This window comes from Pongo pygmaeus, chromosome 7, assembly GCF_028885625.2.
Source record: "Pongo pygmaeus isolate AG05252 chromosome 7, NHGRI_mPonPyg2-v2.0_pri, whole genome shotgun sequence".
NCBI classification, from domain to species: domain Eukaryota; kingdom Metazoa; phylum Chordata; class Mammalia; order Primates; family Hominidae; genus Pongo; species Pongo pygmaeus.
In genome coordinates this window covers 135,852,527-135,975,579 of record NC_072380.2, presented here as the reverse complement: position 1 = coordinate 135,975,579, position 123,053 = coordinate 135,852,527, and the positions used below count along the sequence as shown (strand labels likewise).

Sequence of the window (123,053 nt, the reverse complement as noted above, 5' to 3'; positions counted from 1 at the left end):
GAGAGTGCCAATGTTTCTTTCTGAGTTTTCTACATCATTCATATTGTACTCTCCGTGCAATTTTATATATCTTGCCTTCTTTTTTGCTTAGCATTACTCAGAAGTGTATTTTCCATGTCATTAAAAGTGTGCACGCTTCCCTGCTCCACAACTCCCCTCTCTTTTCTTCTGGAACAATTCAGTCCTAAAGTCACTGGGTGGGTCAGAGCAAGGTGGGTGTCAGTGGTGGGAATGGGCTTGGTGGCTCAGAGCATGTGTCAGAACCCAGGCCAGGTGAGGAGGTGCAGGGGGCTGAGGGGGTGAGGGAATGCCTGCATAGGGTGTGAGGGTGTGTCCTCACAGGGGCCAGTCAGAGCCCAAACAGGGCAAAGAGGGTGTCCATGTGGGCAGGGGAGCTGCCTGTAAGGGGTATCAGAGCTCTAGCTGGAGAAGGTGGGGGAAGATGGGAGATTGGTTACATACAGGAGCATTGATCAAATAAACAAATAGATTAAAGGTAAAGGAAATCAGGTTTCTTATTATCAGAGCAGGGAGCACACATAGAGAAAAGGAGGAAACTGAAATGGACTTATTATATATGAATTGGAGGCACTGATTTGAACTTGCAGCTTTCTTTTTTTTTTTTTTTTTGAGACGGGAGTCTCGCTTTGTCGCCCAGGCTGGAGTGCAGTGGTGCAATTTTGGCTCACTGCAACCTCCGCCTCCCGGGTTCACGCCATTCTCCTGCCTCAGCCTCCTGAGTAGCTGGGACTACAGGCGCCCGCCACCATGCTCGGCTAATTTTTGGTATTTTTAGTAGAGTCAGGGTTTCGCTGTGTTAGCCAGGATGGTCTCGATCTCCTGACCTCGTGATCCACTGGTCTTGGCCTCCCAAAGTGCTGGGATTACAGGCGTGAGCCACTGCGCCCGGTCGAACTCGCAGCTTTCAATACAGATAGATAAACTTAGATAAAAAATAAATCTGAATATATAATATATATTATAAATGAATATAATATAAATACAGCAGACAAATTCTAGAAATATTATATATATACACATATATATGTGTATATATATATACATATATGTGTGTGTGTGTATACATATATATATATATTCTCCTGTTCTGTCTGCTGACAGTGATGCTCAGACAGCAATGTGTGTGCCTAGGGCCCAGGGCTTCTTAGAGAAATGGCCAATTTCAAGTCCAGAGCAGACAAAGTACAAAGTGATCATGGAGCATCTCATGCCAGAAAGCAGGAAAGAGCTCAAAGAGTGATGAGGACACGTCAAAAAGACACGGAAGCCAACTTGAAGGGGTTCCCACTGGCTTACCTGGGACAATCTGAGCATGAAAATCATGGCCATAGGCCGGGCGCGGTGGCTCATGCCTGTAATCCCAGCACTTTGGGAGGCCGAGGCGGGCGGATCACGAGGTCAGGAGATCGAAACCATCCTGGCTAACACAGTGAAACCTTGTCTCTACTGAAAATATAAAAAAATTAGCCGGGCGCGGTAGCGGGCACCTGTAGTCCCAGCTACTCGGGAGGCTGAGGCAGGAGAATGGCGTGAACCCGGGAGGCGGAGCTTGCAGTGAGTCAAGATCGCGCCACTGCACTCCAGCCTGGCGGACAGAGCCAGACTCCGTCTCAAAAAAAAAAAAAAAAAAAAAAGAAAATCATGGCCATAAAGGATTATAATGCATGAAATAAAGTAGGAAACCACAAGACCAGACTAATACAAATGAATACATATTTTGAAAGTTTGAGAAAGAATGGGATAAAGTTTCAAATAAACTCCCAACAGGGCGTGGTGGCTCACACCTGTAATCCCAGAATTTTGGGAGGCCAAGGTGGGTGGATTGCTTGAGCTCAGGAGTTCAAGACCAGCCTGAGCAACAGGGCAAGACCTTGACTCTACCAAAAAAAAATTAGTGTGATGGTGTGTACCTGTAGTCCCAGCTACTCAGGCATCTGGGGCAGGAGGATCGCTTGAGCCCAGGAGGTCCAGGTTGCAGTAAGCCGTGTTCGTGCAAGGCACTCCAGCCTGGGCAACAGAATGAGACCCTGTCTCAAAAAAATAAAATAAAATAAAAATAAACTCTCCATAAAATACTTGATAATTACAAAGGGGAACAAGAAACTTTACAACACAGACGCTTATCAGACACCACCCTAATCAAGTGATCAAAGTGACCCTCATAAAAAGGGACAAACTGAAATCTTGAGCCACCTGACAGGATGCAACAAGATGACAGAATCGCTTCTGTGATGTTCCTGGCAAAGATACATGATCAGAAGAGAATTAGGAGGAAACATCAGACAACGCCAAATGCGAGGACATCCTACAAAGTAACTGCCCTCTCATCTCAGAACTATCAAAGCCATTATCTTAGGGAGGTCTGGGGAACTGCTCCATATTGAAGGAGACTAAAGAGCTCTGATAACTGAATGTAACGTGTGATTCTGCACTGGATTCTTTTGCTACGAAAGACATATTGGGACAGTTGGCAGAACTTGCCGGGGACCTGAGGATTAAATGGCAGCAATTTATCACTGTTGATTTCCCAATATTGATGGTTGATTTGTAGTTTGTAAGAGAGAATCCTAGCTTGTAGGAAACACACAAAAAATAATAGGGATGATGGCACATTCTGTCGGCAGCTTTCTCTCAATGGTTCAAAAGAAAGGAAATGGCTGGGCGCAGTGGCTCATATGTGTAATCCCAACACTTTGGGAGGCTTGGGCCAGGAGTTCTAGACCAGCCTGGTAATATAGTGAAACCCCCATATCTACAATTTTTTTTTTTTAAATTAACCAGATGTGGTGGTGCATGCACATGTAGTCCCAGCAACTTGGGAGGCTTAAGTGGGAGGACTGCTTGAATCGTGGAGGGTGAGGCTGCAGAAAGCCATGATCACACCACCACCCTCCAGCCTGGGTGGCCGAGTGAGACCCTGTCTCAAAAAAAAGAAGCAAGACCCTGTCTCAAAAAGAAGAAGAAGAAGAAGTAAGAGGAGGAGGAGGAGGAGAAGGAGAAAGGAAATACTTTGTATTGGTTTTGCACTGCTTCAATAAACTTTTGATTTAAAAAAAAATGTTTTTTAGGCCGGGCGAGGTGGCTCATGCCTGTAATCCCAGCACCTTGGGAGGCCGAGACGGGCAGATCACAAGGTCAGAAGATCGAGACCATCCTGGCTAACACGGTGAAACCCCGTCTCTACTAAACATACAAAAAATTAGCAGGATGTGGTGGCGGGCGTCTGTAGTCCCAGCTACACGGGAGGCTGAGGCGGGAGAATGGCATGAACCCGAGAGACAGAGCTTGAAGTGAGCCGAGATCGTGCCACTGCACTTCAGCCTGGGGAACAGAGCGAGACTCTGTCTCAAAAAAAAAAAAAAAATGTTTTTTAGGTAATTCCATGAGAAGGAAACAATCAGAAAAATCCAGAACATGGGACAATCTACAAGACAACGGGCAGGGCGGGTAGAGAGGGCAGCAGCAGGGACGGATAGTCCTGTTGCATATACTCCGCATCCTGGCGCAGCCCGGTAATGTTTTTCTAGATGAGGAAACTGAGGCACAGAGAGGTTAAGTAAATTCCTTAAGGGCCCCATGACAGATCTTGGATTGGGTTTGTCTGTAACTGCTGGTTTAAGCGAGAATCTCCTCCTTTAGGCTGTGAGCAATTTGGGGTGGGGGTGGGGTCAGGCATGACTTAGTTTCTTGGAACTCCAAGTTCCTATCCCAGTTTGGGGCTGGCACTTCGAAGGCACCGAATGAGCACTTAGGTGAATGGACAGCAAAGAGCTCCTGAATCACAGGCCAGCTCACACGGATAGAATGCACACAAATAGGACTCCAGAGCTTGTCCACGGGGCAGGAGTCAGGCCAGGGACACAGCAACCTGGAAAAACAGGATGCCTGTTTGACCTCCAGGTGCAGTTGCCACCCTTTCCTGCCACTTCCTCATCAAGGCCTGCAGCAGCATGAAAATCATAGTCTCCTTACCCAATGACCGGAGAAGTGCAATTAAGTTGAAAATTAGTTGGCATAATTAATTAGACGGGTAAATAGCTCCCTGTCAACATCAATCAATCCAGTCTGCCTAAAATCAGCTCAGCAAAGGCAGGCCAAGGAGCCCCTGCAGCGCTGGCCTCTGCTGGCGGGCAATGTCAGAGAGTGGCAGCCGGAACAGGCCAGGGTGTCCTGCTGGGCACCCGAGACCCCACTCCCCCATCCACAGGTCCTTTACAGTTGCTTTTTTTTTTTTTCTTTTTTGAGACAGAGTCTCACTCTGTTGCCCAGGCTGGAGTGCAGTGGCACAATCTAGGCTCACTGAAGACTCCGCCTACCAGGTTCAAGTGATTCTCCTGCCTCAGCCTCCTGAGTAGCTGGGATTACAGACACGTGCCACCATGCCCGGCTAATTTTTGTATTTTTAGTTGAGATGGGGTTTCACCATGTTGGCCGGGCTGGGCTCGAACTCCTGACCTCAAGTGATCTGCCCACATCGGCCTCCCAATTACAGGCTTGAGCCACCACACCTGGCCTTACAGTTGCTTTTCATGGGAGCGATGTCTCTGCAGGGTAGTCCTCAGTGATTCCATCTTCAGCATCTGGCAAAAACACTGCTCCATTCCCAGAGAGCCACAGCTGCAAATGCCTTTGCCCTCTGGAGTTTCCTACTTCAGAGTCCCCATTCCATTGCTCAGGATTTCCGACATGCATAAAAACCATGGGACCTCTGATGGTTGGTTAGGGCATTGTAGAAACTCAAAAAATCAAAGTATAACTTATTGGCAATAAAACGTACCCTCGTTAGTGTACAGCTCTCTGAGTTCTGAGAAACACATACAGTCTTGTAACCACCATCATGATCGAGATACAGAATATGGCAGGGCATGGTGGCTCATGCCTGTAATCCCAGCACTTTGGGAGGCTCAGGCAGGCAGATCACCTGAGGTCAGGAGTTCAAGACCAGCCTGGCCTACATGGTGAAACCCCATCTCTACTAAAAAAACACAAATTAGCTAGGCATGGTGGCACGTGCCTGTAATCCCAGCTACTCGGAAGGCTGAGGCCGGAGAATCTCTTGAACCCGGGAGGTAGAGATTGCAGTGAGATGAGATCACGCCACTGCACTCCAGCCTGGGCAACAGAGCAAGACTCCATCTCATTAAAAAAAAAAAGATACAGATTATTTCCATCACTGTAAAAGATTCCCCCTGCCCTTTGTAGTCACTGCCTCCCCTACCCCATCGCCTGGCAAGAACTGATGCGTTATCTGTCCCTAAATTTCTGCCTGTCCCAGAATGTCATATAAATGGAACCATATAGTATAAGCCTTTTGAGTTCTGCTTCTTTCTCTTGGCATAACACACTTGGGATTCATCCACACTGTGGCGTGTGTTGGTAGCTAGCTGCTTTTTATTGCTGAGTAGCATTTTATTGCATGGATGTACCACAGTTTGTTTATCTGCTTCCCAGCTGAAGGAGTTGGGCTGTTTCTAATTTGCGGAGTTTATGACTAAAGCCACTATAAATATTTATATACCGGTTTTTGTACGAACATGCTTTCATTTCACTTAGGTCAACACCTGGACGTGAGATTGCTGGGTCTTATGATAGGTGTCTGTATAACTCGATAAAAAACTGCCAAAGCGCTTGCTGAGGTGCCTGTAACATTTTGTGTCCCCAGCAGCAATTTCAGTTGCTCCACATCTTTGCCAATGCATAACTTTAAGAAATGATAACGTGCATTGCTGGTCGTAGCAGGGCTGGCTGCATAATTTTCTTTTTTCTTTTTTCTTTTCTTTTTTTTTTTTTTTTTTGAGACGGAGTCTTGCTGTGTCGCCCAGGCTGGAGTGCAGTGGCATGATCTCGGCTCACTGCAAGCTCCGCCTCCAGGGTTCATGCCATTCTCCTGCCTCAGCCTCCCAAGTAGCTGGGACTACAGGCGCCTGCCACCACGCCCGGCTAATTTTTTGTATTTTTAGTAGAGACGGGGTTTCACCATGTTAGCCAGGATGGTCTCGATCTCCTGACCTCGTGATCTGCCTGCCTCAGCCTCTCAAAGTGCTGGGATTACAGGCGTGAGCCACCGCTCCCGGCCTTGCTGCATAATTTTCAAGGCCCAATGCAAAGTGAAAATGTGGGTCCTTTTGCTCAAAACAAAAGGGGAAAAAAATGCCATGAAATGTACTAAAACAGAAAGGGTTTCTCTTTCTTCTGCAATCTTTCTCTTGACTTCTTGTAGTGTTTTTCTTATTTGCTCTTGACGTTTTAAGTAAAGAAGACTTAAAATTTAGGATTATTAGCAGTCTGGGTGCGGTGGCTTATGCTTGTAATCCCGACATTTTGGGAGGCTGAGGCAGGCGGATCACTTGAGGTCAGGAGTTCGGGACCAGCCTGAACAACATGGTGAAGCCCCATCTCTACTAAAAATACAAAAAATTAGCTGGGTGTGGTGGTGCACATCTGTAATCCCAGCTACTCGGGAGGCTGAGGCAGGAGAATCGCTTGAACCTGGGAGGTAGAGGTGGCAGTGAGCAGAGATTGTGCCGCTGCACTCCAGCCTGGGCGATAGAGCAAGACTTCGTCTTAGAAAAAAAAAAAAAAAAAAGATTGTTAGCATTCATGTTTACATTGTGCAATGACATTTTAAATGCAAATATGAGAATGTTTAGCTAGTACATGGAATTACTGAAATTACACAACCCATATTTTGTTTGTACATGCATACGTATTTCATTCTTACCAGAAAGTGGAAATGCTGCACAAAACGAACTCAACTATTTTTATTTCACTTCTTGATATGCATACATTCTACCAACACTCTCTACCTTTGGCTTACTGATGAATAAGAAGGGCAGAGCAGAAAAGAAACTTTGGGTTGCCTTATCTTTTTTATTTTTTTTGAGACAGAGTCTTGCTCTGTCACCCAGGATGGAGTGCAGTGGCATGACCTCGGCTCACTGCAACCTCCACCTCCTGGGTTCAAGCTATTCTCCTGCCTCAGCCTCCCGAGTAGCTGGGATTACAAGCACGAGCCACCACGCCCGGCTAATTTTTGTATTTTCAGTAGAGATGGGATTTCACCATGTTGGCCAGGCTGGTCTTGAACTCCTGACCTCAGGTGATCTGCTTGCCTCGGCCTCCCAAAGTGCTGGGATTACAGGCGTGAGCCACCAGGCCCGGCCACCTTATCTTTCTTGGTCTTTCTGTGTCATCATTTTGAGCACCTGGTTGGTCAGTGTGAGGAAACAACACAAGTAAGAAAGCATATGGTAGAATTCCTTGGTCATTTACGTTTCTTAGAACACCATTGCCTTTTGTCTGCATTTAAGCAAGTTGTGGTTTGAACAGAAAGCATGGCTTCTCAGCTCTGTCACACCCACTGAGTCACAGAGGTAGGACACTTACCTTGTGCTCACTTTGAGTCTCGCTGACCTCCCATGCATCGTGGGTCTCCTGGAATTAAGTGCTCACAGGACAATGTGAATGCTATATGGGGATGGGTCAGCAAGGGACTCTAGACACCCAAGTTCACTTATCCTTCTGTTCACACCAGCATCAGACCTCACTTATGAAATCCTAGTTCAATGATCAAATCATCGAGAATTTCAAGACATTTGCAACAGAGCATTAAACCAAGTGTGGGGTCCTTCTGAATGTGGGGCCTGTGGGACTGCACACATGAAGCCAGCCCTGGATGACAGCGTAAGGAAATTAGTTTTCTCACATTGCATTATTTGTGAAACCAAATTAAAATATTTTTTGTAATATAAAAATATTCAATCCCCGAAGTCCCATCTACTTGCATCGTTTGGAGAGTTTTTTGTGTTTATCTAACTTGTGACTTGTCTCTCTGGTGAAATTGTCTCTTTTTCTAGAACGAAGATCATAACTTCTGCTCTTTCATATCCAGCACAGCACCCGGCCAAGGCCAGAGGACCCAGTTCAGAAGCTCAGGAAATCAGAAGGGACTAATTGCTTTTTGGGGAAGTCCACTAAAGGAAGACCGTTTCTCCACCCACAGCACACTTCTGACACCAAAAGTGTGGGTTTTTCCACACCAAGCAATTATCCAGTTCTCTGCAGACACCAGCTGGGTGTCCTACAATTTATTTTTATTTTTGAGATAGAGTCTTACTCTGTCACCCAGGTTGGAGTGCAATGGTATAATCTTGGCTCACTGCAGCCTCTGCCTCCTGGCTTCAGGTGATTCTCCTGCCTCAGCCTCCAGAGTAGCTGGGACTACAGGCGCCCACCACCAAGCCTGGCTAAGTTTTTACATTTTTAGCAGAGACAGGGTTTCAATATGTTGGCCAGGCTGGTCTTGAACTCCTGACCTGAGGTGGGTACAAGCATGAGCCACGGCACCCAGACGTGTCCTGCAATTTAATTCAACTCTGACACTAAGTACCTGGACTTAGCACAGACCCCACAGGTTAAGGGCTCAGTCCAACAAGACCACTCCCACTTCAGATGCCAGCTGCAAGCAGTGAGGCCTCAGGTTTTCCCACACTTCTGTCTGGCTTGGCTACAAATCAGGAGTTCCTACAACCCTCTCTTCTCATTTGGTCGTTTGCTATAATGGTTCACAGAACTCAAGGAAACACTTTACTTATGTTTACTAGATTATCATAAGGGATACAAATGAACTGTCCAATGAAAAGGTACAAAGGGTGAGGTGCAGAAGGGTCCCACCCACAGGAGTTTCTGCCCCTGTGGAGCTGGGGTGCACCCTACTCCTCGAATATGGATGTGTTTACCAACTGGGTTTAGGGTTTTTGTGGAGCCTCTGTCCTCCCCAGAGGGTAGGGGTAGGAACTGAAAGTTCCAGCTATCTAATCACGTCTTGATCTTTCTCATAACCAGCTCCCATTCTGAAGCTATCTAGGGGCCCCCAGCCACCAGTCATCTTGCTATCATCAAAAAGGTACCCTTGTCACTCTGGAGATTCCTAGGGTCTTAGAAGCTCTTGTATCAGGAACGGAGGACTAAGACCAAATATTACAACAAAAGGTACTCCTATCACCCCTGTCACTCAGGAAATTCCAGAGTTTCAGGAGCTCTGTGCTGGGAAGTGGAAACAAAGACCAAATATGTCTTTCTTATTTTATCACAACGTCTCACACACACTGTACTGGAATAAGCTCCCAGAGCCACCCTAGCTTTGTCTGGGTGCTGGGTGGGGAGCAATAGCACTGAAGCCCCCTGCACCGCACACACGCATACAGCTGTGAGTGGGTGGGAGGAAAGGTTGAAGATGTCAGACAGCACAGGAAGGAATGTATATGGAGCTCATCCCAACACCGTCTCGTTAACAACTTAGAGATGATTCTCATGAATAGTAAATAGTGCAGGCCATCAAACAGTCAGAACCTGCCCAAAGTGGCCCTCAGGCTGGCAGGGGTAATCAGAAGGCCCGTCCCTCCAAGCTGGGCTGGGAAACCCTTCTTCCATAGGACTCCATTGTGTCTCCTTTCCTCGAAAATAACACGACTGGCGTTTGCACTTTGTTTTGTAAATATTACATGTTCATTGTAAAAAATTTGGGAAAAACAGGCAAACAAAAACAAATAAAATAAAAATTTAAAAAAGCAACAGAACATCTTTCATAGCCGCACCGCTGGACATCAAAATAGGCTGGGTGTGGTGGCTCACGCCTGTAATCCCAGCACTTTGGGAGGCTGAAGCGGGCCGATCACCTGAGGTCGGGAATTTGAGACCAGCCTGACCAACATGGAGAAACCCTGTCTGTACTAAGAAATACAAAATTAGCCAGGCGTGATGGTGCGTGCCTGTAATCCCAGCTACTTGGGAGGCTGAGGCAGGAGAATTGCTTGAACCCGGGTGGCAGAGGTTGTGGTGAGCTGAGATCGTGCCATTGCACTCCAGCCTGGGCAACAAGAGCAAAATTTCGTCTCAAAACAAAACAAAACAAAACAAACAAACAAAACAGGCCGGGCGCGATGGCTCATGCCTGTAATCCCAGCACTTTGGGAGGCCAAGGCAGGTGGATCACGAGGTCAGGAGATCGAGACCATCCTGGCAAACATGGTGAAACCCCGTCTCTAATAAAAATACAAAAAATTAGCCGAGCGCGGTGGCGGGCACCTGTAGTCCCAGCTACTCAGGAGGCTGAGGCAGGAGAATGGCGTAAACCCGGGAGGCAGAGCTTTCAGTGAGCAGTGAGATGGTGCAGTGAGATGGTGCCACTGCACTCCAGCCTGTGGGACAGAGCGAGACTCCGTCTCAAAACAAAACAAAACAAAACAAAACAAAAACAACAACAACAAAAAACCTGTTACCATTTTGTTGTGTGTTGCAGCAACAGTGTAGATTAGATACCTTGGGGTTCCCTGCAACCTCCCTCGAGTGTTCTCTTCCAAGGCATCTGAGAAGCTCAAAATGTCTTTTCCCTGGCGGGGCGCCGTGGCTGATGCCTATATTCCCAGCACTTTGGGAGGCTGAGACAGGTGGATCACCTGAGGTCACGAGTTCAAGACTAGCCTGGCTAACATGGCAAAACCCCGTCTCTACTAAATATACAAAAATTAGCTGGGCGTGGTGGTGCATGCCTGTAATCTCATCTACTTGGGAGGCTGAGTCAGGAGAATCACTTGAACCTGGGAGGCGGAGGTTGCAGTGAGCCAGGATCGCGCCGTTGCATTCCAGCCTAGGCCACAGAGCAAGACTCCACAAAAAAAAAAAAAAAAAAAAGCCTTTTCACAGCCCTCCCCAAAGCCAGAGCTCTTCTAGGGACCTGGGTCTGACAAGCAGGAGCATCCCCGCATGACTTGGAAGGCATGCACGAGCCATCTGAGCAGGCCACACGCAGGGATTGGTTCTTCTTCAGCAGCTTAGACAGGAGCAAGTGCTGGTGCCAGGCCGTGTGTCAGAGGGGGAGGTGAGGGTTGCAACAGGGAGGTCCCATGGTGTGGCTGGGCCTCCTCCTGGCTGGGTTGTCCTTGTTTTGTGGCGTCCAAGCATTGTTCCCTGATCCTCCTGGAAATTCTGTAATGAATTAACACTCTGTAACAAATCCCTTTCTGCTTAGCTAGCTAGAGTGGATTCTGTTGTCTGCAACAGAGAACTTATTCATTAGGCTTCAGCTTAACTCTCATCGCCTGCTTCACAGCGCTTACCATAACGTGGAATTAGCTCATTTATGTATTTGTTTACCTACTTAATGTCTCTTAATGAGGGAAGAACCATGTCTGTCTTGTTCACCAGTTTAATCCCAGTGGCTGTCTCATAGCTGCACTTCATCAATGTCTGTTGAGTGAAACATCTGGTCACCTTCCAGCAGCCTCTGTCCCAAGGGAGAACAGAATACCAGCTTCAGCCCTTTCTGTGGACCAAGTGGGTTGTATTCCTTTTATGTGTACTGTACAACCTCTTGCCACCCCCGTTGCCAACTCTTGCTGACTGCCTCTTTTTGCAGAGAAAGGCAATGTTCTATAACAGGGGTGTCCAATTTTTTGGCTGCCCTGGGCCACATTGGAAGAAGGGGAATTGTCTTGGGACACACATAAAATACACTGACACTACCAATAGCTGATGAGCTAAAAAAAAAAAAAAAAAAAAAAAAGGGTCCATGCATAAATCTCATAATGTTTTAATAAAGTTTATGAATTTGTGTTGGGCAGCATTCAAAGCTGTCCTGGGCTGCATGCAGTCCTCAGGCCATGGGTTGGACAAGCTTGCTCTAGAAGATTCTGGTTTACACCGCTCTTTGGCTCTAGTCACTTACAAATTGTAAGGATGAATCAACTCACTGTGCCCAATTCCCTGCTTCCCTTCAATAAGCAAAGACCTGCTCTCTCTCTCTCTCTCTGTGTATGTGTGTGAAGTGGGGGTAGATGTTTGAATATTAAAAGGTCGATGGACTTATATCATGCATTCACTTATAAATTTATATTATGCATTCATTCCACACTCAGTGAGTGCCTACTGTGTATGCATGTGGGGGTTGCTGGAGTCCTGGTTCTGGGACCCCCAGATCAATCCCTTTTGGGGACCTGGACCTCCCAGTAAATGTCACTTTGTAATCAGACTTTCTCCCTTGGGCCATCGAGCTCTCATCTAAAGTAGTGAAACCTCTAAGCCTTAAACTATGAGCCAGATGATGCAACTGCCACAATCCAATTGTGCAATTTCAGGCACAAATGCTATGTTTGAGATATAGGCTCAGCGGTAGATTTTCATGATATGATTTCAAAGGCTTGGTGCTCAGACAGCCCAGTCCCTGTGTGCCTGGCTCCTGGAGATAAGAACCATGAGACCCAGTAGTCCTGTGAAGGAGGGGGCCTCATGGCTCTGTGTCCTCACGGCTCTGGCCTGGGGTGATGGGGACACATACTATTACCCCGTTGCTGTTATACCTGTTGGAACTGTGGGCAGAACCACTGTGTTGTTCCAGGCCTGAACTTGGAAGGAGCAGGCCCACAGTTCCTTGGGGCCCCAGGGCTGCTGGGAACACACCCAGTCTGACTTATCTCATCTGTCAGTAGGAGCAGAGTGGAAGGGCCCTGTGAGGTGAGTCCTGTAACTCTTTCCTCTCCTCTGGCTAGGGGACCTTGCTGTCTCCCCACCAAGTATACTGAGAAAGGGCAATGGTCTTAGAGCCCACTCTGGGCCAGTCCATGGAAAGGTTTACTCAGTTACAGAAATCAGAGCCTGCATGCCTTTGGAACTAGAAAATGTCTTTGATCAGACTAAAACCTGGGAATGCAGAAATGAATCAACAACAGTCCCTGCCCTCAAGAAAAGCTGAGCCATTACAGTGCAGGGTGGGAAACGTTGCATGCAGTCATCAAACACACAAATGCTCGAGGGCCCACCATGGGCTCTGCACAGTGGGTACTGCACGGCCTCTGCTGCATGCCTGGTGCCTGTGATCCAGTGGGAACGACAGCAACTGAGAAATCATGGCACCACACGGTGATGAGGCTAAGGTCTGGGGAGTACAGGGCTGGGAGGGTGAGCAGCAGGGAGCCAGCTCAGGAGGCCTCTCTGTGGCCACAGAGGAGAGCAGTGGGACAGTCATCAGCTGGGTGGGTGGGGTGGAGGGAATGGGGTGTCCGTGGGGTATGGGGTGGGGGAGGAGTGGGAAAAGATGGGCTGGGAGGTGAGCCCACAAGGGCACGTGGGCACCCTGGCTTCGATGTCATGGTCAGTGGGAGCTTCCGAGGCTGTTCAGCAGGACATTAGCTTTTATGACGGCTCCCTCTGGCCACAGTGTGGGGACAATGGAGCCTCTCTGGGAGCATCTGGGCCTGCAGGGGTGAGGACTTCCTTCTTCTTCTGGGTGCTCTGTCAGCACCACGCAGAGCGATGGCTCTCAGACCCGTCCAGCAACAACAGGCTGACTCACACCTCGCCGGCCACTTGTTGAGTAGGAAATTGAGCTGAGAGGACCATGGCCTTCCGCTCCCCTGCACAGATGACAAAAGAACTGCTGGCTGCTTCCTGCAGGGCACATCTGGAGAAAACCCTGCTCCCTGCTCCCTGCTCCCTACATTCAGGCTCCCTGGGCCTCCCTCAGTTTGCCCAGTTGGCTTGTCATAGCCAGAATGAGGAGCTGAGACACTTGGGCTTACCACCAAGTCCTGCCATGTCACCAAGGCCTGCGGGGAAAATGCCCAACCGGGGAAACCTTCACTGCTTCCCAAAGCGCCACGGGAGAACTGAAACCCACTATAGGCCCTTCCTCCCCAGCCTCCTCCCAGCCCTGATAACCCTTCCCCTCACCCAGCCCCCGACTCCCTCTTTATCTTTATTATTTTTATTATTTTATTTTATTTTAATTTATTATTTTTATTTTTGGAGATGGGGTCTTGCTCTGTCGCCCAGGCTGGAGTGCAGTGTCGCGATCTCGGCTCACTGCAACCTCTGCCTCCCGAGTTCAGGCAATTCTCCTGCCTCAGCCTCCTGAGTAGCTGGGACCACATGCTCACGCTGCCACATCCAGCTAATTTTTTGTATTTTTAGTAGAGATGGGGTTTCACCATGTTGGCCAGGCTGGTCTCAAACTTCTGACCTCAGGTGATCTGCCCGCCTTGGCCTCCCAAAGTGCTGGGATTACAGGTGTGAGCCACCACGCCCGGCTGTTATTTTTATTTTAAGCAGAGATAACTGGAAAGGAGAGGGGAGTCACGGTGTGCATAGATTCTGGAGCCAACTCACCCTGACGTCCCTCCAGCTGGAGCAGCCCCTGCAGAGAACTGTCTCAAGAAAGCCAGGCTGTGGCTGTGGCCAGGCCAGATGCAGCCCACAGTCCAGCTGTGACCCCTGCCAAGCAGATGGAGACAGTGACCTGTCGGGGGGTCGGATGGAAGTGCAGGAAGAGGCCAGGAGTGAAAAGAAAAGCCCCAGCTCCTGATGCCTGAGAATGCCCTGGCTGGGCTCAGGCCATTCTTGGGGCTTCTGGTCCTCACCCTCAGGGAGATGGAAAATTCTTCTGGGTTCCCTGCAGTGAAACAGCAAACCTGCCGAATCTAGGACAGCATAGATTTTTTGGCTGTCCACAAGCTCCTCAGACATTTGTTATCAAATATATGCATAAGATATTCACTTAGTATTTGTTACTAATTAGGAAGAATGAGATGTTCTAGAATTAGAAGACCTACAGCAGCTAGGGCTAAAATAACAAAAATACTACAGCCTGGGTGGCTTAAACAACAGAAATTTATTCCCGCACAATGCTGGAGGCTAGGATGAAGGTGTTGACAGGATTGGTTTCTTCTGCGTTCTCTCTCCTCGGCTTGTAGATGGCCGTCTTCCTCCTGGGTCTCCTTATCGTCTTCTCTCTGTGTGTATCTGTGTCCAGATCTCCTCTCCTCAGAGACACTACTGCAGTTACTAAGAACAGGGAAGATATCTATGTATCGGCAAGGAAAGAGGTCCAGCTTACTGTTAAGTGGAAAAAGTCACAAAACAATAAGTACCATACAATCTTATGTAGATACCTAAAACCCAAGTGTTTATTTTTATGTTTGTGTGTAGGAAGACCACTCACAGGGCTTCCCTCTGGAGGGGGAACAGGATTAGGAGTGACTTGAGGGGACTTGACTTGTGTACATCTATATGTGTGGCACGTTGGATTATTCTTTTTTTTTTTTGAGACGGAGTCTCGCTCTGTTGGCCAGGCTGCAGTACACTGGCGCTATCTCAGCTCACTGCAACCTCCACCTCCTGGGTTCAAGCGATTCTCCTGTCTCAGCCTTTTGAGTAGCTAGGATTACAGGCGCATGCCACCATGTCTGGCTAATTTTTGTATTTTTAGTAGAGGTGGGGTTTCACCACATTGGCCAGGCTAATCTCAAACTCCTGACCTCAAACTATCTGCCCTCCTCAGCCTCCTGAAGTGCTGGGATTACAGACGTGAGCCACTGCGCCTGGCCTGAATTATTCTTCATTGTTTTTCCTTTCCTTTGGCCTGAGACTCTGCACCCTCTGCCACAGTAAGCTGAGTATTTTTCTCTGCCCCACTAATGTTGAACTTGGCCATGTGACTTGCTTGGGCCAAGGGAGTTTTGATGTATGTACCCAGAGCAGGGGCCTTAAATGTACCTCCTTGGCATGGCTTTGTCCCTTGGGCTGTTGTGACTCTTTCAGAAGAATATACCTTAGTGAATGGCTGGTTCAAGGAGAATGCAAAGACTTGAAGAGCAGACTGAACCCAGCCTCAGCCTGGAGCTGAACCCGGCTGATACACAGATCCATGAGCAAGAAAAAGACATGCTTACCTGAAGCTGAGTGAAATAAGTCAGACACAAAAAGACAAATATGGCAAGCTTCTACTTATATAAAATATCTAGAATACGTACATAGAGATGGAAAATAGATTAGAGGTTACCGGGGACTAAGGGAGGAGGAATGAGGAATTATTGCTTAATGAGCACAGAGTTTCTGTCTGGGGTGATGAAAAAGTTTTGGAGCTAGAAAGTAGCAATGGTTTTACAATGCTGTGAATGTACTTAGTGTCACTGAATTATAAACTTTAAAAATGGTTAAAATGGTGAAGGATAAAAGACTACACTTTGGGTACACTCCTTCGGGTGATGGATGCACCAAAATCTCAGAAATCACCACTAAAGAACTTACCCATGTAACCAAAAAACACCTGTACCCCCCAAAGGTATTGAAATAAAAAATTTTTAAAAATGGTTAAAATGGGCTGGGTGCGGTAGCTCACACCTGTAGTCCCAGCACTTTGGGAGGCTGAGGTGGGCAAATAGCTTGAGCTTAGGAGTTCAAGATCAGCCTAAGCAACATGGCAAAAAATCTGTCTCTGCAAAAAATACAAAAATTAACCAGGTGTGGTGGCACGCCCATGTGGTCCCAGCTACTTGGGAGGCTGAGGTGGGAGGATCGCTAAAGCTGGGGAGGTGGAGGTTGCAGTGAGCTGTGATCACACCACTGCACTCCAGCCTGGGTGACAGAGCAAGACTCTATCTCAAAAAAAAAAAAAAAAAAAAAAAAAAAAAGATTAAAGTGATAAAGTTTGTGTTATATATATTTACCACAATTTAAAAAATATATAGGATAGCCAAACTCATTTAATTGTACACTTAAAATGAGTGAATTATATGGTATGTGAATTATATGTCAGTAAAGCTGTTTAAAAAATAAAAGGCCAGGTGCCTCATGTCTGTAATCCCAGCACTTTGGGAGGCCGAGTATATATAAAACTGAGTATATGACATTTAAAAATATACCCAATGGGCCGGGCGCAGTGGCTCACACCTGTAATCCCAACACTTTGGGAGGCTGAGGCGGGCAGATCACGAGGTCAGCAGTTCAAGACCAGCCTGACTAACATGGTGAAACCCCATCTCTACTAAAACTACAAAAATTAGCTGAGTATGGTGGCGTGCGTCTGTAATCCCAGCTACTCAGGAGGCTGAGGCAGGAGAATCGCTTGAACCTGGGAGGCAGAGGTTGCAGTGAGCTGAGATTGCACCACTGCACTCCAACCTGGGTGACAGAGTGAGACTCTGTCTGAAAAAAAAAAGAAAAGAAAAGAAAAGAAAAAGGAAAACACATGCTTGCCGTTTAAGCCATTACATTTTGAGTGGTTTGTTAAGCAGCACTAGCACAGTGATAGCTGACTAATACAGCATGGCTGTATGCATATATTTTATAATTAGTACATATTATTCGTGCAATTGAAAATAAGCAAAACCAGAATTTATTGCATTCCTCCAAACAGGGCCCTCTTTCCTGCTTTCCTCCCTGGCGGTGGCACTGGAATGTTTCTGGACATTGCTCATCCCAATTTGGAGTGACTTGGCTTCTCTTGACAGCCAGACCCAAGTCCTATGTCTGTGGAATGTGCCTCCACGTGGCTCCCTCCTTTAGCTCTCTGTAACCACCTGCCAGGATGTATTTTCATCATCTGGGCCTGGATGGTTGCCTAGGTGTCCCGGGGGTCTCCCTGCCTGGGTCCATTTGGCACAAGGGAAGAAGATCCACTCTCAACAGGTTTCCATTAAGTTACCCTGTTCAGTCAGCCCAGAGCCCGCCTCCCAGAACACACACACATACACACACATACACACACACACACAGATACACTTTCCACTCTGTAAAATGGGCTTCCAATAAACTCTATTTTTTGTTGCTCAGAGGCATGCTAAGGTGATCAATGAACGCATTCAAATATAAAATATGTACTGTAGGGGGATAGCATTCTGTGGGAGGAAGTAGAATGGAAATGAGTTCAAGGAGGCAGTTAAATGTAAACTTTCCAAATGTTGGGAGACATATTTGTATATATTCAAAATAGATTTTGGTTTGTATGGAATCCATAGGGTATATAGATGTCATTGGGTACTTTTTTTTTTTTTTTTTTTGAGTCGGACTCTCACACTGTCATCCAGGCTGGAGTGCAGTGGCACGATCTCGGCTCACTGCAACCTCCGCCTGCCGGGTTCAAGCTATTCTCCTGCCTCAGCCTCCCGAGTAGCTGGGATTACAGGCGCCCACCACCACGCGCGGCTAATTTTTTGTATTTTTAGTAGAGACGGGGTTTCACCATGTTGGCCAGGCTGGTCTCAAACTTCTGACCTCAGGTGATCCGCCCGCCTCGGCCTCCCAAAGCGTTGGGATTACAGGTGTGAGCCAATGCACCCGGCCCATTGGGTATATTTTTAAATGTCATATACTCAATTTTATATTTTAAAAAAATCACCATTTACATACACTGGTAATTACGTCTTTTGCAATTGTTTATAATGAAACTGTTTTGATATCAACTTAACATTATGAGAGGAGATGCCCAGAAGTTTTTCAACATTATTTTAGGGAATGTAAGTGAGGAAAAGGATTTGGAAACTGCTGAGAAGGGGGGCGGTGATGTTTGAACTTGGTCAGGTCGCCTCACCTTGAGTTTGAGTTTCGCTTCCGTAAGTGAGGGGCAATTGAAGCACTGAGCCCTTCGGGTTGCTCTAGGAGTGGAGGTAAATGAGCCACCTCCGGAAAGGCGCTTAGCTGGGAGGAAGGAGCGCGTTCAGCCTGGGGAGGAGGGTGAGAGAAGGAGGCAGATGAAGGCAATGGGGATCAGGTTTTCGGGGGGGGGGGGGGGTAGGTGACCTCCGACCCGGCTGACGTAGGGCAAGGAGAGATCCCAGTCTCTACAGAGGGGCCTGAGAGCAGGACACATCAGGCCTAGAGCTGCGGGTGCAAAGGCCTGGGGGCCGGAAGGTCTTGGTCGGAGAGCCCCGGCGCAGGCGCAGGCTGAGGCCCTCGGGTCCCCAGCGGGTCCTCGGCATCAGTCACTCTCTACGGGCCAGACCTGGGGGTCACCGCCTGCAGAAGCCTCCGTGCGCGGCCCCACTCCCTCACCTGCGACCCCGTGGGGAGGCGAGCCTGACCGCCCTTGTTCCGGACTCCAGCAGGGCGCCCGCAGTCAGCGGTCCCCTCCCAAGTCTCCGCTCCTGCCGGGATTCTGCAGGAGCGGGACCTCACCGCCGCGGCTGGGAAGCCTTTCGAGTTTCATTCCACTCCAAGGCTCAGAAGGTCTTGGAAAATTGGGGACATACATCTTTAAAAGCTGGAGACACTTTATGGGGCGAAATATCTGCACCGCCCCCACCCCCAAATCCTGTTCTACCTCCCTTCCCTGGCAGGTCTGGGTGATGGGGCCACCTTGGCGCGGGGATTGGGCCTGGTACCCTGCACCAGGTAGTGGCGCGGTGTGTCCCGAGGCTATTTTGGAAAAAGCCGAAACTTGCTGGACGGCGGCTACGACTCCTGGGCACAGCGTCTCCTGGCGGCCTCCGGGCTCAGCCGGGTCTGGGAGCCGGGAGGTCGCCGGGAGAGTGGGCCCAAGGCAGGATCAGTCCAGCCCCTCCAGGTAGCCTGCTCCTCCTCCTCTCCTGTCCCCTTCCTCTCTCTCTTTCTCCTTCGCCTCCCCAACTTCCCTTCTTCCTCTCCCTCCTCCCTCTTCCTCCCCTCCTCTCCTCCCTTTTCTTCTAATTCCTACAGTTCGTCTTTTAAATTAAGGCACGTCAATATTTTAATAGTTTATAGATTAACATACTTCAAGTATGTTTTTAAAAAAACTGTTCAAAAATATACAGTGAAAAGTCTTCATCCCAGAAAAACTGTCAGCCAAATGTTAAAATCGAGGGACATTCTACAAAATACCCGACTAGTACTCCTCAGAACTGTCAAAGTCATCAAAACCCAGGAAGAATCTGAGAAATTGTCACAGCCAAGAAGAGCCTAAGGAGACAGGACCATTAAATGTAATGTTGTGTCATGGATGAGGTCCTAGAGCAGAAAAACGGACAACTGGTGAAAACTAAGGAAATCCGAGTCAAGAAGGACTTTAGTTAAAGCATCAACACCGGTTCATTATTTGTAACAAACAACCCATACCAACGACCAATGCTAATAATATGGGAACCTGGGTGCAGGCTTTATGGAGACTCTTATTATCTTTGCAATTTTTCTGTGACGCTAAAACTGTTTAGAAAATAAAGTTTATTTTTTTAAAAAGAGTCTTCATCTCACCCCTACCTCCAACCATACAGTTTCCACCCCTCAGCGTATTAATCATCGATCTTAGCTTTTTTTTTTTTTTTTTTTTGAGACGGAGTTTCGCTCTTGTTGCCCAGGCTGGAGTGCAGTGGCGCGATCTCGGCTCACCGCAACCTCCGCCTCCCGGGTTCAAGCGATTCTCCTACTTCAGCCTCCCGAATAGCTGGCATTACAGGCATGCGCCACTACACCCGGCTAATTTTGTATTTTTAGTAGAGATGGGGTTTCTTCCATGTTGGTCAGGCTGGTCTCGAACTCTCGACCTCAGGTGGTCCTCCCGCCTAGGCCTCCCAAAATGCTGGGATTACAGACGTGAGCCACCGCATCTGGCGATCTTAGCTTTTTGTGTGCAAACACTAGCAAATATAAACATCTACCCCTTTCTACAGAAATAGTCTCAATAGTCTCATACTCTTGTTAGTTCTGCAGTTGTGTTCTTCGCTCATTTCATATCACAACATACAGCATCCCTTTTTCCTGTTTGCAGCCTGGACAGACCATTATGCCCGTGACCAATCAGTTCCCTGTTGTACACCTGGGTTGTTTCCTTTTCCTTTTTTCTTTTTTTTTTTTTCCTGTTCAAATACGACTTCAGGGAATAACTGTGGAAGTGGTGAGTTAGCATGTTGGGTAGCTTGCCAGTCCTGGGACTGCTACACCCGAAAGTGGGGCTGTTTGTAATTGTGGTAGACAGGACCGTTGGGATTTAATCTGCATGTTAATCAGCACCTCCTCGGGCCTGCAGATCTGGAAGAAACAGCTGGATCTAGGTGACACTCCCAGTCCGCAGTCCGCAGTCCGCAGGGGATGCCCCAGCAACCTTACCAGGCAGCAAGCCCCCTGGGTCGGATTCCCGCCGGTGCGTGTGGATGCGCGCTTCCCCGAGGCTGGCAGAGGTCCTGGGCTTCCCACCCTAGACTGTGGGATCCAGGAGCTTCCCGAGGACTGGGTGTCAGTCTCCGGGTTTGGGGTCCCGGCAGCCTGCCCCTCCTCCAACTCCTCCTTCCTCGCCCCTCGGCCACCGGCCCGGCAGCTCCCAGTCCTTCTCCCACTGCGAGGTCGAGCAGGCCCCACCCCCATCCACTCCGAGATTCCCCTTCCCCTACCCTCAGCAATTGTGGTGCCTGCTGTCAAGATGATATTTCTCCACCAGCTTGTACTCATACTGCCCTTTGCCCCCTTAACACCCGGTCGTATCTCTCAAATTCTAGGTGATTAACAAAATTCCACCCCCAGTATTTTCTAAGGAAAAACTTCAGACAAATGGAAAAGTCGACAGAGTTGTGCCGTGAATAACCGCACACCCACCTAGGTCCACACGAACCTCTCCCCACTCCCTGTCCTTCCGTCGGCCTGTCCATCACTCGTCCTGTACCTGGGAGGCACCCAGACCCGCGGGCGTCTGCACACTCCCCCCAGGGGTCCCCACGCCCGGCCTTGCCCAGAGTTCTGTCTCAATTTCCTTTTTATAAGGTGAAATTTACATACGGCGAAACGTACAAATCCTCAGTGTGCCACTGTCTGGCTGATTTTAGACAGTACGTGGAAGAGTCTTTTTTTTTTTAAATTATAATAGTTATGTATTTATTTGAACATGTGTTAGGGAAAAACCCTTACCTGTTTTCCATTTATGATAGGGGCACGAAGTTTCCTTTAGCAATAATGTAGGTAAATGAGCTTATATAAAGGGCTGGGAGGAAGGGGAGGGGAGTGAAAGGGAAAGGAGAGCGGGCTTCCCAGTTAGCATATTAACTCACCGCTTCCACGGTTATTCCCTGAAGTCCTGTTTGAACAGCAAAAAGAAAAAAAGGAAGAAAAAATCAGAACCAGCTCAAGTGTGTAACAGGGCACTGGCCACAGAATGGTGGTCTGTCATGGCTATAAACAAGAAAAAGACTGCAGGACTGCGTCCCGGAGCCCGACAGCCCCTACGAAGCGCAGCCTCTGCCGAGGAGCTGCAGGCAGCCGTGGAAACTTGGAGCTCCGGGAGGAGGCCGGGGACTGGCGGGATCTGGGGTCTGCGGTGGGGGCCGTAACAGCGGGGGTGTGTGTGTGTGTGTGTGTGTGTGTGTGTGTGAGTGAGTGCGCGCGCGCCCGTGTGTTTTCCAATCATTATGCATCTTCGCCCAGCTCCTTGAGCTTGGGTTTGTTCCTGTGAACGCAGCAGCCAGCACAGGGCCGCGAACACAGTGGGTGCCTAATAAGTGTTTCATGCGTTCACGAGTGTGCAAACGGTTTGTACGCACTACACAAAAATCGTTATTTGGGAAGGTGGAAAAATCCCCCTTCTCCGTGTCGCCGCTACCCAGTGAGGCATTGACAAGCCAGCCACAGTGTTTGTTAATTGATAAACTGGACAGGGGCAGGACACAGCGGAACTAGCATTCCGAATATTCTGGACGGGATTTACAGCGGCAGTAGAAGTAAAACTGAGCATGCGCAGCAGACCAGCCGTATAGCCTCATAATGATCCGTCCCGAAATGCTTACTAGGTGCCTCGTTAGCGCAGTAGGTAGCGCGTCAGTCTCATAATCTGAAGGTCGTGAGTTCGATCCTCACACGGGGCACAATACTTTTGTTTGCTGTCCATACAACCCCGCCGGAAAGAAACGTTTTGTTTGCTTGTCAAAGTCCAGGTGTGAAAATAAGGGGAAAAGACATATCTGCGACGAGTGTCCTGGGACCGGGTGAACCTGTTAAGAAGAACCCTCGCCAAGACCACCCTCGCACTGCGGCCCGAGTGTCCAGGAAAGAGCACGTGTAAGGGCCTGGAGCAGTCCCCGACTCCTCGACCTGCCCTCGCCCTCGCCCTCGCCCTCGCCCTCGCCCTTGCCCTTGGGCACTGGCCGTCGCGAGGGGGAGTCGCGCACAGCTCTGGGTTAGAGTAGGAGTCCGGGTGGTCATAGTCCAGGACGGCGCTGCCAGCGCGGCCGAGTTCAAGGCCGTCTAATGGAGGCAACAGAGGAGTGGCTGGGAACACGGTGTGGGCCGGCGAGGGGGCTGCGGGATGGGTAGGCAGCATTGATGAGAGGCCAGCGGTGGGCACTGAACCTATCTGGAAATGCAGGTCATGATAGGGTCTGGGAGAGGGGTGTCAGGGAGCTCATGCAGTCAGCTGGGATATACCATATGCCGGAAGCTGTGTCAAGACTGCATTTGAAACAGACGCTGCAACTGCAGTCCTCACCTGCTACGTTCTTGATAACTCAGCCATTCTCAAAGATCCATCTCCCTTCTGCCCAGGTCAAACAGCGAATTAAATCATGATGGAATAGCTATAACCAGCCCTTCATCTTTCAACCCTTTGCTGGTGGCATGAGTCTCTTCAATTTCCCTGGGGATAATTCTTCTTTTTTTTCTTTTTTCTTTTTTTCTTTTTTTTTTTTGAGACAGGGTCTCACTCTTGTTGCCCAGGCTGGACTGTAGTGGCATGGTCTTGGCTCACTGCAACCTCCGCCTCCCACGTTCAACCAATTGTCCCGCCTCAACCTCCCGAGTAGCTGGGATTACAAGCACGTGCCACTACACTCGGCTAATTTTTGTATTTTTAGTAGAGACAGAGTTTCACCACGTTGGCCAGGCTGGTCTCGAACTCCTGACCTCAGGTGATCCGCCCACTTCGGCCTCCCAAAGTGCTGGGATTACAGGTGTGAGCCACCGCGCCCGGCCCCTGGGGATAATTGCGATAACTTTTTACTAACCGGTTTACTATCCTGGTAAGGAGGAAATTCCAGGGGCTTTCACTTGAATCTTTCTAGGATAATAGCTCTTACTCAATGGGTCTTAGTGCCAACGGGAAGAGTCTGCCATTTTTCATGTGTGTTTATTTCAATGATATATTCAGGTACTCAGAAAATAACCACAGGTTGGTTTCATGCCCCTGTTCACCCTCTGTAATTCAAACTTTGCTCAAGACTCCTTTGATCAACTGACCACCATTAGCTGTGACTCTCACTGGTAGGCCATAGTAATTAGTGTCAATTCAGAACCCATGTTTAGTAATCCCTGTGAGATATGGGTGTTTTCTTTTCCCTAGTATGCAATCCTTCAAGTAAATGGCAAGAGGTTTATTTGGGGAAGGGTTAAAGAATACTCGTAAGCATGTATATGTCGTAAGCATGTATATGTGGCACTGCTTCAGGGTCCTTCCTCAGGGGGACCTGGCCTCCCCTTCAATCAAGAGGCTTTGGATCTGAGAATCATTTTCGTACTGGAAACTGGGTGACAGGTATGACTCTCCATGGTGATGACTCGAGTCAGTTTTTCGGCTACCAGGTCTGGAGATTTTCCTGTTACATACCTCAAGCAACATTTTAGTAGGCTGCCTATCTATTTCATTCTTAGGGACAGTGTAGTCAGTTACCAGTAGCCAAAAATCCTTTACTACTACTATTGCCCTGCTGCCCTTTACTGTAAATGGTCGTCTGGTAATTAAATGCTTCTGCCTGGCCTCTGCTGCCCCAGAATTCCATTATTCCCACTGAAACCGGGGAGCACATCTGTGGTGGTGGCAACTCTCACCATCACGTCTTGTTGCATGAGCCACCACAGAGCTTTTCAGGTTTGCGGGTGCTCCCTTGCTCAGTGCCTTCATAAACGAAGTGGCTTTTGGGCCCAGAGCATGGCACTGGGAGGTGAGTGAGGAGGCCAGATGCGATCAATCCACCCCTACATTCCTACCTCCCTGAGCCTTTGGATACCTGCATCCACATCGTGCCAGGGAAATTCTGGCGTCTGTCTCATTAGATAGAGGCCAACATTGAGTCCACATTCCTGTCAACCAACCAAGTAAACTGTGGAGCCACTTTCAATGGTATGAGCGTGGCGGTTATCAATCATCTCAGGTCTGCAGTGATGGGCTGGGGTCTTGAGGCATTTCTCCTTACAATCCGCATGATGCTGAGCTGTCAATAGAGGGTGCTGGAAGGACACTGCAGGAGAAACAGGGCTTCTCTTCCTTGCTCCAATGTGCTGTTTGGCTTACTCTTGCTCTTGCTTTATGGCCCACCAGCGGTGCGTGTGCATGGCGGACATCTAGTCGTGCTCTGCCCCAACCATGTGCCTAGTGTGCACAATTGCTTTATGACTTCACAGTCCTAGCCCAGTGACCATGTCACTATAGTCTTCCAAGCATGGACACTGGCAAGTTCCAGGTCTCATGCCAGCAGTACCACCCTGATGCACTCTGAGCACCTGCCTGCTGGCCTGTTTGCCGGTGCCTGAGGGTGGTTTCTTGTGGCTTTCTGGATATGGCCAGCCTGCACACCACCCTGACAAGCGGGGTCCTTATGCCCTGCCTCCCTATGCATTTTTACCAGCCTCGGATTGTCTGTGCCCAGATTTGTTTCCTGCTGCCTGGGTACATGGACTACCCCTGGCCTGGCCAACTCTGAGACCCTCCCCAATATCCAGTGGTCTGCAACCACACCTTCTTTGATCAGGTCTGACCTAAGCCTGGGGGACGGAGGAGCCTCCCTTCCAAGTCTGTCCTTCCTTGAGTACTCTTCTCAGTCCCACGTACCCTGTAGAGTTCTCTTTACGTCTTCATAGTTGCTCCTATCATAGTTTAGTCTTTACATTAAACTTTCCTTATCCAAACAACTGTGTAGTTTGCTTCTTCACTGGACCCAGACTGATACAATGAGATTAAACATTAAATCCAGACTCTCAGATAAGCACACCCATATTAATAAATTAAGCCTTATACAGTCCTTGTAGTCAACTGCTGTTAACGACCCACATGCAATGACTGTGGAAAGACCTTTAGCAAATGCTGAAATCTTGCTCAACCTGGGAGAATTCATACTAGTGAAAAACTCTATGAATGTAAATAAATTTGAAAAGGCCCCTAACCAACTTAATAACTTATTTAGCACCACTGAATTCATATTGGAAAACAACTTTCCAAATGTAGCCCAATGTGGAGAGGGATTTAGCTGAAGCCCAACATTTAGCCAACATTGCAGAATTCACACCAGAGAGAAACTTTATGGATGTAATAAATATGAAAAGGCCTATAGGGACCGCTCTTCTTTAACAAACTCAAGGGAGTAATGGAGAGAAACTTTTTGAATGTAGCAAGGAATTTTAGCTAAGTTCAGCCCTTATTCAATTCCAGAGAATTCACATTATAAAGAAATTGAAGATTGAAGATATAATGTCAAGAAGCAGGAAGAAATAATCAGAAATGTATTTCACATATTTCATTAAATGTGATAACCTTTGCAATACCAACCAAGCACATGTGACTGAGGGGATTCAACCAAGTATCTGAAATCTGCTAAGGCAGTGATTGCATCAAGATTACTGGAGAAACGCAGGCTCGGAGAAAACTGGAAGCATGTGATAAAAATAACTTCATTTGGGTGAGAGCATTCATAGTGCACTTTCACTGAATGAACAGGAACTTTTTTCAAAAATTAACTACTGCAGTTCTATATATAAAAAAGAGGGTTTTGTATGTGTATGTGGTGTGTGTAGCTGCAAAACAGACCTGACGAGGTATAAATCCTAGTCAAAGAGGGCCTGAAATAGAGGTAAGAAACTGCACTAGACAGCTTTTTCTGGGTGGCAGAACCACAGAATTTTAATTTCAATGCTTTCCGGTGAACAAGCAGTTCTAGTCTACCAAAGTTCCCATCACACTCTACCTATTCTATATCCTGGGATTCCTGTTGTCAAAAAACACATACCAGCTTGGCCCATGCAGGCACATGTTTGCAGCCACCTAAAAATGTATGCAAAACTAGGCTGAGGAAAATACTCTTGGGAAACCAATGCCGTGTATAATGCCAGGATATCATTTTAGAACTTTACTTATTGGGCAAGAGAGCACTTTGCTGAAAATATTTGATAAACTGTAAGATTATGCTTCGTGGCCCCAGAAAAAATAATTAGTACTACATATTGTACACTTACTGTGTGTCAAGCACTGGGCCAGGAACTTTCTAGGCCTGATCTTTTTTGGTTTTTGTTTTGAGATGGAGTCTCACTCTGTTGCCCAGGCTGGAGTGTGGTGGCATGATCTCAGCTCACTGCAACCTCCATCTCCTGGGTTCAAGTGATTCTCCTGCCCCTGCCTTCCAAGTAGCTGGGATTATAGGCGGGCGCCACCACACTCAGCTAATTTTTGTATTTTTAGTAGAGAAAGGGTTTTGCCATGTTGGCCAGGCTGGTCTCGAACTCCTGACCTCAAGTGATCCACCCACCGCAGCCTCCCAAAGTGCTGGGATTACAGGTGTGAGCCACCACGTCTGGCCTGCGTGATCTTACTTAATCCTCGTATCAAGTATTTCTACCCTCCTTTTAGAGAGTAAGGTTCGGGAAGTCACAAGCAGCCCCACTCTGGAGCTAGGAAGTGGAGGGAGGGAGGAAGAGCAGTCGATGCTGCCAGAAGAAGTAGGCAGAGGGCAGAAGGAGCTGGGTCAGGGATGAGATGTTACGAGTCCGGTGGGGTCCCTGACAAAGAGGAGGTCCCGCTGGCAGAGGCGGGGTTGGGCAGGAAGATGGTGACATAGGCCACTCCACGCTGCTGGCGCTCTCCACCTGCTGCTGAGTTCTCTCTCAGTCCAGGCTATAGAGCTATTGAGATGGTTTCCCGTTCTTCATTTCTCCATTCATCTTTAAGATAAACCTTTATCAACTAAAGTTACTGAGGTTTATGCCGGTCCCTGCAACCTGAAAGCTTAAAACAGCTTTAACAGTTTCTAAAACATTTTTATTGTAAAAAGTTCAAGAAGCCATTTAAAAGCCAAAAAGTATCAGAATTAAATAACACATAATTTTGATAGACACATTTTTCTGTACAAAGGGCTGATCTTTATAGGAATTTTAAATAAATAATCTAAAAATCAATGTCACTGATTGCAACATAGGTCTCTCTCTCAACCGTCTCAAGGTGACGTGCGTTCTATGCAGCCAAAAGATGAGCGGTTTGACATCTGTGACGAGCCTGGGCAGCAAGTCTCTGGCGAAGATTTCTCACTTTCTTGATAAGATTCTGTCCTGTGGTGTCCCATTCTACTGCTCTTCTATTTAAAGAAACTTGAAAATGAAATTTAAAATTTAGAAAAGCTGAGTTTTCTGATGTTAGCAATGATACAGCATTTATTTTAAAGATAAATGTGTTGTAAAAATAAATAATGAAATGCAATTCTAAAACCTAAATTTTACATATTACCTGGCCCTAGGTGGTTCCATTTACAAGCCAAATAATTATTTGTTGGACTGAATGAATGCTAACAGAGAACTTCTCTGCTTTGAAATACTTGGGATACAAACAATCTTAAGTTAGAAACAAAGCTTGTTTAAGAGAGAATTTGAGTTTTTGCAATGGTAAGCTTCCTCACAATGATGCTTAATGGTGATGAGAAAAGGCATTCCACGACATAATACTTGAAATATATACCATGACTACCTTTCCAATAAGTAAAAAAAATAAGTAAATCAAATGCTTTTTAATATTGGCTAATATCAGGAAGGTCCAGAATCAAGATTAAAATACTACAACATGTCCAAGTGTAAGAGTGTTACTGATCTAGAGGGGCTAGTGAACACTGAAATTTTTTTTAAAAGCCCTTAAAAATATACTTCTCTGAAATTTAGTTACATAGGCAGTCAGCTTCAATTTCTGAAAAACTGTTTTTCCTCCTAAAGAAATACAACTTTTATGCTTTTGTATTTTGCTGCCAAATAACCTAAGGTTACCAAATAACAATTTGATATGTCAGAATAGAGAATACCTGAGAATCTCTCATCCTTCATCTGACTCTTGAATGATTTCTGGTTTAATTCACATTCTGGCACAGAATTTATAGATGCATATAAAAATATGAGTTAGCAAAAGTATTTTACACAATACTGGAATCTCATGACTTGGTATTAGGCATATTTCTTATAAAGCTCTTCTTTTTGGGACATTGTATAAAAGTTTGTTCTTCCAAAAGAACTAAAAAGATCTTGTTAAATTCTGCTTCATCTATATGGCAGTTTTATTGAAAAAAATTAGTTGAAAGAAAGTTTAACAGAGTGTCTTGTCTCCTCCTCCCTTTTAAAAATAAATAATATACTTTACTGGGAAGATTGTTAGCTTCTTTATGGATGGCCTAATGCTGTGATTACATTTCTGTAAGATGTTTCTACCCTGTCCCTTCTAAAAAACCCCAAACCCTCCAATGAACCACGTCCAGGGATCAAAAGTCAGTTCATCAGCATGAAGCCATTTGCCTTTGGCAGTTCTACTGCTGCTGGGGCCCAGAATTCCATCAGAGTGCCCAGGGCAGACACATTTTTTCAATGGTTGTTGGAGGGAGCCCAGCCCAGATGAACAGAGTCAAGAAAATTCAACTATGCAATAGCTTTGAAAAACAATGCTGATATTTTTTTTCACAAGGATGTCAAAATAGTTATGAATCTCATATTATCAACCTAGTTAGAGACTTCTGTTAGAACCTCCAACTATGTTTTTGGGCAGCAGTGCTGGTGCTCAAGAACTGGAGTGGCTTTAGTGGATTCAGCACATTTTCTTTACTTGGAATTTGGTCTGCACCCAGTTCTCCCACTGCGAAATCTGAGAGAATCTTGCTGCCTCCCTTTTAGGATTTTCATTATCAGTGCCCTGGGAAAATGGCATCCACATGCTATAAACATAATTTAAGCCACAATTTTGCTTAAATATTGTGAAATTTAAAATGGCAGAATAACATTTTCTTGCTTATCAACTTACTCTGTGTTGAGGGATCCATTTCAGAAGAGTCATTTAATTGTGAGGTTCTAGGCAAACAGCTTGAGTCCTCCTGTTCATTTTGGAACCTGGGTTCTTCTGTTATAAAAGTGAGGAGATTAAGATGATGTTTGGGAGTGAGTAGAAAGGCTTACTAATTCCAAATGGTCCCTAGTAAGTTAAAATCACCAAGGATGGCTAAAAGCTCCTTTCTTTTCTATTTTAAGAAGAATGCAGTCAACATTCAAAAGGCAAGGAAGTGTCATTAGTGAGAATTAAGAGCTGAGCTGATTTCTGTAAAACGTACTTTAAAAACACTTTCAGCTAAAACAAAAGGCCAATAAACTCAAAAATATGGATATTAAGATAGAGATTACAAAATGTGATTAGCAAGGCTTCCCTGGAAACTATTATGAGCTGATCACTACTGGTTTTAGCTAGGCAGGGCCTCATCACAACATACAGCAAATCAGAGCCAGCCATAGGCAAGTTTTACCTGAACCCTTCTTAGAGTAGTAGGCAGGGCAGTGCCCTAGCAACTAGTGGTGTCTCCCCTACTTTTATCAATTACTCTCCTCATCTCAAAACTTACACTCACCCTCAGCTGTGTTTTCACTGTTCCCTAACTCCTACAGCAGCACATCCAGTATGACACCAAGGTGTTTTTAAAAACATTTGCATCCTGACATGGCTTATAATGGTCCCTTCCTTTCTGCTCCCACCACTAGCATCTACGCCTCCACGTGTTGAGCCCAGAATGCTGGGAGTCTCATTGAATCGGTAAGATGTCTGCCTTTTACCTCTTGGAAAAGCTTTAGCTAATGGTTTTAACTCATAGTTTTAGCTCAATGAGTCATTAAGGTAATATGACTAATCACCAAATGACTAATTTGAACTGGTGACTAAGAGTCATCTTCAAACATCTGAAGGGCGGGACATGGCGGAGGTAGTAAACATAATCTGCAATCTGCACTGTTCCACAGAACGGTTTCTGCGGACAGAACTCAGCAGAAAAAGAAAAACAGAAAGAAAAAGCAGATTAAACTATTTTACTAAGAAATAACACTTTTTTTTTTTAATGGAATCTTGCTCTGTCACCCCAGGCTGGAGTGCAGTGGCGTGATCTCGGCTTACCGCAACCTCCACCTCCTGGGTTCAAGCCGGCTCAAGCGATTCTCCTGCCTCAGTCTCTGGAGTAGCTGGGATTACAGGCACATGCCACCATGCCCGGCTGTTTTTAGTAGAGAAGAGGTTTCACCATGTCCGCCAGGTCGAACTCCTGACCTCAGGTGTATAACGGGTTTTAAAAGTAGGCATGATTTGGCCTCCCAAAGTGCTGGGATTAGAGGCGTAAGCCACTGTGCCTGGCCAGAAATAACTTTGAAATAAAATACTTGTAGCAAATGGTATAAGGTCATGAGCTTCCCAGTCTACCAGCATTCTGGCACAAGCAGGCTGGCCACTGCTACATCTGCTGCACAGATAAGACGTGAATCAGGTGTGGTTCCTCAGATCTTTTTGTTTCTTTATTTTTTAGAGACAGAGTCTCACTATGTTGCCCAGGCTGGTCTTGAACTCCTGGGCTCAAGCCATCCTCCCGCCTCAGTCTCCCAAATTGCTAGGATTACAGGCGCCACCGTGCCCAGCCAGAGCTGAGATCTCACAGCTCCCTCTCATCTGTCCTCCAAAATTCAACCTGCCCACTCCTGTTCAATTCATCTTCCCAAAGGGCTGTGTTGTAAATATTATCTCTGTTCAGACAACTAATGATTCCCTTTTGTCTCCAGCAATGTTTCAAACACTGGCTGGGGAGATTCACCTGTGAAACTTTAAAACAAAAATCTAGCTTCCTAGTTTCTACCCTAGAGCTACCGACAGAATTATTACTATTATTAGATCTATTGAATTAAATCACTGTTGGTGAGGTCCTGAACACGTCTATTTTTTGAACATGTATAGGTTTTTGGTTTTTTTTTTTTTGAGATGGAGTCTTGCTCTGTCGCCCAGGCTGTAGTGCAGTGGCACCATCTGGGCTCACTGCAACCTCCGCCTCCTGGGTTCAAGTGATTCTCCTGCCTCAGCCTCCTGAGTAGCTGCGATTACAGGTGTGCACCACCACGCCTGGCTAATTTTTGTATTTTTAGTAGAGACGGGGTTTCACCATATTGGCCAGGCTGGTCTCAAGCTCCTGACCTTGTGATCTGCCCACCTTGGCCTCCCAAAGTGCTGGAATTACAGGAGTGAGCCACCGTGCCGGGCCCAAAAATGTCATTTTCTTAATGGTAGGTGATTATCTCCTGCTTTTAGGATTAAATGAATCTGATTAAATCTATATACCCTGATTAAGAAAATGACCGACACATCATTCAGTCATAAACTTAAGACTTTTGAAAACTGGATGTTTATTAATCAAATTATCTCTATTGGTGAAATTTAGCAAGGTTAAAAAATATACATGGTTGACTGGTCTGCCAAAAAAAATTTAGTTAGCACAGAGGGAAGACATCATGGAGGCAGAGGGGCAAACGTGTAGGAAAACTACTGATGAGGAAAGCTTTTTACAGTTTCTTACCTTTCTCACCTTTCTCTATTTCTACATAGATAGCTCTCTAAAGATTTTATATTTTTCTTTCTAAAACAAGGGTAAGGCTGGGTGCGGTGGCTCACGCCTGTAATCCCAGCACTTTGGGAGGGCCACGCAGGAGGATCACGAGGTCAAGAGATTGAGACCATCCTGGCCAACATGGTGAAACTCTGTCTCTACTAAAAATACAAAACTTAGCCGGGCGTGGTGGTGAGCACCTGTTGTCCCAGCTACTCGGGAGGCTGAGGCAGGAGAATCGCTTGAACCCAGGAGGTGGAGGTTGCAGTGAGCCGAGATTGTGCCACTGCACTCCAGCCTGGCAACAAAGCGAGACTCTGTCTCAAAAAAGCAAACAACCAAAAAAAAAAAAAAACAAGGGTAAGTGTGAGAGGGTGAGGGAGAAATGACAGCTCCCATGGTTAGTATCTTTTGTAAGCCAGTTTTAAATATTTAATTTGTGCAAAGTCACATTCTACTCCTCTCCACCTCCCCGAAGTATTCTTGGTGCTATTTGGGGCCACGAAATCTCAAGTATGAGCGGTAATGAGGGGTTTTAAAAGTAGGCCTGATTTGGCCGGGTGAGGTATAATCCCAGCACTTTGGGAGGCCAAAGTGGCCAGGTCTCTTGAGGCCAGGAGTTCGAGACAAGCCTGGGCAACATGGCGAAACCCCGTCTCTACTAAAGATTAGCTGGGCATGGTGGCATGTGCCTGTAGTCCCAGTGACTCAGGAGGCTGAGGCAGGAGAATTTCTTGAATGCAGGAGGCAGAGGTTGCAGTAAGCCAAGATCGTGCCACTGCACTCCAACCTGGGCAACACAGTGAAGTTCTGTCTTTAAAAAAAAAAAAATGTAGGCATAATTAAATGACCTAACCTATACTTTCACTCTTCAAATTTGTGAAATGAAAAAGTAATGCACATAGCATATTCATGAGGCCAAAAATTGGAAAGAATCCAAATGTCCATCAACTGAAGAATAGATTAAAAAAATACATAATATCCACACAATGGAATATTATTCAGCAATAAAAAGGAATGACGTACTGGTATATGCTACAACATGGCTGAATCTCAAGACATTATGCCAAGTACAAGAAACCAGACACAGAAGACCATATATTACATGACTGCATTTACATGAAACTTCCTGAATAGGTGAATGGACACAAGGTAGTTAGTAGCTGCCAGGGGCTTGGGGGAGTGAGCGGAAATAGGGAGTGACTGCTAATGGGTACTGGGTTTATTTTGGAGTGCTGAAAAATGCTCTAAACTTGCTTGTGGTGATGGCTGCATGACTATCTAAGTGTATTTTTTAGTACGTGATAATATAATGACACTGAATAATACACTTTAAATAGGTGAATTAGGCTGCGTGTGGTGCTGGGCACACCTGTAATCCCAGCACTTTGGGAGGCCGAGGCGGGTGGATCACCTGAGGTCAGGAGTTCGAGACCAGCATGGCCAACATGGCGAAACCCCATCGCTACTAAAAATACAACAATTAGCCAGGCATGGTGGCATAGGCCTGTAATCCCAGCTACTCAGGAGGCTAAGGCAGGAGAATCACTTGAACCTGGGAGGTGGAGGTTGCAGTGAGCTGGATCGTACCACTGCACTCCAGCCTGGGAGACAAGAGCGAAACTGTCTCAAAAAAAAAAAAAAAGAAGAAAAAAGGTGAATTACAGGGCATGTAAATTAGGTATCAACAAAGCTATTATTTTAAAAAGCAATGTATACACATTATAAAAGGCTGAAACAAAATAAAACATAGTAAAATAAAAGCTCCTTGTTAACTATACTCTATAATTTTATGGAAATTTTTTTTTTTTTTTTTTTTTTTAAAGAGACAGGGTCTTGTCTGTTGCCCAGGCTAGAGTTCAGTGGCATGATAATAGCTTACTGCAGCCTCAAACTCCTGGGCTCAAAGAGATCCTCCCGCCTCAGCCTCCAGAGTATTTTACAGTTTTAAATTATAATTTTGATTTTTCAGTTGATGCCTTGTACCGAAACCTAATGTTGGATCAAATCCTATGAGAAGTTTCCATGTGATACTTGAATGTATTGTTGTTCTGAGGACCAGCTTTTGGCAAAGTACATATTTTACCTTGGAGCAACAGAATCAAACAGAACTCCACAGGACAGCCTGCACAAACTTTTCCCTTGACTGGGACTCTGTTTCTGTAATAGTCCCACCTCAGCCCACCCTTTCCCACCAAAAATATGGTAACCAGTGATTACCTTTTACTCGAGCAGTAGACTGAATAGAAGTGCCAAAATACATCCCAATAATTTATTCACTGGCCAGGCACAGTGGCTCACACCTATAATCCCAGCACTTTGAGAGGCAAGGCGGGAAGATGGTTTGAACCCAGCAGTTTGAGACCAGCTTGGGCAACATAGTGAGATCTCATCTCTACAAATAATTTAACAAATTAGCTAGGTGTGTGGATGCACGCCTATGGTCCCAGCTACTTGGGAGGCTGAGATGGGAGAACTGCTTGAGCTCAGGAGGTCGAGGTTGCACTGAGCCATGATTACATCACTACACTCCAGCCTGGGTGACAGAACAAGACCCTGTCTCAAAAAAAAAAAAAACATAATAACAGACCCTACTAAAAGAATATATCTGTAAACAGCATGGAGAGAAAGGCCTCTCAGACACTCACCTTTATGACATGGATTTTCAGCATGTTCTACAGTCGCATTTATCTCTTGCTTTAAAAACCACTTTCTAGATGCATCTGAAAGAGCAGAAGCTTTCTTTGCTGATCTCAAACAGAACTCTTTTCCTTCAGCTTCTTTCCACTAAATTCAAATAAATGGAAAAAAGATTACATAAAAAGTATAGTAATACACATTTCACAGTGGAATGAGCCCCTTCTGTCTTCTGTATCCACTTTCCTTTATATTCCCATGGCAAGTAGGATCTATTTGGTTTTATGGTAATTGGGGTGCCTGTGTTGGCCCAAGGCTATTAAGAGCCTTGAAAGCAGAGGCAGGTTTTATCCAACCCCCAGTATTGCAGAGTGCCACAAAGCACACAACTATATCCCAATAGTTGCTGAAATAATAATGCATTTCAATAAGTTTCAAATCTCAAATCTTATGAGACTAAGCTAGTTTTGTATTAGTGGCAATTGCATTTTATTTAATTTGAATGCTCTATCTTAATAATAAAATCTACAAAATTCAGAGAATGAACTCTTTGCCCAGCTCTGGTCCACATGATGACCACAGGGATGTCAAGTGATTTCTATTCACCCCTATTTTCTTCTCCATAAAATGAGAAAATAATAATCTTAAAATTAGCTCACAAGGTAACTAAAATAAATTTAAAATCCAACTTCTAAAGTTTGCCAAAATTCTGGAAAAGCTACAGCTTTTACATGGAAACACATAATTTTTATGTTATAGAAATAATAATGCATTAAATAACAAAAACTTTTTAAAAAATCACAAAATAGGGCAAGGAAGGATCACAGAAATCCATCCCTTTCATGTTACTGATGAGGGGGCTGATTCTGAGCAACTTCCCAAGGCCACGCAGTAGTCAAATCAGCTTTACAACACAAGACACTAGACACAAGGAAGGATTTCTGCAGAACGTGAAAGGCCTTTACAATGATTCTCAGCCAACTCTCAAAAGTACCATTTTACCCAAAGTCCAGCAGCAGTGAATTTCACACAGTCTAGCCCTAGTGTCAGCAATATTTATGTTGAGAATGTGAGTTTCCACCCCAGTTTTCCTAAGAACAGCCTCAGGGTTCTGCATATTACCCCCACCCTCTCCAAGCCCTTCTTTCCTATCCTAGAATGGAAGGGTTATAAGATAAGGCTTCATGCCACTGGGATGGGGAAGGAGGGAAATGAATCTGGAATAGTGACTTGAAGGAAATACACTGTATGAAGCCAGCTTTCAGAATAGACACTGTGATACAGCAACAGAGAGAAGCAATTAGGCCAGGTATCTAGATCTTGATCTTTCCCCAGCTCCTCAGTGTCCTTAGGAAAGTCCATGGTACCTGCGATAATATCTCCAGAGCACAGATCCCAGAGTCTTTGCGAGGATCAACCAAAAGATACACACGTATGACATATACTATTAATTACCGCCTCAAACTCCATTCTTTGAGTCTTCTTTAGCAGTAGAATCTTTTGTTTTTATTTTTAGCTATCTTATTAACTGATAGGAACAGAATCTTAATTTTATTTGGGATGATAATGCTCCCTGTGAAGAATACTATTTTTCTCAGCATCCTTTGCTGACAAATGTGGCTTGAAATATGATATCGAACTCCTGGAAAGAAGTTAGAAGGGAGTGTGACTCAGATGGGAGGCAGAACATTCGCACTTGTGCTCTCCCTTCTCCCTGCTGCCTGGAATGTGTATGTGATGGCTGGAACTCCAGGAGTCATCTTGGATGGTAAGGTAACCTTGAAAATGAAAGCCATACACTAAGAAGAGGTGCAGAAAGGCTGAAAGAGGGCATTTCCCTGATAACCTTGGAGCCACAATACTAACCCTAGACTCCCTACCTCCAGATTATATTTCTATCCTGTTCACAGTCACTGTAATTTGGGGTTTTGTTACTAGCAGCTATGTACCATTTCTACCTATTCAGCATCTTTTACATTGTAAGTGTAAAGAATTAGCTAAATTAAAGTACTAATATTATTCAATCAGCCAGAACAAAAATCCAGAAAGTTGAGAAACTGAAGCACACTAATGTAAATGAGAAAGATGCTTAGTCATTTTTAGGTAGAATCAATATTAGATGACGTCTCTCACAAACACCTGTTAAAATCAGATTATCTTTTCCAGCAAAAACGACTTGGTTTGATGCTTTTGTCATTTGACTCTGTACTATTTCAAAATTTCAGTGCTTAGGCTGGGTAAAGGGGCTGATGTCTGTAATCCCAGCACTTTGGGAGGCTGACGCCGGCAGATCGCTTAAGGCCCCGAGTTTGAATTTTGAGGCTGTGCAACAAAGTGAGACTCTGTCTCTTTAAAAAAAAAAAAAAAAAAATCAATGCTTGATATTAAAAAGTTTATAACACTATTTTTACCTTCTTGGCTTCCTCCTCCACCATTGCATTTATTATCTCTATTTCTTTCCTTCTGTTTTCCCTAAGGAGTTTGGCTACTTCCTGGTAACATTTGTTTCGTTGTAGATCATCACATTTTTGTTTATGTAAAGACTGAATCTGCCAGTCAGTATTTAGGCATGCTTGTTCAGCCTTTGCCAAATTTTCTTTAATCACCTAGGAAAAAGTTATACATTTCAGAAACAAGGTCAAACTACTAATACATAAAATGAAGGTATAACCATTCAATGTATCCAAGTGTCTGGGGCAGTTGTTCACAACTCCGGCTGCATATTAGAATCACCTGGGAGTGTTTAAAATAAGCTGATGTCTGGGCCCTACCACAAGCCAATTAAACCAATCACTGGACAGCGGGGTACCAGCACCTTTAAAAAGCTCTTCAAGTAGAAATTAGCTGGGTGTGGCGGCGTGCGCCTGTAGTCACAGCTACTCGGGAGGCTGAGGCAGGAGAATTGCTTGAACCCGGGGAGGTTGCAGTGAGCTGAGATTGTGCCACTGCACTCCAGCCTGGGTGACAGAGTAAGACTCCGTCTCTCCAAAAAAAAAAAAAAAAAAAAAAAAGCAGCTCTTCAAGTGATTCTAATTTACAGCCAAGGTTAAGAACTTATCAGCTAGGGTATGGGTGGGATTCAACAATGTCCATGTTTTCAGCACTCTGAAGAGGAGACTCTGAAGAAGAGCCCATTTTAACAGACTGGACAAAAGCCTATTAAAAAAAAATGGAATATCTTGAGGAAATCACCCAAGAGACTGTTGTAGAACAGAAGGTATCTAGTATCTACTGTACACTATTCCTGGTTTTTGGAATAGGAGCAGACCAGTACACATAACCCATTTAACATTTTGTTAAAGAGATAATAGAGAAAGCTCATCTTTGAAAGTCTCAAGTTCTATTTCAATTCACTTAAGTCAGCATTTCTGAAAGTGTACTCCATAAGAAATTCTCTGAAGTATGTCTGGGAAATTTTCTTAAATATTCACAAATGTACAGTATCCTCAAATTTGGCATGAAAAATACCTCACTTTAAGACAGCATTTCCAATACTTATTTGACCATCCCCCATCTTATTGAATAATAGTTAATAGTCCACACAATACACTTGGAAGTGCTGGCTTACATACCAAGCCGGGACCTGATGCTTTGAACCTAATCAACTCAGGGACAATTTCAGGGGCAGAACACAGAAGGACTGTATAATTTGTAAAGTCACTATTCCTTTGCATTTTCTTCTAAGTCACTATTCCTTTGTATTTTCTTCTAAGTCACTACTCCTTCGTATTTTCTTGTAAGTCACTATTCCTTTGTATTTTCTTTGAGGAAATTCCTTTGTATTCCTCAAACTGTAGGAAAAAGACACGCATATCATGTGATTGTCAGTGAAGTAAGCATCCCATATATAAAAGGAAGCAATGTGAGATTTTAGGAACTGTGACAACTGAAGCAAAGAAACAAACTAACTCAACTTTACAGAGTTTCATTTCGATTTTGTTCTCTTAAGAGGGTGACAGATGTAAATTTCTCCTCTGCATGTACACTAAATGGATCATATTTTTACCTTCTGAGTTTTCTGACTCTGGGTTTCACCTGCTTCTATCAGCTTATGAAACATGTGTTCTTCAAGATCCACTTTTTGTCTATAGGCATCTGCATCTGCTCGCATTTCTTTTGCAACAGCTTCTTGATTTTCAGTAAGATTCTGTTAAAATCATTTGTTAAAAAAAAAAAAATCACTGATTTATATAATGCTAGAATACAAAAATGACTTTTTTCAGAATAGTAATATGCACACAAATAAAAGCTGTAATCATCTAATTTTCAAAGTAAAATTCAAAGACTGGAGACATCAGCAAAAATGGCAGAGGACCCCTGGACCTCATGGAAATCCTCTCATCCATAAAAGCACTGATTAAAAAAATGTTAAAATGAACTTTTTCAGCATTCTGGAAATTAACCAAAGGCTTGGAGCTATCTGGGGAGCATTTACTTATAAAAATGGCTGAATCTCGGTAAGAACAGCTAGCTCTCTGACATTTCATCTTGCATTTTTCCTGTTCCCACCTCACTCCCAAGCTATGCATTAGTCTTTTTATTTTTTGAGACAGAGTCTCACTCTGTCACCCAGGCTGGAGTGCAGTGGTGCAATCTCAGCTCACTGCAACCTCCACCTCCTGGGTTCAAGTGATTCTCCTGCCTCAGCCTCCCGAGTAGCTGGGATTACAGGTGCATGCCACCATGTCTGGTTAACTTTTTTGTATTTTTAGTAGAGACGGGGTTTCACCATGTTGGCTAGGCTGGTCTTGAACTCCTGACCTCAACTGATCAGCCTGCCTTGGCCTCCCAAAATGCTAGGATTACAGGTGTGAGCCACTGTGTCCAGCCTATGCATTAGTCTTGAAAACCAGCAGCCTGGAAGCCAAGGAAGGAAGCCAAGCAAAATGGGGTTGGACAGAGCTCCTTCAAACCACCATTGCCAGAGAACTGTCATTGTTTGACCTGTCTGGTGGTTCCCTGAAAGACCACTCCTAAGGCTGTCTTTTTTTATCTCACTCAGAGCTCACCTAGTGCAGAATAGCCTTATCCCTGGGGAAGTTGTTGAAAACAATTAGAGCAAACTGTTGAATATCTTGGCTGCTTGGGGCAGTAGATCTTAGGAGAGCAACCAATAGGCTAAGCAAAAAGCTTAACAGGAAAAACTGGAGAATCAGATGTCTACAGGAGGCTTAAAAAAGCTCTGATAGATTCCTGGAAGGTCATGTGCATATGTAAGGCTGTGCATATGCTAAGGGCTGTGTTCTCAGACCTGAGAAAGACCCAAGATCTCACACTTCTGGTTAACTCTGAGGTTTTGCATAACCAGGAAGTGGAATCTAAGAAGTACAAACTGCCTAGCTGAGTGATAAAGGTGTGCCCTAACATGCACACAGAGCCCCTCAACAACTACTAGAAGCTTACTGTTTCAAAGAATCTATTAAAATCTCTCTCCAATCAGTTGCTGACCCCCAAACTACCTGAGTAGAGACATCAGTGGCTATATACAACAAAGAATAGGGACTTTCAAAATTAGTTCAGAAAAGTCACTAAGCAAAGAAACAAGAAGAAACCCTGGGGAGGGGAGACAATCTTATTTCCAAAATTGCCACATTATATTCCAGACGGTCCTTGAGTTGACATAATGATTTTTTGATTTTATGATGGGTCTATCAGGGTGTTACATGAATTTTCAACTTACAATATTTCTAACTTACGATGAGCTTATCAGGACATAACCCCATAATAAGTTGAGGAGCATTGTATTTAAAATGTCTAGTTTTCAACAAAAAATCACATGACTGAAAAAAAAAAAAAAAACAAGAAATATGTGCCAGACATAGTGGCTTATATATATAATCCCAGCACTTTGGGAGGCCAAGGTGGGAGGACTGCTTGAGCCCAGGAGTTTGAAACCAGCATGAGCAACATAGTAAAACCCTCTCTATAAAAACTACAAAAATTAGCAGGGTGTGATGGTGTGCGCCTGTAGTCCCAGCTACTTGGGAGGCTGAGGCAGGAAGATTGCAGGAGCCCGGGAGGCAGAAGTTGCAGTGAGCTGAGATCACGCCACTGCACTCCAGCCTGGGTGACAGAGTGGGACTCTGTCTCAAAAACAAAACAAAACAAAACAAGAAATATGACCCATACATACTTTAAGTAAACATTAATCACAGTATCTCCAAAGAAAATATAAAATGGCCAATAAACATGAAAAAATGCTTAACATGCTAAGTGAAAGAAGCCAGTCATAAAAAATCACACATTGTATGATTCCATTTATATGAAATATCCAGAATAAGCAAATCCATGGGCACAGAAAGTAGCTTCGTGGCTGCCAGGGGCAGGGATATGGGAGAGTAAATGCTAACAGGTACAGTAGTTGGGAGAAGGATAATAAACAGCCTTCATGAAAATGTAGGTTAAAAAAGCCAAATACAAATTGTATGTACCAAATAATCTCATATCACTATTAATGACATTAGCAGTTGTTATTTCTTGAGGGATTTTTTTCTACTTTTCTAATCATCTATAGACAGCATAATTACCTTTATAATTTGCTAAAAATATCTTTCAATTATATGCAAAAAGACACATATGTGAAGATGCTTATTATCAAAAATTGTAAACCACTTAAACATCTAACAACAGAAAAAAGCTTAAATAAGTTATGGTTCACCAGCAGCCACTACCAATGACAGTTATAAAAATATGTAGCCATTTAGAAAAAGAATTTTAAAAATAATTTTATTAAGTAAAGAAGAAAAGCAGAACATAGAATTTTAGCTACTCCATAAAGAAGTAAAATCATGTATGTGTAGAGATTAAGGCCTAAGAGGAAACAATGGAACTCTAAAAATGGTGAAGAGGATCAAAGATTGGGTAGTGGTATGAAGAAGCATATTGGACGACGTGTGCATACTGGAGTTGTCAATTAGCTTTTTAAAATAATAGAGCTTTTTAGGCCAAAGGGAAAAGAGGGAAACTAGTATCTATCCAATATGTATCATACATCAGACACTGTGCAATAAAGGGTTAACTCAGTAGGCCTGAGTAATTAAAAACCTGCACATTCTAAAGAAAAGACTGGCCCTTGATCAGTTCCTGGGAGATAACCTCTAAGCCCCTGGAATACTCTGCCTGATAAGAGTCTCTGTGTACCTGGAGATATTGGCCATGCCAGCTGGTTTATGCTAAATGATGGGATCTGGTGGGAACCATGGGCCATGCTCTATCAGTTTGACCTTTGGAGGGGCTGTAGAGAAAGTAACTAAAGTCAGTCACATATACACTCCATGTCTCCATGACCCCCAGTAAAACCCTGGACACCAAGGCTTGAGTGAGCTTGCCTGGTAGACAATAGTCTTACATACCGTTGCACATCTTTGCAGGAAATTAAATGCTGTCTGTACAACTCCACTGGCAGAGGACAACTAGAAGCTTCTGCCTGGTCTCTCCTGGACTCCACTCCATGTGCCTTTTACCTTTACTGATTTTAATCTGTATTCCTCTACTATAATAAAATGTAACCATGAATATAAGAGCTTTTCTGGAGTTCTGTGAGTCCTAGTGAATCACTGAACCTGAGGGTGGTCTTGGGGACCCCTGACACAGACAAATACATATTAACTCATTTAATCTTTATAGCAATCTTTGCAAGACTAGCATTATGCCAAGGAGAAGGTACATACATGTGAAAGAGAGACAGATAGAAAACAGACTTGATAAATGAGGTCCTAGAAGATTATGAGGGGATGGGATCTGGAGTACAGGTTAGTATTTACTTGTTTCTTTTAGTTTATACTTGGTTTCATTCTTTTGTTGAAAAATAATTTGATTCAAATTAGATACATATGGAATGTTGAGCTCATGTGGAGGTAATCATAATATTGTTGGTTTTCTGGGACACAATTTCTTTAGAAATAGACACATTTAATCAACCTAATGTAAGAGATAAATTGGGCAGGTAAAGTGGCAATCACTACAGCCAATTTGGAAAAGGTAGTGGCAGCATATCCATACCTAACTGACCAGATAAAGTTCAGGATTTCATAAATTTGTTTTGGTGAATAGTTTAACTCTTCTCTAATCCTATTGGTTTGTTTAAATAAATACTTCCTTCAAAAGACAGCAAAAAGAGATTAACAAACATTTGCCTCCCATTCTGATACACAGAAAAAAACCTCAGCATAGGATGGGCACGGTCGCTCACACCTGTAATCCCAGCTTTTGGGAGGCCAAGGCGGGCGGATTACCTGAGGTCAGGAGTTCGAAACCAGCCTGGCCAATATGGTGAAACCCCATCTCTATTAAAAATACAAAAATTAGCCAGGTGTGGTGGTGGGCACCTGTAATCCCTGCTATTCAGGAGGCTGAGGCAGGAGAATTTCTTGAACCCAGGAGGCAGAGGCTGCAGTGAGCCGAGATCGCGCCATTGCACTTCAGCCTAGGTGACAGAGCGAGACTCCATCTCAAAACATAACTTCTGTTGCAGGAATGCCACAGATTAAAGTTACGCACTCCTATGGGTAACTTAAATCTTCTCATGAAGAAACAACGGCCAAATGCAAATTAAGGGACATTCTACAAATTATCTGGTTTACATGCTTCAAAAAATATCAATGTCATAAAATACAAAGACAGAGTCAGGAACATTTCTTATTTTAAAGGAGACTAAAATGACAACAACAAAACAATGGATGAGATCTCAGATTTTCTTTTGCTCTAAAGGACATTTTGGATACAATGGATCAAATCTGAATAAGGTTTATACATCAGATCATATTATGTTAATTTCTGATTTTGAGAACTGTACTGTGGTTATATAAGAGGATTCCTTGGTCTTAGGAAATATACACTGAAGTATTTAGAGGTAAAGGAGCATCAGGTCTGTAACAGTTCAGAAAAACAAGTATATGTTTGTGTGTATATATGTGTATAAGTAGACAAAAAGAGGAAGAGAAAGCAAATTTAGTAGAATGTTAGTGTTTAAAAATCTGAGAGACAAATATCTGGAAATTCTTAGTATTTTTCTTGCAAATTCCCTGTTAGTTCTAAAATTACACCCTTCGATTGCCACTATCCTCCATCCCCAAAGAAAATACAGTAAAAAGTAAAGTTTAGCTTAGTCCAAATGGATTACATCTAATTCCAAATCATGGGAGACTCAGCCAAACTGTAAATCCCTTGCTCAGTTCTAGAAGAAATTCAGTGTGGAGGCTTTAAAAGTGTTATAGGTGTAAATGGATGCTATATGGTTTAAATCTCACCTAATGTGGATATCAAACATATATGTTACGTGTTGTGAATTCATAGTTATCACTAATTTCAAACTAAAAGTATGACTTTTTTTTTGAGACAGGGTCTCACTCTGTTACCCAGGCTGGAGTGCACAATCTTGGCTCACTGCAGCCTCCGTCCCCTGGGCTCAAGTGATCCTCCCACCTCAGCGTCCCGAATAGCTGGCACCACAGGTGCGCACTACCACATTTGACTATTTCTTTGTATTTCTAGTAGAGATGGGGTCTTGCTGTGTTGCCCAGGCTAAAAAGTCTGACTTTTTTAAGTGGGCTGAAAGAAGTGAAAACTTACAGTTTCAACACTAAATGAGTAACAAAACATTTTTCCTAAATAATAAAAATTTATATTAACAAAGCTCCTTTTTTCCAGTGTCTTGAAAACTGAACAGTAAGTACTAAGCAGATATTTGCTGAGTTAACTCCAGAAGATTCCAATTTAAAGTACTTTACAGGCCAAGCGTGGTGGCTCATGCCTGTAATCCTAGCACTTTGGGACGCCGAGGTGTGCAGATTGCTTGAGCCCAGGAGTTTGGGACCAGCCTGGGCAACAAGGTGAAACCCTATCTCTACAAAAACCACAAAAATTAGATAGGCTTGGTAGCGCATGTCTGTAGTCCCAGCTACTGGGGAGGCTGACGTGGGAGAATCACTAGAGCAGGGGAGGTGAAGGTTGTAGTGAGCTGAGATGGTGCCACTGCACTGCAGCCTGGGCGACTGAGTAAGAAAGACTGTCTCAAAAATAAATAAATAAAAATACAAATAAAGAAAGAAAGTACTTTACAGCTCCTGACTGATTTACCTTTCAGGATCCTTGTGAGGTATTGAGATAATTTTGTAGTCACTATTACGTAATTACAGGAAAATTTAGTAAGTTGATAAAAAATCCTGAGGCAAAATCTGGGGCCTACATCTGGTGCTTCAGACACTAGACTAAGCTGCTAACAGAAACATGAATTAAATAATTACAACAAACTGTACATTCAGACATTTTGGCTACCTTACAATCCTGCATGGCACTATATTCTGCTTAAAAAGTGAATAAAATGAACACTAGAAAACCATGAATAAATACAGTCTAAAATGGGTTTATACAAACCCTGCTTTTCTTTTCCTTTCTTTTTTTTTGGAGATAGGGTCTCGCTCTGTTTGCTCAGGCTGGAGTACAGTGATGTGATTACGGTTCACTGCAGCCTCGAACTCCAGGGCTCAAGTGATCTTCCTGCCTCAGCCTCCTGAGTAGTTGGGACTACAGGTAAGCATACCCAGCTAAATTTTAACATTTTTAGTAGAGATGGGGTCTCACTATATTGCCCAGGTCTGGTCTGGAATTCCTTAGCTCAAGTGATCCTCCTCCCACCTCAGCCTCCCAAAGTGCTGGGATTACAGGTTTGAGCCACTGAGCCTGGCCAAAACCTGCTTTTCTTATGTTGGAAATAACTGAATTATACCTTCTCATAAAGTCTCTTTTGTGATTCAAGTTCCAGTTGTCTCATTTCTAGTTCTCTGGCTGTGGCAGCAATTTCTCGATCTCTCATGTATACCTATGGCCAAACAACAAACTGTAAATACCAAAAAGAATTTACAAAATAATATTTAATATATTTAGTAATCCTGTAATCTGAACGACCTACTAACAGTATTTAAAATAACAGCAATAGAGTTTTTGAAACCAGAGTAACAGACAAAGATTAATATTCACTGCAGAATCTAGGAATAATCTCTCAGTTAAAGTTAAGTTTAATTTAAAAATAAAAAGCACAATACCATATGCCCATCTATTCAGACTGGAAGAACAGATAGCAGTTCTTATAGTATTACAGTAACCAATATCATGAGTTAGAAAAACTTGAGCAATTTAAATCTGGGGTAGATAAAAATGTAACATTTATTTAATGCTCTTTTTGACTAAACTTCTCTACTTTTATAAGTTTAGTTTGACAATTAAAAATTCTAGGTTTAAATTTCTTGCAGATGGTTCAACCTGTATGTGTTCTGCTCCAAGTGAATTAATTTAGAGTTCACCTATTTCCAAAATTTGATTAGTTGGAAGCTTTTTATTCCTATATACTAGAGGGTTTGGATATGGGATATGGCACTCTCTAGAGACTCTTAGAAATGATCTTAGATGTAAGGTGAAATGTTAGATATTGTCATTATGGTAAAAGACATGCTATCGAATACCTAAAATAGGAGAAACAGTAAATGAGAATATAGCTGGATGTGCAAACATATATATCCAAAGACTAAAAGAGAAACAAGGACCAGGACCAGTTCAATTTAAAGAGGTTATTGGGAAAGGAGCTAGCTCAAAGGTGGGGGGAAGCTTGATTGTATGAAGCAAGAACAGCAATAATGCCAGGAAGTGGAGGAGAGGTGTGGCATAGCAAATCACGCTTTTCAGGAATTTCAATTACAGAGCTCTTTTGCTTATGAATTTTCAGAGATACAAACAGCTATGTGCCACAGCAAAAACCGATCAGCTTTGCTTGCTGCTAACAGATGTTCACAGTCACATGTACTTGTCACTTCAGATTCAAGCAGCCTTTCCTGCTAGAGTCTGAACCATGAGAAGAGCTTCTGCAGTTTGGCAGGGTCGGAGCACAACATCAGAACAGGCAGCTGGGAGGACAGGAGACCGGAAGGGTAGGCGGAGGCCAGATCATGTTGCTGAAAGTTTATAGAATTCTTGGACCAAAAAATGCCTCCTCCTGTTTCAAAGGGGTTTGGAATAAAGACATCAGAGTTCTGAGCTTACTTTGCGGGAAGAACATACACTTTTCTACAGTAATGAAGTATCAATCTCATTCACTAGACGAGAAAATTAAAAGAAATCTTGGGTTTTGAAAACCAATTTAAAATTAACAAGCTTTAAACAAAAGAAGTATCATGCTATAAAGAGATGATAGATTTCTAATACATATGAATTAAAAATACTTTGAAAGACTTAGGCCAGGTGCCTGTAATCCCAGCACTTTGGGAGGCCGAGGTGGGCCGATCACTTGAAGTCAGGAGTTCAAGATCAGCCTGACCAACATGGTGAAACCCCGTCTCTACTAAAAACACAAAAATTAGATGGGTGTTGTGGCGGGCACCTGTAATCCCATCTGCTCAGGAGGCTGAGGCATGAGAATTGCTTGAATCCGGGAGGCAGAGGTTGCAGTGAGCCGGGATCGCACCACTGTACTCCAGCCCAGGTGACAGAATGAGACCCTGTCTCAAAAAAAAAAAAAAAAAAAAGACTTAAAAAATACTTAGTATTTTATCAAAACTAGGCTTGAAACTCTAAATTAGTGCATAAAGTCAGTGCAATCCTAATAAAAATTCCAATAGGATTGGGAGAGGTGAGAATTCCAAAAGTGAAACAATTCTTAAAGTCTATTTGGAATGATAAACATTTGAGAATACTGAGGAAAACTCTGAAAAGGAAGACTAATGAGTGAGAATTAGGCCTAGTTAATAAAACACTTCAAAGCTACTGTCATTCAAACAGTGTGGTACTGGCTTAGGAATAGAAAAAGCAAGGAAGGAGATCAAATATGTAAGAGAATTTAATATGTAAAAACCATCAGTTGGCAAATGACTTGACTAATAGTCAACAAACGGTGTTGGGACAATTGACTTGCCTTTTGGAAATAAGTAAGCTAACCTGACAGAAAGTTAAGTCTAACTTGACAGAAAGATGGATAAATGATACAAACATGTAATGTGTAATTCTACAAATGGAAGATAAGTAACAGAAAAGATGCTTAAGCTCACTAACAATAAAAAAGGCAAATTGAAATAGATTATTTGTCATCTATCTGCTTGGCAAATATTAAGACTGATGCAGTACAATTGACTATACTAGGGAGTGGGTACTCTTACAGACTTAAAATAGCTGAAACTGTTTCATGTTTAGAGAACAATTTCGCATAATTTAGAAGTTACTCAACAAAAGTATTTGTGCAAGTACTCAAAGACTTTTACAATGTAGCATGGTTTTCTTATTTGCAAAACACTGCAAATAACTGAAATGTCCAATAGCAAAGGATTAAATAAGCTATTAATTCAATGGAATATTATACAACCACAAAAAGAGAAATAGATACACATATAACAAATATGAAAAGATATTCAACATATGTAATTTTAAAAAGCAGGTCACAAAAACAATGTATAATGAGAATAATCCCATTTCTGTATAAATATAGGAAAACATGACCATAATTACTCCTCTATCTATAGAACATACCTGAAAGTCTATGTAATTAACCTTTTTTTTTTTTTTTTGAGACTGAGTCTCACTCTGTCGCTCAGGCTGGAGTGCAGTGGCATGATCTCGGCTCACTGCAGCATCCACCTCCCAGAGTCAAGCAATTCTCCTGCCTCAGCCTCCTGCGTAGCTGGGATTACAAGTACCTGCCACCACACCCAGCTAATTCTTGTATTTTTAGTAGAGACAGGGTTTCACCATGTTGGCCAGGCTGGTCCCAAACCCCTGACCTCAGGTGATCTGCCCGCCTCGGCCTCCCAAAGTGCTGGGATTACGGGCATGAGCCACCGCACCCAGCCAATTAACCATTTTTTAACAGTGTTTCTCTGGGGATGATATGAGAACTAATGGAGAAGGTCAATTTTTAATTCTGTATGTTTTGTACTGGAAATTATTTTTATACTGGCCACAGATAATTTTTATATGAAAAAAGAATATGTCCCCTAATTAAAAATTAACTGCTGGGCTTGGTGGCTCACGCCTGTAACCCCAGCACTTTGGGAGGCCAAGGTGGGCAGACCACCTGAGGTCACGAGTTTGAGATCAGCCTAGCCAACATGGTGAAATCCCGTCCCTGTGAAAAATACAAAAATTAGCTGGGTGTGGTGGCGCGCACCTGTAATCTCAGCTACTTGGGAGGCCGAGGCAGGAGAATCACTTGAACCTGGGAGGCGGAGGTTGCACTGAGCTGAGGTCACGCCACTGCACTCCAGCCTGAGCAACAGAGCGAGACTCCGTCTCAAAAAAAAAAAAAAAAAAAAAAAAAAAAATTAACTTAATGGCTGATGCTGATATTTCTAGTTTTAGAGAAATAGTCACCAAGGACACTTGACTAATTTTCCTGGCATTTCTTAAATATTTAGCCATTCATGAAATACAAAAGAGAATGAGAAAGCTGAGGGGAAAAGTAAATACAATTAAAGGGGCTATTTAGTATTCATGGTGGACTCTAAGAATATTATTTAATTTGAAGGTGTTCATTACATTTAAGTGAGAGTAAATGGAGATGATGTATGAGAACTAAGGTAAGAATAATAAACCTTTCTCCCAATTTCATCATCCAGTCTTCTTAGTTCCATTTCCTGTTGATCTTGCTGAAGCTTCAGAAAACGTCTTCTTGCAGCATCTTGTAAGTGCATTTCCTTTACTTTCAGCTCTCTTTTCACAGCAGCTAGCCTTAAATACAAAATACATCAAGTGGAACAAAAACAGCAATTCCTAATATGATTTAGTTTTTTCATAACAGGTCTACCATGCCGATCATTTCAATACAATTGATATCCTTTATTTGAAAGAAGAATGCCAGAACTGCTCCACCGTTACCAAAGATGATGTATATTTATGCTTTGAGAATTTTAGTAGAAAGCTCACCGGCTCAGTGCAGTAATTCCTTTTAACCCACACTATAAATCTGTTACATAAAGTTCCATCTAAGAATAAGAATCAATAAACACAGAAGTGAGTTTCCCAACTATTGGGCTTAGTCTCAATGTTTATCCCATAATTTTACTTAATTTACACATTTTACCTTATTAACATAGTTTTATATATTGATTTTTAAGTTTTTTCCTTTTATTTTTTAAGAGACAGGGTCTCACTATGTTGCCCAGGCTGGCCTTGACCTCCCGGACTCAAGTGATCCTACCTAGCAGCTGGGACTATAGGTAAGTGGCACCACACCCAGCTAACATACTTTTGAATACACATTTAATACTCATTCCCCTGTCCTCCAAAGAGTTAAATGGGTAATGACATAATCATTCTATGTTACAACTGTCAGGTCACACAGATATGTTTAAAACACAATTAAAAAAATTATACTCCACTAAAGGTGATGTACCCAGCATTCTATTACAAAGCATTTCTGCTCACTATAGAATAATGTTTCTAAATAATGTCCTTCAAGGAACATTAATCCATGCAAAGCTATATTATATTCAGCATAACTTTAGAATTACATTTTACTACATAGCAATTTTTTTGAAAAGTGGTATATAAAGATTCTTTTTATTAACTTAATAGTTGCTTAATAGAAATGCTACAGTTGGGTAATCCTATATATAATGTTGTTTCTAAAATGAAAAAATGGAAGAACATAAAAATTATTTAACTAATTTATATGTCCAGATTTTTTTTTTTTAAAGTGATAACACATACCTCTGTCTTTGTTGTATCATTTTCTCCTCCTCTTGTAAGAGCATTTCTCTTCTTGTTTCTTCAGCTTTACGAAGCAGCTCCTGTTTCTGGTACCAAGCTTCATCTTCAACTCTTTGCTGGTCGACTTTAGCTTGCATATCTTCAACTGTCTGCCTTAAGTAGGTAATATTATTATGAAAACACAAAGAAGAAAGCTAAGAATCATCAAAACACAAAATGTATACTGATTAATGTATAATCCATTTTATTTCCATATGCAAGAATTAACTATCTTTAATATTTCTAGCCTTCAAACTCTGATTTTACACAAATACTCATAATTTAAATGCATTTTTTTTTTTTTTTTGAGATGAAGTCTCACTCTGTCATCCAGTCTGGAGTGCAATGGCATGATCTCCGCTCACTGCAACCTCCTCCTCCTGGGTTCAAGTGATTCTCCTGCCTCAGCCTCCTGAGTAGCTGGGACTACAGGTGTGTGCCACCATGCCTGGCTAATTTTTTGTATTTTTAGTAGAGACGGGGTTTCACCATGTTGGCCAGGCTGGTCTCGAACTCCTGACCTTGTGATTCACCTGCCTTGGCCTCCCAAAGTGCTGGGACTATAGGCGTTCGCCATCGTGCCCAGCCAAATGTATTTTTCATTAAAACTTTCTTATTATGTTTATAACATATTTCATTGTACCAGAAAAAGAAAAACTATTCCATAATTACCTCTCTCTTAAGTAATCCAATTCATCATTCCTTATTCTTTCTCGTTCCTGTGTTTGATAGTCCACAATAAACTTTGGATATTGATTAAATACTGGATACTGCCCTTTTGTCAGTGCAACAAAAACATTAAGCATGCTGTCTGGATGAATGTCAGTAGGCGTGGTCTCCATGAGATGATAAACTTGTCTAATCACAACATTTATATCCAGGTTATTCCGATGGTGAAAAAAAAACTGTAAGAAAACTTGGTGTTTAAATCGAGATTTACCTGACAAAGCAATTATGAGGTAGAATTAAAACAAGAACTAAAAAAAAGTGTATCTATCTTTAAGTGTATCTATACATTTTTTTTGCAAATTCATTAAAGCTTTTCTTTACTCATGTTTTAAAACGAAGACAATTTATTTAAAAAATGTAAGAGTTTCACAATCATAAGAAATTCTGACATAAAATTAAAAAACGAAGGCTTTTCTTACAATAGAATAAGAATGCTTTAACAATGGAACAAACTCTGCTTGGATTTTTTTTTCTTCAAAATCCAAAATAAATTATAAATTAGCCTTTGAAAATAAATTAGCTTGATTCTTTAAAAATATCTGAAATGTTTCCACATTATCTTGTTCTGCTGGAAGATCCAAATTAATGTATCACAGGATCATGAAGTAAAAATAAAGTTTAATTGGACAGTAACCACTAAATAAGTAACACACACACACACAAGAACCCAACTAATTCATCTCGTCCAGCAAAAGAGCATCTACTTTTTATAATGATCTTAATGCTTTCTTTCAGACACTTTCCTGCCAAGTCTCAAAACTCTCATGTTACCTTTTGCATGTGTAATAAGCATTCAGACCATCTGAGACCAGCTGGGTCATGATAAGATTATGCACAGAATAACAACCCTGTACCTGTTAAACATCCTTTATAAAAGCAAAAAGTGGCCGGGCGTGGTGGCTCATGCCTGTAATCCCAGCACTTTGGGAGGCCGAGGCGTGTGGATCACCTGAGGTCAGGGGTTCGAGACCAGCCTGGGTAACCTGGTGAAACCCCGTCTCTATTAAAAATACAAAAAACTTAGCTGGGCGTGGTGGCGGGCACCTGTAATCCCGGCGACTCAGGAGGCTGAGGCAGGAGAATCTCTTGAACCCGGGAGGCAGAGGTTGCAGTGAGCTGGGATTGCGCCATTGCACTCCAGCCTGGGCGACAGAGTGAGACTCTGTCTCAAAAAAAAAAAAAAAGCACAAACCCCAATATTATCATGATTCTTTTCTTAAGCTATGATTATAAGACTACTAGCCTGCTATAATTGCCTACTTTATTGTCTATAAACTGTACACGGGTAGGGATGTGGTCTAACTTGTTATCCTTTATATTCCTACCACCTAGCACCAGTGTCTGACATATAACAAGAACTCAATAAATAAATGGATTTTTCAATTGAAAAAACTGATATGGCCTGGTGCAGTGGCTCACGCCTGTAATCCCAGCACTTTGGGAGGCCAAGGTGGGTGGATCATAAGGTCAGGAGTTTGAGACCAGCCTGACAACATGGTGAAACCCCATCTCTAATAAAAATACAAAAATTAGCTGGGCATGATGGTGCGCACCTGTAATCCCAGCTACTCAGGAGGCTGAGGCAGGAGAATCGCTTGAACTCCAGAGGTGGAGGTTGCAGTGAGCTGAGATTGCATCATTGCACTCCAGCCTGGGCAACATAGCGAGACTCTGTCTCAAAAAATTTAAAAAAAAAAAAAAATAGAGAGAAATAACCGATATTTGAGAACCTTCTCTTAAAAACAAGGACTGTTACCTCAAAGTCATCTTTAAGATTACAGTTGAGCAGAGGCACTCTAGAACACATGTTGTAGGCTACAACAGTCATCAGAAGGAAGGAAGGATGGTTGGAAAAGATATTATCAAACAATTTCAGCCACTCCTCTCTTGTCAGCACTTCTGAGAACACAGTTTCAAGAAGAGGCCATGCATATAGCTAAAACAGATAAGGAAAAATTTATTATTTTTCTAGGGAAAAGTAAAAATGGAGTCATTGGTAATATTCCCTTACATTCGATTTAAGCTATGAAAATCATATTAAATACATAATTATGAAAATAACTACCTTAATTTGGACCCTTCTTTACAGACTTTCAGGAAGGCAGTTTAATGAAGAAAAAGAATGGAATACTGTTAAAAATACAACATGTAGTATGCTTTTTATTATACTCCTTCAAGAAAAGACTGTTTATACCAGAACCAATGTTAGCTTACAAAATAAGGCATGTTATTCTAAAAACCTTATGCTTCTTACCTGGGAGGTTATATCATGATCTATGAAGTGTTGCAGCAGTTCCGTGTCATGAAATGCCAAAACATTTTCTATCATACTAAGAATATTGATAGGAGGATTAGGAAAATATTCAAACCAGTGTTGACACCAATTGACTATGAAGGAAAAAAAAGAAAACATATCTTTAAATATCTTTCTATGTTATCAAAACTCTTTGCAATTCTTAAATGTATCCAATCTTTATGTTCTCAATATGTCCATGAATAATAAAAAAAAAACTCTTTGTATTGTATGACAATCAATTTTAATATTCTATCATGTTAACATAGTATGTTTACAGAAATTTTGCAAATTTCCTTACAGTAGTCAATGAAAAAGTGTTAATTAAAACAAACAATCACAACTTCTCAAAGTACTCCTGGTGGCATTCTGGCTCCTGACTCCTGCTTTGTTCATCATCTGATTAACAAAATGATCTTTCTAAAAAGGGCCCCTATTTAACCCTTCATTAAATGTAATCAACGTTAGCATGCCAATCTCCTCAAATCTACTAAAATTCACAAGTAATCACAATTAGAAAAACTTAAGGAAAATGTTCAAAATTACATCAGCAATATATAAAAACAAATGTGTATATACTGTATCCCTAATCCCTTAAACATTATAATGACAATAAAAATGTCCTCATTCTGAGGAAAAGACTGATTGTTCTATAACCATGGTAACAAGGAATAACCAGTAAATAGCCACCAGGACTGGTTTTATATCTAATTGATCACTGACAACTTGTTTCAGTAAACTTGACTTGAAAACCAACCAATCAGTAACAGTGGCATTCTTTGAAAGTCAGCTAGTCCAAAGTAGAATATATTCAACTAACTCTAAGGCTGACTTTGACTCACTTGTGCTCTGTAATCAGTAAAATGACCCACAGATTGTTCTCAAAACCGTATATAAGACCATCGGTTTGTTTTGTTCAATAAGACTATGTTTAACTTCTCCTTTAGTTAATTTTTAAATTTTTTAAATTTTAAATATTGAGTTGTAGATTCATCCTTTGATAATAAGATCTCCTATCTCAAAACAGCAAAAGAAGGCTTTATCAGCAGAATATTAGATTACAGTGGTTTATAACAACTTTCCAATTCTGGAGTTCCATTATTTCACTTATTATTGATCATTTAAATTTGAGTTAATAATGAAGTCATAAATAAAATCTTGCAAAGACTGAGCTTTAAAAAATATTTCAAATTCTCTGTAGCTCTTAATTTTTTTTGTTTTTTTTTTGAGACGGAGTCTCACTCTGTGGCCCAAGCTGGAGTGCAGTGGCGCGATCTCGGCTCACTGCAACCTCTGCCTCCTGGGTTCAAGTGATTCTCCTGTCTCAGCCTCCCAAGTAGCTGGGATTACAGGCACCTACCACCACGCCCAGCTCATTTTTTTTTTTTTTTTTTTTTTGGTATTTTCAGTAGAGATAGGGTTTTACTATGTTGGCCAGTTTGGTCTCGAACCCCTGACCTCAGGTGATCCCCCGGCCTTGGCCTTCCCAAGTGCTGCGATTACAGGTGTGAGCCACCATGCCCAGCCCAGCTCTTAATTTTAAGTGGAAAAATATGGTTCAGCACCTGAGTACTTGTTATGTCTCAGACACTGGTAGTTCTGAGAATTTAAAACACCACACATATACCCAAAGGCCTGATCCTTACAATCTTCATTAAGAGAGCACTGTTTTTCCTTAGCAAGAGGATATCCTACTGCATACAGTAACTGTCTGCCTGCTCTTAAGTATTTTTATTCTGCTTTGATGCCACCACAAAAGCATGGGTAGAGGACCTAGAGAGAGAACTGACAGATAGCAAAATACAGAGAAATGATAATTGTGTGGAGACTCTTTGCTAAACCAAAATACTTTATGTCTGGTCATAAAAGAGACTCTAGTGTCTAAAAAAGACTTTTACAAATACATTCCAAATTATACATAGATGTGACTTTTCCTTCAAAATGTCTTCTAAGTCCCAACTAGCCTATAAACCTGAAAGCCAAAATGATGGCGTATCCCAGCAGTGCTAGTACTTAGCTGAAGTTCAGTACATTTTTTAAAATTGTGCTTACTTAGAAGCATTCAGAATGTCAACAAAACAGTTGCCACTTTTTTTTTTTATAATTATAGAGTGGTATTCAGTTAACAAAACATTTATTTTGTATAAGCTACATCAGAGAAAACTGAAGATAAAAAAACTACTATCCCCAAACAAAATAACTAATTTATGCTGTGGATTAACAAAAACTTGCTTTTAGATTTCCATGCCAATTTATAATTCCCATAGTGTACCAAGCAAAGTTAATCCTATTGAAAATATCACCAGGACAAGGCTACCTAAAGACATTCGATAGAGTGTTAACTATACAAAAAAAGACACTGTACAGTTTAAACAAATGTTACACAGCCTTACATTTCAATTTTTTTCTTTAAAAGAAGTGAGTGTGTACAGGAGTGTTAAATCCTTTATAGACAAAAAGAAAAACCTATGCTAGAACCAACATCATCTTCTTCATCTTCCTCATCCTCCTCCTTTTTCTTGCTTTTTTCAGCCTTGATGGTTCTCATTTTTGCTGCATCAGGCTTTCCTTTAGCTTGGTATGCAGCAATAACCTTTTCGCATTTTTCCTTCGGCTTTGCAGCCTTCTTGTCAAAAGGCTGTTTGTCATCTGCAGTGGTGTCCCTCCATGTCTCTTCCAGTTTCTTTGCAGCATCACCAATGGATAGGCTGAATGTTCTCCTTTGATTTCAAGGCAATATTAAGAACAGAACAAGAAAAAGGTCAAAGGAGGCCTCTTGTGAGATGCATTGGGATCCTCAAACTTCTTTGTTTCCCCTTTAGGAGGGATGTAGGTTTTCATTTCTTTCATGATGAAACTTGTCTGCCTTTGCCGTGTCTTCAACTTTTCCCTTCCCTTTAGCAGACATGGCCTTCCATTTCTCTGAAGCCCTTCTTAGAAAACTCTGAGAAGGTGACTGCAGTATCTGGGTGCTTCTTGTGCTTCTCCTGGCAAATCTGCACAAAGGACGCATGTGATGACATTCTGCCTCTCAGCCTCTTGGAATTGCCTTGCTAGTGTTTAGTTCTTTTTCCTCAGTGAGGGTAGAGTCACCCAGTGTCCATCGGGCTCGTACCTGTGCCAGTGGAGCTCCAGGTACTGCAATGGCCATGAAAGCAGGTCAGACGCAGCCTCCTCACTCGCTCCCCTCTGAAATGTTACTCTTTAATAAATGTTTATTGAGTAAAACTAATTTGAGACCCTTGATAAAAATCCACCACTCATGCTGACCATCCAAGAGGAAATAATAATCTCCCAAATTTAGATTTCAGGCATGTTTGTTCAGAAGAGAAAAATCAATTTCCTTAGTATAAAACATTTTAGCTATGTAACAAGATTTTACCAGAAATAAAAAAAATAAAAAAGTTTTGCATGCATACCTAAATTAACTATAATCCGTTTCTTTCTGTATTAATTATAGTAAAATAGATGTTATTTGCCACTTTAACCATTTTTAAGTATACAATTCAGAGATTAATCTCATTCAGGGTTATACAATGATTATCACTATCTACTCCCCAAATCCTTTCAATACCCCAAATAGAAACTCTGTATCCATTCAGGACTAGCTCTCTGTCCCACTTTCCCTAGCCCCTGTAACCTCTAATTTATTTTCTGTGTCTATGAATTTGCCTATTCTAGATATTTCCTAAGTGAAATCATACAATAACTGTCCTTTTGTATCTAGTGTATTTCACTAAGCATGATGTTCTCAAGGTTCACCCGTGTCGTAGCTAGTATGTGGCAGGACCTCATTGCTTTTGACAGCTGGATAACATTCCATTATGTGTATTTACCACACTTTGCTTATCCATTAATCTGTTAATAGATTGTTTCCATCTTTTGGCTATTGGGAATAACGATGCTATGAACATTCACACGTGAGTATCTGTCTGAGTCTCAGTTTTCAATTCTTTTGGGTATACATCCAGGAGTGAAATTGTTGGGTTATACGGTGATTCTATGTTTGAATTTTTGAAGAAATGGCAAGTTGTTTTTCATAGTGACTGCACCATTTTATGTTTCTACCAGCAATCAATGAAGGTCCCAATTTTCCCACATCCTCAATAAAATGTGTACAACATTTTTAAATTATAGCTATCCTAGTAGGTATGAAGCGGCATCTCACTGTGGTTTTGGTTTGCATTTCCCTAATGACTAATGATGCTTGAGCATCTTTTCATACTCTTGGTGGTCATTTGTACACTGCCTATGGAGAAATGTCTACTCAAGTCCTTTACTCATTTTTTTAATTGGCTTGTTTGTCTTTTTGTCATTGTGTTCCTTTTGCTTTTAAAACACGGTAGTGCTATTGGCAGGTAAATTAATACTTGTGTTAGTTTGTTTTGCTATTGCTATAAAGAAATACCTGAGACTGGGTAATTTATAAAGAAAAGGGTTGAACTGACTCCTGGCTCTGCAGGCTGTCAAGCAGGGCTCCAGCACCTGCAGGAGCGACAGATGAGGTGAGGGCCAGGGAGACAGCAGCAACGAGAGCACAGGGCAGACGGTGCCATGCTCTTAAATGACTAATTCTCGCGTGAACTAACTGAGCTAGAACTCGCTTACAACCAAGGGAATGGTGCTAAGCCATTTATGAATGATTCCCCCTCATGATCCAATACCTCCCACTAGGCCCCACCTCCAACATCAGGGGTCACATTTCAACATGACATTTGGAGAGGACACACATCCAAACCATATGACAACCTTTTTGGGGAATCGATTATTCTTATTTTATGACCCAATAACACCAATTCTGGGAATCTACCCAAAGGAAACTATTATGTTTGTATGTGAAGATAGTTATAACGTTGTTACTTTTAATAGGTAAAATGCCAGGTGCGGGGGGCTCACGTCTGTAATCTCAGCACTTTGGGAGGCTGAGGCGGGTGGATCAGTTGGGGTCAGGAGTTCAAGACCAGCCTGGCCAATGTAGTGAAACTCTGTCTCTACTAAAAAAATACAAAAATTAGCCAGGCGTGGGGTGGCAGGTGCCTGTAATCCCAGCTACGCGGGAGGCTGAGGCAGGAGAATTACATGAACCCAGGAGGTGGAGGTTGCAGTGAGCACTATTGCACTCCAGCCTAGGTGACACAGTGAGACTCCAGTCTCAAAAAAAAAAAAAAAAAAAAAAAAGAGGTTAAAATTAGAAACAATCTAAATATCCAAAAAGATTAAACTAGTACATGCACATTATGTAATAATAGCCAATAAAAAATGTTTATGAAATTTATAAAAATAAGGGAAATATATATAACATGAAGTAAAAGTAACAACAAAAAGCTGCTTTGAAAGTGTGGAAAAATTAGAAAAATAAAATTCTTGCAGTTGGGGAATACATAAATGATATATCCATAAGATGAAATACTATATTATGCAGACAATAAATTATTATTATTATTTTCTAATTTTTTTTTTTTTTGAGATGGAGTCTCGCTCTGTCTTGCCCAGGCTGGAGTGCAGTAGAGCAATCTCAGCTCACTGCAGCCTCCACCTACTGGGTTCAAGTCATTCTTCTGCCTCAGCCTCCTGAGTAGCTGGGATTATAGGCATGCACCACCACACCCGGCTAATTTTTGTATTTTTAGTAGAGCTGGGATTTCACCATGTTGGCCAGGCTGGTGTCAAACTCCTGACCTAAGGTGATCCACCCTCCTCAGCCTCCCAGAGTGCTGGGATTACAGGTGTGAGCTACTGCGCCTGGCCTAAATTATGTTTTTCACGAATATTTAATGATTTGGGAAGAAATGCTCTTATAAGAAATCACCATTTTCAAAGATTATCTTTGGAGAAGAGAAACATTGGTAAATTTAATTTTCTTTTGTGTATTTTCCTATATTTTTCACATTTTCTCCAATGATCAGTAAAAAAATTATCAAAACAAGTACAATGTAACAAAAACGTAGAGAAAAATACAATAAAATATACAACATCTATACACTTGAAACTTTTCTTATTTCTACTTTTCATAATTTTAAGTTAAATTACTTATCTCCTTTGTATAAGAAAAACACATTAAGTAACAAAGTACATATAAAATTGATTTTTGTTAAACCATCTATAATTTAGATCCAGTTTAACAGACCTGATTTTACTAATATGAAAATAATGACTCAGCTTTCAGTGTAAATGATGACGATAGAGAGTAAATACAGTGGCTGCAAGTACAGACTACGAAGTCTGCCTGCCTGGGTTCAAACGCTTGCTCTGCCCTTAACCTAACCTTGGGTAATTTATACTTTCTGTGCCTCACGCTCTTCATCTGTAAAAAGGGGATAAATAATACCTACAGCATAGGATTATTTGAAGGATTAAATGGATTAATAAACGCAAAACACTGAGAATGGTGTCTGGTACACAGAAAATGCTCAATAAACATCAGCCATGGATGATGAGGATGAGGACAGAGGCCAACGCTTGGGTATTAAATCACAGGAGCTATGTGCAATGCTTTACAATTATAACAGTTCTATGAAGAGCAACTGTCTTTCAGTAAGTGAAGGATCTGCTTCATTCTTACTAGCAAAATCCAGTCTATAATACTTTTAAAACTTTACTATCCAAATTTTGTTTTCTTTTTTTTTTTTGGAGACGGAGTTTCGCTCTTGTCGCCCAGGCTGAAGTGCAATGGCGCGATCTCGGTGCACTGCAACCTCTGCCTCCCAGGTTCCAGTGATTCTCTTGCCTCAGCCTCCCAAGTAGCTGGGATTACAGGTGCCCGCCACCACGCCCGGCTAATTTTTGTATTTTTAGTAGAGACAGGGTTTCACCTTTCACCACATTGGCCAGGCTGGTCTCAAACTCCTGACCTCAGTTGATCCGCCCGCCTCGGCCTCCCAAAGTGCTGGGATTACAGGTGTGAGCCACCGTGCCTGGCCTCCAAATTTACTTCTAAATAAAAAGGTTTACATATAAATGCTTCAATTGTCTATTTTATGTTTGATACCTTATTGTTTCACACTTTCGTGACTTAAAAGTAGAGACATCTAGAATTGTTAAATGTTGCAAAGGTGCAAAGACATCAGGAAAATGTATAAGAATCCATTCTTGATCTTATACTTTAACAAGTATTTACTTACTTATGAGAGTAGCAATAACTTCAAAACAGATGAGTTGGTTGTTCTGGAATAATTTTACAAATGGAAATGCCAAGAGTGGAAGATACGGTGTGTCACTAAAAATGACAGACCAGTGAGCTAATGCAGATAAGGTTCTGTGAATAAAATAACTTAGCATTAAAATTTATTTGAATAAATAATATCTTCACATGATAAAAATTTGATACAAAAAGTATATTTGGTGAAAATTCTTCCTTGTATCCCTATCATCTAGTTCACCTCTCCAGAAGTAACCACTGTTAAAAGTATAAATCCTTTCTTAAAAAACCACAAATGGTAGTATATTATAAAAATTGTTCTGTACTTTGCATTTTTCAATTAATGGTATCTTGGAAACAGTTTATATCAGTATATGCAGAACTTCCTTACGACATTTTACAGATGGATATGACAGCTTTGTACCGATACACCTTCATTTCTCTTTTTTTCTTTTGTTTTCCCGAAACAGGGCCTCGCTGTGTCACCCAGACTGGAATGCAGTGGCACAATCATGGCTCACTGCAGCCTTAAACTCCTAGGCTCAAGTGGTCCTCCTGCCTCAGTCTCCTGAGTAGCTGGGCCTACAGGTGTATGTATGTCACTATGCCTGGCTAATCTTTTTTGCGGGTAGAGACAGGGTCTCACTATATTACCCAGCCTGGTCTCAAACTCCTGGGCTCGAGCAATCTTCCCGCCTCAGCTTCCCAAAGTGCTGGGATTAGAGGCGTGAGCCATTAGAGGCGTGAGCCACTGTGCCCATCCACCTTCATTTCTTTAACATGATCCCTATCGTAGGGCATTTGCTTCCAGTCTTTCATAAGCAATGCGGTGCTTAATGCCACTGTATGTACCGTACAGTGTGTATCATTCTTCACATGAGAATACAGACTTGGAAATTCCTAAAGTGGCATTGCTGAGTCAAGAATACGTGCATTTGCAATTTTGAAAGTCAGTGCCAAATTGGCCCCTACAAAAAGTGTCTATTTACGTTCCTATGACTCGCGTAAAGGGATGCCTGTTTTTCATACTCTTGCCAGCATATTATCAACGATTTTTAAAAAACCTTTAATCTAGGTGAGAAATGGTACTTCAACGTAGTTCCAATTGGCATTACTCTTTCTATGAGAAAGATTAAGCATCTTTTCATGCTTAAGAACCACTTCTAGGCTGGGCACAGTGACTCATGCATGTTATCCCAACATTTTGGGGGGTTGAGGCAGGAGGACTGCTTAAGCCCAGGATTTTGAGACCAGCCTGGGCAACAGAGCGAGACCTCATCTCTACAAAAAATTTTAAAAATTAGCCAGGTGTGGTGGCACACACGTACTACTCAGGAGACTGAGGCAAGAGGATTGCCTAGGTCCAGGAGTTTGTGGCTGCAGTGAACTGTAGTCACACCACTGCACTCCAACCTGGGTGACAGAGCAAGATCCTGTCTCTAAAACAAAAAACAAAAATAAATAGAAAGAACCATTTTACCACTGTGAACTGTATATTAAATTGTTTATCCATTTTTTTTTACTGGCTGGTCCTTTACATGTTTATTTATATAAGCGCTTCATACATTAAAGAAACCAGCGTTTCATTCGTCATGTTTTACATATGTTTTTTTCAGTTTTACATGAGTCTTTGTTTTGGAAATTATTTTTACATGTAGAGATTTTTATTCTTATCAACCTCTTCTGGATATGTCATACTTAGAAAGGCCTTCATTACCTCTGGGATTATAATTCTCCCACATGTACTTTTAATACCTGTACTGTTAATTTCCTTTTTTTAACTTTCTGTTTTGAAATAGTTTTAGATTTACAAAAAAAACTGCAAAAATAGTAGTTTTATTGTATACCTTTGGCCTAAATTCCCCTAATGTTAACATCTTGCACATAGTACAATGATCAGTACTAAGAAATTAACACTGGCACGATGCTATTCACTAAATTATGGACTTTACTCAGATTTTACCATTTTTCCACTGATATCATTTTTCCGTTATTTCTTTCATTTCACCAACCCCAGATTCAACATTACATGTGTTTTGTCTCTCTAGTTTCTTCCAATGTGAGAGTTCCTTAGTTTTTCCTTATTTTTCATGACGATGCGATTTTTGAGGAATATCAGTTATTTTCTAGATTGTTCCTCAATTTGGGTTTGTCTGATACTTATGATTAGAATGAGGTTACATATTTTTGGCAAGAATATCACAAAAGTGATGTGCATCATATTGACGTCTTATTACCAGTAATTTTATTTATTTAATTTTTGAGATAGGTTCTCACACTGTTGCCCAGGCTGGAGTGTAGTGGTGCTATCATGGCTCACTGCAGCCTTGAATCTCCACGCTCAAGGAATTCTTCCACTTCAGCCACAAGTAGCTAGGACTATAGGTGTGTGCCACCACACTCAATTAATTTTTAAAAATTTTTTGTAGAGGTGGGTTTCTGCCATGTGTCCCAGGCTGGTCTCAAACTCCTGGGCAAGTGATCAGCCCACCTTGGCCTCTCAAAATGCTGGGATTAGAGGCATGAGCCACCACTCCCGGTGTACTAGTGATTTTAAATGTGCTTACTTGGTTAAGCTGGTATCTGCTGAGTTTATCTACTATAAAATTACTATTTTTCCATTTGCCATTAATAACTATCTTGGGGGAGATATTTTAAGACTATGCAAATATCCTGTTAATCCTAGAATTTTTTTTTTTTTTTTTTTTTTTGAGACAGAGTCTCACTCTTTCACCCAGGCCGAGTACAGTGGCGTGATCTTGGCTCACTGCAGCCTCCACCTCCCGGGTTCAAGCGATTTTCCTGCCTCAGCCTCCCAAGTAGCTGGGATTACAGGTGTGCACCACCATGCCCAGCGAATTTTTGCATTTTTAATAGAGACATAGTTTCATCATGTTGGCCAGGCTGGTCTCTAACTTCTGACCTCAGGTGATCCACTCATCTTGACCTCCCAAAGTGCTGGGATTGCAGGCGTGAGCCACTGTGCCTGGGCACCCCTAGAACTTTTGTCCAGTAATTTTAGCATCAATTTGTGGATCTTGCCTCCAACAATTATCACTGTGGTGTTCCAATGGTGATTTTCTATATCTCTAATTCCTTCTATATTTATTAGAACTGTCCCTTCTCCCTCATTTATATCTTTATTTATTCAATTATTTATGTCAGGATGAACTCATGGATATTTATTTTATTCTGTAAGTTACAATTGATTGTTATTTATTTTGTTCCTCAAATTGTTCCAGCTTTGGCCACTGGAAACTTTTAGGTTGAGTCATGTGCCCTTGTGACATGCCCATCCTTTCTGAGCACTTCCTTACTTTATGGCACTAAAAGATTCTTCAGGTTCATCTTGTATTTTCCCCATACCAGTAGGTGCGCTCACTGTTACCAGGGTGTCATTGCTAGGCCTTCTCGGTAGACAGAGCTTGGAAACATATGCATGTATACTAACTCCTGCATACATACATATCTATATTTCTTTCTGTGTCTATTTATCTGCATATACGTTAAGAACTAATGCTATTGATTCCAATCAACTACTGCAAGATTCATTCTAGCCCTCTTGCTACTTATCTTCTTTCTCTGAGGGTAAGAAACCTGGCTCTCATCTCTATTTAGCTATTTGTATACAGGAAGTGGCTTCTACACATAAAGTAGTTTCAGACTTGCTAACTCCACATTTATTTCTAATACTCTGATGGTTTTGTTTTTTTAAAAAGGAATTAAATCTTTAGTTCAAGCAGAATTTATATGGTGTAAGATATGAGGTATGCTTTCAACTTTTTCTAGATGGCTAGCTAGTTATTCCATGTCATTTACTAAATAACCTATCTTTTCTTCATTACTTTGAAATGACATCTTTAAAAACAAGTCAATTTTGGAATGTAGCTGGGTCTATTGTTAGACTCTGCATATCTATTTATATGTCAGCAGCAATTTCAGTACTTTATAATAGCTTTTAATATTTTTAAGGCTAATTCCCTTTCATTACTGTTCAAATATAAATTATTTTTTTGAGTATACTTTATAGTTAACGTGGCAAGCAGAATAATGCAAACTGCCTCCCTTCCCAAAAGATGTCCATGCTCTAATCCCTGTAATCCATGAAGATATTATTTTACATGGGATTTTGCAGATATGATTAAGTTAAGCACCTTGGGATGAGGGCATTAATCCTGGACTACCTGGGTAGGTCCAATCTAATCACACAGGTCCTTAATATCAAAGAACCCCCTCCTGGTTGTGGTGAGAGGGAGATATGACTACAGAGGAATGGTTAGAGAGGCGCTTTGAAGACAGAGAAGGTGGGCCGAAGTCATGAAATATGGGAAACCTGCAGAAGCTGGATAAGGCAAAGAAAAGGATTCTCTCCAGAGCCTCTAGAAAGGAATGTGGCCCTGCTGACACTCTGATTTTAGCCCAGTGAGATCCAACCCATGGTGAACTTCTGCCTACCAAACTCTAAGGATAAATTTGTGTTGATTTTAAGCCACTACATGTGTGGTAATTTGTTATAGCGGCAATAGAGAACTAATATAGTTAATGGAGTTAATAAGCTATGTCAGACATTTTTTATTATTCGATACAATACTCAGAACAACCCCAGGAGGGAGGGATTAGCATCATTACTGAGCCTAGGAAATGGAATTCCGGAGAATGTAAGCAAATCCTCATTGTTGGAAGGGCTAGAAATCAACCTAAAAACAAGAACATGTTCTCCTAAGGATAGTACTTTCATAATTACAGAAGTTACATATTCAACGGTGAGTTCCCATCTTTTGACTGACTCTCAGACTGACAACAAATAAAGACTGATAACATCCAGTGTCGGTGAAAACACAGTAACACTGGCATTTCTCAGGGCTGGCAGAATTTTCTGAGAGAATAAATGAATGATTTGACCTAGTAGTTTCAATTCTAGAAGTCTACACAAAAATATTCACACAAGATATTTATAAGGGGTGTTTATTATAATTGTCTGAAAAGCCAATAAATGTAAAATAACCTAAATGTCAATTAACAAGATGAAGACTTAAATCCTGAAACGTCCATTCATGTGCATTTTTTAGAAGGAAGTAAACCTACATATACTGAGAGAAAGAGGTCCATGATAGACTTGAAAGTAAAAAAGAAGATAAGCGGCAAAATAGTATGTATAGTATGATTCCATTTTTGTTAAATGTATGTGAATACTTTTGCATTATATACATACAAAAATATCTACACAAAAGTAAACCAAACAATTACCTCTAGCAAGTCAAATTGGGGCTGGAAGAGGTGCTGATTTTTTCTTTATCATCTTCTGTACTGTTTGAATTATTTTACAAAGAAGGTATATTCTTTTTGTCATTTAAAATGAATAAAGTTACTTTTGAAAATACTCTATCACAGGCTGGGCGCAGCGACTCACACCTGTAATCCCAGCACTTTGGGAGGCCGAGGCGAGCAGATCACCTGAGGTCAGGAATTCCAGACCAGCCTGGCAAACTTGGTGAAACCCTGTCTCTATTAAAAACACAAAAAATTAGCCAGGTGTGGTTGGGGGTGCCTGTAGTCCCAGCTACTCTGGAGGCTGAAGCAGGAGAATCACCCGAACCTGGGAGGTGCAGGTTACAGTGAGCCAAGATGGCACCACTGCACTTCAGCCTGGGCAGCAGAGTGGAAACTCCATCTCAAAAACAACAACAACAAAAACAAACAAACAAACAGAAAACAACAACAAAAAACTGTATCACAAAAAATTCCAAACATATATAAAACTAGAAAGCATAATCATGCCCCACGAGCCGGTCACCTGGCTCCAACAATAAATCCACATTTTATTATACTTCTTTCATTGACTACATCCCCTCAATTTTTGGCTAGACTATTGTAAACCAAATCCCAGACATCATGCCACTTTATTCTTTAATAAAGAAGTCTACAACTCTTTAAAAAAGTGGGGGAGGGATGATTTTCTTATATAGTCACAACACCGCTGTAATGTAAATAAAATTAACAATTATTTTGCAGTATTGTTTCATAATCAGGCAAGACCCAAATTTCCCCAATTGTCTAAACAAGACTCACTCATTGATCCATTTTTGTAGCAGAAAAAAAAGGCTCACTCATTGAATTTGGTTATCGCCCTTAAATCTCTATCTCTTTTAATGTAGAATAATCCTTCCCTTTTGTTAAGTTACAATTTTGAATTTTAGTAGACACAGAAATGTAAAATTTTAATTTAAAAATTTAGAAAAACAAATTTAAGAAACAACAAAAAAATTGCTGTGAAGCCTTAACTAAACTAGGATTATAATTTGAAGTACACATACACAGAATTAGAGTTACAATGGTAACTTTAATTGTAAATGTACTAGTAGGCATATAAGTGTAGAAAGCATAACACCTTATTACATTTTATGAGAAACTTCAAATGATATGAGCAACCTCTTGTCACTTTAGGAAGATCTTTTGGAAAATACATCTCAAGAAGGTCCCCATGTATACACTGTATTTAGGTAGAAAACATCAAAATTATTTCTCTGATAATTTGAATTTTTAATCAAATTTATAGCTTACACTATGATATTAAAAGTGTTACCTCACTCTTTCCCAAAAAGCAGAGCAGTGTAATAATTAAATTCGTTTGCTCTTAATGTGAATGTGAACAGAACTTAATGAAAGAGTGAAAAAATCCTAAAATATTCTGTTTTTAAGTTGTACTACTGGGGATAAGGAAGAAGCATCAACAAGTACCCAAGAAAGGCATTCATAATTTAGAAAGTCTAAAATCCTAGGATACGCAAAAATTATAAGAAATTTTAGATACCTTAAACAATTACTTGAGTAACTTTTACTTATTGATAAAATCAGTTCTTCATTCCCTAAAGTGAGGGGGTCAACAGAAGGAGAAAATGTTTTCTACCTTGTCCTCTGAACTCAGGAAATTTATTATTTCAGAAGAATGCACAAAATCGTCATTTTTGAAGTAATGTACTCTCCTCTTTTAATTCCTTTGGCATCTGATGAGAGACTTCACTTTCTAACCAAGATATTTACGGCTCTCAACCTAGAATATGAACCTAAAAAGCAAAGGCAAGGCACTGACGGTCTACACTGCTATTTTGACAAACGTCTGAACTGTGATGTTATCTTATACACAGACACGAAGCATAGTAAGTGTGAAGACCAAATAGAAAAAGTAAGCAAATTCCCATCTCTAAGTCATCTCTTAACAAAGTTATCTGATGTTTTCTGTAATCGAAAACGGCAGTGTATTATGTATTTACCCTTTGACTCAGCATCTCAAATTTATGAATCCATTCCAAAGATACACTTAATAGAAAAAGACTAACGGGCCAAACTAATTAATGCAGCATGCTTGTGACAGCAGAAGATTGAAAATAATCTACATGTTCATTAATAAGGGACAGGCCAAATAAATGATGGTGCATTTGCACCACGGTGCATAATGCAGGTATAAAAAAAGATGAATATTTCTGTATATTGCTTTAAAATGATATCCAGAATATGTTGTTAAATTTAAAAAGCAGAGTACAGAAAAGTGTAATAGTATACAACCATTTACCTAAGAAGGTAAATACAAACATATTTGTAAATACAAATAAGATATTTGCTAAAAGGATGACTTATTGGGAGAAGAAGTAATAGGACAAAGGAAACAGAAGTCAGCCTGTTCTGAATGTACCTTATTTTGTAGATTTGATTTAGAAACATGTAAATGTTTTATAAAAGTATAAAACAAAATAAATTAAATACAAAAATTTTTCAAAAAACTAAAAACAAATGAAACAAATTAACCTGTGTAGTGAGCTAGTGGCATTATCATATGAAGAGGAGTTATTTCAAGTCATTTTAAAACAATAATTTGGGCTGGGTGTGGTGGCTCACACCCGTAATACCAATACATTAATACCAATACATTGGTGGTAGAGGCAGAAGGATCACTTGAGCCCAGGAGATCCAGATGATCCTGGGCCACACAGTAAGACTTCATCTCTACTTAAAAAAAAAAAATAATAAACTAGCCAGGCATGGTGGTGCACACCTGTAGCAGCTACTTGGGAGGCTAAGGTGGGAGGATCATTTGAGCCCAGGAGTTCGAGGTTACAATTAGCTATGATTATGCCATTGCACTCCAGCCTGAGTGACAGAGCGAGGCCCTGTCTCAAAAAACAAAAACAAAAATGAAAACAATAATTTGATTATATATGCCTAGTGGGATATAACCTAAGGACAAAAAGAACTATAAAAGATATTTTGAACTGCTTTCAATAATCATAATATTCACATTGTTATTATTTAGTTATATAGTTTTTATTATACAGCATACATATATGGAGCTTAAAAACCATTGTGTGAGTGTGCGTGTGTATGTGTGTTAAAGAAAATAAGGAATTATGTCAATGCTGTTAGAAATCAAGATTTTTAGCATAAGAAAAAAAGATACAAATATAAAATCAAAGCAGCTATGCAAATTTGTAATCTTAAATCTGAATTGAAAATATTAGTATGAACTCCTGGTTCTATGCACTGAAAAGGTCTATATGTTCAATCTGAGTTCATAATCAATGCACTGATCGCTCTGGGGAGCTCCAAGGTAATCAGTTTACTATTCTGAAAACTGTTTAAAAAAAAAGATACCAAGCATTTAACTTGCCTTTTCCTACATGGGTTGTATCTTCTGGTAACCAAATAGTTGATCCTAAGAACTTCTTCTTTGGAGAAATTTCCCAGTTTATAAAATGAGAAGGAACAGAATTATATTATCACTGTTTTGCTAATCTCTGGTGAAATAATGGATCTAGGCAATAATCATCAATGGACAACAACATCACCAAAAGAGAGACAGCCAAATATTGGTATTAATTATAATCCGCCTAACAGAAGTACATAAAACCACCTAGGAAGTTTTCTTGCAAGCCAAAGAAACAAATACCAAAGTGGGGAAATAAAAACTTTGACTCAGATCAAGCCCCTAGCTCTAACTGTCAGTTTATAGTAAATTCAGGAGAAAGAGAAACATGTTAAACAATACTATGAAATAAAATCAGCAAAATCCAGAACATAGAGGGCTGTATGGGTTAAATGACCTGGTTCCTTCCAACAAATAAATTGTAAGAAAAAAAGAGGTATCAGAGTCTATAGATTAATCTCAGTGGGGTATCAATCAAATGTAATGTGTACATGTTGTTTGAACCCTGATTTGAACAAGTTTACATAAGAAAATTTTTAAGACAGAGGAATGCTGATTGAATATTTGAACATACTGAAGAATTATTAATTCTTTTTTGTGTGTCAGTATGATAGTGTACTTATGTTAAAGAAAAAGAGTCCTTATCATTTAGGGATACATACGTATATATTTAGCAGGGGGAGTGTGTGTATGCTGGGATGTGTGGTGTAGAGTGAGTGGGACTATTCACCCAACATGATTGGCTATGAGTTGGCAATTGTTGAAGCTGGGTGATGGGCTTGGGGATATTTGTTACATTATTTTTTATTCATGCTTGAAATTTTTCATAATAAAAATTATTTTTTAAAAAAGTCTTTGGCTCTGGAACCTGGGCTTAATCTTAGCTCTATCACTGCTGTGACTTGATCATATTTCCTAGTCGCTCTATGCCTTAGTTTCTTTATCTATAAGTCAAATGTGCCTAACACATGAAAAGCATGTTAAAGGATGAGCTACTGTTATTATTAACATTTACTGGATGCTTCCTAGGAATGGACTCTAGCATATGCATTCTAAAAGAGATTCTCATCTAATTTTCCCAATAGTCTTACGATGTTGGTGTTATTACCCCCACTTTTAGATAAAAAAAATTAAGGCTAAGAAGTAAAATAACACGTCTTACATCACAATCATTAAGTGGTAGAATAAGAATTCAAAACTAGGTCTTTTGCCTTCAAATTCAAAGCTCTTTCCACTATGCCTCTTTGTTCTTTTTTTTTTTTTTTTTTTTTTTTTTTTGAGATGGAGTCTTGCCCTGTCGCCCAGGCTGGAGTACAATGGCATGATCTCAGCTCACTGCAACCTCTGCCTCCCGGATTCAACCGATTCTCCCTGCCTCAGCCTCCCGAGTAGCTGGGATTACAGATGCCCGCCACCACACCCAGCTAATTTTTGTATTTTTAGTAGAGATAGGTTTTGCCATGATGGCCAGGCTGGTCTCCAACTCCTGACCTCAGCTGATCTGCCCGCCTTGGCCTCCCAAAGTGCTGGGATGTTCTTTTAGATTAACTGAAAGAGTTCTATTTTCTAGAACACAACACAAACTATATTCACATGTAATATATGTGTATGTACATTTTTAAAATTAAACCAACATATCACACAAGGATAATCAAACTCACAAAACAATATTTTATAAACAGCAGATTTTGTAACATTGCAATTATTAGTTACAGGTCTCATACACATTGCTGCAATATATAGAACATACCTCTGTAATACTCTGAGTAGCTTCCTACTTTTGATAGGGTATTTCTTCTGAAGGTTGAGAAACGCCACATGAGTCCCCTTATCTATGAGGGTACTAAACGCAGTATGATTTTCAGGCAGTTGTAGCAGAGAGCGCCAAATGAACATTCTGAAATAAAAATATATTTTAATCCCCCCAATTTGTTTAAAACTGATGTAACATACAGAATTTAAATTGTACCTGTATTTTGTTGGATATTCACCATAGCCTTTTAATAAGATTTGTAAACGCTTTTTGTTTAATCCATCTGGTAATTCATTCTACAAAGAAAAAGACAATATTAATAAATGACATAATCATTAAAACTGAAAAGGTGACAAATGGTAATCTAGTCCACAGTGACTTCCCAACTTTAGAAAACAACACATAGTAAGACATATTTGTGTACCATAGGTCTTTTCCCCACTCCCCTCTCTCCCTCTCTTGAGCATGCATATACATAGCCAATAAAGTTCACGATCTAGTACCTTCCCGAAACGAGCTTGACAAACTTTTTCTGTAAAGGGCCATGATATGCTTTGGCTCTGTGTCCCCACTCAAATCTCATCTTGAATTACAATCCCCACAATCCCCATGCGTTGAAGGAGGGACCTGGTGGGAGGTGACTGGATCACGGGCGTAGTTCCCCTATGCTGTTCTCATGATAGTGAGTTCTCATGAGATCTGATGGTTTTGTTAAGTGTTTGTCAGTCTCTCCTCCACATATTCCTCTCTCTCCTTCTGCTGCCTTGTGAAGAAGGTACCCGCTTCCCCTTCACCTTCTGCCATGATTGTAAGTTTCCAGAGGCCTCCACAGCCATGTGGAACTGTGAGTCAATTAATCCTCCTTTCTTTACAAATTGCTCAGTCTCAGGTAGTATTCTTTATAGCAGTGTGAAAACGGACTAATACAGGCCAGTTAGTAAATATTTTAGGTTTTGTGGGCCAAGAAGAAAAATCAAAATGATATATTTATATATAACCACTTAAAAATGCACAAACCATTCTTAACTTGAATAGCCAAATTAGGCCCATTGGCTGTCATCTGGGACCCCTGCATCAAGAGCAATCCACTCTGACAGCTCCTCCTCCATCTCTCTCTTTCCTTAAAATTCTAGGCAATTCCTAGCATTAAAGCATCAAGGAGAAGTCTGGCAGAAAAACATGTGGGAGTTTATCATTTTATCCTAACAGACATCAGCTCCCGCTGATAGTCCCTCATATTTAAGACTTCTAAGTCAATTTTTATCTTAATAAAAAATATTTTATATAATTTAGGATTATAAAGCTGTTTTCATATATTATCTCAACTGGATCTAACAACTATATGAAACAGATGAAATGTCTTCCTTTATTTGAGAAAATGGGAAAATCAGAGGAGTTTGGTGAATTGCTTATGGTCACAAATCTGCTAAATCTTGGCTCAAGACTCGAAGCCAGACTTTCTGATTTAGTTTAGTGCTCTTTTTACCACAAGAAACAGGTAGTCCAATGTAAGAGAAAGGTGAAGGGAAAACCCAAGATGATGGTGAATGAAGATACTTGAGTGCCATGTTAAAGGTACAGAGGGCAACTAGAACAAATGAGAGCAATATGATCCAGGAAGACTGACTTCGTCATCAAGATACCTGCTGCCATTGAAGCTTCTTTTTAAACAAAGAAAAAGATGCCCTGGAGAGTTTGGCCTCAATTTGATCTGTCCTTGTCTTGACCATGAGCTGATAAAGTTCCTTCTTTCCTTTCCACGTGCTAATGCAAAGATTAGTTGAGGACTTGCACTTCACCCCATCGAAGTGTTCTACTTTGACCTACTTTTTAGAGCTAGCTATGGTTTCCTTGGAAGCAGCTCCATTCCTTGACATATTTCCGTAGGATATCCACATTTGATCCACACTACAATGCTGCCAGATACCCTGACATGATGAGCCTTTTACTTCCTGAAGTTACTCATGACCATTCCCACTAGTTTTCCCAGAAAAGGTCCTGCAAACTCTGAAGCCAGAACATCTCAGAGATACCATTCAGCTTATCTTTGCATTAAAGCATTCATTAAATAGGAGCAATATTGCCCAATCTTTACACAACTAGGCTAGGCTTGTGTCTGCTATTCAGTTTTTTCTTTAAAGAAATAATATTTTGTTTAGAGTTACATGAAGAGGTTATAAAAGTATAAAGAAAATCAAGGGCATAATTAACACAAAAGTGAGGACAATGGTTATATATATGGGGTAGGGAGTAAAATGTGATGGGGGGATAAGCACACAGGGGGCTCCAAAGCTACAGTAATGCTCTATTTCTTCATGTGGAAATGGGTATGTGCAGAAAAAAGTGAACACAAGCCGGTCTGAACCTGCTACCCTTAGAAGGCTTACTTGCAAGGTCGGCCTTTGGCTGATGTCTACAAGTTGAATTTCAGGAAAGTTCTCACCATCCCCAGAACCAATAAAGAGTGGCTCATTGTGCTTAAACTGTTTGTACAATGTGGTTTATGCTGAATGCCCGCCTTCCTTCTGGGAGTCTGAAATTTGAAACCTGTTAAAACAGGGTACCTACAGAACCAGCCTCTAGTAAAAATCCTGGGCACCAGGTCTCTAATAAATTTCTCTGGTAGACAATACTTCACACATACTGCCACACATATTCACTGATGGAGGAATCAAGGATGTCCTGTGATTCCAGTGGGAGAAGATTCCTGGAACCTTGTGCCTGGTTTCTTCTGGACTTCACCCCATGTGTCTTTTCCCTTTGCTGATTTTGCTTTGCATCCTTTCCCTTTAATATATTATAGCTATGAATATGACTACATGCTGAGTCCTAATAAATCACCAAACCTAAGGATGGTCTTGCAGCTACCTGACACAGGATACACATGTAATCTTTTTATTACTTTTCATTAAGCTGTAATCTGTTTTAGACACTCTTCTGTGTTGTTGCAAGTTTTACAATTAAAAAATGCTTAAAGAAAAAAGAAGTTACAGTAGTCGCCACTGATTTGAGGAGGAAATGTTCCAAGATCCCTAGTGGATGCCTGAAACCTCAGATAACACTGAACCCTAAATATATTATGTTTTTCCCTATATATACATACCTATAATAAAGTTTAATTTATAAATTAGGCACAACAATAGATTAACAATCATAACTAATAATAAAATAGCACAATTCTGACAATATGTCAGTATCAGTACTTTTGTGCTCTACAGAACTTTTTTAAGTAAAATAAAGGTTATTGGAACACAAGCACTGTGATACTGTGACAGTAGATCTGATAACCAAGAGGCTACTGAGTGACTATGCTAGACAAAATGATGATTCATGTGCCAGGTGGAACAGAGCAAGATGGCAGGAGATTTCATCATGCTACTCAGAATGGCGTGCAATTTAAAACTTATGAATTGTTTATTTCTGAAATCTTCCTTTGAATATATTTGGACCACAGCTGATTACATGTAAACAAAACCATGGAAAGTAAAACCATGGATAAGGAAGGACATTGTATTAAAATCAATGTGAAAAGTATCAGGTATTATTAGTGAGAATATAGAGCAACTAGAACTCTCAAATACTGCTGGTAGGACTGTAAATCAACTACTTTTCAATCAACCACTTAGGAAAACTGACAGTATTTACTAAGTTAATCTACAGTGTATCAGTCGAGTAGTTATTCTGGGGTGGGTGGGGGTAAGGGAGGGAGAGCGTGGAATGGAGCAAGAAGCTAATGGTAATGTTCCAGTTTTTGATCTGGGTGCTGGTAACATGGTGTGTGCATTTTGTGAAAGTTCACTGAGCTCTATACTTAATGTGTACTTTGCATATGTGTGTGTATATATTTGTCATTAAAAAGTCTTAAAATCCCTTGAAAATAACGTAACTTCTCTATTAATAGCTATATTTTCTTTCTTTCTCAAAGTAATACGGCTGGGTGTGGCAGCTCATGCCTGTAATCACAGCACTTTGAGAGGCCAACGTGGGAGGATCACTTGAGCCAGGATTGAGACCAGCCTGTGCATAATTTAGGTTACAACTTTATTTTCTTCATTTATTCTTTCTTTAATTCCCAAGAGAAGGAAGAGTGGTGATGGCTTAGAAATCACAAGACTTGTCTACAGCAGAGTTATGACAAATAAAGTTTAATTACCAAATATTCTTACCTTTTTACTTTCAAAATCACCAGTCAGGTCTTGTTTTAATATTCTAGTTTGTATTTTGCTTTCCCTAGATTTTGCTGGCTGCTGTACTCTTCCTGATGTTACTTTCCTCTTAAGATCACTGGAACTCAGTTTATTCTTGGGCAAATCTTCAATAACTTTCACTAAAGGTGGAGGTGGCTAAATGGAAACATAAATATATATATTCTAATGGATATCCTTGGAAGATAGGCCTGTTAATATATGATTTTCAAAATTTGCTTTAATAACATGCCTTAATATGTAGAATTATTCTTCAGGCAAAAAACCTAAGTAAAATGTCTAGGAACATCTGCTTTGACTAATAAATCAAAGCAAATTTCTGCTGAATCCTTTTGAAGAACATAATAAAGATGCAAGATTAACAATAGCAATAAATATAATTATTCCTTGAAAGCTGGCCTTAAATCATTTAATACCAAATCATGTTTACACATACATGGTAAAGTTAGTATGGTGATTATTATCTACAGCAAAAAAGGTGCAGTTAGAGGTATGGCCCTCTAGAATTCTGACAGAAGTACCTTAATATTCTTTGGCGTCAAGTGAAATTTCTAAGAGGAAACTGCCAAATGACTTTCTTCTAGAAGCATGGAATCTCTGCCCCTCTATCCCTTGGTTAAATGTTTTAATCTGCTTAATGATCACTATTAGTTCCTTATTGTGTCAACAGCTTAAGCAGTTCAGACAATGTGACTTAGAACCTACACTTTCATTTTTATGGGGCCCATCAAATAGGGAAAAAAATCTGAACAACTTCAATTTACTTAAAGTAACATTACTCACTAGAACATTTTCTCCATAAATAATATTTTCTTTGAAATCAAAAGATCTTCTTCAAAGGAAGTGAGCAAATAAGGTAACTCAGGCTTTCTAAGTTCTAAATACAATTAAAACACAATGACCATTTACAGTTTATGATTCAATTCTTCAATTCATCTATGGGATGGGATTAATAGTGGTCTGACTTATGAATATTACCCATATTTAATATCCTTAAACTATTTTTTGACTTCAATCCATTCTTCTAAATTTTTATTAAAAACACGTATTTTCTCTGCAAGGTAAGCCACAGCCTGTGTTTACAAACAATAAATAGCACTTCAATGCTACGCTTGGGGACCACTTTAACAAGTAAAATCTTAACAAAAAGCTTCAAAATGCAGAAAAAAATGGCATTAAGTAGACCACAAAAAGGATACTTGTTTACACTATGAGAGCTGAAATTTACTAAAATTTTATTAAAATTATAAAATTTTATTAAAATTAAAATTTATTAAAATTTATTAAAATGTCACAATTTCCCGTTTGAGCCTTATCCTCTACCATGAAGTATAACCTCCCAAAAAAGAACCTGAGAAACAACCTGACTTGACATACCTTTGTAGTGTTAAACCTTCAACACGTAAGAATTCATTTACTCTATTACCACAATACCAGAAATTCTCCAATGACAAGAAAATAAAACTGGTAAAAATGGGACAAAGGTGAGTTATGATTTATAGAGAACATAGAGCTGAACATTAATGTAGCCTGGAACAGCCATAAAGACACTGATGGTACTGGGAATGTGTCAAAAAATAAAAAAGATAATTCTACTTCTATGCGAGCTTTTTATTCATGTGATCTCAATTTGCTCAACAGATAACAAGCAGAAAGGAACTCAATGACTCATTGTTACCATAGTTTTTCTCAGATCTCTGCCTGTCTCTATTAAGAAGGTTTGGCAAGGCCAGACGCGGTGGCTCATGCCTGTAATCCCAGCACTTTGGGAGGCCAAGGCGGGTGGATCACCAAGGTCAGGAGTTCAAGAGCAGCCTGGCCAACATGGTGAAACACCATCTCTACTAAAAAAACAAAAATTAGCCGGGCGTGGTGGCATGCGCCTGTAATCCCAGCTACTAGGGAGGCTGAGGCAGAAGAATTGTTTGAACCCAGGAGGCGGAGGCTGCAGTGAGCCAAGATCACACCACTGCACTCCAGCCTGGGTGACAGAGTGAGACTCCATCTCAAAAAAAAAAAGAAAAGAAGGTTTAGCTAGTACTGTAAAACTGACTATTCAGAGGCTGAAAACTCTCAGTAAGAGCAGATATTAATACATTTAAAAAATTTATTAATATATAGCACACATTATAATGTAAACATATATTTATACAGTATACATAATGATATAAAGAGCAAAACAGCAGCAGAGTATAATCCCATATGTTTAGAGACAAGCATGCATACACACACGTGCGCATGCACACACACAAACATATATGTAGAGTTAATTCTCGCTATTTGCAGTGGTTCTATAAAGTCACCATGAACACTCAATTAGTGAATACTGAAACACTGCTCCTAGGGGAAACAAGGAGTCAGGTTCCTGAGAGCCTCGTTAATCAATCAATACATACATGTGTGTTTCTGTTTAAAGACATCTTATTTAATACATATTGCTGATTCCTTATCATTGAACTCACAGCTTAGCACTATAACTCATTCCTGAATGAGTTTATCTAACACACGTATTTTCTCTGTAAGGTAAGCCACAGCCTTCCTGTGTTTAGAAACAATAAATAGCGCTTCAGCGTTACGCTTGGGGACCACTTTAAACAGTAAAATCTTAACAAAAAGCTTCAAAATGCAAAAAAAAAACTGGTATTAAGTAGACCACAAAAAGGATACTTGTTTACACTATGAGAGCTGAAATAAGAAGACAGAGTGTTGCCTCGTTTGACTTCAGCTGGGAACAAGGGTATCTGGTGACTCAAATTTTCACTGCTCTGTGCATGTCCCTGAATGACCAGGAAAGCACTGCAACTATTAATTTTGAAGTTACAAATAAATTTTAGTGAGTAGGTGAATTCTCATGTATAGAATGCACAAATAATGAGGAGTGACTATATATATTTACGCACATAGAAAAGAAATTGGGAACGTATAAATCAGAATCATCTGAGAATGGTGAGACTTTCATTGATTTGTATTTGTCTGTTTGCTATTCTGTATATTCTTATTTTTTTCTGCAATAAGACACTACTTGTATAATTTTTTAAAAGATAAAACAAAAAGGAGGAGGCACAAACTTTTTTTTAGAATAAAAAAAGGTGGCAAACGCCACTCCAAATGCACCCAATCTCATGTGATCTTGGAAGAATTGGAACACCCAGAACTGCTAGTTACTCGCTGTGTGATTAATTTTGAGCATGAACTTCTTCCTGTGTAAAATGAAAGGGTCAGACCAGGTGATCATCAAAGTCTCTGTTAGAGCTACCAAGGTGCAATTCCAGACTGGAAGACACATGGACAATATGACTGGTTAGCTGGGGGAATTTTAGATAACCAAAGAGAAGTGAGGCATGCATTTTAGTGAAATGGATGGTGTGGATAATAGTTGCAGAAATAAGGATGGTCTCTATGGGGATAATGAGGGAAGCTATAAGTTCGAGGGAATAAGTTAGACAGGTAGACAAGATTAGAGAGAACACTGAGAGGCAGGCAGGCAAAGGAAGGAAGCCACTTAATTCAACAGGCGAAGGAAGGAAGCCACTAAAGTAGCATTAATTAAGAAATGATGATGAATTATTTTAGAAGATGGAAGGATGGGCAGGGCAAGCACTGAGGGCTCTGAGTTTAAGATATTTCTTTAAATTACCATTAGTCCAGAGTAGTTAATGAAGACCAATACAAGGATAGCAATTATGGAAGTGGAGAGCAGATAGCACATTTATAGATATTTCAAATTTAAGAAGTTGGGCTGGGCGTGGTGGCTCACACCTGTAATCCCAGTACTTTGGGAAGCCAAAGCGGGCGGATCATGAGGTCAGGAGTTTGAGACCAGCCTGACCAACACGGTGAAACCCCATCTTTACTAAAAATACAAAAATTAGCAGGGCATGGTGGCGCGCGCCTGTAATCCCAGCTACTCAGGAGGCTGAGGCAGGAGAATCGCTTGAACCCGGGAGGCAGAGGTTGCAATGAGCCAAGATCGCACCATTGCACTCCAGCCTGGGCAATAAGAGCAAAACTCCATCTCAAAAAAAACAAAACAAAAACAAAAACAAAAACAAACAAGTTATATGACTTAGTATTGACTGGATTTAGAAAATAAAGGCATAGGAAGTCATAGAGCTTCAAGGTTTCTAGCCTACGAGATGGGAAGAAAACATGAGAGAGAATTGAAGAAAGAAGAACTCTTTTGGGAAGGAGATAATGAGTAACACCTAAATGAGAGACATCAAACGGAGATGTCCCTCACGAAGGCAGCAATTTAAGAATGGAGCATATGTGAGAAATCAAGGCCAGAGATGTGGCTTTGGGAGTAAGAGCAACAAAATATATCCACAAAAATGGATAAGTTCCAGGTAAGTTAGAAATAGTAGCATAAAGATTTTATTCTTGATGATATAATACGTAAGTGTTTATAAAAAGCTGATGTTGATTACTTCATCATACACACCTTATTTATTTCTTGTGTTAAAGCCTGAACTGAATATATGTTTAGACTTCCATCTTCCATAATAGATGCAATGTACCGTCCATGTGGGCTAATTGCTGATGAGCTAATTCCTTCATTGAGGCTCCCAATCTCAAAGAGAAGTTTACAAGTCTGTATATTGATAAATCTCATAATACCATCTTGACTTAGTACTCCAAGAACCTAAGAGAGAAAAAATATAAATTCCTAAAAACATGTGATAGTCAATGTCTGAAAGTCATACTATATACATGTCTTTACATGTATGCAACATTTGTGTATGTACGTGTGTATATGTGTGTGTGTGTGTGTGTATATAAATATATATATTTTGAGAGGGACACCTAGAGGAAATTCTATTCTCAGTGAGATATTATATGTTTTATTATTATTATTATTTTGAGATGGAATTTTACTCTTGTTGCCCAGGCTGGAGTGCAGTGGCGTGATCTCCACTCACTGCAGCCTCCGCTCCCTAGGTTCAAGCAATTCTCCAGCCTCATCCTGCCAAGTAGCTGGGATTACAGGCATGTGTCACCACGCCCGGCTAATTTTTGTATTTTTAGTGGGGATGGGGTTTCACCATGTTGATCAGGCTGCTCTCGAACTCCTGATGTCAGGTGATCTACCTGCCTCGGCCTCCCAAAGTGCTGGGATTACAGGCATGAGCCACCGCACCTGGCCTGATATTATATATTTTAAAATCACAACTTATGGCTCATGTTGATTATGCCCTGGCTCTAATCAGAACCAGCAGGTAACCTATCATGGTAGACTATGGAAAGGTGCCCTAAGAATCTTCCCTTCCCACAGGCAGATCATGCCCACTGACGACATATACAGGGGACAGAGAGGATTAGACAATGATATAATTTGAATGTGTCTCTCCAACAGCAAATATTGGAAACTTGCTCAATGCAACAGTGTTGGCAGATAGGGCCTAATGAGAGGTGATTAGGGCATGAGGGCTCTGCCCTCATGAAAAGATTAATGCTGTTATTGTGGGAGTGCGTTTGGTATAAAAGGATGGGTTCGGCTCCCTCTTGTCTCCTCCCATTCCTCCCACCCTTTCTCACCCATATGAGGCCTTCTAATATATTATGACAGAGAACAAAGGCCTTCAAAAGATGGCAACCTCTAGATCTTGGACTTCCCAGCCTCCAGAACTGTGAGAAATAAACTTACATTGTTTATAAATTACCCAGTCTGTGGTATTCCAATACAGAAGCACAAAACAGACTAAGACAGACAGTTCCTAACTTTTGCCGCCACACTGGCTATCAGAAACAAGGAGGGTGGAGGGTTTGCCTTCCTGTACCCTTTCCATAGCTAATCAAAGCTAACATCAGCCCTGCTGCCCTCACACAAAGGCTCCCCACTGTCTGCCTGTTTTCAGCAAATATTTTAAGTAACATTTGGAGAATGGAGAGTTTGTGAGTTGCAAGGGTAGTGGAGGGGTAGGAGGGAAGCTAGTCTTTTAAGGGGAGAGAAAAGTTTAAATTTTAACTCATAATTTCAAAAATTAAAAACATGTAATAAAGGCCGGGCATGGTGGCTCACACTTGTAATCCCAGCACTTTGGGAGGCCGACACGGGCAGATCACGAGGTCAGGAGATCAAGACCATCCTGGCTAACACGGTGAAACCCCGTCACTACTAAAAAATACAAAAAATTAGCCGGGTGTGGTGGCGGGCGCCTGTAGTCCCAGCTACTCAGGAGGCTGAGGCGGGAGAATGGCGTGAACCCGGGAGGCGGAGCTTGCTTGCAGTGAGCCGAGATCGTGCCACTGCTCTCCAGCCTGGGTGACAGAGCAAGACTCCGTCTCAAAACCAAAAACCAAAAACCCAAACAAAACAAAACAAAATGTAATAAAAAAGTTTAAGCAAATAAACCCCCATGCTGCCTTGTCTAAGTGCAGGTTCTCTTCCCAGTGGCAGTGGCTGGTAGGTGATGCCACCATGTGATTGCTTGAAATGCTGATGTCACTTATCATGGTAAAAGGCAGTTTGGAGGGGACACTCTATAAAGTTCTCCTGTTGGTTGGCTTGTAGGAAACAAAGCCCCTCATCTGCAGTTGATGCAACTCCTCTGGAAGTCAATTGGGCAAGATCTACTCAAATTACAGATGCACATAACCTTTATGCCACTATTTCAACTCTGGGATTTTATCCTACAAAGAGGATGTGTGAAATGACACTTGCGAAAAGTCATTCAGTGAGCATTATTTGTAACTGAAAATGACTAAAAATAGGTTAACTGCCAATAGAAGACTGGTTTAAAAAATAAACTGCAACACTATGCAGCTGTGAAAAAGAAAGAAGTTCTGCACTGATATAGAACAATTTCCAACTTAAGAATAAAAGGTAGACTGGGTGCAGTGGCTCACACCTATAATCCCAGCACTTTGGGAGGCTGAGGCGGGTGGATCACTTGAGGTCAGGAGTTTGAGACCAGCCTGGCCAATATGGTGAAACCCTGTCTCTACTAAACATACAAAAATTAGCTGGGCGTGGTGGTTCATGCATGTACTCCCGGCTTCTTGGGAGGCTGAGGCAGGAGAATCACTTGAGCCTGGGAGGCGGAGGTTGCAATGAGCCGAGATTGCACCACTGCACTCCAGCCTGGGAGACAGAGCTAGACTCCATTTCAAAACAACAACAAAAAAACTGGAAGAATAGAAGGTGCAAGGCTGTATAAAACAACGGGAAAAACAAAACACTATATATAACAACAGTGGATATGGGGGGAGGTGAACAACTAGACAAATGGTAGAAAGGCGTAACAGACTTCCTACTGTATGCTGTTTTATGTTTTCAACCATGTGAATATATTACCTAATCAAAAATGTAAGTAAAATGGACATGATATATACATACATGCATATGTATACATATATATGTAAAACATATATCTAATCTGTTAAAATACAAGATCCATGACAGTCTATTCAAAATAAGAAAGTTAAGATTTGACAGAACTCAAGTCTTAAAGAGGAATAAGCGAAGGGGTATGGAGGAAGAAGCACTTTGTAAACTAAGGAAAGATACCAATAAAAACATGTTTCACAGGAGTGAGCAACCAGTTAGGATAAATAAAATAACAACACAATGAAAACATTTTAGTTCTAGGCCAATCTTTAATCCTTACAATTAACAGGAATGTTGATGAGTCAGTGTTTCTTGTCGTTAGTGTTATAATCTGTAAGATGGGGAGAATATCTTTCCTGCCAATGCTAAAGAATTAAGGATCAAATGAAAAATAGCATGCTAAAGCACACTGCAAACCATAAAGTGCAATATAAATTTACAGTATGTTGATTTTACAAAAACAGCAAATTGCCAATAGTATAAAGAATACAAGATTTTGAAATTTTTTTCAATCCTAGACTCTTCACAAAAATAACATATTTGTAATTTCAAACTCTTGTAACAGCCAGGGTGTAAATTAAATAAATAAGAGCTAATATAGTTCAGAGACGGATGCGTTCTTTCTCAAAAAGTACAGTGCCCTACATTTATGTTACTAACCTGATTAGAACCAGCATCAAAACTATCAGGAAGAAATTCTAGATGGCGAATGGCTCGAACTTTAGTGGGCATCTGGATAATTCTAAAGAGCTGCCTAGCTTCCAAGCACCACAAATGAAGATGATTTGACTTGCCTCCAGCAGCCAGGATTCGGCCATCTCTATATAAACAAAAAAGTGAGAAAGAAAAACACGTTCAATATTTTGTAGCAGCACTGTCCGACAGAACTTTCCATGATGACAGAAATGTGCTGTCTATGCTATCCAATATGGTCACACTAGTCCCATGTGATTACCAAGCACCTGAAATGTGGCTAATGATAATGAGGACCTTATTTTTTAATTTTATTTAATGTGTATTAATTCAAATACTTGCATGGACAGCTCAGGTTTATAGTACATATGTTTTTACCTACTGTGCTAAGGCACCAGTTTACCAAACATTTGTTTAATGACCTGATTGTGGGTTTTTTACATAACACTTATATTTTATAGCATAATCTCAAAGTCACTTATCACTATCCAACTTTCTATATTTCACATACAGCTATATAGAATTGGTGGTATATGGCTATATGAAAAAACCAAAACAGCTCAAACTTTTTTCCTGCTCAAAGAAAGCTACCTTAATAAGATACAAAAAGAGTAAGTTGTTTTGACTTGCAAGGCCATTGCTCATCATTCAACAAGAACTTGTAAAGGACTTACGAATTTTTAAAAAGTGTGATAATACTATGGTTATGTTTCAGGTGTCTGCTATAAGCCAGGTATGGTCCCAGAAGCCAGGGACACAGTCAGTTGAGGCTGCACAAGTCAAATAATCCTGCTCTTACAGGACTTTTGGTCTAGAGGAAGGCAAACAAACAAATAAATGAACTTGATCTCAGCGGGTGATAAGTTCTATATAGAACTATAAAATAAGGTGATGAAAGCTGGGAAAGGAGGAAGATCTGCTACCTGAATGACACAAATAGGCCAGTCATGGGATGATTTGGAGGAAGAATTCTATCCTGATCAGTATTCCAGACTGGCTGGTACAAAAGTGCTGAAAAAGCAATAAGGTTAGTATATAAGGAAAAGTAAGTAAGAGGTCATACTCAAGTGCATTGCCATATGAAAGTATACTGCTATACTTGGATGTGACTAGAGCAGACTAAGGAAGGAAATGAGATGAAGCGAGGGAGGCCTAGGCCAGATGACAGAAGGCCTTGGGGGAAATGAGGGGTCGGGGGTTGGATTTTACTCTAAGTGATGAAGGAGGTTAAATAGGAAAGTGACATGATCTGACTTACTGATTTATAAAAACCACTTTATCTGCTGTGCAGAGAATGACTATAGGAAATGAGATTGAAAACAGGGAGAACAAATAAGAAGGCTATTACAGTAGCCTAAAAGAGGCTAGGGTAGCTTGGATTAGGGTAATACCCACAGCAATGAATAAAAACAAATTGACCGATTTGCTATATAGTTTGGTTGAGTTGATGGGATTTACTGACGACTTAGAAGAACAGGGTGAGAAAAGAGAGGAATTAACATCTATTTTGTAACTCTTTCCCCTGACTAGAAACAATGGTCGGCCCAGTCAAAATGAGAACCCCCGGCATCCAGATTAGGGTCTTGAATTACCATTTCCCAAAAAAGAACCCAGACTCTTTAAAGAAATGGCTAATTCCAGGGTTAGGGCAGGAATTGTACAAGGTAAGCTTGGAACATCTTGTCATACCAGAAAGCATAAAAGCTATCACAGGCAACTGCAGTTGTAGTAAAAGGATGTCAAAGAGCCACAGCGAAAAGAGGATCCTATTAGTCAAAGATGAGAGAATTGGAACATCTGTAAGAACGACAGCTGCAATGTATTAAAACATGTCAACTACTCTAAGCCTATGAGTTTACAAAGATTCAAGATAAAAAACTTCATTGGCCACTTTTGAAAGATGCTAATAAACCAATTCATTACTTCGAAAACTAGTTTAAGAAAAAAGAGAGGGAAATTAAGCATTTATCCTGCCTTTCCAACTGTACATCAAAATAACCAAAGGGTTGATGAGAGGAAGTTTCTTTCTATAGAAGGTTATTCACTAATAAGTGAAGAAGAAATGAGAGAATTAGAACAGCAGCATTTTGCTAACTTCTTAGGCAGTACTAGATCTAGGGAATGATCACCAACGGCTACTGAGATCACAAAAGAAAACTGTTCTATGTTGTTCCTGACGAAAGTACACAAACCACCTATAATGTCTTCTTGTCCTTGAATCAGATCAAGCCTCCAGTTTTTAGAAAATACAGGTATAACCAGTATACAGGAAAAATACAGATAACAGAGGATCATATTAAACAATACCACATGAAGACAAGAGCAAAATCCAGAATATAGAAAGCTCTAAAGGAGAAATGACCAGTTATTTAATGAATAAACTATAAGGAAAAAAAAAGACGAATATATCAACAAAATACAATCTGTGAACCTTGTTTTGCTTCTTATTCAAACAAATAAATCATAAAAACCAGTTATTAGACAAATCAAGGATGTTTGAACAATAACTAGATATATGACAATATTAAGACATTCTTATTAATTTTTAAAAAGTGTGATAATAGGTCAGGCGCAGTGGCTCACGCCTGTAATCCCAGCACTTTGGGAGGCCAAGGCGGGCGGATCACCTGAGGTCAGGAGTTCGAGACCAGCCTGGCCAACATGGTGAAACCCCGTCTCTACTAAAAATACAAAAATTAGCCGGGCGTGGTGGCAAGCACCTGTAATCCCAGCTACTCGGGAGGCTGAGGCAGAAGAATTGCTTGAAGCTGGGAGGCGGAGGTTGCAGTGAGCTGAGATCGTGCCATTGCACTCCAGCCTGGGGGACAAGAATGACACTTTGTCTCATAAATAAATAAAGTGTGATAATACTATGGTTATATTTCCAAAAGGGCCCTTATCTTTCAGAGATAAACTGAAATATTTATGGATAAAATGATATGCTTAGGTTTTGCTTCAAACAATGCATTAGAGAAGTAGGCGAAGTTATTGATAAAAATAGAAATGGCCAGGTACGGTGGCTCATGCCTGTAATCCCAACACTCTGGGAGGCCGAGGTGGGCAGATCACAAGGTCAGGAGTTCGAGACCAGCCTGACCAACATGATGAAACCCTGTCTCTACTAAAAATACAAAAATTAGCCGGTATGGTGGCACGTGCCTATAATCCCAGCTACTCAGGAGGCTGAGGCAGGAGAATCGCGTGAACCCGGGAGACAGAGGTTGCAGTGAGCCGAGATCGTGCCACTACACTCCAGCCTGGGTGACAGAGTGATACTCCATTTAAAAAAAAAAAAAAGAAATGGCCATTCGTTGATGATTATTGTAGCTTATGGAAATATTTAGTGGTTCTGATGGAGGAAAGGCTGGTATAAATAAAACAACATACACACACACACAAAACAAAAAAAAGAAGAAGAAATTCTTAGGGGTTCATGTATTTTTCTATTTTTGTGTATATTTGACATTTTGCAAAATAAAAAGTTAGCAGATCATATCTAAATTTGAAGGTAACTTTTTCTAATATGACAAAAAGATACTGAATAAAAACTAAACGAAAATTTGTAATTTTTTACCGGAAATTAAATTTCTTAAATATTCCTAGTGTCTTAAAATGCACATTACCTGGTCACAGCAAACACTTTGTATAATATACTAGAGCTTTCAGGTGGAGCTGGCAATTGATATTTGCAAAAAAGTGTGTCACATTCCCAGGCAAAAATGGAATTATCTTTAAAACAGCTGAGGATGGTATTACTTAATGGTAGAAAGAAAACCTAAGGAGGAATAGAGAAAGTTAGTTTTCACATATGGTTCACATAGTACTCTTTAAATTTAAAATTATACAAGTCGTCTATTTTTCTTTATTAAAACATTATTTTCTTAAGCTGGAGAAAAATACATTTCTAATATATGACAAGGAGTAATACTATTTCATAAATTATTATTAACTAAAAAAAAAAACCCTTCAAACGAAAACTAGGTATACTATAAAGACTAGGCAAGTCACAAAATTCTAAATGACAGTTTAAAAAATTTCACCTAATATTATTAAAGAGTTAAATGAAAACAAGATATAATTTTGAGTATCAATTTTACTTTAAAAATAAAGCACATTGGTCAGGTGTGGTGGCTCACATCTGTAATCCCAGCATTTTGGGAGGCCGAAGCGGGCGGATCACTTGAGGACATGAGTTCGAGACCAGCCTGGCAAACATGGTGAAACCCTATCTCTACGAAAAAATACAAAAATTAGGCCGGGCGCGGTGACTCACACCTGTAATCCCAGCACTTTGGGAGGCCAAGGCGGGTGGATCACCTGAGGTCAGGAGTTTGAGACTAGCCTGACCAACAAGGTGAAACCTCGTCTCTACTAAAAATACAAAAATTACTCAGACATGGTGGCAGGCATCTGTAGTCCCCGCTACTTGGGAGGCTGAGACAGGAGAATTGTTTGAACCTGGGAGGTGGAGGTTGCAGTGAGCCAAGACCCTGCCACCGCACTTTCACCTGGGTGAGGGAGTGAGCCTTCGTCTCAAAAAAAAAAAAAAATAGCTGGGTGCGTGCCTATGGTCCCAGCTACTCAGGAGGCTGAGGCAGAAGAATCCCTTGAACCTGGGAGGTGGAGGTTGCAGTAAGTCAAGATTGCACCACTGCATTCCAGCCTGGGTGACAGAGCAAGACTCTGTCTTCAAAAAGAAAGCACATATATGCATAGACAAAATGGGGTGTGTGTCTATATATATTACTCCCACAAAATGGAGTGTATGTATTTATTACTCCCAGCGGCAGTGTATGACAGTGCCTTTTCCCTATACTTTCACCAACATTTGATATTTTTTAAACATCTATCAGTAGTTGGTATTTAATATAGTGTTTATATTAGTATATAGTTCTATATATACTATATATATAGTAAAAAAAGTCACTGTCATACACTGCCGCTGGGAGTAAAAATTAAAGATGCTATATGATATGTGTCAACAGCCTTAAAATATATATCTTCCCAAATTAGTCAGTTTGCTTTTAAAAGTTAGTCCTGGCTGGGTGCGGTGGCTCACACCTGTAATCTCAGCACTTTGGGAGGCTGAGGTGGGTGGATCACCTGAGGTCAAGAGTTTGAGACCAGCCTGGCCAACATGGTGAAACCCCATCTCTACTAAAAATACAAAAATTAGCCGGGTGTGGTGACAGACACCTGTAATCCCAGCTACTCAAGAGGCTGAGGCATGAGAATCACTTGAACCTGGAGGGTGGAGGTTGCAATGAGCTGAGATCGCGCCACTGCACTACAGCCTGGGCGACAAGAGTGAAACTCCATCTCAAGAAAAAAAAGTTAGTCCTTTGGGAATACTGGGCAAAGTGTTTCAAGATAAGTGTTAAGCCATTTTTTTATAAGAGTAAAAAGGTGCCTCCTGTTAATGAATATTTTTATAATTCCAATTTTCCACTATTATAAACAATGCTGCAATAAAAATCTTTATACTTTTCAAAAAAAAAAGAGTAAAAAGGTGCAAATGCATGTATAATCCTATGTTATTACAGATTCAGTTCATTTAATGGACAACTGAGAGTAAAACTGATAGCAAAGTTGAAAATGTCATGACTTTATTCTCCTAATTTTCATTTTTCTATCACATAAGCATAAACAATGCTTCCTTTTGTTAATGCAAAATTATTAATGGAAATTAACCAATATTTTCTCACAAGTTTCAGTGGCCTCGAATATAATTTTGTGTCTCATCTGTACAACACACACACATATATAATGCACTAGAGAACATACTGGTTAGCAAAAATAATCTACTAAGGATTAATGCCAATAAGACAATAAAAAATATGAACTCAACTACATCAGATATTGACAGATCAGGCAAGGGCCTGATCAAGCTCCTCACTTCTTCTTTGGCTCCCTTTGCTAAAGACAATCTGTGGTAGATCTTTTGCTATCAGATTCACTGTTAGGAAGACTTATAATATGAAGGCCTTACAGATTTCTATAATCTATAATGAATGCATTAAAACACTGTTTCAAAACTGATGTCAAAAAGTGACTTAAGAAAATTATTATTATAATTAGCAGGCATTTTTCTGGAAAAGTAATAAAGTTTATTCCTACTGGGAAAAGCAGAAGCTTAAAAGTTAATGAGCATCAACTGCTATTTTAGCAGAATAACTGTGATAGATTATTGCCTACATGATTATTCATTACTAGATTTGTGATTTTAATTGCCATATTTTAATGATTATAAAATTGTTCCTAATGAAGCATGTCATTATTATTTAGATAGTGTCATCTCTTGAGAAACATAAAAACCTTAGGAAAAACTTCAAAACATTAACAAAGTATACTTTTTGGGGGGTTAGGTTCAAGGACGGAGCTGTAGTTTTTCCTTGTAGAACACAAAAATCCTAAGCTTTCCAATTCAGTTTTAGGAGGTAGATGAACTCTTTTCAAGGTTTATTTTATCTTACAATTTATTTATTTATTTATTTATTTATTTATTTATTTATTTTGAGACAGAGTCTTCCCTCTGTCACCCAGGCTGGAGTGCAGTGGCACGATCTTGACTCACTACAACCTCCCAAGCGATCCTCGTGCCTCAGCCGCCCAAGCAGCTGGGACTACGGCATGTGCCAACACGCCCGGCTAATTTTTTGTATATTTTAGTAGAGATGGGGTTTCACTATGTTGGCCAGGCTGGTCTTGTTGGCCAGGCTGGTCTAGAACTCCTGACCTTAAGTGATCCGCCTGCCTTGGCCTCCCAAAGTGCTGGGATTACAGGTGTGAGCCATGGTGCCCAGCCCTTTTTCAAGGTTTAAAGCGTTTAGGATACTAATATTAGCAAGTTAAGGTCAAATGTATTATTTGGCAGAAATTTAGTGAGTGTCCTGGGTACACAGGCTGAATTAAGTTCAGCAAAACACTCTTTATTAGATGTTTTCTGATATCCATCACAAAGCCTTTTCTGATACCTACTGAACCACAGTTATCACAAATCCCGGGGATTCCAAAATCCCTAACTAATGAGCTGAATATCTTACCTCCAAGCATCAACAAAAGAATAAAAATGTACTAATTTGAAGAGGTATAACTGGTTTACCTGAGAAGCAGTAAGGCTTTAGATAAAGACAGGTTTGAATTCAAACTGCAATTCTCTCCTAAACTATGTGATACTGAACAAATTACTTAATATTTCTAGACAAAGTACTTAATATTTCTGAACTTCGGTTTCCCTTCTTGTAAAATGGGGATAATAATATCTCCCCTTTAGGATTAAAGCTTTAAAATATTTAAAATGAAGGTTCATGGAACATACTGAACAACGGGTATCTATTACTATTACTAATAATTACTACTATTACTGCTTACAAAAATCAGCGGAAAGAGGTTAGAGTGGTAGGTTCTTTAAAAACAGTCTGAAATCAAAGTTCCACAGTTCCTTTTCTGAAACCCTTGGGGCCAGCTGTTTCAAAATGCCGGTTTCCAATTTTAGATAGGTAGTATGATGTATATTCTAAAACATTATGTAGAACTTTAGGAGACCTGGGGCAATGCCCCATACTCAAATATATTAATATTTCAGCCTCATGTCAATTCAGTTCAGATTTTGCTGCCAAATGAATTGAGGTCAGATCGCATTTTGCCACTGAGTTATTTAAATACTTTTGGGTTTCTGAATTGTTAATATAATGTAACTAAAAAATAAATAACAGTTACTCCACAGTTTTGTTTTTTTGAGACAGGAGCTCACTCTGTCGCCCAGGCTGCAGCACAGTGGTGTGATCTTGGTTCACTGCAACCTCTGCCTCCTGGGTTCAAGTGATTCTTATGCCTCAGCCTCTTGAGTAACTGGGACTACAGGCACACGCCAGCACACCAGGCTATTTTTTGTAGGGACAAGGTTTAGCCATGTTGCCCAGGCTGGTCTCAAACTCCTGGGCTCAAGCAATCAGCCTGCGTCTTAAAGTGTTGGGATTACAGGCGTGAGCCCATGTGCCTGGCACCCTACAGCTTAAGCAAATTATCTAACTGCACTGAGATAATCCTATCATAGGCTTGATGGTAACAACCGCAACAGATGCAATTTTACTAAGCACTTACTATACAACCAGCACTGTGTTAACTTTGCATAGATTATCACACTCAATGCTGAAACCAACCCTGAGGGAGGTGTTACAGCTGAGTATTCCTTATGCAAAATGCTTGGAACCAGAAATGTTTTGGATTTTTTTGGACTTTGGAATATTTGCATTATACTCACCAATTGAGTATCCCTAATCCGAAGATCTGAAATCTTAAATGCTCCAATGAGCATTTCCTTTGAGCTTGATATTTGAGTATCATGTTGGCACTCAAAAAGTTTCAAATTTTGGAGCATTTGGGATTTCAGATTTTCAAATTGGGAATCCTCAACCTGTATTGTTTACTATTTTTTCCCACACATAAGATAAATAACTTGTCAAAAATGTTTAACATGAATCTCCTCAAACCTTTAGACTTAATGTCTAGTTTACAGAAAATGCAGGTGAAAGACAGACAAGTTAAACAATAATGAAGGAACAGAAAAAACAACTCCAGAATGTGGGGCATTTTCTAAGATAACTGGTCTGATCTCTCCAGAAAATTAATGTCATGAGAAAAAAAGTAGAAGACTGTGTTAGATTAAAAGAGCCATCAAAAATGAAATCCATAACAAAAGACCCAAAGCAAGTTACTGAACGGTCGCAGGTGCAATCAAAACAAATAAATAAATAAAAGTTCTATTTAAAATATAGAATCAGAATCTGTAATAAAAATATGAGTTTAGTAAGAATTTGGTAAGAATTAACGTTTTTAGGGGCACATGTTCTCAGGCTCTCCTGAGGGCTGTGTCACGGGAAAAAATTTTTTAAAAAAACTAACGTTTTACTTTAATATTAAGGTTACAGTTATTTCCTGTTGTCAACTGAAGTGGCCATCACCTGGCCCATCTCTAGTCTTTGTACAGCCCAGGAGTTAAGAATGGTCACTTTTTTTTTTGAGATGGGTCTCACTGTGTTGCCCATCTTGGTCTTGAATTCTGGGGCTCAGGGGATTCTCCCACCTCAGCTTCCAGAGTAGCTGGGTACCTGGCTTTAAATGGTTACATTCTGAATGGTTATATAATTTTGCTCTTAAACTGCAAAGTCAAAAATATTTACTGGCCCTTTAAGAAAAATTTGCTGATAACTTAAACTATAGTGTATTTTATTTTATTTGAGATAGAGTCTTGCTCTGTTGCCCACGCTGGAGTGCAATGGTGCAATCTCGGCTTACTGCAACCTCTGTTTCCCGGGTTCAAGTGATTCTCCTGCCTCAGTCTCCCCAGTAGCTGGGAATATAGGCATGTGCCACCACGCCCAGCTAATCTTTGCATTTTTAGTAGAGATGAGGTTTCACCATGTTGGCCAGGCTGTTCTTGAACTCCTGACCTCAGGTGATCCACCTGCCTCGGACTCCCAAAGTGCTGGAATTACAGGCGTGAGCCACCGTACCCGGTCCTGTTTTATTATTTTAGAGCAATTTACTATATGCACACATCATACTATACATAGATTTTCACATTTAATTTTATTCTTATAGCATTAACATTAAGATACTTAGGCACACATCACACTATACATACATTTTCCACAGTCCTAATTTTTAAACTAAAATGTCTAAATGTCCAAGCAAGGTTTGCGTTGACAACTATTCAGCGTATACTCATTTTAATTTCATAGTAAAAAGAACAGATGGTTTTTGTGTCATGTGTCATTGTTTCATAACTCTGTTTCCATGTGGGTTCAACTCCCAATGTTCTCTTCTTTGGAACTTAAAATTCAAAATGTAAGTACTAAAGCAATTAAAGAAGAAAAGACCTACTAAGACATTTGGCCTAAATCCCTAATGAATAAGCTGGCACAACTTTTATCTCTTTTTAATTATTAAAAGCACATTAAAGAACTCTGGGATTTCCATGGAGACTACAAAGTAAATTTTTGGTTGACAAGCATTGCTAGCTGTTCATGTTAATAACCTAGAAATTAAAAACAGTACTGCATGTATAATATAACCTGAAGCAAAATAATTAATCACACAAGAGACTCAGATACTCCTGAAAATAATATTTAGCTAATGAAATAGAAAGAAAAAAAATCTGAAAACCAAAAGACGGTGGGCGTTAAGGAGACGGCCTTCCTTGGACTAAAACAACCTAGCAATGCCACATTTGAAGTGGCTTTGAGGAATAGGGCCTGTGTGCTCATTTGAATAAAATCAGCCAAACAGAAAGCTTTGAAGAGGAAAGACCTATAATTCCATCTTCCTCTGACTTCTCCACTTCTAACATTTTGAACACCAAAGCCTGGCACAGAACAGGTGCCCAGGCTGGGCGTGGTGGCTCACACCTGTAATCCCAGCACTTTGGGAGACCAGGCGAGTGGATCACTTGAGGCCAGGAGTTTGAGACCAGCCTGGCTAACATGGCGAAACCCCGTCTCTAATAAAAATACAAAAATTAGCTGGCTGTCGTGGCGCACGACTGTAATCCCAGGTACTCAGGGGGCTGAGGCACGAGAATTGCTTGAATCTGGGAGGCAGAAGTTGTAGTGAGCTGAGATCGTGCCACTGCACTCCAGCCTGGGTGCCAGAGCCAGATTCCATTGCAAAGGAAAAAAAAAAAAAAAAGAACAGGGAGGAAGAAGGAAGGGGAGAGAGGGAGGGAGAATCGGTGATGTGGACAAAGTAGCATGACAAAAAGTGCCAGCTCCCTTAGGGTGGAAGTCACAGACAGACCCCTAGAGCTGAAGAGATATGACAGGCTTGGATATGGGGGCTTGGAGGAGGAAGAGTGACCGGGGCACTGAAAAAGGGTGGGACAGCCAAAAGCTCCTTGACTCCATCCCAGGATTTGGGAGGCCTGACTCTGCAGAAAGGCTTCAATCTGGCTTCACACCCTGCCGGCTCTGGCACTTGCAGCCGCCAGTGCTTCCAGTCTCCAGACCCCTGTGTCTTTGTGTTTGGGGAACAATAAACACTGCCTACTTCATTGAGGCAGTGTCAGGACTGAGTTGAGATAATGTATGGAAAGTTCTTAATACAATGCCTGAAGCATAGTAAACGCTTCAGTAGCTATTATTACAATTGAAGAAAGGGTGAGATTTGACTAGGTGGAGAGAATGGGAAGGTTATTGGGTGTGGTAAGGAGGGAGGGGGGGGTAGCAGTGTGGAAACCCTATGAAAGAGACCAGTTTGGATGTCATATAGGAAATCACGGGAGATGACAGCCAGGGGACATAAAGGACAAAATAACAATGGGAACTACTATATAAGGGCCTGGCACTCTGCCAAGCCCTTGACATGAATTATTTATTTTATCTCATTTTCTTACCAGCCCCGGTAAGGTGTTACCACAGACCCATTTTCCTGCTCAGGAAACGGAAGCCCAGAGAGGTTGGTTATGTGCCTTGTCTGTTAAAAGAAATGATAGAACCAAACTGGGGCATTTGTGGGGCTCAGAACAAGAGTACAACTGGAGGCCCATATACCATATGTTTCTACATAGTTGGAAAAAAACAAAAGAAATGGATTTTTAAAAGGTGGTATATTTATACAATGGAATTCTAAACAGCAATAAGAAAGAACAAATTACTAATAAATATAATATGGATGGATCTCAAAAATATTATGCTGAGTGGGGCTGGGCGCAGTGGCTCACGCCTGTAATCCCAGCACTTTGGGAGGCCGAGGCGGGCGGATCACCAGGTCAGGAGATCAAGACCATCCTGGCTAACAACAAAAAAAATTAGCCGGGCGTGATGGCGGGTGCCTCTAGTCCCAGCTACTTGGGAGGCTGAGTCAGGAGAATGGTGTGAACCTGGGAGGCAGAGCTTGCAGTGAGCCGAGATCACCCCACTGCACTCCAGCCTGGGCAACAGAGCAAGACTCCGTCTCAAACAAACAAACAAACAAACGAACAAACAAACAAACAAACATTATGCTGAGTGAAAAAAGCCTTACATAAACTATTATTGTATAGTTCTATTTATATGAAATTTTAGAATAGGCAACACTAATCCATGGTGGGAAAACGTAAGAGTGGTGGTCACCCAGGGAGGGAGATGATGGAATTTTCTGGGATAATGGTAATGCTACATCTGCACAGGTTACACAGGTGTGTGTATTTTTCAAATTTAACAAATGAATACTTAAGACTTACATATTTCATTATATATAAATTTTACATCAACAAATATTGACCCCTAGTCAATTAAGTACAGGCTTAAGTATTCACAGGGAAGTAGGCTGATGACCGAAACATCACACACACACAGCTGGGCACGGTGGCTCATGCCTGTAATCCCAGCACTTTGGGAGGCCGAGGCAAGAGGATTGCTTGAGCCCAGTAGTTTGAGACCAGCCTGGCCAACATGATGAAACCCTGTATCTACTAAAAATACAAAAATTAGCTGGGCATGGTGGTACATGCCTGTAGTCCCAGCTACTTGGGAGGCTAAGGCAGGAGAATCGCTTGAACCTGGAAGGCAGAGGTTACAGTAAATTGAGATCACGCCGCTGCACTCCAGCCTAGGTGACAGAGCGAGATTCTGTCTCAAAAAAAAACAACAAAAAAGAAAGATGGATAGACCCATAAGAGAGTATCACACCATGTAAAGCCGAGTAAAGGATAGCACAGTAACGTGTTAACGGTAGAACCTAGATGCTGCATATACACGTGTTCAAAAATTCTCGCAAATCTACTGCATGTTTCAAATTTTTCGTAAAAAAATGTCAGAGGGTTAAAAATGAAAACAAAACCAATCACCTAAATAACTTTTGCCTTAGGACAGTTGAAGTTACACAGCCATAATTTTAGAAAAGAGCTCACTAAGTCATAAATTTTAGCTATAGGCAACATCTTTGTGTTGGCCACTTTGCTTTGCTTGTTGCTGAGTTACAGAGCTACAAGGACAAAGTGAATCATTACTCTTATATCATCTATACATCCTGTTGACCAAGAAATTAGCCCGAGAAGCACAACAGGCCAAGATGTCCCCCTTCACTGACCTTCTGTATACCCACAGACTGGCGAATATTCAGCTTCCTTTTTCTCTGAAAGGTATCCAAGTCCCATAATTGTGCTGTATCAGAAGAAGTGGTGATGGCATATTTCCCTGATGCATGCACAGAGATCGAAAATACTGATGACTCATGTCCTCTCATCCAGCTAACTAGCTCCTTGGTGACTGTGGTAAAAAGTAAAATTGTTACCCAGGTAAAACACTGTACGTCCAGAAATAACACTACATATAAACACCATAGATGAACTGATCCAATGGGTGGTTAGGTATTATATGAGGCACCTCCATTAATATCCACAAAAATGGAAGCCTGTGGCTAGTTGATAAAGTATATGACGGGGACATGTTAGCAACATCTCATTCATGTAGGAGACAAGGCTGACAAAGACTTTGATGAAGAATAATGATGAAGAAAAATTGATGCTAGTGAGTTTGGGCTTTCTCTTGAGGGTAATTTTATGTAAAAGAGTACCATATCTAGTCTGTGTTTTAGAAAGAGCACTTTGAGGATATCTGGTGGAGGGGAAGAGATTGAACAAGAAAGACTAATTTATATGTTGCTGTAATAATCCAGGCAGGAGATATGGAGGGCCTCAACTAAGAAAGTGGCAATGGAGAAAAGAACAAATTCAAGAGCTACTAAGGAGAAAAACAAAAAATATTAGTGATCAAGTTGATGTCCTGAGATATAAGAGAAGTGAAGGCTCCAGCGGTTCCAGCTTATTTAAGCAGATGGTGATACTGTTAGTGGATGTAGGAAATACATGAGGAGGGGCCGGGTGGTGGCTCACGCCTGTAATCCCAGCACTTTGGGAGGCTGAGGCAGGTGAATCACTTCAGCCTAGGAGTTCGAGACCAACCTGGGCAACATGACAAAACCCTATCTCTAAAAAAATGAAAAACAAAAAAATAATAATAAATACATGAGGAGGAACAGGTTTATCAATGTGAGATACTGATAATACATTTGGTTTTTAAACTTGATTCTGATGTACTTGTGTGTATCTGTGTAAGCAGAGAAAACAGTTTGCTAGGGAAAACACCAAAAACTATTCATGATAATTATCACTGGGTAGTAAAAGCATAGGTGATTTTTATTTTCCTTTACACTTTTTTGTATGTTTGCAAGTTTTCTACAGTAGGCATGTTTTACTTTTATGATCAGAATTTTCCCCCCGGAAAGATGGAACTTGAGAATAGTCAGAAAGCAAGATATAAATCTGGGAAACATTATGATACAAAGTAGGTCAAAAGTGAAGACAGAGAAATGACGAATCCCTTAGGGAAACAGCAGTGGTTTCCAAACACCATTCAGAGGTCTGGCATTAGTTAATGATAAATTTTCCACTGGTCTTCAGTGAAAGAGAAAAATACAGATAACACAGTGAGTTTTTCATAAAGTCAAATTTAAAGTACTACCCTTTCCTCTGTATTATGTCACTCCCTGTTTATGTTGAAAGAAAATCCCTTGTTTTATGAAACTGTATTTTTTCCAATGTCAATTAGCAATATGAAAAGTTGACAAGCTATGTGAGTTCTTCCACTTTTTTAATGGGGTCAAAAATCCAAACGTCTAGGAACCACTGAAAGAATTCAGGAGACATGATTAAGAAGCAGTTAGAAAGACAGGAGGAGAACCGAGGTAACAGAATGAAAGCTAAAACAAAACAAACTTTCAAAGTAATCCCAGCTGTTAAATGCTATAGAGAAGTAGGATGAAAGTTATAAAGATCACTTAAACAATCAGGGGTTAGGGTTACTAAGGACCTTGGAGACAAAAGTCTCAGTAGCATGGGGTAGGGGAAGCAAGGGTCAGAATTCATCAATGGATACTGTGAAGAAGCAGAATTTGGCAGAGGGGAAAGGAAGGAGGGAGACAGTGTCTAAGGAAGCGGCTTCATGGTGGGGGTTCAGTAAAGTAGAAGAAACTGTGAGAACACAGAACAAGGAAGAAAAAGAGGAGAAGAGTGGAATCTAAGGAAAGGTGAGTTATAAAGACTTCATTTTTCTGATATTTTGTCACAGCAATGTTTGTAACACCAAAAATTGAAAACAGTTTGAAAGTCCAGCAATAGGTAATAGGTTAAAAAATTATGGTAAACATCTGTACAATGGAAAGTTAGGTATTGATTTTAGACATGCTACACGAATTTTAATGAGGTAAAATTATTCCACAAAACAATATAGATAGGATAATTATGCATTTGTTAGAATATAAAAAGAGTATATACATAGAAAACAGACCAGAAAGAGAGAGCCCCATTATAAAAACACTGTGTCTCTGGGCAGTACTACAGAATCACTGTTTTTTTTCTTCTTTGTTCGCAGGATGAGAGTGTAGTACAATGATTAACAGCAGTGACTCTGCAGCCAGACCACCTAGGCTGGAATTCTGGCTCCACTGCTTATAAACTATGGGACTCTGATTAAGTTACCCATGTGCCTCAGTTTCCTCATCTGCAAAATGGGGATGATAACAGTATTCATCTCTGTGGGTTATGATGATGATTAAAATTAATTAATGTGTATAAAGTCATAGAAAGTCCCTGGCAAAGAGTAAACACTATGTGTTAGCTATCACTATCTTTACTATTATTATTTATACATCTGCTGAATATTAGAACACTTTGATTATTTTAATAAGAAAAAAATACAGTTGAGATACCTTTTTTAAGAGTAATACGTTTAGTCTATAGAACTCTGTGTTCTCAATTTAAAAACATAAGGTGGTATAAAATACACAGGCTATATTAAAAAAAGAAACTGTACCTGTGTAAGTAAAGAATTTGACCTTTACAGAGAGGTCTGGCTTATTTAGGCTCCTGGGAGGTAACTTCTAAACCCTTGACTTAGGGGTGTCTTTGTTATTCCTGGCGGGTCCCTCACACTATACCAGATAGCTTATGCTAAGAAGACTCAGCGTGGGAGATGGCCACACAAGAAAGGTCAACCGTGTGATTAGCAGTTTGGGGCTTCTGGGACAGGTGACATCAGAACAACTTCTTAGGAGGAGAGGAGGGCTGGAAACAGAGTCCAGCCACATGGGGAATGATCCAATCAATCATGCCTATGTCATGGAGCCTCAGTAAAAACTCTCGACACCAAAGCTTGGGTCGACTCCCTGTGTCAAGAGTGCTTGGCGCAGATGGCCAGCTACACACCAATACTGGGAGGGTCGTCTGGGAGGGCAATGCGTCCCTGAGGACAATGGAGGCTTCCCTTTTGGAAGCCTCCCAAATTCCACCCCATGCTTCTCTTCCTTTGGCTAGTTATACTTTGTATCCTTTTGCTATATTAATACTGTCATCATTAAGTGTAGTGCTTTCCTGAGTTCTGTGAGTTGTTCTAGTGAATTATCAAACCTGACGGTAGTCAGGAAACCCTGACTTTGTAGTCAACCGCTCTAAAGTGAGGCTGTTTCTAGGACTCCCAGCTTGCACCTAGTGTCTGAAAGGAGGGCTGTCGTGGGGACTGCTCCCTCAAGCTGTACAGAGTGATAAACTTCTTGCATTTCTTCAGTCTATATTTTACTCTGCTTCAAAAGAAAAATAGGAGAACTTCTTACCTGTATCAAAACATTTAATAGAATAATCAGCTAATGCCACAAGGAATTCAGATTTCCTACGAAGATTAAAGGCCAGAGCTGTGCAAGCTTGTGCTGTTCGCTGAACAAGATTGAACCTATTAAGAGATCATTGCATTAGTATCACAAATTCTCCCAGTAATTATAAATTCCATGTGGAAGGAGTCCGTAGAGACGAAGAAAATGAAACCCAGAAAAATGAGCTACCATTTTAGGCCAAAAATAGATTATGAAGGGTGCTATGTGCCATATTAAGGAGTTTGGATGTTATCAGAATAGGAAACCACTGTAAGTGTTTAGCACAGCAGAATCACAATCAGGTACGTGTTTTAGGAAGATGATCCTGGCAGTAATGGCAAATGGATAGAGGGACAAGGAATAAAGGAGATCCCTAAGAAAGTTACTACAGAAAATCTCAGCCAGAGATATGCGAGCACAAATAGGAGAGGTTTCAGAAGCCAAGCAGAGGCTCGGTATGGATTAAACATAGAGTGAAGAAGGGGGAATCAGGACCCGCTTTTGTGTAAAATGAAGATAAGAACAGATAAAAGGCTGTTGTGATGACTAAATGAAATAATACATGTTGAGTGCTCAGTAGAGTACTGGGCACCTAGCTAGAGTTTAATTTACAAAAAATTAAGCTTTTGAACTTAGGCAAAAGAGGAATAAGTTTGGGGATAGGAAATAATAAACCTGCTTTTAAACATGCTGTTTAAGGTCCTTGTGAAACTGATCTAGAGTCATGCTGTCTGAAAGAAATACAACGTGGGCTACATACGTAATTTAAATTTTTCTAGGAGCCATATTAGAAAAGAAGAAACAGGTAAAATTAATCTTAATAATACATGATATGCTTTGGCTCTGTCCCCACCCAAATCTCATCTTGAATTGTGGCTCCAATAATCCCCACATGTTGTGGGAGGAACCCAGTGGGAGATAACTGAATCATGGGGGCAGTTTCCCCCACACTGTTCTCATGGTAGTGAATAAATCTCACGAGATCTGATGGTTTCATACGGGGAAACCCCTTTCCCTTGGTCTTCATTTGTCTCTTGCCACCACTACGTAAGACGTGCCTTTGCCTTCTGCCATGATTGTAAGGCCTCCCCAGCTACATGGAACTGTGAGTCCATTAAACCTCTTTTTCTTTATAAATTACCCAGTCTCGGGTATGTCTTTATTAGCATGAGAACAGACTAATATACTTTATGAACTCAATATGTATCTAAAACATTAGTATTTCAATATTTAATCGGTTAAAAATTTTTGAGATATTTTACACTTTTTATCATATTAAGTCATCAAAATCCACCGTGCATTTTAATTTTACACATGCTTCATATCTCAATTTGGACCAACCACTTTTCAGGGGCTCAAGAGTTACATGCAAGCTAGTGGCTCCTGGAGAGCCCAATCTAGAAGATTTCTAGTAGGTAGCAGTAGCGGAAGTAGGTCTAAGTCAACAGTGTTTACATGGCAGATGAAGCCTGAGGCTTGGTGGTGATGTGATTATTGAAAAGAGTACCTGAAATATGGAAGGAAGTAAGCCAAAGAAAGATGTCTGGGGAGCACAACATGGAAGGGGCAGGCACTGGAAGAAGAGTCAGTAAAACAAGGGAAATATGATCAGAGAGGTAGAAAATTCAGCAAGAGCTTTACCATGAAGCCAAAGAAAATAATTTCAGGCAGGATGGGGAGACAAGAGTATTTAGTGTTTTAGTAAAATGAGAACTGAAAAGTGACCAATGGATTGAACAATTAGGAAGATTTTGAGGGAGCCCAGTATGCTGGGCTTTATGATCAAGTCTGATTTTAAGTCCCAGCTCTGCTGCTAACTGCTCAGCCGCAAATGTTTTTAGTGAAGGGTGGCAGAATATGCCATCCCGAACATCCCACTTTGGCATAAGGATTACTTTGAGCTGAAGGTAAATGAGAAAAAGCAGATATAAGAAAAGCTCTCAGCCAGGCGCAGTGGCTCTTGCCTGTAATCCCAACACTTTGGGAGGCCGAGGTGGGCGGATCACGAGGTCAGGAGATCAAGACCATCCAGGCCAACATGGTGAAACCCTGTCTCTACTAAAATACAAAAAATTAGCCGGGCACAGTGGCACACACCTGTAGTGCCAGCTACTTGGGAGGCTGAGGCAGGAGAATTGCTTAAACCCAGGAAGCAGAGGTTGCAGTGAGCCAATCACACCACTGCACCCTGGCCTGGGCAACAGAGCAAGACTCCGTGTCAAAAAAAAAAAAAAAAAAAAAAGAAACAAAGAAAAGAAAAGAAAAGCTCTCTGCCCTTGTCTAAAAGTTTACATGAATTTGCATGCATTTACAAAGGAGTCCCTCTTCTCTTCTCTACCAGGAAGGACAACGGTTGATCACAGGAGTTGACTTTAGATCTTTATCATCCTGGAAACAGCACCAGAGAAATGTATATAACTACCATTAGTTTCCCATATATTTGCCTTCCCACAATTTGCTGCCCCTAGAGACTCAAGGTCCTCTTCTTTTGTCTTGTCACTTCTCTAAAAAATGTATTGTTCTTTGATGAAGATGCTATATAAGCCAGAGCAGAAGCCACTTCTTGAGTTAGTAATACCTGGATACTGTCACGTGTTACATGCATGACACAAGTTGATAATACTTCATACTAATACCTGGATACTCTGGGTATTCTCATGTGTTACACGCATGATAGAGATTAATAACTTGTTCATTCTTCTCTTGTTAATCTATCTTTTGTTACAAGGGCCCAGTTGAGAATTTAGAAAGTTAGAGGAAAAATTATTTTTTCTCCCCAACAACCAAAAGTGAAAAGGGGACAATCGACAAAATAGTAACACTCACGGTGCAATGTCTCAGGGGAGGCTATCGACGACAGGGATTAGCACTAGAAGAAATTAAGATCACCTGTTTTCATGAATAAGGTAATGAGGGCTGAACTTTATGAATAAGGTAATGAGAGCTGAACTTTATGAATAAGGTAATGGGGGCTGAACTTACAATATACTTGAGGCTGCAATGGGGAAGGAGAAAGGAAAGCTTGAAGGTATTTATTTTTCCATGAATCAGGAGGCCTGGCAGTCAGAATAAGGTTAGAGTCCAATGCAAGGAGACAAGGAAATTGGTAAAGGTTTGTGACACTTGGTAGAGAATAGGAAAAGTTAAGTAACGGTAGATAAGCAAATGAAGTGCAAAGAATCCTCGATGTTGAAGTTCATTATTCTGTCATGAAATCAATCAACAATTATTTTTATTTTTTTCAGAAGTATTAGCAAATAGACAGTGGTACTGATTTAAGATCGGGAATTGGTGAGGTAAGTTAAGCAAGAATAAAGGGTAGAAAAGTTGGGCCCATTACTTTTTTGGTAAAGGGCAGAAACAATGATTTACAGATTTTTACCTAATGAATCACAGAGAAGTAAATTATATGTCACATCTTTTCTTTAACTATTTAAGTTACCAAGATCAAGTTTCCTATAAATAAGAAAACTCTCCTACATAATCACAATATAACCATCAGCACCAATAAATTACATTTATACATTACCACCATCTAATCCTAAAACTCCAATCAAATTTTGCCAATTTTCCTAATAATGTTCTTTATAGCAAAAGGATCAGTCCAGATTCATGCCTTTGTCATGTCCCTTTCATCTCCCTCAGATTAGGAGTTCTTTAGTCTTTACCCAACTTGCATGATCTTGTCCCTTGTGGAGATAACAGGACAGTTTTGTTATTAGATAGCCTTAATTTAGCTTTGTGTGATGATCCCACTGATTAGATTCAGGTTATATATCTTGGGAGGAATATCATAGAAATGATGCTCTGTTCTTTTCACTGCATCCTATCAGGTGGCACACAAATTTTGATTCATTCCGCTACCAGTTATATTAACTTTAGTCATTTGATTGAGGCAGTGTTTGCTAGGCTTCTTCATTGTATAATTATTCTTTTTCTTCTATAATTAATAAGTATTTTGTGTGTGTGGGGGGTACTTTGTGACTATTCAATATCCATGCCTTACTAAACTGTTTGTTTGTTGGTTACAACATGAACTCATAGATTTCAATTTTATTCAATGGATGACCCATCTCCAATATGACCAGAGGGAGCTCCTTCAAGCTGGCAACTGTGTCTTTTTGAAACATCCCGAACATTCTTTGAACAATTCCTTCTTTCTGGCTACAAAATGTTACAGGTGCATTCTGTACTTTCCCTGTCTGCATTCTGAAATTGGCCATTTCTGCAAATATCCTTGATTCTTTTTAGTAGAAAGTGATATTTTGAAAACAAGAACTCAACACTGGGTATATTCATTGCTACTGGCATGCTGTTGCTCCCAGGCCCTCTGGGTGTACGAAGCTAGGGAATAAGTGTACATATATTTGTACATACCTCTATTTAGTTCTATATCTACCTCTACATATTCAAAACCAGGGGTTCAAACTGATATATCTAATTCCAGTGCAATACCACGGGGTTTATTCTAGTTTTCTCCCCTCCATATATGTAAGTCTCTTTTCTAAGAGTGAGAAACTCGGCCCTCATTATCCCTAATATATTTATTTGATCAAAGCCCCCTGTATTAAAGTAGCTTCCCATCACTGCGCCATTCGCTATGCAGACACCCTCTGCCTCTCTGCTAGGCTGCTGCAGTTGTCCTTCCCTCTTAGCCCCACTGCGTGAATATCTACCTCCATCAATCCCACCTAATTGCTTTCGGACTAAATTGCTTCACAAGGGAAGAGAAGAGGAAGAAGAGTGAAAACCAACTTTTTTTTTTTTGAGATGGAGTCTTGCTTTGTCACCCAGGCTGGAGTGCAGTGGCAGTGGCACGATCTCGGCTCACTGAAACCTCCACCTCCTGGGTTCAAGTGATTCTCCTGTCTCAGCCTCCCGAATAGCTGGGATTACAGGCATGCACCTCCACACCCAGCTAATTTTTGTATTTTAGTAGAGACAGTGTTTCACCACGTTGGCCAAGCTGGTCTCGAGCTCCTGACCTCAAGTGATCCGCCCGCCTTGGCCTCCCAAATTGCTGGATCACAGGCCTGAGCCACCACGCTCGGTTGAAAATCAATTCTTTAAAATTCTTAGATCTGGCACCCCACAACAACAATGTGCAAAGAAAACTGCGTTATTTCTACATTGCCTGATGATGCACCAGAAATTGATAAACTAGCAATAATGGGCTGGGTGCAGTAGCTGGAACCTGGGAGGCGGAGTTTGCAGTGAGCTGAGATCATCCCACTGCACTCTAGCGTGGGCGACAGAACAAGGCTCTGTCTGAAGAAAAAAAAAATAGCAATAATAAATTTTTAAATTTAAGAAAAAAAAATAAACTACTAGAGAGACTATTAAAACCAGCACTTTAATTCTTTAAAATGTGAACCATATTATCATTCTGTTCTTTCTCACTTTCTTCCTTTAGGACTTATGACAGTGTTTTGCAAGGTACCTGAAATATAATAGAACTTAATCAGTCTTTCTGAATGAATAATGAATAGCAGGTACGAAAACAGTCAGTGAATTAATAACTTGTTAAATAACGTAGACATCAACAGTATCTGCTTACCTGTTTCCATACAAGTCAAAAACATAAATATTTCCTTGGTGGTCCCCAGCAATTAAGCAGTCGCCTGTGCCATCAAAAGCCACATTCAAAAATCGCAAAACTTTTGGATGGTAATCGGAAGTGTTGTGAATAATGTTCACTATAATTCTGTCAAAGAAAAAAAACCCAAACATTGAATCTATGTCACGTATTACTTGATATTATGAAAAATATGGCAAGTAAAGCATTTCATCTGTTCATTCTTCCCTCTCCTACTGCTACCACTATACCCCCTCTCCTCTAGAATCAATCTTACCAGGATTTCAGAAAAACAGGTCAGAAGCTACTCATTATCAAAGTAGTTACTGTTCATTTATTCATCAAATACTTGATGTTCAGACACAGAACGAGCCAGGTGCTAAGAATAATTGATACAGTCCCTGATTTCATGGCACTTACAGTTTAGTAGTAAGGACAGACATTAAAAAAAAAACACACATATAAACAGATTTATAAACTGTGATTAAGTGATAATAACAGGGTATGAGATTTTGCTTTTGTGTATGGAATGTTTCACAGTGAATTACACGTGCACCAGTTTTACTTCCATTTCTAATGTGTCTACCATGAATCCCCTAGCAGGCGAGTTCTGTAAGGACGGGACCACTGCTTGCTCATTACTGTACCCCAGCACCTGGCCTACAACACACAAAAGACACGCAAAATATGCCTGCTAAATGAACAAATGCTTCAAGAAATCATTCTTTAAAACCCACATTAATCATACTGCTATATGAAACAGTAGGGGAGCTTAGTTTTCTATCTTATTCTGGAGACACATATGTAATGATTAAACTTAAATGAAAATGAAAATATTCTAACCTGAAGTCTTAAACTGATACACACACACACACACAATTAAAAGAAAAAATAAAGAGGAAAAATCAAAACCAAACACGTCTCTAGAAAAATTACAAAAAATTAGCCAGGCATGGTGCATGTGCCTGTGATCCCAGTTACTTAGGAGGCTGAGGTGGCATTATCACTAGAGCCTAGAGCCTGGGGAGGTCAAGGCTGCAGTGAGCTATGATCATGCCACTGCACTCCCGCCTGGGTTACACTGTAAGACCCTGTCTACAAAGGAAAAGAAAAATACCTATAGGGAAAAAAAGATGAACACAGCTAAATATTAACAGCAGCTGTCTGCAGGTAATGGCAATATGGTTAATTTTTTCCCCTTTCTACTTTTCTATCTTTTAGACACGTTACTTAATGATTACATACTATTTTCATAACAGGAAAGACAAGAATGCATGTGTTTAAAGTTACCCTTTTTGAGAGAAGGATCATATACCCTGTATCTGTTGAAAGAAAATTTATAAAATTAACTTACAGCACAAAATAACTCCTTAAAATAATATATGTGTGTATATTCTGGTCACAAAGATCAGAATAATCCCATTCTTTATTGCAACAATAGTTTTTAATCATGAAAATTTTATCTTAATTGATTTTTCATAAATTTTTGGATTTTGTTTTATTTTTTTTTTGAGACGGAGTCTCGCTCTGTCACCCAGGCTAGAGTGCAGTGGTGCAATCTCGGCTCACTGCAATCTCCACCTCCTGGGTTCAAGTGATTCTCCTGCCTCAGCCTCCTGAGTAGCTGGGATTACAGGTGCCCGCTACCATGCCCAGCTAATTTTTTGTATTTTTAGTACAGACAGGGTTTCACCATGTTGGCCAGGCTGGTCTCGAACTTCTGACCTCGTGATCCACCCACCCTGGCCTCCCAAAGTGCTGGAATTACAGGCGTGAGCCACTGCACCTTCCCTAGTTTTTGGATTTTATATTAGAAACATCTATCTTCATTATAATTTCATTAAAGCATGCTAAATTGAATTAAGTGGATTAAACATTTTCTTCATGTTTATCTAAACATAAGGCTTTTTAGACTCATTAAAGGAAATAGCAAAATTCTTAACAATGCTTATTTTTATCTAGTCCCCAAGGAATTAAAAACACAAAAATAAACTTACAGAAATGACAAGCAATATCAAAATGTTTCATGGCAACTAAACTCAGAGCAAACAACTTTTTCCTCCAGTCTTATTTTCTACAACACTTATTACATGTTCTGGCTACAAAATTACATAATCATTGTTCAAAATATGAAAAATATAGAAATACACTAAGAAACAAATACTCAATTATAATCCTACCATGTAGATGTAATCACAATAGTGACATTCTGCCACCTCCGATTTTTCATACAAATCACACGTAAAAAATTTATTTTAAAGCAACTTCCTTTCAGATTCTCACAGATTGCCTGACAGAGTTCCTCAGTTCTCAAACATAAGAAGAAGATCAAATATTTACTGAGCACCAAATGTGTAAGACAACCTGTCTGGTAAATCTGATTATCCCCACTGACAGCCTTAGTGATTAACTTGCCCAAGGTCACAGAGTTGATAAACGGACATTTACTTCAACAAAATACATCTGACTCCAAGTCAGTGCTCTCTGCCTGTCTAAACAGCATGAACAATGGGTTTTAACGAACACAAAGATAAGCTATGTTTTAGTGGAAGAAGCAAACGACATTTGGATAATCAACCCATTTCTTTCACTTTTTGAATCTTGCACATATATCTAGATATTCTGTATCATCAAGACAGAGAAGGCGAGTTGGCTATAACTTTTAGAATGTTTAGAGAATACCAGAGGTGGGAGTGGTATTTACACAAACTCAAAATTTGAAAATGAAAAACTTGAGGAATCCCCACTTTAGACAAAATTTTTTATTCAATGTAGTTGAGACAGCAGCATTGATAAAGAGGCCTGACAGTAACCAGGAACAACCTGCTGGTAAAACGTCTCGCATCGCACTTTGGATATACAGAGTAGGCACTTAAAACTCTGATTTGTCGGCCAGGCGCGGTGGCTCACGCCTGTAATCCGAGCACTTCGGTAGGCCAAGGCGGGTGGATCACAACGTCAGGAGATCAAGACCATGCTGGCTAACACGGTCCGTCTCCACCAAAAATACAAAAAATTAGCCGGGAGTGGTGCGCCTGTAATCCCAACTACTCAGGAGGCTGAGACAGGAGAATCGCTTGAACCTGGGAGGCGGAGGTTGCAGTGAGCTGAGATCGCGCCACTGCATCCGAGCCTGGGCGACAGAGCAAGACTGTCTCAAGAGAAAAAAAAATTCTGATTTGTCAAGAAGCAACCAAAGGATCAATAGAAAAATCACTAGAGGCTGGGCGCAGTGGCTCAGGCCTGTAATCCCTGCACGTTGGGAGACTGAGACAGGCGGATCACCTGAGGCCAGGAGTTCGAGACCAGCCTGGCCAACATAGTGAAATCGCGTCTCTACTAAAAATACAAAAATTAGCCGGCCGTAGTGGCGCGCGCCAGTAATCCCAGCTACTTGGGAGGCTGAGGCAAGAGAATCGCTTTAACTTGGGAGGTGGAGGTGGCAGTGAGCCGAGGTCGCGCCACTGCACCCCAGCCTGGGCGACAGAGCAAGACTCCGTCTCAAAGAAAAGAAAAATCTACGAGAACAAGAAACACACTGAAACAGGAACTCAAACGATTTCCGTGAAATCCTAGGGAATTAGAAGCAATAAGATCACTCTGAGTGCAGAAATCGAAATCCAAATGGCACCGCTTTGTAGCAAAGGCTTCCAGGGAAATCACACAAGACAGGCTGAGCCTCAAACAGGACAGGTATGAAAAGCAGAATGAAAAGCAGCGCTGGCCGTACTAGAAGCCCCCAGCAATGCATAATGAACGCCCCTGCCCCTACATAAACGCCAATATGTGAACTCCAGAGAACTCCAGAGAACCGGAAGTGTGTTTTGTTCCATCGGCGTCCCCAGCGCTTAGAGGCGTGCTTGGCACACAGTAGGCGCTCAACAAATAGTTGATGAATGCTTGTGCGTCTAAACACAACCAAGGATTTAAGGATGGATAAACTGAAGCCTTTGGAAGAGGCAGAATTGTCCTGCTCTTCCACCTCGCATCTCCCCCTGGAGTTCTGCTCCAGCTGCAACTGTTAAATACTCACTGAGCACCTACTACGTGCCAGGGATACTAGCGGGATACCGTGATCATAAAAGCAGGAGAGTCCCGGCACACAGCAAAAGCCGCAAGTTCCCAGGTCTGAGAACCACCGGCCTCCTGCTCCGCGCTGTCCCGGACCAGACCCCAGCTCCCAGAACTCAGAAGGGGATCTCTGCAGACCCTGGCGTCCAGAGCCACCTGTTCCACCGCAGGCCATCCAATCCAGGGATGCGGGGCAACGTCAGAGCCAGAACCCGGACCGCTGCCTGACGCCCGGCGTCCCCTCCTCGCCGGTCTCCATACCCTCCACAGCCCGCGCCCTCCCGCCACGGCCTTTACCCGTCCCGCGTGGCCGGGGACGGCTTGCGGTGCCATATCTTGCCGCTCTCCTTGTTGCCTAGGTCAGTGCTCTGCATGGCGAAGCTCGCCCACGACCGCCGACGGCCCGCTGGGTAACCGTCCCGGTGCCTTCCCGGCAGGCCCAGCGCTCCCGACCCGGGTAATTTGAGCTCCGGCCGCGGCGGCCTCTGTCCTGCACCAGCCGGCCGTACCAACCCGCTTTCTAATAACAACCAATCGGAAGGCTGATCCCTCCCAAAATCCGCCCAAGCGGCCACTCCCTCTCTGGACAATGGAATCGACCAAAGACCTTCTCTTAGACTCCACCTCTTTCTGAGCTCAGTCTTCCCGCCCCCGGACCCAAAGCCTTCTGGGAATCGTAGTTTTCTGCAGGTGGATCATAGACGCGAGGAATTGGCTTGGGAATTCTGCCCTTTGGGAGCCTCGTGGGATTTTAGGCTCCCATCAGAGGCAATAAAAGTCATTTTCTCCTGTGGTCCCTGCATTCCGTTCTAAATTGCTTTTAGGGATTAAGGAATTGTATAGAAATAACTAAGAGAAGCAAGGAGACAAGTGCGGAGAAGCAAGGAGACAAATACATTGAGAACTGATGGGTTCCTTTCATAGAACGTTCGGGCTCAAAAGAAACTTACAGATGAAATAGTCCATTCTTCCTGACCTTTTCACCATCCTCATGGTTTTGTTTTGTTTCTTCAGTTCCGTAATCTGACAGGACCTTCCAGCATTATGTCCAGTCCACCAATCACGGTCCAGAAAAGCAATAATATCAACAACTGGCTGCCTTGACTTTAGCGTTCCTTTGATAAAAATTCTCTTAGTGCCTCCGGAGTGCTCACTAGGTATGGGGCACTTTTCTACTTGCTTTCCGAATATATCAACTCAATTAATCCTCGTAGCAAATTTACAAGTTAGGGAGTACTAATTATCTCCATTTTGAGTGCTCTGTGAGGTTGTGCATTAATTTCCTGAGGCTGCCCTCACAAATTACCACAAACTTGGTGACATAAAAAAACAGAAATGTATTCTTGGGAAGTTCTTGAGGCCATACATCGGAAATCAAAGTGTCTGCAGCCTCCTTTCAGGCTCTAAGCAAGATTCCCTTACTTGTGTATTCCAGTTTCTGGGAGTTGCTGGCTTTCTTGGCTTGTGATCGCATCGCTCCATTCTCTGCTTCCATCTTCACACGTCTTTCTCCTCCTGGATGTATCTTTTTCTCTTCTGTCTGTTTCAAATCTCCCTCTGTTTTTCTCTTATAAGGAAACTTGTCATTGGGTCCATATGAATAATACAGGAATACAGGATGATCTCTTCATCTCAAAATCCTTAACTTAATTACATCTGCAAAGACCCTTTTTCCAAATAAGGTAACAGTCACAGATTTTGGGATTAGTATGTGGACATATATTTTGGGGGGCCACCAGTCAACCTATTCCAGGTAAGTGCTAATATTATCCACTTTTACAGACAAGGAAACCTTAAATCTTTCCATTCCTAGTCTCTATGTTATTCTACAACAGAAAAATGACGTTAAAAAAATTATGGTCTTGGTATTTGAAAAGTTCAAACTCCTGATCAGAAAAGAAAATTCTCAAAAAAAAAACTAATGCAGATTTTTAAACTTTATATTGTTATCAAGGGGTGGCTCTGAAAGATCAGACAACTTTTAATGACCTATTGCAGAGGAAGCAACTGCAGCTCTTATTTTTATTTATTGCTTTTGAGATGGTGATAAACTACATGTATGAATGTTTGCATTATTATTTAGGAAACTTAGAATCTTAAACTTAAGATACAGTGCCTAACCTGAAACAGATTATTTGACAACATTTCTATCACACACTGTTAACCAAATAACCTTTTTTTATCAGAAGCAAAGATGAATCTGCTGAATGATTTTCTTAACTTCTCTAGCTTAACCTGTCTGCAGCTAAGCTAGTTTGGGCTGTCTCAGCCCATGTGACCATCCTATTCAATCTCAGATATGTGATAAAGAGGTTTATATGTTGGATCTTCTGGACTCTCACTTTGTACTTATCTTTTGATTCAGGGGGCACAATTTGACGGTCAGGATGAAGAGACGTGTACCCACAGCTGCTAACCTTCTACTCATGAGATCTCCCAGTTTTTACAACACTAATTGGTAGTCCTTTGTGATCTAGTTCCTTTCTGAATTATCAGTCACTCAATAACAGGCACATACTATTTATATGTATCTATCTGTATATATACAGATAAATAATGTACAGATAAATGTATATACATATATATATTTGGATATCCAAATGTATATATATGGATATACACAAACACATATACACTTACAACACTAACTGGTAGTCCCTTATGTTCTAGTTCCTTTCTGAATCATTAGTCACGCAGTAACAGGTACATACTATTTATATGTATATATATACACACACATATGTTATATATATAAAATACATATATATATATAAAGGTATCTATATGTATAAAATTATATAAGTATACCTATATACCTATTATATATATGGTATACTATATACCTATACTTTATACCTTTATATATAAAGGTATACTACATACCTATTTATATATGAAGGTATACTATATACCTATTTATATATAAATATACCTTTAGTATACAGTATACCTTTGTATAGTATAAAGGTATACAGTATACCTTTGTATAGTATAAAGGTATACTATTTATATGTACTTTTGTATGTATTTATAGAGGTACACAGTACGGACCTTTATATGTTTGTTTGTTTGTTTGAGATGGAGTCTTGCTCTGTTGCCCAGGCTGGAGTGCAGTAGCATGATCTCAGCTCACTGCAACCTCTGCCTCCCGGGTTCAAGTGATTCTCCTGCCTCAGTCTCCCAAGTAGCTGGGATTACACGCTTGTGCCACCACGCCCAGCTAATTTTTGTATTTTTTTTTTTTTTTAGTAGAGATGGGCTTTCACCATGTTGGCCAGGCCGGTCTCGAAATCCTGACCTCAAGTGATCCACCCACCTCGGCCTCCCAAAGTGCTGGGATTACAAGTGTGAGCCACTGCACCTAGCCTATATATATTTATATGTGTATATATATAAATACATACACACACACAAATAATATGTACCTTTATATATATTTATGTAAATATAAATAGTATGTACTATATAAGTAGTATGTACATATATAAACAGAATGTACATATATACATATATATATTATATATACGCATATGTACCTGTTGTTGAGTGACTAATGATTCAGAAAGGAACTAGAGCAGAAGGGACTACCAATTAGTGTTCGAAGGATATACATATAAACAGTTTTATTGAGAAATAATTGACATTCAATAAACTTTACATATTTAAAGTATACAGTTTTATTAGGTTTTAGGTAGCTAACCCCCCATGAAACCATCACCATAATCAAGAAAATGAAAACATCCATCATCCCTAAAAGTTTCCTCATTTCTCTTTGTAACCTTTCTACTCCCACCCCACTTTGCCCATGAGCAACCACCAATCTGTTTTCCTTTCTTTCTTTAGTTAACATTTTCTAGAAATTTATATAAATGGATTCATAGACTATGTGTATGTATGTATTGTACTTTGGTGTCTTTCCTTTTTTTTTTTTTTTTTTTTGTTGGTCTGGTTTCTTTCATTCATCATAAAGTTGAGATTATTTTGAGATTCAATTGTGTTTTTGTATGTATAGGTAGTTCATTCTTTTTTATGGCATCAATTGATATGGTTTGGGTTTTTGTCCCCACCCAAATCTCATCGCGAATTGTAATCCCCACATGTCAAGGGTGGGACCAGGTGGGAGGTGATTGGATGGACCAGAGGGGCAGCTTCCCCCATGCTGTTCTCATGAAAGTGAGTGAGTTCTCACAAGATCTGATGGTTTTATAAGGGGCTCTATCCCCTTCATGTAACACTCTCTCTTGCCTGCTGCCATGTAAGATGTACCTCTTCCCCTTCCGCCATGATTATAAGTTTCCTGAGGCCTCTCCAGCCCTGTGGAACTGTGAGTCAAATAAACCTCTTTTCTTTATAAATTACCAACTCTTGGGTATGTCTTTAAAGCAGTGTGAAAATGGACTAATACATCAATATGCCACAATTTTTTTTTTGAGACAGGGTCTCATTCTGTTGCCCAGACAGGAGTGCAGTGGCATGACCATGACTCTCTGCAGCCTTGACCTCCCAGGCTCAAGGGATCCTCCCACCTCAGCCTCCTGAGTAGCTGGGACTACAGGCATCACGCCTGGCTAATCTTTTGTATTTTTTGTAGAGACAGGGTCTCACTGTGTTGCCCAGGCTGGTCTTAAACTCCTGAGCTCAAGTGATCCACCAACCTCAGCCTCCCAAAGCGCTGGGATTACAGGTGTGTGCCACCATGCCTGGCCCAATATACAACAATTTGTTTATCCATCCACCTGATCCACCTGGTGATGAACATTGGAGTTGTTTCCAGTTTTTGGCTATTTCGAATAACAGTGCTGTGAACATTCTTATGCAAGTCTTAGTATGAACGTGTGCTTTCATTTGTCTTGGACAAACCCTAGAAGTGGAATAGTTGGGTCATATGGTAGGAGTAAGTTTAACTTTTTAAGAAACTGTCAAACATTTACAAAGTAGTTGTGCCATTTTACATTCCCACCAATAGTATGAGAGAGTTCCAGGTGCTCCACATCTATGATGAGTCTGTAATTTTAGCCATTCCATGTTGTAGTGGTATCTCATGGTGATTTCAATTTCCATTTCTGAAATGACAAATGACGTTCAATATCTTTTCATGGGGTTATTTGCCTTCTGCATACATCCTTGGTGAAGTATTTGTTCATATCTTTTGCCTTGTTTTTAATCGTTTTGTTTTTATTAAACTTATTAAAGAAAACTTATTATTAAATTTTCATAATACTTTATATATTTTGGATACAAACTTTTTATTCTGTATATGTTTCGCAAATATTTTCTCTCAGTCTGTGGCCGTTTTTTCCATTCTCTTAACAGTATCTGTCAAAAAGCAGAAGTTATTAATGTCTATAAAGATCAATCCATCTTTTCTTTTATGGATTGTACTTTTCGTGTCATATCTAAGAAATATTTTCCCAAACCAAGGTCACAAAGATTTCTTCCTTTGTTTTTTTCTTTGTATTTCAAATATATTCTTAGAAGAATGGAAAGTTGTGTGTGTCTAAGGTATTTTAGATTTTCCTTTGCAAAGCCCTTTCTCCTTGTGCTCTCACACACTACACTTTCGCAGCTGAAGGATGTTTTTCTTTTTGCTATGATAATATATAATTTGGACAGAAAAAGAGTACTTCTAATTTGTTTGCTAGAGGGAGCTTAGTGGACGTATAGATTGCCCAACATCTGAACACCCTTTTGGTCTGGGAAAAGTGTCAAGATATTTGGAAGTAAAGAAGTGAAGCTATTCTCTTTCCCAGCTGTATGGTAACTATATTGATAAGTCTCAAAAAACCTAGGCCAGTCAACAGGTTAGCAGGCAAATTAAAGTAGTGTAGTAACAAAAATAATTATCCCAGCACTTTGTGAGGTCAAGGCGGGCAGATCACTTGAGTCAGGAGTTCGAGACCAGCCTAGCCAAAATGGTGAAACCCTATCTCTACTAAAAATACAAAAATTAGCCAGGTGTGGTGGCAGGCACCTGTAGTCCCAGCTACTTGGGAGGCTGAGGCAGGAGAATCGCTTGAACCTGGGAGGTGGAGGTTACAGTGAGTCAAGATTGCACCACTGCACTCCAGCCTGGGTGAGACAGTGAGACTCCATCTCAAAAAAAAAAGTTAACAAAAAATAATTGAAAATACAATTAAAATATTCTCTATAAGAATAGAATACAATTCAAATAAATACAATTTTATTCACATAAATACAATTCAAATAATCTCTCTAAGAGCATCAAAGAGAAAGCAGTTAATAACCTTTAGCAAACTTCTTAAAATATCCCCTTCCCACCTTATTCAGTGAGGCTAGACTAAGTTATGCCACAGTAACGAACAATTTCAAAATCTCAATGGCTTAAAACAGCTTTTTTTTTGGCTGGGTTTTCAGTTTATCTTATTCTCTCAGGGATCCAGACAGAGGGAGCAGCTAATATTTCAAAAGTTTTTGGTTGATGTGTTAGTAGGAAAAGAGTTCTAGAGGTTCTCACACCAGCAATTAAATGTTCCAGCCCAGAAACGTCATTATTGTTTTTGCTTCCAACTCATGACCAGAACTGATATAGGAGTTAAGAATAAATTATTTAGGCAGATAGTGAGGGTAGGGAAGTCCTTGGTAAGGTTTTCCTTTTAATGAAAAGCAGCCCTAAAATCATTTTCTTTTCTAACAAGGAGCAGCCTGTAAAATCGAGCTGCAGACACAGACAAGCAAGCTAGAAGCTTGCATGGGTGAATGCCAGCAGTTGTGCCAATAGGAAAAGGCTACCTGGGACTAGGCATGTTCAAAATGGCGTCCCCATAGTCCCTTCTCTTTGCCAAACCACGTATACAGCAAGGAGCAGACAACATGGTGCAGGCCAAGTAGAAAGCTCATTTGCATAATAAGATTAGGGTAGTGTGGCCAGCATTCCCCGGGCATTATGTAAACGTCACACCTGGTCCAACCAATCTGTGGGCCCTATGTAAATCAGACACCACCTCCTCAAGCCTTTCTATAAAATCTGATTCACTCTGCCACAGGCTGGAAGTCCCATTTGGGCTCCCCACTCTATTTCAAGAGAGAGAGCTGTTCTCCTTTCTCCTTCTTTTGCCTAGTAAACCTCTGCTCCTAAATCCACTTCTTGTGCCTGCGTACTTGATTTCCTTCGCGTAAGACGATGAACCTTGGGTATTTACCCCAATGATGCTGCCTCAGAACTATGGCTACAACCTTAACATAGAGCTAGGAAGTGCAATACTGCCAAATCAGTTATATATAGTTGCAATAAAGCTGTGAAAAAAAAAACAACCACCAAACCTCTTTAGCATTTAACCATAAGCATTTATTGCTCATGCATCTGGAGTCAGCAGGTGGCTCTACTGATCTGGGCTGGGCTCACACACATGTCTAGGGGCCAGCTGGTTTTCAGCTTTGTAGGCTGACCTCACCTGGGGCAACTGCAGTAACTCTATTCCAAGTGTCTCTCGTCCTCCCACAAGCCAACCAAGCATGTTCTCAAGGCAGTGGCAGTGGTGCAGGTGAGCAAGCAGACATGCAGTTCTTCTAGTCTTGGAGCTGGCACACCACCACTTTCACCTCTTCTTAATGGCCAAAGCCAGTATGTGGCTGAGCCCAAGGGCTGAGTATTATATTGCATTCATGGCAGGAGAGCACTGAAAAGTTTCATGGATCCAGGGAGGAGTGGAGAACGGAGACCAATTATACAATCTACACCACCTACCATGTGTTTGGAAGGGGGAAGAACCTAAAATATTTGGTGAAAAGCATTAAAAACTCCCACACCATCCCTATTTCTCAGTATCTAAAATCTCCACAACCCTCAGGGATTCCTCCTTTTCTCTTCTAAAACTTTTCTCAGTGCCCATAAACACTAGGGTTTCTGACTCTAACTTCTTTGTTAGAAGCTCAGCTTTATCTTTCTGCTTATTTAGCTCTTTTTCTCATTAACAGGAGTCAAACAGAGTCTAGAAGCTGACCCAGAAACTAGAATCTTTCCCAGTGAGAATGTTGAGGGCCAGGTGCGGTGGCTCAAGCCTGTAATCCAAGCACTTTTGGAGGCCAAGGTGGGCAGATCACTTGAGCCCAGGGGTTCGAGACCATCCTGGGCAACAAAGACCCTGTCTCTATTTAAAAAAATAAAATAAAATAAAAAATTTAAAAAAGAAAAGGAAAAATATTAGGAAGATTACACACTTATGGAACTCTCTTCCCTCCATGTCAGATACTCATTAATTGTGTGATTCTTTGATTAATGTTGCCTGCCCCACAGGACTGTTAACTTCATGAAGACAGAGCTCCCCAGAGCCTAGCATAGAGTGTGGCATGGAAAAAGTGGACAAAAGACCAGTGCTGTGACTCACACCTGTAATCCCAGTACTGTGGGAGACAGAACTGGGACAATCCCTTGGAGCTAGGAGTTCAAAACCAACCGGTCAACATAGCAAGGCCCCATCTCTACAAAATAAAAAGAAAAAAAAGTGGACAAAATATATGTGTTGAGTGGGGGACTTTACTTGTTTTGTGCTCCCTAGCATCTGGCACAGTGTTAGGCACATAGTAAGCCCTTAAGACATGTTTATTGAACAATTGAGCTATTATTTAAACCTAAACTACTTCAGGCTATGTTTATATATATATAATTTATCAAACTATAGTGGGAAAGAAGAAAAAAAAAACGAGGCTGAGTTTCTAATCCTAGCTCAGTCACTACATTGTTGCATGATCTTGGGTAAGTCACAACCTCTCTGAGTCTCATCTTCCTCACCTGCAAACAGCAGGAATGGAAAAATGCTCCCTTAACCCCCTTCCATCTCCCACATCCCATGCTGCTACATATACAACATGGAGGCTCATTTATGCATCCCTTGACATTTTTCTTCTGTGTAATTGCAAAGAAAATATTATTTCATATTTTTAGGTATGCATTCAGAAGGCCACAAGCAGACATGATTTATGTTTACACACAAGTTTTCTTCCTGACACACATAAAAACACGGCTGCATTTTATGAAAATACCCCTTGAAGTTGTCAATGTCAAGTTTGGAACTTCTGAAAGAGGTTTCTTTTTTTGTGGGAAATAGGATTCCCTCATCACTTATTTCCCTGTTTCTTCTGGGATTTCTCATGACACACATGTGACATGTCACTTCATTTTGACTTTTGTCACAAAGAAACCCTGGTACCTATTTTCCACACCTCTATTATTCTTTGTTAGCCAAGTATAGTCAACTTTTGATGCCCCAAATTGGAGACAGCAGCTCAACCCAATGATTCTCAAAAAACTGGCTTAGTAACTACTTCTGAAAAACTTAGAGCTTATAAATGACCATATTCAATGTGTCTGCAAAATCCTTTCTATCAAAATTGGAAAAGGGCCTGGATTAGCTCTTCTTCTCTCTATAGGTAGGCCATATCTTGCTCTTGTCACTCATTGATTTAATCATCAGTGGATCATTCACTCAATATTTTGAATGCCAACTAGGCATCAGGCCCTGTACAAGTACCTGGAGTTGCAGAGACAAAATAAGATGAGTTTCATGTTCTTGGAAAGCTCACAGCTTAGGGTGGAATGGGAAGTTCTAGGGAGAAATAGATGTGTGACTATAATACCGTGTGATCAGTGTTATACTGAAGTGCCTCAATTTATGATTAAGTTGTGTCCTGGTAAATTCAATGAATGTAGTTTAAAAATATCATAAGTTGGCCAGGCACGGTGGCTCATGCCTGTAATCCTAGCACTTTGAGAGTCCAAGGTGAGTGGATCATTTGAGGTCAGGAGTTCAACCACCCTGGCCAACATGGTGAAACCTCGCCTCTATTAAAAATGCAAAAATTCGCTGGCATGGTGCTGAGTGCCTGTAATCCCACCTACTTGGGAGGCTGAGGCAGGAGAATCACTTGAACCTGGGAGGTGGAGGCTGCAGTGAGAAGAGATCATGCCACTGCACTCTGGCCTGGGTGACAGAGTGAGACTCTGTCTCAAAAAATATATATCATAAGTAAATACTTTTTTTTTTTTGAGTTGGGGTCTTGCTCTGTCACCCAGGCCAGAGTGCAGTGGCACAATCATGGCTCACTGCAGCCTCAACCACCTGGGCTCAAGTGATTCTCCCACCTCAGCCTCCCAAGTAGCTGGGACCACAGGTGTATGCCACCATGCCTGGCTCATTTTTTATTATTTGTATAGATGAGGTCTCACTATGTGGCTCAGGCTGGTCTTGAACCCCTGTGCTCAAGTGATTCTCCTGCCTTGGCCTCCCAAAGTGCTAGGATTATAGGTGTGAGCCACTGCAGCCCGCCAAAAAATGAATTTAATACCTCTGACCTACTGAATGTCAATCATAGCTTAGCCTAGCCTACCTTAAACATGCTCAGAATACTTACATTAGCCTATACTTGAGCGAAATCATCCAATACAAAGCCTATTATGTAACAAATAATATTTATAATAAATATATAATAATATTCCATGAATAGCTCATGAAATTTATTGAGTAATGTACTGAAAGTGAAAAACAATGCTTATATGGGTTGAAGTATGGTTCCAACTGAATGCCTATTATTTTTGAATATTCACAAAGGCAAAAAGTATAAATTGACCTGTCACAAGTTGGGGCCATCTATAACTGAGGTATTGGTAAATTTCAGAGAAGGGAGTGATTAATTATCTGGGAAAGAGAGAGAGATGTTAAAAGAAGAGGGACAGGCCAGGCGCAGAGGCTCACACCTGTAATCCCAGCACTTTGGGAGGCTGAGGCAGGTGGATCACGAGGTCAGGAGTTCAAGACCAGCCTGGCCAACATGGTGAAACCCTATCTCTACTAAAAACTATAAAAATTAGCCAGACGCATTGGCAGGCACCTGTCATCCCAGCTATTCGGGAGGCTGAGGCAAGAGAATCACTTGAACCCGGGTGGCAGAGGTTGCAGTGAGCCGAGATCATGCCACTGCACTCCAGCCTGGGCGACACAGCGAGACTCCATCTCAAAAAAAAAAAGAAAAGTGACACTTGAACTAGGCCTGGAAGGATGAGGTGGAAAAGGCTTTCTACACAGAAGAAAGAGTTTTGGTGGTTTCTTGTTATTGCCTGTATTAGTCAGGGTTCTCTAGAGGGACAGAACTAATAGATGTATATATAAAGAGGAGTTTATTATGGAGTATTAACTCACATGATCACAAGGTCCCACAATAGGCCATCTGCAAGCTGAAGAACTTGGAGTCCCATGTTTGAGGGCAGGAAGCATCCAGCACAGGAGAAAGATGTAGGCTGGGAGGCTAAGCCAGTCTTGTCTTTTCACGTTCTGCTGCTGCTTTTTATTCTGGCCTTGCCGGCAGCTGATTGGATTGTGTCCACTCAGATTAAGGGTAAGTCACCCTTTCCCAGCCCACTGACTCAAATGTTAATCTCCTTTGGCAAGTCCCTCACAGACACCCCCAGGATCAATACTTTGCATCCTTCAATCCAATCAAGTTGACACTCAGTATTAACCATCACACTGCCCATCCCACCTAATGCAGTAATTTTGTCCCCATTTGACTAACGAGGAAACTGAGGCTTGGAGTGGTTATATAACTTGCCCATGGTTATACAGCCATTAAGCCAAGGTTGAAATGTAGACCTAGCTGGCTCCATTGTCTCACTCTGTGTTTCCTATGCTTCTCCGCCTTTGTAGATGGGTCTGCTAGTCTGGTAGACTGATGTAGTTCTGTAATTCTTCCAAAAGACACATCGCTCAGACCAGAAAAGAATTTATTGCTAACCTGGGTTAAAAATCTCTGGGAACTTTTATAACAAAATTCTGTTCTAATCTACCGACCGTCAATCATAGCTTAGTCTAGCCTACCTTGTTTAAAATAAAATAAAATAAAATAAAGTTTCAACCAAGCAAGGATGAAATTTTAAAAAAAAATTTGTTTTAAAAGAAAAGAAAAGGAAGGCAAGGTAAAAGAGTTCCTTTGCATATGAAAGGGAGTGTTGGTACACAAAGAGACTGTCAATGCTGAGAGCATTTTAAAAACATAATAAAGCACAGAGGAAGTGGGGCTGGGGGAGGATTGTAAACATGGATAGTTCTGCCTGCCCAGCACTCTTACTTCCACCCGCAAACCTACTGCCCTCTCCCAAACCCTTCCTGGACAGGTTCCTTAGCCCACCCTCATTGGTCGTATGATTGGTATGGGGTTGGGGCCTGACTCAGCTGAGCCAATCAGAACCCAGTGCTGGTGTGTGTGTGTGTGTGTGTGTGTGTGTGTGTGTGTGTGTGTGTGTGTGTGTACTCCATGCTGGTGTGTGTGTGTGTGTGTGTGTGTGTGTGTACTCCATGGTAGCAAAGACAGGGAGTAGCCATAAGCAATAGCTTTGTGGTGATGAGTCTGAGAGAGGATAGCTAAAGCTCAGGACAAAGCTGGAAAAAGCAGTGGGAAGAGAGCATCCTGGCAGCATTTACGTTCCTTGTGTGTGTGTTTTTTTTTTTTTGAGACAGAGTCTTGCTCTGTCGTCACCTAGGCTGGAGTGCAGTGGCACAATCTCAGCACACTGCAACCTCTGCCTCTCAGGTTCAAGCAATCCTCCTGCCTCAGCCTCCCGAATAGCTGGGATTACAGGCATGTGGCACCCCACCCGGCAAATTTTTGTATTTTTAGTGGAGACGGGGTTTCACTGTGTTGGCCAGGCTGGTCTCAAACTCCTGACCTCAGGTGATCCACCCGCCTTGGCCTCCCAAAGTGCTGGGATTATAGGCGTGAGCCACTGCTCCCGGCCATATCCCTTGTTCTAATTGCCCCAGAAGTTGATCTGGCCTCCTGACTTTCCTGTACTGGAGCTAAAACATTGCCTCTTATTTGGAGAGTAGATGGAATTGGAAGAAAAAAAGGGCCAGGGAAGGCTTCAGGAGGCTATGATGCACGAGCTCAGTCGGGAAGGATGACTGGCGCTTACCAAGGCAGAGGAGACATTAGGGGAGGAAATAGCATCTGTAAAAATCCAGGAGGTTGTGAAGTGACAAGGTAGCTTCCAGAAACTAGAGTTCTGTTCAATTAAAGGGCAGGATGCACAAGGAGTCATTGGGCATATACAATGCTTAGCACTTTGAAAGCCCTCAATAATAACAATAACAGTTACTATTATTTCTACATGGAGAATGGCAGAGGAATAAGAGTTATGCTGAAGTTAGAA

At 41.0% G+C, this 123,053-nt stretch overlaps 1 protein-coding gene and 1 non-coding gene across 21 annotated transcripts; one reads left to right on the top strand and one right to left on the bottom strand.

Moving 5' to 3' along the window:
* Positions 1-14,676: 14,676 nt before the first annotated feature.
* Positions 14,677-110,489, bottom strand: TBC1D31 (TBC1 domain family member 31). 20 transcript variants are annotated; one of them, XM_054497461.2, is made up of 22 exons: positions 110,192-110,489; positions 105,806-105,952; positions 100,213-100,328; positions 96,634-96,812; positions 87,189-87,340; positions 83,533-83,692; positions 79,987-80,187; positions 75,507-75,683; positions 71,557-71,636; positions 71,338-71,484; positions 60,873-61,006; positions 53,713-53,846; positions 53,215-53,394; positions 51,402-51,634; positions 50,691-50,843; positions 49,574-49,709; positions 45,730-45,822; positions 39,010-39,150; positions 37,415-37,609; positions 35,015-35,153; positions 29,768-29,863; positions 27,739-28,086 (listed from the first exon to the last, which is right to left on the bottom strand). In XM_054497461.2, exons 1-22 carry the CDS (start codon positions 110,266-110,268, stop codon positions 27,953-27,955), a joined length of 3,204 nt encoding a protein of 1,067 aa, XP_054353436.2. In that variant the 5' UTR covers positions 110,269-110,489; the 3' UTR covers positions 27,739-27,952. The 20 variants fall into 20 exon arrangements, with proteins under 20 accessions (XP_054353452.2, XP_054353436.2, XP_054353438.2 ...); XM_054497463.2 differs by having other exon boundaries at positions 71,338-71,430; positions 110,192-110,391; XM_054497464.2 differs by lacking the exon at positions 37,415-37,609 and having other exon boundaries at positions 110,192-110,391.
* On the top strand, positions 22,538-22,610 carry TRNAM-CAU (transfer RNA methionine (anticodon CAU)). Its single transcript has one exon. It is a non-coding gene; the product is annotated as a tRNA-Met (tRNA).
* Positions 110,490-123,053: the final 12,564 nt, after the last annotated feature.

What these genes read in the sequence shown, in the direction of transcription:
- TBC1D31 (XM_054497461.2), bottom strand. Translation starts at nt 110,268, where the DNA reads ATGCAGAGCACTGACCTAGGCAACAAGGAGAGCGGCAAGATATGGCAC. An exon ending in TATTAAATGTTTTGATACAG is followed by an intron (nt 96,813 to 100,212) that starts GTAAGAAGTTCT and finishes TTTTTACCACAG; the next exon opens with TCACCAAGGAGCTAGTTAGC. An exon ending in ATCTTAAAGATGACTTTGAG is followed by an intron (nt 51,635 to 53,214) that starts GTAACAGTCCTT and finishes GTTTTCTTACAG; the next exon opens with TTTTTTTTTCACCATCGGAA.